General features: G+C 44.9%; 4 protein-coding genes across 11 annotated transcripts; 2 read left to right on the plus strand and 2 right to left on the minus strand.

Moving 5' to 3' along the window:
- Positions 1-22,468: 22,468 nt before the first annotated feature.
- On the plus strand, positions 22,469-90,955 carry MKRN2OS (MKRN2 opposite strand; the record flags this gene model as incomplete). Its single annotated transcript, XM_079317190.1, has 4 exons — positions 22,469-22,532; positions 88,039-88,143; positions 88,741-88,903; positions 90,468-90,955. 4 exons carry the CDS (start codon positions 22,469-22,471, stop codon positions 90,712-90,714), a joined length of 579 nt encoding a protein of 192 aa, XP_079173316.1. The 3' UTR covers positions 90,715-90,955.
- RAF1 (Raf-1 proto-oncogene, serine/threonine kinase) lies at positions 41,388-78,511 on the plus strand. Of its 5 annotated transcripts, none has more exons than XM_079316771.1 (19): positions 41,388-41,453; positions 51,213-51,268; positions 59,227-59,441; positions 60,013-60,125; positions 61,128-61,230; positions 62,762-62,919; positions 63,805-63,903; positions 65,333-65,486; positions 66,879-66,938; positions 68,666-68,693; positions 68,785-68,912; positions 69,844-69,961; positions 71,265-71,349; positions 72,211-72,387; positions 73,114-73,160; positions 74,480-74,598; positions 75,796-75,927; positions 76,466-76,600; positions 77,471-78,511. In XM_079316771.1, the coding sequence occupies exons 3-19, from the start codon at positions 59,235-59,237 to the stop codon at positions 77,609-77,611; spliced, it is 2,004 nt and encodes a 667-aa protein (XP_079172897.1). In that variant the 5' UTR covers positions 41,388-41,453; positions 51,213-51,268; positions 59,227-59,234; the 3' UTR covers positions 77,612-78,511. The 5 variants fall into 5 exon arrangements, with proteins under 5 accessions (XP_079172897.1, XP_079172896.1, XP_079172898.1 ...); XM_079316770.1 differs by lacking the exon at positions 41,388-41,453 and adding an exon at positions 41,823-41,967; XM_079316772.1 differs by lacking the exons at positions 41,388-41,453; positions 66,879-66,938 and adding an exon at positions 41,823-41,967.
- Positions 81,230-87,256, minus strand: MKRN2 (makorin ring finger protein 2). The gene is made up of 8 exons (XM_079316785.1): positions 86,901-87,256; positions 86,331-86,459; positions 85,536-85,684; positions 84,590-84,900; positions 83,635-83,849; positions 82,648-82,758; positions 82,062-82,206; positions 81,230-81,672 (listed from the first exon to the last, which is right to left on the minus strand). The coding sequence occupies exons 1-8, from the start codon at positions 87,227-87,229 to the stop codon at positions 81,529-81,531; spliced, it is 1,533 nt and encodes a 510-aa protein (XP_079172911.1). The 5' UTR covers positions 87,230-87,256; the 3' UTR covers positions 81,230-81,528.
- A 743-nt stretch (positions 90,956-91,698) lies between the features above and the next one.
- Positions 91,699-100,918, minus strand: TSEN2 (tRNA splicing endonuclease subunit 2). 4 transcript variants are annotated; one of them, XM_079316789.1, is made up of 12 exons: positions 100,881-100,918; positions 99,716-99,905; positions 98,885-98,966; positions 98,172-98,208; positions 95,949-96,471; positions 95,781-95,858; positions 95,263-95,313; positions 94,483-94,621; positions 93,448-93,484; positions 92,704-92,815; positions 92,207-92,296; positions 91,699-91,767 (listed from the first exon to the last, which is right to left on the minus strand). In XM_079316789.1, exons 2-12 carry the CDS (start codon positions 99,887-99,889, stop codon positions 91,708-91,710), a joined length of 1,383 nt encoding a protein of 460 aa, XP_079172915.1. In that variant the 5' UTR covers positions 99,890-99,905; positions 100,881-100,918; the 3' UTR covers positions 91,699-91,707. The 4 variants fall into 4 exon arrangements, with proteins under 4 accessions (XP_079172915.1, XP_079172916.1, XP_079172918.1 ...); XM_079316790.1 differs by having other exon boundaries at positions 99,716-100,555; positions 100,760-100,886; XM_079316792.1 differs by lacking the exon at positions 100,881-100,918 and having other exon boundaries at positions 99,671-99,905.
- Positions 100,919-118,232: the final 17,314 nt, after the last annotated feature.

Raw genomic sequence — 118,232 nt, forward strand, 5'->3', positions numbered from 1 at the left:
CCACTTATGCATGATCCAGGTGATCATGCTGCTGCTTTAATTGTTATACAGAAATGTCCCATCACAGACAGTGGCTGTAATTGCACTCATTGAGGAGGATGTCCTCAGAGTTCCAAAAGCAGGTTTGATGGCAAAAGGCTTCACCCAGAGCAGTCTCTGCACCCGCAGTGAGTGCACTCAATGACTCTGCCCACTTCCAGCTTGCTTTTGGGCACCCTGCAGGTGCAGCTGGTCCCAAAGTTGGTGTCCCGAGTCTGGATGCAGTGCTGGCAGCAGAGGTTCTCATAGCCCTGCTTCTTCCACTTGGCAATCAGGTGTCTGTCAGCATAGCCCTCCTTGATGCAGTACTCATAGAGCTCTCTGCACCTGGTTTAGTGCCACAACTCTAGAAATTTATATATCTAAAAGTGTTTGCAGCGAGTAATCTTTAATTTTTCATTATACATGAATCTGCATTAGATAAACTTGCAATGGAATGGTCATACCCTTTTTGATCCCTCCAGAAAAATCATTCTATTCATAGATTGTCTGCAAATTTATTGTTAATAAGATTAAGCAAAATTAAGGACCAATATTGTCAGATTTGAGTAATGCTAAGATATATTCTGTTAATTTGATCAAGGATAAGTTATTTGATTTTGTTGATTTTGTTAAATTAATCTCACTTAAGTTTGAGTGTTACTGAGTATAGACAATGTCCAGTTTAATTGTTCTTCACTTTAAGCTATTTCCTGTTCTATTCCAGTTTTATTGTGATTAATTTTCAGCTGTTGTGTTTTTATTTAGTGCAAATTAAGTGTTGGTAAAATTACATAAAGTTAAGCCCCATTATCTTTAGATTTTGAGTAACGTTAAGTTTCATTATATTAATTTGATATTCTTTTAGGGCTAAGTTCTATAAAGCTCATTTTGTTCTGTCAAAATGAATTTCTACTAAGTTTGAGGGTTGTTTAATCTGAATTATTTTAGATTTTGTTAATGTCTTGGTTCGAAAGACAGGTATCTGCTAAGGAAGGCAGGAGCCTCCCTTGGAATGAAAAATGTCAGTCCCCTCCCTCCAAATTACTATAATTTTGAAATTAAGGGGCTCTCAAGCAAAGATATAGGAATAGAAATAATGGCTCTTTACTAGGAGAATTGAAATAAAAAGCAGTAATAGCAAACAACAAAACACTTGACAGAGTCAGAATCCAAGCTGGTCAGTCAGGGGGTGGCTGCAGTCCTTCTGGAGTGACAGATGTCATTCTGTTGAAGCAGTGATCCTGTAGAAGGGTGCAGTTTTCCTCTGGAATCCAGTGGATAAAGGCTGCCTTGATGTTCCAAATCTCAGTTTTTATCTAGGTAGGAAATTCTTGACTCCTCCCCCTGTCTGGAGCATCTCCCAGTGGAATGATGTAATTTTATCAGTCATACAGTGGGACCCAATGGCCCATTAGCAGAAGATATCTCCCTGGAGGAAGGATGGGTTGTGTAAAAGACAAAGAGCACTGCCCCACCTGGTTTAAGAGTTGGCCCATTAGCAGAGGATATCTCCCCAAGAGTTATGAGGGATGGTCATGGGAGAGATAAAGATCACTGTCCCACCTGGTTTTAACAGCTGGTGAGAGAATACACACTGCTGGTTACATCTTGCTTGCAATCTAAGACAGTTAAATATTACTTTTCTACATTGTAAGATATACAGTTGTTTTCTTTTAACAGATAACTGACCAAAACAGCTGTGATTAAACACTGATAAACACCTGTCTGTAGATAAAGAAGATACAAGGTGTTCACCCTTGATTTTGCTGAAGATTGCTTGTTACAATCTCTGCTGTTTTATCTTCCCTGGATAACAAAGAAGAGTCAGTGATGATTCTACATTATGGCTGTTATTGATTATGAGCTGTTTCAGTGTTTTCCTTTGTTTCATTGTGCTGTCATAGATACATGGCTGTTTAGAAGGGTGTTATCTCAACTACCTACTGCTGATATACTGATTACATTATATGAATTTACTGATTTTATAATAGGGATCATTCATAAGATGTATTACTGTATTTATAGCTGGCTTCTTATATGCTTTAACATCTTTTTGTGTAATTATCTAAAAGTCATTTCAGGATCCTTCTCTTTTGTTCTCTAGCTGCTTATGCATCTCTTAGACCAGGTCAGCTCTCTGGCTAGTCCCTGCACTGGCTCCATGGTTTGACCTAATGTTGTCTCATAATGGTAAGCATTTTTTGGAGTTCCAAGAAAAGATACCTGAGCTTAATTGAAGGCCTCCTCTAAACTGCTAGTCTTGTGGTTTTTCCCAGTTATTATTACAGAAGCACTCCAGCAGTTTGCTGTGTTTGAAGCATCTGTATCCTGAAGGAAACTTTGGGGGGATCCAACTATTAGATGGTTTGATTAGTCTTTAACCCCAAGGCCTTTGCTCATAGCTGTTATTCTTAAGAGCCTTGTTTTAAAATGTGTTTAGGGAATTCCCTCCCAGTTGGAGCTTGGGTGGTGGCCAGGCCTACGCTCTACCTGGATGGAGAATTTGCCAATAAACTCAGATGTTTTCTGCACAAAAACCAGAATCAAGTCACTTTGACTTGGCAATTTGACGCTTTATATGTGACAGATGAATTATGTTTAGAGTGAGCTTGGGAATTATTATCTGGAAATAATTATCCAAGTCCTCACTGAATGGAAGTTTGTCAGCTGTTTGCAGACTCTGGGGCAATGGTACAGTATTTTAGTGATTAATAATAATCCAGTTTCACATGTGTTACTAATTATGCATATTATCTGAAATCTTCCTAATTGTTGTACCTGACTTATTCCTGATTGCTGTCAGTTTCTTGTTTCACTGCATACACTGCTTCGTTTTGGTATTCCATTTGTGTTCTTAGCAAGAGTTATGCATGCTGTTTTCAAAACATAAAGAAAGGGGAATAATGCAATATTTATACAAAAAATATTTGTAAAGGTTTTTAGGTAAGGACCTTCAAATGCATGTGTAATGGCAAGGTCTAATTGTTTTATTAACTTAAGGAGAAGATATGCCTGTGTTTTATCATCAACAGGTTCAAAGCAGTCACCTGTTCATTGCATCAGACACTGATCACCTCTGAAAAAATGAGGCTGAGTGAGAGAGAAATAACCTAATCTCCGTGCAGCCTTCGTGGCCAGAACAGGAACAGAAGTAGGAGTGCCAAGACACAGCCGTGCTGCAAACTACAGAGGCAATTGGCCAACAAAAGCCTTGTGTCATCACCATGGTATAGTGTTCCTACTAACCTTCTGCAGTTATTGCCTGTTCAGGATCCAGGAGCATTCAGTGGTGTCAAAGAGCAACATTTCCAGCTAATGGACTCTCTGGACTTTAAAACAATGGTCATTTATTTTCATTTCCCTGGGGGACATTGGACATTATTCTTTTCTCATGCTGTGAAACCCTGTGTCAGTGACATGATGGAATTTGCTAAGTTTTGTTGCTAAGTTGTTAAGTTTTGTAATCGTCTTTCATTTATCTTATCCCATATCTAACAGATAACCAATGATAACCTTAATGAGATAATACCCTGAAGTGAGCAAGCTGTGTCAACATCAGAACACGTGAGCCTTTTTAAAGTTAACAAAAAGGGGGACATGTCTTAGACAGGTGAAAGAATTAGAAAAGAAAGGCCTGATGAAATCAGGCCTGGCTCTGCTAAGTTGCCAAAGCTGCCCTGTCACCTCTTCCAAGTGCAGTTACAATTCCCATGTGAAGCTATTTTGAGAGTGAGAGCTCATTAACACAATAATCTGTTCTAAGGGTGAAAAACAAATGCACCTGCAACAACAAAGGATTTGTCCCATGAGAACCAGTAGAAAAAATACGTAAACTAACTAAAATGCAGGAGTTTGATAGATATGCAAAACACCGTGCACACACCATTAAACTAGATGTAAATGTGCTGTCAGCCAATCAAATATGGCACAGGCCCTTCTGATAACCCTATAAAATATGACTTACACAATAAAGGTTTGGCTTTCTGCATAAAGAACATTGAGTCTTGGCTGCTGTATTCCAACATTTGATGACTTTTTAATAGAAAATAGTGGTTTTTGGAGATCTTAAGGACTGGTGGAGGAATCAGAGTAAATCCAAGTCCTTTGGCACATGTGGAAGTGCTGTTTGAGTTACCCCACACATGAGCAATGAGACTTCACTTTAAAGGTATTTTTTCCCCAGTGCTTCATGATTGTTTGACCAATTTTATACACTTTGGGTATGGAATCAAGGAATTATAAAATGGTTTAGGTTGGGAGAGACCTTCAGGATCATGAGGTCCAAGCATTAACCCAGCCCTGGCAAGGCCACAACTGCCCCAAGTCCCCAGGTGAAAATAAACAGGGCTTGGTGTATTTGCAGAGTTTATCAAATTGGTGTGTGTGGACTTCAGAGCTGCAGCCACTGAGCTTTCAAAACATCCCTAATTCCCCGTGGATGGCACAACATATATTATATAGGACTGCTTTGGAATTCCTGTAAACACAATAAAAGCAAACAGAGTCATCTAAGAGAAGGATAGCATTTGGTTCCAGCGTTTGTTCTTCAATAAAATGGAGTTTAAAGCCTGTCATTGCTCAGAAGTATGGCTTGTTTTTCCTCACTGCCATCCTATTTTGATAATATAGTAATTAAATATGCAATAACTCATCTGAGACTCGTATTATTAATATTATCACCAGCTTTAACAGGCATGCTTCATATTAAAGTCTTCTTTAAAAAATTCTTCCTTTAAGATTCAGGCAGCTGGAAGTCTAGTCATCATTATATCATAAATATCTGTCTCCAAGGTTAGTCACACTAATGAAAGGAGTCATCTAGAAGGATGTTTTATCCATGGGAGCCTGAAAATGGCACAATGCTAGTATCTAGCAAAAGATAGGGAAAAGGAGGTTGTGTGTGAAATTAGGAGAAAAATCAGCTGTCCCTAAAAACCGATGAATAAATAGAATTATTTGATTTTTTTTCATTACAGAAGGAAGGTGTTGTTTTTCAGAAATGATCACTTATTTTTGCATACCAGGATAAAACACATTATCTGCTCTGGCTGAGGTTATTTTCCTGGGAGCAACTCTCAGCCAGCTTCAAACTGGGAAAAGTGATAGAAGCAGTAACAAATGGAAAGTACCTCCAGAATGTGTTTTCACGCTGGAGTTGGGAATGACCTTGGGTGTTGGCTGCTCCCTCTATTGTTCCCAGGGTTCAGGCAGTGAGTAACGTTGACACTGCAGCATTCAGCAGCAAACACACTCATTAGCCAACCTGATGAGCAGGTTTGTGGGCAGGGAGCTGCACTGAGTAATGAAAGCTCGGGGTGCTGGGCTGGGAACAGACACCTGAGCTGCAGGGAACGTGTTGAGGGGTGCCTGGAACTCCCTGGTGTGGCTCCCAAAAAGTGGGTCTGGGCACCTTTCCAAGCTGAAGGATTAACTAAATCAAACAGCTCGTTGTTCCTCACCTGCTGGCCATGGGGATCTCTTCCCCTGTATTGGTACAAAGGGAATGTCTGATCCCATTCCATTAATTTTTATTTCATGGAATGGAACCTCCTGTTACCAAGGCAGGAAAGGGGCTTTGGGCCAGTCCATTAGTGCTGGTGAATAAATTTATTATTTCTTCCTCATACCTGAGCACTGCTACAACTGCAGAGTGTGGGTCAACCATGTGAATTCCTAGAAAAACTCATCCAGAAAACACAGTTATTAGAATATGTTAGAGAACAGATCAAAACTGGGACATGCTAGGGTTAAATTTGATTTTACAACCTTAATTTATGAACTTTGTAGACAGAATTGCAACAGCCTCCAGTGAAATAGTTCAGTGCTGCTTTTTCCCTGCCTCCTTGGAGTCAATCAGGGTTGCTTGCTAATGGTGCATTTACCTGGTGGGAAGAGCTGGGGGATGCAGGAGACTACAGGGAGGGGAAAGGACAATTCCATGGCTCAGAGAACCAAAGCTTGTCCAGGCTGACTGAATTCCTTGTCTGTGAGACAGATCTCAGGTGTGGAGCCACACAGGTGACAGAACCTTTTCTCAGGTGGTGACAATGTGTGTGTGCCACCTGGCTTTTCATTTCCAGGGGCTCTGTATGTGGCACTCAGGAGTCAGAAATGACCAGAGCTGAAGCACAGGAGCCCTGGAGTTATCAGGAGAAAAAAGTCACAGGAACTTCTTCTGAGCCAAGGGTCATCCTTGCAAATCTCTGAATCAGTTTTATTTGGTTGTCTCAATGTTAACTGAGTGTGTGTCTCACCAGGTGGGGGGACATATTCATCTTAAAAAATGTAAATTATTAAAATTTGGGAGAATCCTGAGCTACCCACCCCAGAGTCTTTCAGAGGAAAACATGGGTAAATGATCCATTGGTAATAAAATAATCCATGGGTAAATAATCCAAATAATCCTGTGTCAGTCTTTGCAGTGCCTCTAGAGACAGGGGAGCCAGCAGGAGAGATGGGACTGAGGAAAACAGGGGAACTTGTGCCTTTCCGGTTTTAAAAAGTGGAACACTGATACAGCACAGACTAAACAACGAGGTTTTAGGGAATGTAACAAACTTCTCACAGCAGTGTCTCTGTGCTTATCATTCCTTTGAAGCAGGGGCTGCTCCAGTGCATTTCTGCCAGCACACTCCTAAAAACCCCTTGGATGTGTGTCCTGCAGCCACAGGCAAGGCTCAGCTTTCTGTCTTCTTGCCCATCCCACCGTTAATCCGAGTGTCCTGATGTTTATTCCATATTCTAGGCAGCCTCTGGCGTTCACTGCAGCCCAGGGGTGGAGGGGAGCTGTGCCAAGCCCTGGATGCTCAGCTGGCAGGGGAGGTGACATCCCTGGGAGTGGCCCAGCCCTGGGGATGTCCCTGCTCCTCCTCCCCATTTGCATCTGGGATCTCACAGCCTGCAACACTCCCACATTTTGCTTCCTTCCCCTTTCCTCTGAAAGAATAACTCCATAGAAAAATTATTCTATCCACAGGTAATTATTGTGGAGCGCTTGGAGACTGATCAGATTAATTGCATGTCAGTGATGCTCTGGCTTGGTATAGCATTAAAATGGGAACACAGACTCCTTGGCAATGCTAAACTGGTCAAAATCAAACCTGAAACTCCTAAATCAAACCTGAAACTCCTGGATTGTTTTTCTATTTGACATCTCTCTGGGTTTTACACAGAAGCTCAGGGAAAAAATACTTGTGGCAAAAGGGTGAGTGCAAACTGATAAAAGGTGTTAAGCAGAGCCAGGGGAATCCCTCTGTACAGATCAGCCTCCTCCTGTTCTTTCTCTGAGAGCAAGACCACTGTCCTTATGTTATGCCCCTATTTTTGTGTCATCTCTGAAAACAAGCCATCTATTTCTAAAACAAATGAGGATACTGAGATAAAGACTTTCTTTAGCCACTCACTGGCTTCCCCATCTCGAATAAATTTAAACAAACTACAATCATATTTATGGAGTTCTTTTAAAATACAATCCAGCTTCTTTTCCTTATCCTAGAAAGCCACTGGCCTAGTTTTGCTCTTGGGAGTGTGACTGGGTCAGGAGAGTGATTCTATATTTGAATAATGACCAGGCAGAGCCCCGTGGTAAGGAGGTGACAGTGGTCCATGCAGGATGAAATTCCAACAGATCCCATTTCAAGTTAACTCCATATTTATACTCCTGGTGCTCATCTGCTCCACCAAGATCATCTGAAAAATGTGATCCCTGTAGAAAGTAGCTAAAAGGCTCATTCAGCTCATTGAGTGAAGCAGCAGAAAGCTCCTGGCAGGAGCAACAGCTGTATTCCTGACCTTTCCCCATTCCCCATTCCCCCTTTCCCTGTCTGCACTCAGGACCAGGCTCAGGCATTCCTGGGAGCTGTGTATTTGGAAAAAGAGAGCTATTTTTATTCACCTTGTGGTTTCTCAGCAGAGAGGTCTTCAGGAATATTTCCTTTCACGTCAAGCCCTCTAAACATTTTACAGAGCAGAGTCTGTTCTGGGAAGTCAGTAAATTTGAATTCATGTTTTGAAGTTCTCTCATGGCTGGGAATATAACATGCAGAAGGCAGCCAGCAGGGCTGATGAATAAAGCAAATGCAGGCTGTGTAGTCCTGCTAAAGCTATTACCAGAGTCTTTTACATTTTCCGTGCACCCAAATTAAACCCTTTACACAAGCAGAGTAATCCAAAACCATCTGGCACCAGAATTTGGGATTTCATAATGCTTTAATGCAAAGCATGTGAGCAGAATGTCTGTGTCAGTGGGTTCAATGAATAGATGTGAAGGAGATGAACTTTGCAATAGTTTTGTCCAGTTCTCATGTGTCTAGTTCTCAGTCAGTGCCTGCCTTGCACCACTGGGGTTGAGCAGGGATAATCTCTGCACTGTCACCTGGCCTGGCCTTACCCTGGGTGCTCCTTTGCTCCTGGACATGGAGGAAAAACCAGGATCAAAGAGGAGGAGCCCAGCTCTGAAGCCAGATGTACAACTCCAGAATAAAGCTAAATAGCCACATGAGTTTTTTCCATCGTGACACTGAAGGACAATTACGATTTGTTATACAACAGGTCATCAAAGACCTATTTGGCTCTCAGGATGGCAGAGATGCTCCATCCTCTGCCAGTGCTGTCCTGAAGTGACAAAGGCAACTTGGGATGACTCAGAATTCAGGGATTCTCTCCTCCTTTCAGGCTCAGGAGTCCCCAGGGGTGATCAGCAGACCCTGGCTCTGTTCTCAGAAACAGGGCAGCTCACAGCCAAACCAGCTGCTGACACATTCAGCAGGCACCAGCTCTGCCTTCCCTGGCTGCTCCTCTCCAAAATGAGCTGCAGGAGGCTTTGCTGTCCCCCCTTGAGGTCCCAGCCTGTGGGTTCTTTATTCTTGCCCAGCCATTCCCCAGTTTAGAGCCCCATGCTCTCCTGGAAGGAGGTGGATCCCAATGAGATGCATCTCTAATGGGAAGGAATTGGGAGATGCCAGATTCCATTTGCACTTGGGAATATGCACAGGATGGAATGGGCCAATCATGGAATCCCAGAATGGTTTGGGCTGGAAGTGACCCCAAAGCCCATCCAGTGCTGTGGGCAGGGAGCCCTTCCACTGTCCCAGGCTGCTCCAAGCCCTGTCCAGGACTCTGCCAGGGATCCAGGGGCAGCCACAGCTGCTCTGGGCACCCTTCCCACCCCCACATGGAGGAATTTCTTCTTAAAATCTGATTTAAACTCTTTGTCAGTGGGAAGCCATTCCCCCTTATCACTCCATCCCTTGTAAACTCTCTCCATCTTTCCTGCAGCTCCCTTCAGGCACTGGAATGCCACAATTTGGTTATCCCAGCTTCTCTTCTGCAGGTGGACAATCCCAATTCTCTCAGCCTTTCCTGACAGGAGAGCTGCTCCAGCCCTCTCGCCATGCTGCTGTCCCTGACTGGAACAGAGCAGAGGGCTCACCTGGCACCAAGCCTCTCTAGACAGCATTTTAAATTAAAAACCCTGGTAACAGTGCCAGTGAAATAATCACAGCAATTACAGCTCTTTGGGATGACTGAAGTCCTTTTGCCAACGTGAAGCCAGGAGAGCTGGAGAGGGACTGGGGCTGAGGGATGGAGGGACAGGACACAGGGAATGGCTTCAGTGCCAGAGGGAGGGAGGGAGGGAGGGATGGATGGATGGATGGATGGATGGATGGATGGATGGATGGATGGATGGATGGATGGATGGATGGATGGATAAGAATTGTTCCCTGGGAGGGTGGGCAGGGCTGTGGCTGTCCCTGGATCCCTGGCAGTGTCCCAGGCTGGACATTGGGGCTTGGAACAATCTGGGACAGTGGGAGGTGTCCCTGTCTGGCACTGGATGGGCTTTGGGGTCCCTCCAACCCAAACCAGTCTGGGATTCTGTGATTCCATACCAGCAGCCAGTACATGATCAATTATATAGTGACTTCCCCAGCAACTTTTACTGGTGATTTAGCAATTACTTTATTCCAAAATGATTATAAATTCCATTTGTCAAATGAGCAGCTTGGAGCATTTTGCAATTCTCTCTTTATAAAGCTGTCCTCCCATATGTTGGAAGAGAGAAATAACAGCCTGTTTGCCTCCCTGCTGCCAGGGACAGACACACTGATCAGTTTTTGGGAGTGCCCAGATCCACCAGGAGAGGGAGGACGAGCCCTGTGTCTGCATTCCCAGCTTGCAGCAAAGCCACCCTCGTTTACATTGAGATCCTATTTTAAACCAGTGCAGCCAAAATCGGTGCAAGATGTTGGCTGACATTTGTAGCTGAGTGTAAGAATAGCTTATTTTGGGTTGCCATAAACACATCCCAAGCTGACATAAACTAAACTAAGAGCCTTTACAAAGTGTTTATACCAGTTTCACTGGGAGATTAACCAGTGGGACCTTTGTGTTTGGATAAACACTGAGCCTGAAATACACTAATTTAGCTCAGAATGGGAATGAAAAACTCTGGTTTATCTTCAGAAATAAACGGTGCACTGTGCTCAGCAGCAGCTTCACAAAAAGTCCTTCTCCAAGAAGAGACTCCTCATCTGTGTTTCATTGTTCCTTTTTGAATATTTTGCATTAATTTTTGTCCTTGGTTCTGTTTCCAGACGATCTCTTACCACTGGGGCATTCTGTGAATGCAGCCACACGTCTGAGGAGAAGGGAGAAAAGATGTCCTGGCACTGGCTGCTCAAGAACCTTGCATTTAAAGCAAAATAAGAATTTACTGAGGATTTGTTTCAAGGGGGTGCTGAGGTTTGTTTGCTCAGATGCAGGGGGAAATCACAGGTTTGAAATGTCTGGATATTTTTCCCATCCCTTGCTTGTCTCAGTTAGGATCACCTCGTTCCTCCCTCTCTCACACTTCCTCTGGGCTTTGTAATCTCCATTGCCCCAAGGAAATGCAGCTGTCACGATGGCTCACAGATCAAAATTCAGCCTTTAATGTAGCTGAGGCTTGATCCATTAACCACTTTGAAGATTATGACCAAAGCCTGTAGCTGGCATCTGAAATATGAGACTGGAGCAGGAGTTAATGAGGCCCAGGGAAGCAGCAGGGAGCTGGGGAGAACAAATCAGAGGGGCCAGGGAGAGCCTCAGACACCCCAAGCAAGGCTAAAAATCAGCTCATTCAGAAGCAAGAAGGGAAATTTTGGCTACAATATTAAACAGACATGGAAAGGAGCAGAGTCTGGACAGGAGGGATGTGGCTGTGCTGGGATTCTCCAGACAGCAGCACAGTGACCAGGAGCCTCTGAGAGCAGAGGGAACACAGGTCCTGCAGCAGAAGGATGCACAGTGACATTCCCAGGATGCACAGGAGGATGGCTCTGGTGGTGTCAGTGGAAATAATCCAGTTTTTTGGTCCTGTCAGCTGAGAGGGGATGCAGGGGAATGACCTACCCTGAGCTGGGATGGAGCACAGCCCTGTGCTCAGCTCTGGGAGTTGCTTTTGAGTGAAGAAACAGCTCCAGCTCTCACAACCCCTGTTAAAAGTGAGCTGTACCTTCTAGCTGGCCAGCCCCAGAGAGCCAAAGGTGAACCTGCTGTTTTCCTGCAGGAGAAAATGGGCAAGGAGGAGCCACCAATTAAACAGGATTCATTTCACATCAGCAAAGATCAAGGTCCCACCAGAAACAGTCCAATAAGTTTTCACTGAATCAACATTTTCTGGAAAACTCAGAATATTCTGTGATTCTGCCCTGTCTGGAAAAGTTGCAGCATCTCAAGTTGTTACATTGAAAGCACCAGTTACCATTTCTCCATTCCATGAATACCAAATGCTCACAATTGCTGCCTTTTGGAGTTTATTATAATTCCAAATATATGATCCTGCTGTGACCTGCTGGAACAGAGCAAATGTCAGAAAATGCAAATTGACAAAACTTGGAGATTTAGGCATTAGAATTATTCCATCCAGTGTATAATTCAGGCTCCCATTACAAAAATAACTTAAAATTTTGTTTTCAAATACTCACCTCTACTTGTGCAAGGCAAAGTCAAGTCTTTACAACTTGCTTGTGATCTTTACCAGCTGAGCAAACACATTTCCATCTGAACAGTAAAGAAAACAGTCTAGAAAGGAAAGTAATTATTCAAAAGTTTTGTATTTTCAGTTGAGCAATATATTCATAAACAACCCAATTTTTACCAGCTGACACAGTGACAATGGAGATGTTCATACAACTGATCCCAAATTATTCTCCCCAGCGAGTCAGGCAAGATTCAAACAAGGACATTTGAGGTGGCACAGCCTCCCCCCACTGATAATGAGCAATTCTTCTGTGGCTGGAGCAGCACTGAGCCTGAGATTCAAGGAATTCCTTTCCAGTTCTGTGCCCTAATCTGGGCAGCCCTGGGGATGAACTCAGCCCTCAGCTGTAGTGAATGAACTGATGAGCACAGCAGGTTGTCAGTGCCACAACAATTACATCACACCCAGGCCCTGCCTGACCTTCTGGGCAGGGGGCAGCTCCCAGATGACTTCCAAGAAATGGAACTCCAGTGTGGAATTGGGTATGAACTGCCTGCTGCTGCTGCTTTTGGTTTGGGCATTAAGGAACCTTTGTGATGCAGGATTTGAATAAAGATCCACTGACAGAGTGACTGCAGATCCTGAGCCCCTCCATCCCTCCTGCACAGCTATTATTGGGTTCACATACAGCCAGCAGAGGAATTTGCTGCTGCTTGTGTGCACTGAACTCCTCAGATGCCCCCATGCTCCTCCACCTCTGCAGGTATTTGTTTCTAGCTGCCTGCAGATATTTTGCAGGAGAATTCCCTGCAGGGCAGCAGAGGAAATTGTTGTTAACTCTTCCCAGGCCAGTCTGTAATCTGGGAGCCAGCCAGAAATCTTGGATTAATAGCAGAATGTCAGTGTTTTGTGCAGGAGCTCTGGCAACCAACCCCTCTGGAGCAGCAAGCAAGGCCCTTGGCATTCTGAATGCTCCCTGTCAGAATTCTTGGGAAGTTGGCACTTGCAGGATTTGCCCTGCTTGGGCTCCAGTCTGAAACTTTGCCATTTCTAATCAGCTTTTTTTTTATTTGCAGGAGTCTGCTTGGGCTGAGGTGACTCTCAGCTCTCCAGGAGTGGCTGAGGTTGCTTTGGGAGTCCTTGTCCCAGCTTTGTTGGGGTCAGTGCTAAGGTCACACACAGCCCAGAGGTGGATGTCACAATTTCCCAGGCTCAGCCCTGCTGCTCTGCTCTGCACAGAGCAGGTCCTGCCCCCAGAACCCAAACATCTCCTTCCTCAAGGTGGTGCAGAAGCTCTCCCCTCTCTGCAGGCAGCTGAGAAGGAGGAGGAGGAATGACCCAAACCCCATGGGCTGAGTGTGCAGAAATCTGTGTCCTTGTGCAGAAATCTGTGACCTTGTGCAGGTCAGGTTGGCTCTGGCTGTGAGCATTTCCCTCTGCAAGGCAAACCTCAGCTGCTGCTGCTGTTTGCTCTTTGCACACACATAAATTGTCCAGGATGTGAAATGGGGAGCAAGAACAGCTCTCACCAAGGGAATTTTCTGATTTAGTTCTGCACAAAGGTGAAAGCCTCACTCTGGTGACCCCAGTAGTTCACCAAGGAGTGACCCTGCTTCTCTTCTGGGCACTGAAGGCACAGAACTGCCCCAGAGCTGAGTCAGCAGCTGCCTGTGTCTGGAGAGCAGGAAAATGTGCAGAGCTCATCAGCACCTTGCCAGATCTGCCAGCTCCCTTTATATAAAAAGCCTTGGGGGTAGGTGTCATGTGGAATTTAGGCCTGGTGTGAAATAGTTTAGGCAATGAATGAGTCAGGGCTGGTGGCTCTGAGTGAGCCCTGTGTCCCCACAGGTGCCTCTAGAGGAGTGAAACACCCTTTGGTATCAGCCAGCAGAGCCCATGGATGCTCAGCATGGGATGCAGAGCAGGAGCTCCCCATTCTGCATTCTCCAGGGATTTTGAACAGCTCTGCCCTGCTCTGAGTGAGGGACAGCCAGCAATAATCCCTGCCCTCAGCCCTGTGCCCAGCACACAGCCCAGGCAGGGCTCTGCAGGGACATTTCCCAGCTGTGACCTGCAGGGACACTGGGGACACTGCTCTGCTCCAGCTGCCTTTTCCTGGGGCTCCAAACTGCCCCAAGCCCAGCAGCTCCCCCTGACTCTGGCTTAGGAGATGTGGAACTGGGACTGGTTTAACCCCTGGTGCAAACTCAGCTCTTTTCTGACCAGAAAGCACCTGGCACAGCTGAGCACACATTTCCTCCTCCTGTCTGAGGAGCCTCAGGAGTGCCTGGAGGTGGCTGAAGTCCTGCACAGAGTCCCAAAGTGTCCCCACCAGACCAGAAACAGCTTTTACAGTGGCTGTCACTGTCAGGAATAACAGGCTGGCACTAGCATGGAGGAATCTAAATGTTTAAAATGACCAGAGGCTTTTTATATCATAAATTGGTTTTCTACTCTGTTCTTCCTGCTTGGGGAAATATCATTTTAATTAGTATTTCTTTAATTTTTTTCCTGAATCTTCTATTTTTTTTGCAAGGAATGAGTGAAAAAAAGTTCAGGCTGTTGCACATTTGAACTCAAAAACTGCAGCCAAAGTTCCTGTTCTCACCTGTGTGCTGCTCTTACAGTGCTGTACAACCTTCCTGACCCACAACTGGCTCCACTTCCCACCTGTCTCTGAGGAAGGTACTGAGCAGGACACATGCAAACCCTAAAATCACACAGAAAATTCTCAAGGTTCTGTGGCTTTGTGTGGAATTCTCTGGCTTTGAATCTGTGCAAGCAGCAAAGTGCTGAGGTGCCAGGGGTGGCTCTGAGGTGATGGCAGGGTTGGAATATCTGACTCCAAAAAATAAAGTTCTTATTCTTAAGTGGCTCAATTCCTAGCTGTGAACCTTAGCAGCTATTTTAACTTTGGTTGGAGTTTCAAAGTGCTGCAGGAAGCAGAGCTGCTGAGCTTGTGGAGCCCTTGCAGAGGTTGGAGCCAGCCCAGGGCAGTGGCAATGGAGCACTGGATTGCTGCCAGCTGATAACAGGAGATGGAGCCTCCCTCCCTGCCACATCAAACCCTCTCCCAGGATCCAGTTTCAGCCACAAAGCACCGGCTCCTTATCAGCCCAGGAGCCTTTGAGCTGCAGCAGGAAGGCAAATGCAGAGTTCCCTTTGTGAGCTGGGTGAGCCTCAATCCCTGTTCCAGCACACAGGTCTGAAAATCCCAGTTAGCTGTGTCTTTACTGGGATGCCCTGTTTGTGCTCAGTGTGACACCCAGCTCTCTGTTATTTGATAAATTTGGGCATGGAGGAGGGACCAAACCCCAGATTTCCTTCCCACAAATCCTCATTTTAATTTAATTATTGCCTGGGAGGACTCTGGGATCCTCTCTTGGTTTGGCCTCTCCTGAGCTGCTGAGTTGCTGTCAGGGTGGTTTATAAATCCTAGAGTTCAACATTTCCTGCTGCACTCCTGAACTCCTGACACCCCAGCTCACCCCAAACCATCAGAATTATTCAGGTCATCAGTTTCATGAGGTCAGGAAAAAAAAAAAAAAGAGAGAGTTCTTTTTTCCTAAAATGATATTCTGCATCCTTTTCAGGCTCAGCCCTGTCCCAGATGTACAAAAAAAATCCAGTTTTCTATTCAGCAATATGGTGTGATTGTTCTCTTCTATAAAAGAGATCAGTGGTGGTTCTCCTCAGTGATGTAATGGTCATAGGGGAGCTCACTCCCTGCTCAGATTTGGCTCCTGCTCTCCAGTGTCTCCTCTATAAAACAATTTATGTTACATGGAGGCTTCAAGGGCGTGGGAGCCTGTGTGAGAAAGGCAAACAAAATATTAACTATTGTACCCTCCTCCAACAGCCAAGTGACCAGGTACAGCAATTGCTGAAAGAAATCCAGGATTTGGCTATTTTACTTTTAAATGTGTTGAGTATTAAGCTACAAGAATGAGGGCATATTTGAATTAATAGGGTTTGCAGTTAAGTTGATCAGAAGGTGAGAGATGTACAAAGGGCATGTTACTAATGAATGTTCAGTTTATATATAAAAAATGAGGGGTACACTTCTTGCCCTGTTTAAGGGAACACTTAGTAAAGTCAATATTTCACATTTTGGCTGATGGCACAAGTGGCAGGCACATTGTCAGCTGAGAGCTGGAACTGCATGTGAAAAATGTGTCCATGAAACCATGGACTGAGCAAAGCAGCTCAGAGAGCTGGAACTGCTCAATGTTTGACAGAGGAGCAATTTTTCTCTCCCAGTGAAAAAAGAGAGAGGAGATCACAGCCTGCCCAGTCTGAAGTCAAATCCTCATATTGAAGGAATTAATGTAAAATGGTTTGGCTCTGCTTATCCTGGCACACTCAACCAAAAAAGAGAAAGATCTTCCATAAAGTAACTGAAATAAAAAATTGAGAGTGCACTTCTTTCCTGAGAGACCCCAAATGCAGACACTGCAAATCACACTGTGTGCATGCTCTCATCCCTGCTGAACAACACAATTAAAATTGCTCTCTCTGAAGTTACAGCACTGAATAAAAACCTTTGGATTTGAACTTGAATTATCCACCCCTTCCACAATTATCTCAGTGTAATTGGAAGCTCTGCCTCCTGCCCAGTACAGATTCTCAGATTAACGGTTCTTACCATGCCCAAAAAACCAAATAATAAATCCACAGAACAAAGAGCAAGGTGCTGCAAGGACATGTCAGGGCAAGTAGGAAACAATCTCTTTGTAGAAGTTGGTTGTAAATAAGCTGTTTTCTGGTGGCAGCTACACAGATTAGGGTTTGAATAAAATTCCCTTGCTTTGGAGAGCAGAGCAGAATTTCTGTTTACCCTGATGCACAGGACTCAGTGTCTGCTGTACAAATATTTACATGGCAGGAGCTTCAGGCTTCTTGTGTGTCCTGCACTCAGGGACTCCCTTGTCCCTATTTCTTGCTGAGGGAATGGGTTATGGCAGGAGTGGTGGCTCTGTGCTCCATCATCAGCACCCCCTCTTCTCTCCACTGCTGCCTCAGGCTGCCCTGTGCACATCTGGAACATCTGCCCAGCACAAACACTTCTGCACCATCCATCCCCCAGAAAGCACTGCCCTGCATGAACACACAGCACACTTCACATCACTTTCAGCAGGGAAATTTGTTAAACAGGTTGTTATCTATCCCCCCCCAGTCACACTTTGGGTCTCAGGAATTGTGCTGTGGCCATCCATGGAATTTCTCAGGGAATATTCTGATGGAATATTCTTCCCAAGAAGGACAGTGTGGTATCCCACATTTCCTATTCTGCTGCTCAGATCTGCTCTGGGGCCAGTCCAGAGGAGCTGTGCTGTGAGGAAAGGCTGAGGGAATTGGGGTGGCTCAGCCTGGAGAAGCTTTTGGGGTGGCCTCAGTGTGGTTCCAGTGCCTGGAGGAAGCATGGGGCAGGATTATTCACCAGGGCCAGGGGGGCAGGACAAAGGGGAATTGGTTTGGGTGGAAAGGGATAGGTTGAGACTGGATATTAAGAACAACTCCTGACTGTGAGGTGGGGATTCAGCTGTGGCTGCCCCTGGATCCCTGGCAGGGCCAAGGCCAGGCTGGACAGGGCTGTGCTCACCTCCCTGGTGCTGGCCAGTCCAGAGCTGCTCCCACTTGCCCAGGGACCAGCCCAGCCTCAGCACCCACTGGATTTTCTCCTTGATGCCCTCCTCCAAGCCCTGTGGACCAAGCTGAGAGATTTCTGAGGCAGCTGTGCTGTTCCAGAGCTCTCTGCCAGCTGCTGTGCCAGCTCACACTCCCTGGCAGAGTCTGTGCATCCAGAAAGCAGAAAAGATAAAAAGCAGATCAGAAATTCTCTTAACAAATCACCATCACTTTTCTACCACTTAAAAAAAGAAGAGCAAGGCAATGGGACATGGGCACATTGCCAATTTTTGACTCATCATTGAGCCTGAATCTGAAGCACTTTCAAGGAGGTGTCTCAGGCTGCCAGCCAGCAGCAGGAAGAGAAAGTGAGGCTTGGGGTCACTTAAGGAAAAATCTGGATGAGAAGAGCAATTCTATGGCAAATTTGCATCAACATGAAAAAACAGCAAGTTTTAGGCTTCAGTTGTGCTTGGTGTGAGGAGACACTGCAGCATCAGGGGCAGCAGCAGCTCCTGAGCACTGAAATGCAGCACTGAGGGTCAATAATGTCACTTGCCTCGTGGGTCCTTTTAGGAGTGTGCTGATTTGGACCAAGAAAATGAAGGGTTCATGGGGAATGAGCAGGATCAAGGAGAACCAGGAGGGAATGTCTGAAAAGTGAGAGGATGAGGACACAGGAGGTGCTTGAGGTGTGTCTTCCCAGTCTGTGCCACAGCAGAACTGCTCCCAGCTAGGTGAGCAAAAGTGGAACAATGCCATCTTTGCCAAGGAAACATGCTCAGGTTATTTAATTTGCCCACACCAGTTTTAAATATGCCAGGACTAAAAGAAAAACCCAAGCCTGTAAACTTTATGCAGTGCAGAAAACTGGCAGGTCACAGCTGCTCTGTTGAGATCTCTGCTTTCCACTTGTTTGCTCTGCATTTGTAACTTATGAAAGGGCAGAGAAGCTGCTGTATAAAAAACTCTGGTTACAGGTCCTACAATAGTCAGGATGAACAATTTCCCAATCAGATAAATTGGCAATCCCTCACTTGGGTTCTCTGCTACAGGGCCAGAACAGAAAACTAAAAAATGAGTTCAGGTGAGGTGATTCAGCCAGATTTGTTCCAGTTGTAGGAATGTGTGGAAAGGAAAGTTAAAAACCTGAGAGCAGGGTATGAGATGTGGCCTTTATTTATCTGGACCAGCCCTGGGGGCTGCAGTTCTATGTGTACAAAATGAAAATGTGCCCTGGGAGGTGGCTGCCAGCAGTGACCTGCTGCCCTATTCTTATTTATCCACCCAAGGCAGCCTTGCTGACAGCAGCCCTTTCTGCAGGCAGCCTGCTCTGTGCATGCCTGGCTGTTTCCAGGTTACTAGAGTGAAATATCTTGGCTTTTTCTGCCAACCCCAGCTTTTGGAAGGTAGCTCACACAGAGCTCTCTGCATCTCTGTTTGCTTACCCTGACCCTTCCCAGCTCCTCTCCCTGTTTTGGTGAATCCCCCTGCCTGCTTTCCCAAGGCAGGGGATAAATTCAGGCCTGAGTCTCCCAGGTTTTGCCCAGTGCCAGGGTTTGTGCTCTGAGCTGCAATTCCTGGCTCGCAGGGACTCGGCATCCAGTTACATTTGCTGGCGTCAAGCAGACCACTGAGAAATGCTGCAGCTAAAAATAAAAGAAACAAAAAGCACAAACCCCGAGGAGAGCAGGATATTAAAATTCCAGGGGAACTGTAGGAAAAGCAGCCCCAGTGGGGGAAGCACCAACATTTTGGGGCTGTTTGGATTCAGCCTCTGGGTTTGCCTTTTTTTATCCCTGTCACTCGTGTGACCCTGCAGGGCTCAGCCTGTGGGTCCAGGGATTTGTGCTGGCACAAAGAATGCTGTGGAGCCTTTAGGGAAGGCAGAACCATCCCCAGCTCTGCCTGGGAACTCCTGACCCCAGGGACACCTGGTCCAGCACTCCCAGCCAGGTATTTTTGGATTTTCCTTGGATGCAGAGCTCTGGGATGGTGGCCCTGGGTGTGGGAACACGGTTCTGGTGAGTCCCAAGGGCTTGGCTGGGTGGGGAATGGGCTTTGCACAGCTTCTGCAGCACTTTTGGCTGTCTGGAAGGTGAATGGTGGATCTGTGAATCCAGGCTAAAGGGGCAGGATCAAACACTCACCTGCTGGCAAAGGGTAAATTAATTAGTCTGCAATCAGATGGAAAAGCCCCAGTGCTGTTTATAAGGGGAGGTCTATGATTATTTTATGAAGGATTTGGTGGAAAATTCCATATTTTCTGAGCAAAAAATCAAAATCTAGTAATCATTGAAATTGTCCTTTTCTATTTAAATGCGAGATAGATACAGGGATTAATGTTTAGCAGTACAAAGTTGTATTTTGAACTGTGGCTGCCCCTTCCTGGAGCAGCACAGCTCCATTTCAGGCTTCCAGACTGCTTGCCTTTGCCTTGTCTGCAAAAAACCCTTTCTAGATTTAATCTTTGCAGGAGCCTTTATTCCTGACTCCTCTTTGGGTGCTTTGAAACAGCAGCTGAAAGTGAGGTTTGAAATAACAAAGTGTGTTTGCATAACAATGAATTATCTCCACACAGTCCTGGGGCTCTCAGAGTCCATCTGCTCAGGAGCTGCTTGCATGTGGGTCAGGAGATCTCAAATGATGGCTGAGATTAATGTGGGTAAAAGCCTGTCTTTTCCAAGTGTGCCACAGTTTAATCCTGGCTCTCACTGGGGTTTTATGAGCGCTGGGAATCACAGGATGAAGTGGGCTGGAAAAGAGCTCCAGGATTATCTGGTTGTCTTGGGCTGCAATACAGGATTTAGCCAGAAATGTGTGTTCTGTCACCAACTGTTGAAACCAGGTAGAGCAATAATACTTATCTCCATAGCACATATTATCTGCTAATGGGCCATATTTAAAACAAGGTAGGGCAATCATCTTTATCTTTTCCATAATCCATCCTCCCTCCAAAAAAAAAAAATCATCTGTTAATGACCATTGAGTCCCACTGTATGACTGATAAAATTACATTAACCCATTAGGAGATGCTCCAGCCAAGAAAAAAAAAAAACAAGCCTTCCCTGCCTGGATAAAAACTGAAATTTTAAACATTCTTTCCACTGAATTCCAAAAAAAGCCAGACCTTTCCACATCATCCCTGGAGCTTCAGAGGAAACTGCACCTTCTCCAGGAGCACTGCTCCAGCTGAACCACATCTGCCCCTGCAGGAGGATGCAGCCACCATTGAATGGGACTGTGCCACCACCCTGACTGACTGACTGTGTCACCTTGGATTCTGACTCTGGCAGGGTTTGGGATTGTTCTTTGTAATGCTGTATTTCTATTTTAATTCTCCCAGTAAAAAACTGTTATTCCTATTCCCATATCTTTGCCTGAGAGCCCCTTAATTTCAAAATTATAATGATTTAAAGGGAAAGAGTTTATATTCTCCATTTCAAAGAGAAGCTTCTGCCTTTATTGGCAAACACCTGTCCTTCAAACCAGGACACCCAGACCTTGCTCTGCTGTGCCATTTGGAGATTTGCTTTGGTTCTTCACCTGGAGAGCAGCAGCTCTTTCTGAGGGAAGCTGGAGGTGATCTCCTGCCCACAGAGGTGGGAGATTCAACCTGCACAGGGTTTTTAATGGACTTACAGAATATCTGAGCCAGGAGGGACCCACAGGATTGCCCAGTGCACCCCTGGCCTTGCACAGACACCCCAAACTCCCCTGTGCATCCCTTGGGCATGCAGGGATGTGCAGGGAATAATTTGTGTCACCTCCTCAGGCAGATTCCACACCTGCTTTGTGCAGCTCCTTTCCTTATTCAGCACCTTCCCCTTGGTCTAAGCTCTGTTTCACAGAAATCAGCTCAGTTTTTGTTAAGAGAGTTGCCTGATCCAGCTCAGGTGTCTCCACATTCATTTTCCAGCAGCAGGGGCTGGGAGCAGCTTCAAGGTGTGCCCAGTCAGAGCTACCAACATCCTCTGGTTATTGGATAGAAACCCCACTATTAACTGAAAATCTGCAATGTTTACTGACCTCCAGATTAGCCCTGCATTGATGCTTTAGGCTCACCTCACCTCTCCAGCAGAATTAGGATCAGCCCTCCTGGGCCAGACTCACTTTTACTGCATCCTGAAGCCATTAATTACCTAATTTTGTATGGGATCCTTCTTTTTTTTTTTTTTTTTTTTTTTTTTCTGTAGTTTATAGAATGATTGCTGGAGCAAGTTAGATGTGTTGCATCTTGAGTATTACTGAGCCTGGAAAGCAGCCAGAACAACCAAGGAGCAAAACTTCCAGGCAGTTTTCCATATCTGCAGTAAAACTCAAGCGTGCAGCAAAGTTATCTGAGGAATTCAGGCTGTGAACAACAAATGGAAAAAGGGAATGACACAGATAGGAGGGAAAAATAAACCAAAAAAAAAAAAAAAACAAACCCCAAAATTTCTCCACAAACAGCAAGATTGAGGCATGGATTTTTGTGATCTCCTCCCTGAAGCCCCTCTGTTGTGATAAATGAGGATATTTTAGCTGTGGTTCTCATTTCAGAGGGCAAACCCCTCACGTGCTGGGGATAATTCAGCCTCAGCTGCACAGCCCTGAGCAGCATAAACAGGAATATTTGGTGCCTGAGCTCTTTCTTTCCTTCAGCAGAGGAATGAGCAGGGTTCCTTTTTTTGTCTTCAGTTGCTGACTTCCAAGAAACTTCAGAAAATTAATTCTTCTTGAGACCTTGACTCATGTGTCAAATATGCATGAAATTTGGAGCAAGAGATAGACTGAACCATTACATAAGCTTCCTCTCCTTAGGAAAGCAACCTAATCAAGCTTGTTCCATAAAAACTCCCCACCCTGTGACTGGAAATGGAGGTTTTGTACAAACACAGACCTGTGCCAAACAATAGCCATCAGACCCCCTTTGCCCGGTGTCCTTTTTCTTGGCAGAGATACTGCTTGTGTTGGACAATGGAGCACAGTTTGTCCTCTGTTTTGAAAGAGGAGTTTGCAAGTTAAAATCTAATGTCAAGTCATATTCCCAATCCAAATCCTTAATAAGCTACCATTAATCAGGCTGGTGGAGGAGGAATGAGTAAATGGAAGTGCATGAAGTTTTTTTCCCCCAAATGTTATATTTGAGAAACTATATATTAACATTTATATTTAATATTTATATATATTATCATAATTATGTTTATAATATATAAAGTATATTTAGCTATATTTATATATATTAGTTATATTATATATATATATGTTGTAGTTACACACTTCTCCCATAAAAGATGTGTTTGGGCTTATTTCATTTTCAATCAGAGTGCCCTGGAAGTTGAATTAAATCCTTGTCCATTTTGGTTCTCAGGATGATGTTAACTTTTGCAGGTTAGTTTGACACTCAGGTTTCAGACTTGCTCATTTTGATCCACAGGAGCCCCAGCCTAAAGATCCTCAAGTCTGAGGGTCCTAAATTGACCCCTCCTCTATTTCCAGCCAGGAATTATCACTCTTTCTCCTTGCCCCAAATATTTTTGTACCCTGGAAGTGTGTCAGGGAGTCAAAAGAGAAAACTTTTTACGCTGGAGGCTGCAGAGAAAGAGTCCAGAATTCTGTCACAAGGTTTTATCCTATCCTATCTCACCCCCTTATCAAGGACAGAGAATAATAGTTCCATAAAGAATGTGGACTTTTGTACAGAACACATCCCTCTGGTGCCCAAACACTCTGGGATGTAAAATGATTGTTTGCTTAATAAAAGGAAAACAAAAAATGCAAAGTTTTGGCAAGCCCTGGCTTCGAGTGTCCCAAACACCAGGTAGGCACCTGCACAAATACTGTTTGCATACAAATAAATCTGTGTACACAGAGGTGGAGAAGAAAAAAAACCAAAACCCTAAAAGCTGAACCACTCTGTAGGAGCCAAGCCCCAGCTCTCCAACTCTTACAGTATGCAATTACTGAAATAATTACTGAAGGAACTGTACTAAGGGAAAAAGAGAATAAACATTTTTAATGAATGCTGGCAGGTCCACACTTCACTGGCATTTTTAACTTGTTGGTGAATTTGAAGCAGAGTATTTTTAGCTGCACCTGTAGGTTGTTTTTGCTTTTGTAAAATGTCTCCACAACCCCTCCAACCTCTCCACCCACTGTGGAAGCACCACACACACACACACTCACCCCACAGACTGGATTATTTTTTTTCACTTTCACTTCTTAGCACATACATGGGAATAATTTCACTGGTTTCACTTGAATTTATAATCTGTTTGTCCCCCAATTCACCAATACCTGAACCAGCTGGCTAAAACTTGGGTATCCTCCATGAATTCCATATTGAAAATTGTTTCCTTATTTTTTGGGGGTTTTTTTGGGGTTTTTTTTGGTTTTTTTTTGTTTTTTTGTTTTTTTGTTTTTTTTTTTTTTTTAGGAATCTGTAGTGAATTTGAAATGAGCTTTGTAGTTTTGAGCACTGAAAGACAAAGAAGAGTTTTGGGTGCAGAAGCTTGACTGTTGAGGCAGGGAAAGCAGTGCTGCTGTCTGCATAAAGGTTATCCCAGGCTTTGGTACAAATTCTGTCCTTCCTGAGCATCCCAAAAGGCAAACTCCAGGTGCTTTGGGTTGATTATTTCCCTGGTGCCACACGTGGAACTAGGCAGAAGCCACAATGAAAGAAGGGGCTGGGTACCAGGATGCCAGCAGGGAGAAGTTTCTCAAAGGGCCAAAAGCAAGAACAGCCCTGATTTTGCGAAAGGGGGAACAAAAAGTGTGTCAGGCTGAAGGTGCTGCATTGCTCAGCAGCACCAAGGGCAGTTGTGCCTTTTAAAATCAATTCAATGATCAGAATCTCTCCCAGTTTCAGTCCTGTGCTGGAGCTCCATGAAGGGTTCACTGTTCTTCCTCCCAGAGCTCACAGACCCTGCAGAGATGGAGAAAGGAACCATCCAGAGCTCACAGACCCTGCAGAGATGGAGGGATCAGAGCTCACAAACCTGCAGAGATGGAGGCAGGAGGGATGCAGAGCTCACAAACCTGCAGAGATGGAGGCAGGAGGGATGCAGAGCTCACAAACCTGCAGAGATGGAGGCAGGAGGGATACAGAGCTCACAAACCTGCAGAGATGAAGGGATCAGAGCTCACAAACCCCTCAGAGATGGAGGCAGGAGGGATGCAGAGCTCACAAACCCCTCAGAGATGGAGGCAGGAGGGATCTCCCTGCCCAGGAGTTTTGTTGAAACCTGGCTGTGTGGAAATCCATCCCTCCTTGGAGATGGCAGCTCCCAGGCTGAGGTCAGCTGCAGCAGGTGAGGGATTCCTTGGCTGTACCAGACACTTCATTCACCTCTGGGCAGATAGCAGGAGAAATTACAGGTTAAGTGAGGCAGTTCAAAAGGGAGAAATCCCAGGGCAATTAGAGATCCCTTCATAAGCAAGAGGTGAATTCCTGCCAGGCAGCATTCTGGGATGCTAGCACCAGCTCCAGGGCCAGCAGATCACATCCAGAAGAAGTGCAAGGCTTTGATTTTGAAATTATACACATAAATACACACACACACACATATAAATGTTTTATCTGAGGGAAGATTGTAATAGCTGTTTAATCAAAGGTAAGATTTTCAAGGTGCAGAAGGAATTCTGCTCTTCAGATTATATATTAAAATTAGATATCCATTTCTAAATCTTGTTTTGTTGTCTAAAAACATGGATATGTTTTTACTTTTACTTACAGTATATAACATATTGGTGATTATGAAAATATATGGTTGCTGTCCTGAGAAAGCCATTTACTGTGTGATAAATTTGGGCTGTGTTAGTTGTGAAAAGCATTTAAATACCACAGTTCATTTTGCACATGGGCTGGAGGCAGCTCTAGTCCTTTGTGTGGAAACACAAGATAGACCTTTGGGACAGTTTTCTGTCCCTTTTGAAGGCATTCAGCTCACAGAATAAATAAATAAATAGTGCTCAGAGCTGAGCAGATACTGGATCCTATGTTGAGCAGCCAGAACTGGGGGATTTACCCAGCCCTGCATTTAATTCACACACCAGGGGATGTGCAGCCTCACTGGATGCTTCAGCTCTTCCCCTGCCCAAATTAACTCCATCCATCAAAGTTTCCACCCTGCACTGAGGGGTGCCTGATGCTATGGGAGTGTGTGGGCACCTGGAAGAGGGGATTCTTGCAGCAAGTTTGTTCCTGAGAAAATACTACCAGATTACATTACAGGAGTCAATGTTCCTATGTACTGAGATTTAAAAAAAAACAACAATAGATTTGATAATCATTCCTTTCTCCTAATTCAACTGAAGGAACCAGTGTCTGAAAGGCTACTAAAATGATCAAGTTCATTATCTGCTACTTTATTAACAATTTATTATTAGGTTTTCACAGGATTGAGTTCTCTCAGAAGAGTTGAAATCAGTCTAGAACCAGACCAGTGCAGTTTTTTGTAGGTGAGTGAATGAGGAAAATCCTTTATCCTATCCCCACAAACCTCTCTGTGAGGCCACTCTAATCCCCAGGGCTCTGGGATCCCACTGGGGCAGTCACAGTGTCCTGATCCTGTGTTATTCCCACAAGGCTGCTCCTTTCTCCTGCACATCAGCAGCTGCAGCCAAGGGATGCAGCACTGACTTGAGCATCTGCTGGGGGAAGTGGCTGCAGTCTGAAGGAAATGCTCCCCTGCTACAAAAGCCAGGCTGGAATAGCTGCCTCGAATAGAATAGAATAGAATAGAATAGAATAGAATAGAATAGAATAGAATAGATAGAATAGAATAGAATAGAATAGAATAGAATAGAATAGAATAGAATAGAATAGAATAGAATAGAATAGAATAGAATAGAATAGAATAGAATAGAATAGAATAGAATATCTGCCTCTGCAGACAGGCATCCCTCAATTTCAGAGTTGAGTTTAGAGTATCCTGCATTAACCTGCTGGTTAATGCCATGCCCACTTGCCAGGACAAAGCTGTAAGGACCAGCTGGGTGTGGAGCTGTGAAAAACACCCCAAACCTGACTGAATTTCCCCCAGCCTCCCACCTTAGCCTCCTTTCCAGCTCCCTGGCATTAATCACTCTCCCACCTTGCCTCCCACTGTTTTCCAGCACCTCTGTGAATCTGGTTTCTCCCACTGGCTTTGCATTTGGATTCCTTCACCCACTGCCAAAAATCCAACAGTCCTTTCCTCAAATCCTCAAAATGCTTTGCTTACATTTTCCTGGTTCCGTCTTTGACCCAATTCCACAAACACAGAGCTGAAGGAATGCAGTGACAGCCTCAGCTCTGCCAGGAGAATTCCACCAATTAATATTGGTTCTGGAGCTGATGGAACTGTGGATGAGCAGGTGCCACTCCAATTCCAAAGTGATGTGCTAACAAGGGCTTGTGGGAAAATTATTATTTCACCGAAGAATTACTTGAATTCTTGAGTGCAGGCTAATGAAGAACTACTGGTACACAAAGTTTTACACAGTTAGGTCTTAATCAGAAACTTGTGCAATGCTCTTTAGAGAATTGCCCAGATTCAGATGTGGCTGCTCTGCCACTTTTGTTAAGACTAGATAGATGCCATGGCACAGAACAAACACTGATATCTGCTCAGGATCACTGGAAATGAAGTGGTTACTGATTAAAGTCTTTATTTGTGGATGAAGGTACCAGAGATGAACCATGGAGTCAGCAGGACCATCATTCTTTGATACAGCTGAAAATGAATCCTTTGTGTGAAATGAATCCTTCACACTAATACTTCTTATCAGTGCTTGCCTCTCTTCCTATTTTCCACAGCTTTATATTACCAGCTATCAATTTATATGAAAAATGTCCCTTAATGTATTGCTCTGTGCCCTTTTGATTGTGGTAAACTGCTCCAAATCCCACTTTCTGCATCCTGCACCTCCAAATGTGAGTGGATGCACACTCAGCAGAGACAAAAGGCAGTTTTTTGTTCTCCTGGTTTCAATTACACACTAAATACTGAGATTATAAAAAGATATGATCTCATTGCTGAAGTGTCTCCAACCACCAGTGGACTGAAATTTGTTTTTCTTATTCAACAAGCAAAATGCAGCATTTCACAGCTCTTCTGAACATGGTTGTGGAACCCTTAATTCAATATTAGCAGTTTGTACACCTCTATTGTGCTGGATTTTAAAAAAGCCAGAGTGGAAATGAAAATATATTGGCCATGTTAGTAGAGGTGTGGTGGTGCCTCTTCTCTGCTCTAGGAATAAGACACAGGATGTTCAAGTCAGGAGGGAAAATTATTGAAAAACTGGGAATTTGTGCAAAAGGTGACCAGGGGTAATAACATGTATTATTGACATATTAATATTACATATAAATTATATTGACATATTAATGTTGACATATTAATATTATGTACATTAAAGCTGCTTTCCAGGTTGCCATTCATGGTAAATGTTGCTTTAACTTCATCTCCCTGTACCAAACCTGGCAGGGCCATTTTGTGATCACACCTCCTGTACTGGAGCAGAAATTGTGAGCATTCAACTGCAAAAAGCCTCTTCATGTATCTGGTTTGAAGTGAGCACAAAGATAATACAAAACATTCAGATTCCTCTAATTTCAGTGCTCAGAGTCCCATAAATTATCACTAAGATTCAGCTTCAGTGGAATTTATTGGGCAATATCAAAAGCAAGCAAACAAGTTGAGAATGAAACCCAGCTTCCAATCTAAGGGTGGATTGTCCAACAGAAATTGTAATTGCTTTCTAGCAGGAAGCAGAAGATGTTAAATCTCTTTCAGAAGTAGAAATTAATCATGCACAGATCAAAATCTATTCATATGCAAAGACCACTCATCAATAAGTTGCAGCTGCCTGAAAATAACTGCAAGCCAGTGGAGAATGCTTCTGTGGATTTGTCAAGTTAATTACTTACATAAAATTGCATCTGTTGGATGACACTGATGGAGCTCATGATTTTCAAATATTTCCTTGGCCTGCAGAGTAACTACTCCAAAAGTATTTCTTCAGAACAAGAACTCATCAAGGATCTTTTTGACAGAATGCTTTTTCATTGGAAAATGAGATTCACACCCAGTTTTGCATGGAAGGCTCAAAGTTCTGCATGGAAACCAATTTATTTTGGTGAAGCTTTTGTCAGGGGAAGTCTCAGAGTTCCAATGCAAAGTTCCTGGTTTGGGTGAGGGGTGCCTTCATTCCAAATGATCCCATAGTCCAGGCCAGTTGCTCAGAACAAAGTTGTTCCAGGATTTTGCTCCTATTTTTGTGCATTTATACTAAGTAAACCAGTTTCATCAGGAGAGATTAAAAAAAAAAAAAAAAAAAAAAAAAAAAAAAAAAAAAAAAAAAAAGAGAGAGAAAAACCAGCAAGCAGAGGGTGGAAAACTCTCAGCAGAGCTGGAGGTTCCACCTCAGCCTCTCAGCCCAGTGCCACCAAACCCTGTGACCTCCTTGGGCCATGTGAGGATGGGCTCTGGTCTTGTGAGGATTTGAGAAGTTCCAGCTCCTCTGGGGATTTCAGCTGGCTCAGGACAGGACAGGACCCCTGTGAAATGCTGATTTCCCCCTGGCTGCACACTGCAATTAGCAGCAAGGCTGGCACAGAGCAGAATAACCCAGAGTGAATTGTGGGGTGCTGAGAGAGCTCTTGAATTTGGGATGAGAGTGGTGGGCATTACCTGGGATATCCCCTTATCTTCACAAACAGGACTCAACATCTGTTTTTGTTTTCTCACAGCTCTGATTTGATGCTTTGGAAGCTCCAGGTGTACAGTACAATAGATAATCCCTGGTTTTATCCCTTGCTACTTCACACTTTTCCCCAACCAATTCCCACTATCACTAACAAAGTCATTTTGCCATTCTTGGAAATCTCTTTATTGCTTTTAACTTAATCTCAGAGCCAGTAAAACATTAAAGATCTGCTAATTTCAATTACAATTGAGTGACTTGGCTAAGTAGTTTCTGGTAGAGGCACAATTTGAGCCCTTCACTGCTTTAAATCCAAAGCCTTTGTACTTGTTGCTCATTATCATCTAAAATTTGCCATGATATTGTTGTGTGTATTTTTATTGTGCATTCTATCTTAAAACCACATTATTTCCTTATTAACACATAGCTCTCTGAAGAGAATTAAGTGGCATAAAGCATCACACTTGAATATTCAGGTAGTCTAGGAAAGAAATCTGGCATGGATGAGGCTGGAAAATGGGAGTAACTTCAGCAAGCAGGAGCTGTGGCAGTTTCACAGCCAAACGAGGCTGTTGTACACTCCTCACTGGTGCAATGATGTGGGACAAATGCAGAATCAATTTATGGGCTGGTTGAAATTCAAGACCAGTTCTAAAAGATGGAGCTGGCAAGTCATGTTCAGCTCAGAGCAGAGACTTTTATTTTCTTAATTTTTAAAAATTTTGTTCTATAAAGCACATTCTAAAACTTTTTTTTTTTTTTTTTTTTTTTTTCCCTGCTGGCCATACTCCATGCTGGAAGGAGCAGTGCTTCTCTCGTGTGGTTAGAAATACCCACTTGACCAATGATCTCATGCAGCAGGGCTGTGGAATGATGCTCTTTGCTGCCATCAGTGATTAACACACTGCATCCAGCTATTAATTATCTTTAACCACCTCAGCACTCTGGTCTTTTCCACTGTATTCTAATGGAAATCTCAAAAGTTGTTGTATTTTTTTATTATCTTTAACCATTCACAGCTCAGCACTCTGGTTTTTTCCAGCATGTCTTAATGGAAGCCTCAAAAGTTGTATTTTCTTCCTGGCTGACTTAAGAATGGTTTGGGATTATATTTTTAATAGAGGCTCTTTGAAATCCTTCACATTTTGGGAAACCTTGTCCTGGACATGTTACTGTGTGAGCAGGCTGGCCAGACTGAAATGCCATCACTGCTCTGTGCTGCATCCTGATTGCCTGGGCACCTTTATTTCCAGGGACATATGGGAGGAAATAAAAACTCTTTGTATTAGAGAGCCCATGAAGAGTCTTTCTGAGGGCAGAACCTCAGAGTGGGGTTTCTGGACATCCACATCCATTCCCTCCAGGAATTGAAGGAATTGAGAAGCTTTGATGCATTTAATCAGAAATAAAGGTGTTAGCATCACTTTCATGCAGTGATTTCTCTGTTCTGCCACAGGACACTGGAGGAGCATCAAGGGGGCACAGCTGAACTCCCCTGACCTGGACCATTCCCCTTTTTGTGCTTTTTCCTAGAGCTTTGGCTGAATATAAATTTTTCAGTTTTAAAAAAAGCAAGGATTTATCCCACGTTCACATGACATCACTCCATGTGACTCCTTGGGGGGTTATTTTTGTAGCCTGTGGTGATATCACTGAGTTCCTAGAATCAGGCTGATAAATTTTAGCACTGCACATTTATTTAGTTGGGGAACTTCTGTATTTTTTTTTTATTTTTATTGCAGAGTTCCTTATTTTACTTCTCTTTTAATCTGGCTTTCTGCAAACTGGGTGGGGTTGAGTCTGCTGTTCTGTCCAGAACACCTGCATGGGAAAATGTCATTTCTCTTTCCTCTCCCATCCTCTCTTTTTTTTGTCTTAATTTTATTTATTTGTGAGTTTTAAACTTGCTTTTTAAAAACATGTTGCACACTTTGTGGGGCTTTGTGTTGCCAAGCTCTATGTAAACAAAAACTCTTGAGTTCAACATCTTTTTATATACTCTATGCACCTTTATTCCAGAATTAGCACCCCAAATGTTTCTTTAGGATTTACCTGTCAAGGATTTTCAAGTTGTTTGTAGAATTTTTGTGAACACAGCACAGCTTTTTAACCTTTCAAATTAAACCATGTGGGTTTTCTGCTGTTCTAGGTGTTGTTCTGTTATATTGGTATTTTTTTTTCTGTGTTGGAGAAACAACTCTCTGTTTATCCTACTTAATTAAACAAAAGTCAGGCATGGCAAAATGTGCTCTCCAGGATCTTGTGAGGGAACAAGAGCATCACTAAAGCTATTTCCATAATTATTTTGGAAATCCTAGGCTGTCCTGGCTTAGCAGATCCAGATTCCAGCAGCTATGGAACATTTGGAGAACAGATCTGCCTCTAAATCTTGTGTCCTAAATACTTCTCATATTAGGAGATGCACAAGTAATGTATATTAACTATACATAATTTATTTTTCAATAATAGATTATTGATTTTATCAATTTCTGTCTGCATTTTGAAGTAACAGCTAAATGGATAAAATGCTCGCAGGTTGTTCAGAGACTCAACATAATCTAGAGATTTTTATTTTTAAAAAAATAACTAAAAGGATCTTTCCCTTCAAATCTAAACAGGATAAACAAAAAGCAATATTAGCTGCCAAGAAGTCATTTGTCACAGTGTAAGTTGTTTCTAAATGTCAATTTAAAAGCTCTTGGCTCTGGTATTTCAAATATAAAATCATAGTAAGCTGCATAAAAATCCCAAATGGAAATTTAGAGAAATCATAAAAGAATTCAAGTGCCCAGAAACAGAAAATCAGCCTCCAGTTCAGGAAAACCTTTCATCCATTGTGACAACACTGGAGGTCATGGTGGGAGAAAATACACAAAATTTGTGTATCAGCAAATTTTCTTGCCTTCCAACTTACCCCTGTTATTTTTTATAACATTTTAAAGAAGTCACACGGGCTTTCTTCAAACCAGCTAATACCCGTGGCAGGTAAATTAATTATAATGTATATGGAATTTTGAACAATAGATTAAAAAATAATTGAGGTCTGCAGCTCTGACTGCATGTAATGATAGTGCAGCCCATGTGAGTGTGTTAAACAGCTGAGTAAGCAGGGCTGGCCTTTGAGATGGACTTTGCATATGCAAAAGCTGCTCTTTGTGGGATCAGTTTCCAGCTACTCAGGCTGCAGGTTCCCAGCCAAGACCTTGGCTCATGGGCTGCTGCCAAATGGGGAGATTCCAGTCCCTGCACACCTCAGCCTTGCTCAGGGAGATGCTGCTAGTCAGGAAAAATAAATGGAAAATAAACCCTGACTCAGGGCTGTGAGTGCTGCTGCAGGGTGAGAGGGGCTGCAAGGTGTCCCTCTGGCACCCGTTGGATTTTAAATCCTTAGCAAGTCTTTTTTACAAAATACTATCTTTGCTAGGTTCTTTTTTTTTTTTTTTTTTTTTTTGAAAGCCTGCCCAGGTTTCTGCTGCAGCAGAACAATCCCATTTACTCAGGAAATTATTGCAGTTCCACGTTCTGTTAAACTGCACCTCAGCCCTAAAGCACTGCTCCTACTTTTATTCACCGAGGAAAAGATGAGGTTCAGAGAATTTAACCAAACCCTGCTTTTCTCCGTGTTGTCTTGGCCAAATCTTGGTTTTCACCCTGCAGAGTGCACCTGGAGCCTTTGACAAAGCCACGAGTGCTTGTCACACCTGGGACTGGCTGAGAGCACATCACCTGTCAGGAGGCTCCACTCACACTGCCCGTGCTTGTGCTGGAAATTAAACCAAAAAATCAAAAGTTCTTTAAGGAAACGTGAAGCCTGTCTCAGTTAATCTGTGTGAGTCCAGCAAGAATTACTCACCAAGGTTTTTTAGCTCAATGCTGTGACTCTCCTGGCAGAGCAGGGGCTGGGGCAGACACTGATAACAGTGGGATGTTTGTTTACACTGCCAATTATCAACGGGGAAATCTGAATAACAACTTCAGGGGAAGCTTGAAAATCCAGCAGTTGGGGCTGTGAGGAGGCAGATGGTGGGACTGAAATAACTGTATGGCACAGCTGCCTCCTGTGAAGGGAGTGATGCTTCACCCTGCCTTTCCTAATGACAGCCATTAATTTGGGAATGCTAATGAGGAGCAGGGCTGTTATGCCTGGTAGTGAATAGTTGTGGTAAGAATGGTATTTATAGGGCTTACTGCTTTGAAAGTTTTTTTCTGCTGCATGAAGTTACTGTGAAAGGATAATTCTGTATTCTTGCTCTCTGTGATAGAAGTTTTCTTGGAATTGTTCTTCCTTCAGTGGGGAGCACAGTATTGAATGGAAAACAACTCACTTTCATAAGAAAATAATTGTTAATTTCAATAGTCTGCATAAAGAATTATTTACAACGCTGTTCAGCTTTGGCTACCTAGGATTTATATCCTTGTAATATTTTCAATAATTCTTATTTTTTTGAAAGCCTGTCCAGGTTTCTGCTGCAGGAGAACAATCCCATTTACTCTGGATTAGTGAATTCTACAATGCCAGCTACTTCCAGCCCAAAAACTGCAAAGTAAAGGTAATTAGGACATGGTGGCTCCTTGCCAAATTCCAAAGCAGCCTTCCTTGGCAATTATCATCCCTGCTGGTTCATGTGAGTCGTTCCACAGTAGTTCCACTTTCCTCTAGGAAAAGCAATTTTATAGAAAGGGAGTCTGAGCAATTCCTACCTCTTGCCTATTTTATTATTTATTGTTCCATATCACTGCACAGCAGTGGCATATTTTGTGTGAATTCTTTCCATTACTCACAAAGCCACACAAACAGCTCCGAGCTTTCCTCAGAGAATTCTTCACTTCCTGCAAAAACAAGCAACAAAAAGCTACCAGGAAAAGTAACCAGAGACTTTTAATCACTTGAGTCTATTTCCTATCCCAAAGAGAAACTAGGATTTTCCACCTGCTTAAGTTAAACACTCAAGTGAATTACATTATATTAAACTAAATAAATCCATGGTATTTTATTGTGTCAAATATGGGAATGGATCCTATTTCTTATCCCTACTCAAAGACTTCCAAGGATTGCTCCACAAATGCCAATTCCTTTTGAGTAGCTCTGTTTAATACAATCTCAATAATATACTTTACTCTGACAGCACAAAAAATATGAATTTAGGCATTTGGTTGTAATGGAAATATCCTGAGCTCTCCTGGTATAAACAAAGCAGAGGTGAAAAAAATGTTATAATATATTTAATACATAAAAATACATATACTATATATGAAATTTGAAATGCTATTAAATTTGCATATAAATGATGTCATTTTTATTTTGAATAAAACTATGTCTATAACCATCAATACTAATTTAAGAATAAGTGCAGTTGACTGGTATCAAAAGATAAATGAAGAGGGAGAGGGGGAAAAAAGACGGCAAATAATTTTGCTTGCATTCTTGTCAGCCAAGAGCGTGATCCTACTTGAAAACTTGACACATCAAAATCCATTTCTTGAGGAAATAAATCATTGCTTTGAACTGAATGTTTCACCCAAAAATTCAGTTAAAATAAGTAATTTTGAAGTCTGAAAGCTACAAGAAATTAGAAAATTTACCCAGAGGGTGCTGGGGGTAAAGCATCTGAAGACTGCCTGCACTAATGTAAGATATTTCTGGTCATGCTGTTCCTTATTTACTAGGATAAGGTTTTCACAAGAGGAGGAGAAAACCCACCTTGGTTTATTTTCAAAAGAGAGGTGAATCTGTCAGGTGTGTCCTGGGGAGATGTCTCAGCCCTGAACCTCCCCAGATAGCAATAATGCCCTGGAGTTCCACCTCCCTGCCTCAGCAGGGCTTTGGCTTTCCTGCAGCTCCAGAGGCAGAGAGAGCCCCAGTGCCTGTGACCTGCAGCTCTGCTCTGCATCCAGGGGGTAGCACAGAATCCATGGAAGGATGGAAATGGAGACATGCTCAAGTCACCAAACCCCAAGCTGGAATGATAAGTAAATATATTATTACATACTAACAACAATACATTGCTATTCCTTTCCATCCATTCCACTTTGCTGTGAAAAAAAAAAAAAAAAATCACCTTTTCATTTCCTGTCTAGAATTTGTGTGTGAACATGGAATCAATTTTTCCAATCTACAAACACTTGCTGTATGAAAAGCAAAGGCTTTAGCTTGCTTTAGATTTTGCTTTTTTGGTTATTTCTTTGGCCTCACTATCAAATCAAATGGAGGTCTCAGCAATGATGTTCCAGCAGTTACTCAAGCCCCTGTGGCACTGTTCCTTTTCTGTGGAGGGCAGAAGAAAGCCTTGCATGATTTGTTGTAATGCAAAGCTTCTGTCTCCACCAGAAATAGGTTTGAAGGTGAGGAATGTCTGAATAAATGAATGTGAATACCTGTGAGTATTAGATGTGTATCTCCAAAGTATTAGAAATACTCAGGTACAAGCAGACATGTCCACACTCATTTCTGAGCAGTTGCTGAGGGATGGAACAAATCTCCTAACACAGCACACTGGGCTCCTGCTCTCCAGCAGGAGACTTGTATGTTTGCATTCCTTTGGCCTGATGTCTTTGCTAATTACTGCTCAAGTAATTTACTTGTTTTGCTCATAGCATTGTTTTGGGTTTTTTATTATCTTGCAAAAAGAAATTACAAAAGAAGTTTGTTCAAAAATAAGACCAAAGTGAACATCATAGTTCATTTAGAGTTGACTTTTCTGTTGAAGCAGAAGTATATCCTGATATGTATAATCAGCCTGGTTACCACTGGCCAGTCTGAGAAATGAATATGCAACAGCAAAAAAGTCCTTAAGAAATGAAACATCTGACAAAAACATCCCCCACCTTTATAATCAGACACCAAAAGAGCCACATACATATGCAAGTGTTTAAAAAATAGCATGGTGCATCGTGTTGGAGCTTCCCAGGGGAATCTCCTGATGTGACAGAGCAGTGCTGATCCCGGAGAAGGACCAGCATCAGCCCAGGGTGGGATTCCCCCTGTGCAGCTCTGGAATGCTCCGTGCCTTGGACAGGCCTGGGAAGAGCTTCCTGCCCTTGTGCAGCCCTCAGGAGCAAACCCTGCCCTGCTGGCACATTCTCATGGGGCATTGCTGCTGAAGGCAGGTGCTTGCAATGTGATTTTTAATTGTGCTGGCCCTCAGAGCACAAATTGCTCTGTAGGACACGGAGCACAAGAATCAAAGGCTGGCTGCAGCAGGGGTGTATCACCAAAAGCAATGCAGCCTTTGATCACCTATCTTTGTTTATCCAAATGTTTGAGATGAACTTGAAAGACAATGGATAAATAGGCTGGAGTTGAAAGCCAGACAGCTTTTTTTTTTTTATTTTGCATTGCTTTCTGTACCAGAGTCCAGTCAGTGAGAGTTGCATTGCTCTTAGTGCAGGAATGCAGGCACATGGCTAAAATGGACTTTTGTCTTTGGGCTGCCTGCATGAACCTTTGAGTGATGCAGGTATTTATGACTTTATACCCATATGTTAATTAGCATGTGTTATCTGGGAATAGCAGAGCTGCAGAGCAGTGGGATGGATTCACTGACTGCTCTGGGTTTCCTTGTCTCTGGAATCTGCCTTTGATAAAGCTGAGAGTGACGTGAGCAGGGCAGGAGTGAGGCTTTCTGTGCAAACACATCACAGCGAGAGCAGGGTTCTCATCAGAACTATAAAAAAACCACTTGGGCTTTTTGATGAAGAAACAGAACAAAAAATGATTGTGAAGAGATAAAGGAAAGTTTGTGTATTTTTCAGCTACAGGCTCCTATCTTACCCAGTCACTACTCATTTGATGCTCACAGAAAAATGAAATTTTGCTGCTATCCTCTATGTTATTACATTGAACAGCTGTAATTCTTCTGCTTGGAGAGAAACTAAGTATTGAGTGGGGATCAGTGACCACGAGAAATTGTCAATGTACAGCTAAATGTCACACTAAATCAGGTGACAAATCCTTTCTGTAGCTCTCTATCAGGTGTAATTGCTCTGCTGCAGAAGATGTTTTTATGATATGTTCAGGCTGGGTTCTAAAAATGTTTGTTTAGGAAAGAGCTATTTATGCTTTGTTATTTTTAAACTGTAGTACCTAGCTCTGAAGAGATTTTGTTGTGGTTAGACTTTTTCAGAAAGTCAAAATAAACCAAATAAACCAGTTTGGTTAGGTTTCAAAAATAGAATACACGTGTAAATCAAAGTGCTGTATTTATTGTCTCTGCAGTAGAAATGACTGTACAAATAGACACAAATTATAGCCTAGATTTTTAATTTTTGAAAAATGGTCCCCTTTTTGGAGCTCATATAATGCTTATTCAGTTGGAGTTTTTATTCCCTGTGGAGGTGGCACTCATCAGTTCAGCATCTCCACGTTAAATTTATAAAACATTATTCTGGAATTATTTTCATGCTTTGATATTATCAGTATCCAGTGCTACCCCAACTCACCTGGGGCATTTGTCTTGTGCTCTTTGAAACTTCCTGTGTTCTGAAAGGAGATTTACCCAGATCCTCAATCCTTGCAAAATTACTTGGAATTTGACTGCTATTCCTCCAATACATTTCCAGCTGAGTGGAAAAACCAGTTGCAGTCACCTGATAAAATACACCAGACACAACAGAGAGCACTGTGAAGCCACATGGCTTTAGGGATATTTTCTATTTTTTGTTTGCTTGGGTTTTTTTTTTTTTTTTTTTTTTTTTTTTTTGATCTGTACAAATGGGCACCGAGGTGTGGAAGAGCAAAGGGCTCAGAGGATTGTCTGGCTCAGGGGAGGATTGTCTGTGAGCAGCACCTGCACTCAGCAGCTCAGCTCTCACAGCCCTGAGCAGCATTCTTGCACACCACAGCTTCTTGCCACTCCAGGAGAAAGCTCAGTCTTGGCCATAAGCACTGCAAATGGGAATCTGAGATCCAGGGAAGCCACAGAGCTCAGCCTGGCCAGAAGAGAGTCTGAGAGAACTGCCTGGGGCAGTGCAGTGCCTTGAATTTTCCTAGAAGCAAATTGCACGGCACTGAAATTGGAGAGGTAGCAATGCTCTGCTGCACTGCCCACCCCCCAGCCAGGGACACTGGAAACTGCTGCACAGCTCCTGGAAAATTCTGAGAATCTTGCATGTAAGGTAATCAGTGAGGAAGGGCCAATATGACTTGATTTTTTTCAGTAGGAGATTGTTGTTTACTGTTTGCAGAGCTGCAGTCTCAGAATAATTACTTCAAGGCTTAGTGAAAAGCTGTTTCAATTTACACTCCGAAGTGTTCTCACACAAACTACATCATTGATATTTTCATCCAACATATTTATTGTTAAGTTTATAGAAAGACACCCAAGAACCATATAAGCATGAGCACCTAACAGATTACAGTAAAGAGATTTTCATATGGAAGAAAGAGATTTGGCTCCCAAGGTTTGACTGAAAAGCTGCTGGACAGTGTGAGAAAGGCATTCACTGTAACCAGCCCAACAGCAACCACCTTTGGCTGGATATAGATAAAGTAAAAAAATGGACAATTTGTTCAGGACAAAGCAACAAAAATAATGTTTTTCATTCCAGCAAAACAAATTTACTGCACTGTTAATAGCTTCATATATAAGGTGTCCTGCTGTTGTAAAGTAATTTATGCAATTTAAATTCTCAATGCATAAAAACCCCAAACTAAAAATTGTATTTCCAAGCCTTTGAACACTTTAGTGACACAGAGAAATAATAAAGCCTTTCAGCTGGATGATAAAATATAAATAGTTTATGTATCATCATACAAATAAGAGATGCCTTATTTGGCTTCTCTTTTAGGTTGATTTTTCCAAGGCCACTTTCTTCATGGTCTCTGTATGCTGGACTACTTTTGTATCTAACTTGACTTAAATTTTTTTCTAAGCAATGTTCTCTTAGTCAAAAACAAACAAACAAACAAAACTTATGCAGGAGTAAGAGGATAATTTGTAGCATAATCAAACCTTGCAGAAGGACAATGCTTTGACTGTGGCTGCATAAAATGGCAAAGTTTGTCTACAGCCATCCTTGGCTTCAGGAGGAAGGGAGGAAGATTTAATCCCCAAAATTCCATAGTAAAGTGTGTATATGCATTTCTTCTTTTTCCCAGCCAACATTCCACTCCTAATTCTTGCTGCTCATTCTTCTGAGGCTTAGAGGTGTTAAGGATACAATTAAGGTTACGTGGTGCCACTTCAAACATATTGATATTTCTGGAGAATCCCCAAGTGAGACTGGGAACACAGCAACACTGCACACAGCAAATGGAATCACCACAAATAAGGAAAAGGTCTCACTTTTCCATACTGGAAACTCTTCTCAAAGATGGGGATCATGGACTGTGAGGAAGTTGAGATGGCTTTGCCTGTGTGACAAACCCACTACAGAAAAGGGAATTAATCACTCCCCAGGCTGTCACAAAGCCCAGGGGTTTTCATTCTCCTGATCACTCCCCAGGCTGCTTTTTGTACAGGTAGGAAACCCTCCAGATGTGAAAATGTAAGATCTGGTTACATGCCTGGACAAATGAAAGGCTAATACCTGGACATTCACACTTTAAACATCTCCCCACAAACACAAACCAGATCAGCCTGGGGAAGAATGCTGATAATTTTCAGTATATTTTGGAAAGTCTGCTCAGGTTTTGTTTCCCTTCTACCTCAGTGCTGTAATGTTTCAGTTTCCCTGTTTGCTTTTCTGTTTCTTTCTTGCAATTATTGTCTTTCTTTCCGTGTGCTGCATTATTTAACTCTGAAATCTGGCTTGCTTTCCTCCAGATCTGTGTTTATTTGCTCCATGACTACACTCCTTCACTGTCCTAGTCTTCTCTTAAAAGAACTTTAAAACTGATGAAAAGTCTTTGTCAAAACCTCCTCTTCCTGAGCTGGTTTTCCCTCTTTCTTTTCATTGTGTTTATATTTTATATTACAGTATTTTAAGAGCCTTTTCCATATTTTGCTAAAATCTGTACTACTCTACCATATTACTTAGTCTAAAGCCATGTGAATATTTATTGCACACACTGCTTTGAGTGTATTTTTGTATTTTATTTTTTCCTGGGACAAGTTTTCAGTCAGATACTTGCATATGACTCCAGTTCAAGTGGATCTGTGCATCATGGGACTCCTTCAGTTGAAATGTGGCATTGAGAAATACTCTGTAAGAACTGGAAAAGAATTATTTGGATTTTAAATTTTGCCCTCAGTGGATACCACCTGTGTCTGGATTTGGTTTTTTGGTAGGTCTGAGCCCATGGCAGTGGGGAAGAGGAAAATTAGAGAGTAAGGTGTTTTTTCAACAGCTGGAATCTGTGTGGTTTGTCTTGCAAAAGGATGCTATACAAGCTTAAATATTTCTTTTTGCAATATCCTCTGAATTTAATACATTATTACACTGGAATCAGTGATAACTTTCAGGATAGATGGGAATCACAGTATTTTAGAGACATGGAAATTTCATTTTCAGCTTTCCAGACCCCCTGGTTGCCACCCCCCTTTCAATCCCCTATTACCTGGCAACCTCAGCTCTTCCTAGAGGACACCAGCACCTAAGGGATCTCTTGGTTTTTTGTTTATTTTTTTTCTTATTTGGTGCTTAGGAGAGGCAAACCCATTGGTTCTGCTTTTTCCTTGTCCTTGCTATGCCTCTCTGAGGTTAATGTAACTTTAGCTGAACTCGGGTTTTGGTTTCTATCAGAACTTTCTTCCGTAGAGAAATCCAAAATAAGGCTGAGAATTTTGCTGGAGGCTCTTTTTTCAGAGTAACGCTTATTTACTTAACAATTAATGTAACTTACACGACCGTGAATGCAAACGTGTAACGCTCTTTAAAAACAGTTCGAGGAGAATTGTTTTCCTTTGCAGTGGCCACACGAGAAGCTGTATTTCGGGCTGATAATGTGTTTATTACTTTGAAGTGCCGTTCTGTACGTTTTCTAAGCTAAAAAAAAAATGGAGGAGAGCCCTTTGGTATCCCGCTGTCCCATGTGAGTTCCTCAGGGATGGCCGCCTGACAGCTGCTCGCCGTCTCCTCCAGGAAAAGAGCTCGCACGCTACTTTTTCTTATTTATTTTTTTATTTCTCCCCAGATACCTTTCCCAGCAGCTCACACCCCACCCCTGAGCACGTACCGCCCCTTGGGAATCGCTGCCCGCTGCCTCAGAAGCGGCCGTGGCTCCGCACAGGTAGGAAGCGCTGCCCGCGCCCACGGAAGGCGCTGGGCTGCTACAGCCGGGGCTCTGCGGCCGGACCCAGCGCTGCCCACACATCGGCATCATTAATTAACGCGTTAATTGTCACACTGCCGAGGGGCTCAGCCGCGGCACGGCTGTGCGGGGCGGAGGAGCGGCCGGGGGTGCTGTGAGGCGGCAGCGCGGCGGTTCGCTGAGGGCAGCGGCTGTGCCGCCCGCCCGGCCCCGGGCAGCACTGGGCAGGATCCCCTCGGGATCCCCTCGGGATCCTCTCCCTCCTCCCTCAGCCGCTCCCAAATGGCGGTGGGGCCGATCCGTAGCTCGGCGCTCGGCGGGGAGGCGGGCGCGGCCGGGCCGGCGGGCGCAGGGCCGGCGCCGAGCGCCGAGCGGGCGATGGGCGGGGATAAATGTCTGCCTGGGCGCGGGGCCGCCATTTTCTCTGAGCGCGGAACGAGCGGCGCCGGGCGGGACCGGGGCGCGGGGGAGCCGCCGGGGGCCCGGGACACAGGTACGGGTGGCCGGGGCCGAGCGGGACAGACGTTCCCTGTATTTCCCTTCTTTGCGGCGCTCCGTTCCGCGCTGGCGCCGCTCCGGGCGCGCTGACCCGGCCGCCGCCTCGGCCGCTCGGCCCCGGCGGACGCTGGAGAAGGAGGAGGAGAACCGGGCGGCTTCGGGCCCGCGGAGCTTCGCGGCCGGATTGCCCGGTATGGGCCGGGGAGATCGGTGCCGAGACAGCCGGGGCGGGGGAAGGTGCTCAGGGGTCGCGGGGAGCGGGGCTGGGTCGCGGCCGCCGCCTGTCAGCGCCAGCGCGGAGCCGAGCGGGAGGGCCCGCAGCGCCCGCGGGAGCGGCCCGCGGCCCTGGAGCCGTGCCTGGGCAGGGAGAGTGTGTGCGGGCATCCCGCACAGCTGGAGCCGTGCCCTGGGCAGGGAGAGTGAGCAGCGGGTATCCCGCAGCCCTGGAGCCGTGCCCTGGGTAGGGAGAGCGAGCAGCGGGTATACCGCACAGCTGGAGCCGTGCCCTGGGCAGGGAGAGTGAGCAGCGGGCATCCCGCACAGCTGGAGCCGTGCCCTGGGCAGGGAGAGCGAGCAGCGGGCATCCCGCAGCCCTGGAGCCGTGCCCTGTGCGGAGAGAGAGAGCAGCGGGCATCCCGCAGCCCTGGAGCCGTGCCCTGTGCGGAGAGAGAGAGCAGCGGGCATCCCGCACAGCTGGAGCCGTGCCCTGGGCAGGAGGATGAGCAGTGGGCATACTGGAGCCGTGCCCTGTGCGGGGAGAGCGAGCAGCGGGTATCCCGCACAGCTGGAGCCGTGCCCTGTGCGGGGAGAGTGGGCAGCGAGCATCCCGCGGCCCTGGAGATGTGCTAGGAGCAGTGGGATGAGCATCCCACAGCCCTGAAACCGTGCAGTGAGCAGTGGGGTGAGCACCCCCATAGCTGGAGCTGTGTCCTGCCCACAGCCGGGGCTGTGCTGGCTTTGCGGGTCCCCGCTGTGATGCTGTGGCTTTGTCCCTCCTGTTACTGTGATCCGTAGTCTCCTGAACTGGGAGTAGAAAACGCCTTTAGGTGTATCAGCACAACTGAGTTCTTTCTGCTGGAGCATTCTTCAGTTTGAATGATTTGCTTATTTTTTGCAACTTAAAATCCACTGGACGTTTGCAAGCAGGAGTAAGATTGTTGGGTGTCCTGGTTCCCTGTCAGCTGCTCAGCCTTGCCGTGTAGCAGTGGTGCTCCTGCAGAGCCCAGGCTCCAGCCCTGTCCCGTTTCCTGCCTCTCTTTATCTCCAGCCTGACTGCACACACCAATAACCTGCCTGCCCCACTGCTGTCTGTTGTTCATCTCACCTGTGACAGGACAAATGACTTGTGCAGAATTGTTTTCCTTCTTAGCCTTGAAGTGACGTCCATAAATGCAGGGATTTCATGTGAGACTGCAGAGCCAGTTGCAGTGGGATTGCTGCAGCACAGTTTGTGTTCCAGCTGCAGGTTGTGGGTGTGCTGAACCACAAGGATGGTGTAAAACTCAGAATCTTTGCAAAACTGAAGCCAGCTTAAAATACCTGAAGATTTTTTTTATTTCAATGCCTCTGAAAACCTCAGCTCCAGCTATTGCCTGAAGGATCACTGCAGTGTGCCAAATGGAATATTGTTGGAATGGGTATGCTTATTCTTCAGAGGACGTGTGTGCAGTGTTGGTGCACAAGGAGAGATTGAGTTGATGAATGTGAGAGTTAATTCCAGGCAATTCACTTAAATCTCTTCTGGGGACACCCACTCAGAATGGTAGTGGCTTTAGTTTGGTTTGTCTTAATGAGAATTTTCTGCAGGCAAACCCTAAGGCTGCAATTAATCATGAAAGACTTAGGGATTTCTGTGTGTGCTCATGAAATGAATATGGTGACTGATTAATGTAGTAAGCAATTTAATCTTAGATTATTAAATCAGAAGTGAAGTAGCATTGTTGGGTTGGGGCAGTGATGATTTCAGAGACCTAGAATATATTTTTTCATATGGTTTGTTGCTCCTCTTAATGTCTTCAGGACTGGACAACTCATTGTGCAATGCTACTGATTAACCTGCTTTGAAAGAAAAGCTGGAAGTGGCAGAAAAAAAGGCCCATTTTTTTTCCAAGGAAGATCTTAACCTTATTTTTTTCAGTTTAATTCCTTTTCCATTTTTTATTCTTAACCAACCATGCATTCTGTTCAAATTACGTATGAAGTCACTGCTGTCTCAGGGCCTGAACTTACTACATCTTATTAAAATAACTCATTTTCTAAACCACAAACATGACCCACGGAAATCATTGGTCAGCACTTCTTGGTACGCTACATCAGCAGTAATTTCTTCTGGGACATCTACTCCCCTCCTCCCCCCAGATTATTTATGTGGCTCTTTGCGCTGTTGGAAAACCAGGAGTTGAGAAGAAAACCAAGTTTTCCTTGTTGGAAAACGTGAAATTCAGAGCTGTTGGTTTCCAGGCTCCTGTAGGAGAGGGGAACCAAAAGCTGCTAGGTTGGATTGTTTCATATAAAGGAGCCTTCAGTCAAGATTCAGTGCAGGAGTTGATGCTCTGGATAGAGGATGTTTAAATGGTTTTTATATTGCTGATTAAGTTCGTAAGAGCAGGTTGGTATTTGGATGTCTGCACCCAATCTGTCCTTTCCTGTGCTCCAGAATCCTTCACTTTGCCACACCTCCAGCACCCCCTGCTCTCCTTCAACACCCCCAGATGTTTTCCTCCTCCCCTTCCCCTGTTGGCAGGGTTCCTGTCCTGCCTCCCTGGGCTGCCAGCTGGGCAGCAGGGAGGGATTTCCCTGGATTTGGCTCCTCACTGGGATGTGCTCCTGCTGTGATGCCCTGGCTGATGGCTTTTCCTATTTCTATATCCTGTGGGAATGTCCTGTTCTTCGTGCCTCTGCCTAACTTTAAAGATGAGAAATACCCAAGAACTGCTGGAGGAGGGGCAAGACAGTTGGGTGCCACAGTCACCTACCACCAATTGCCCAGGGAATGAGGATAACGGGATTTGTGCAGCTGCATTTCCAAAACTTTCATGGCAGTCCAGGAAAAAAATGAATGTTTGGCCACTCTGTGCAAATGGATGATTGTGTTGTATGAAATAAGTTCCTGGGCCGTCTTCTAAATTAGAAGCACAGAAATTGAAAGACTGTGTAATGAAAAATAGTATTTAGTGTTCTATTTATGATAAAACCATCAAATTGCATAAGTTAAAGTGATCTTTATTTGGGGAAGCAATGAAAGTCATCAAAACAAGGTGAAAAGTTGTGATTTGCCAAATTTCAAACACTGATTGAAGCATGATTTCAGTAAGTTTCACTTAAGTATAATTTGCAAACAGACACGTTTACATCTACTTTGTACCGATTTTGATTGATTTTGTGTAATTGCTTATGCAAAACCATTTGGCATTTTCTGGTGGGCAATATAGCCATTGTGTATTGAATAAGGTTCTGGAAACATTGGGTCAGCTCTACAAATTAACTGAAAGAGGAGTTGATGTAACAGTAGAGACTTGGCTAAAAATCCTAACTTTATGACAAATTAACGAGGTATTTTAGCAATGAGCATGAACCATGCTCATGGCTTTTGAGACAGCATGAAGAAGATACAATTTATTCTGTATGGGTAACCCATGTTTTGGGATGTTCTTAGTTTTTCTGAAAAGAAAGTCTCTTTTGGCCCAAGTTCTGTGAATAATTCTCCGAGCTCTGCTGGCGCTCGCTGCGTGCGCTGTTTTTTTGTAAACAACGCTTTTGCTTTGAAAAGCAGCTGGCACACGTTTATTCCTTTAGTGACTTGAATTTGTGTTTGTACTATAAATGTCATCTGTTTTACACAAAGTTGGTTTTATTGCAGCAGTGTGTACTGACCTTTTACAGTTTAATAGAATATGGTCATCTTGTGTACTGAAATGCACAGCAGATGAGGATAAACAAAGCGCTGGTCGGGAGTCATTTGTAAATGAGAAGCATTTTCAGAGCTAGGAATTAGAACTGATAATTAATAAATAGCATGTTTACATAAGTATCCTTATATGTAGTCCATGTGACTGAATTGTGTGTTTTGCTTCTGGAGGGTGGGAGACTTTTAACAGCAGATCTGTGGAATTGCGTGGCACAGCAGGGTGGCCAGCGCAGGGTTTGTTTGCAGGTGCAGGTGTGGCAGCTCTGTGCTGCTCCAAACTCATCCTGGATGCAGCAGCGACAGAGCAACAGCACAATTCAATCCGAGCTGTTCCACTTCAGCCTAAAGAGCTGGAGAATCGCCTTGCAAATCATCTGTGCCTGTGCTGTGTGTGCTGGGCTCTGCCGGTGGGACCCCGGGCTCTGCAGGGCTCCATGGCTGGGTGCTGCAGTTTCCCTGCTGCTCCCTCTCAGGCTGCCCCGCTGTGTGCTTTGCCCCCGGGAGCAGCTGACAAAGGGCGTTCGTGCTGGGGCATTCCGATGCGCACACGTAGGGTCCCGCAGCCCTTGAGCCACTGGTGTATTTTTAGTTCACAGGCACAGGGAGGTTGCTTCCCTGACTCGCAGCTGGGTGTGGCGTGGGGTTAACCAGATTAATTAAAGCTGGCTCAGAGGTTCAGCCTTTCAGAAATGGCTTGCAGCCCCCATTGTAGTCTTCTGTTACATAAATTTTTTTCGCCGTAGAACAAGCTGGAGTTCTGAAAGGGGGGATTTCTGGAACACTGAGCTGGGAGATTACCAGGAGGGAGATGCAGGATAGTGCAGAACTAGAAGAAAGATGTCCATAATGCTTTTGTAGGGGAAAACATTTAAGGTATAAATTGAAATATTTTAACAAACGACCAATTTCCCTTTTTCTTCATCTGTAATGTCTTTTAGTTTGCCTCCAGTGTATGTCCCTGTCAGCTCTACCAGTAATTTGTGCTGGCTTTTGCATATTCCTCTTTCTTGTTCTCAGCCAATTAAGAGTGTTTGCTCAAAGTCTGGTCATACTTTCAGTATTTTATAGTGTTTTTTCAGTCTGTTGGCACACCACAAAAGGCACCACTCTTTCACTCACTTGCTACCTGTGGCAGAGATAACTAAATTATCATTATTTTTTTTTTTTTATTCAGATTTATCAAGATTTTCTTAGTGTATAAGAAATGTTTTTTGTGTGTAAGAATTTTGTGTAGAATGTGTATAAGAACGTTTTTTGGTGAAACTGAAGGATGGTGGTGAGGCAGGTGAAGATGTGTGTGCTCCCTTTTGTTTGCATGGAATTGTTGCAGAAATGTAAGAACACTGAGAAAATCCTTCAGAGCAGTTGCAGAGGGGACCATTGGACTGGAAGTGTTACTGAGAAGAAAAAATACTGGTTAATCACACTTCAATTTTTTTTAAATTCCTAATTTATTGCTACCCAAAAAATGCTATTTATATTGTTTCCAAATCATTACCATAGAAAGTACACTATTAAAAGTCTCTTGTAAAAGAGAAAGTAAAGTGGATTTTAATTCCACTTAATGTGGAGGTAAGAGTGCCTGTAATTACCACTGCAGCTTTCACTTGGAAAAGTGTATTTTGATACATGGGAACTTGAGGTTGTTTAAACTTTACTTTAGAAACTTTGTTCTAAAGTTTCTTTGAAAGTTGCCCATATTTATGGCACAGGATGTATCTCCACCTTCACAGTCAAGATCTTTTTTTTTCAATTCCTGAAGTTCAGAATTTATCTAGTAATTGTTAATTCCAAAACTGTTGTTGAGTTAGTATTTTCCTTATTTTGATGATTTCTGATAGAGTTTGATTACTTCAGATTAATGTATTGCATACCCCCATTAAAATATTTTTTCAGTTCTTATGTATTTCTGTTGTAATTTGATGTGTTAGGGGTTTTTTGGTGAAACTTGAATTATAAAATTCATGCATTAAAAGTGTGTCTGGACTCTCTTTACTCTTGAACTTGCATGAATCTGATGCTTAATTTTTAATATAAACACACAGTACTGGGGCCACTGTGTGCAAATAATGAACACCTCTGATTATTCCATGACTTGCAGATTTAAGGAGAGGCAAATATGTTGATGATCAGTCAGTTTTTCTTAGATGGAGGCAGAAAAGAGTGAGAGCACCTGTGCCAGCTCAGTGAGTGCCTGCTTTTCCCAAGCTTTCATTCCCTCCAATAGCTTTGGGAAGCTGTATCCAATCAATCCCCATCTGGAGGGTGAGCAGGCAGGAACCTGTTTGTGGTGTTGAGATGGGAGGGTGCAGCTTTCCTTGGTGCCTAATTAGAAAGCTAAGCACTTTTGGTCACCTGCAAGCCAAGCTGCTGGCTATGGAGCAGAGTCTCTTCTGGTAAAACAACATTTCTGCCTTTGTTTGATCACTTTGAATGCTCAGGTTGGGATGGTTGTTATCTTTGTGTGGAAACATGGAAAAACTCTTTTTGAGTTCAGTGCTTAGTAGTGGGGAGGGGTTATTCCAGACCGGTTGGCCTGCAGAAATGGGATAAAAGGAATTCTTTAGAGGATGGGTTGCGTGGTTGGCAGAGAATGGAGTAAATGGAGGAGCTTCCAGTGTGCTGCAGCCAAAAGGAGCAACAGGGTGTGCAAGCCTCTAATTTCATGCTGACATTTGACAAGAAACACGCTGAATTCTGAGTGACATCATCCCTCTGTGCTGTGCACTTTGGGGCAGGTAGAAAGCTTACCCAGGCACTAACAGTGCTGCAGCAGAGGCTTGGGGGTCACAGTGATGCAGGGCATTGATTTCAGCTCAGAAATCTGCAGAGCTTACTCTTGAGTTTCTGCAGCCTTTTCAGCTGCCTGTGTACTGGCTGGCAGGGCTGAGGTTATAAAAGGAGAGCCAGCTGATGTTGCAATGTAAGCACTGCCCCTGCAGTGGAAAGACTGTCCTTTGGCATGTTCCCTGCTGCTATTTTTACCTATTCCAGTAAGATCCGCCCTTGTGATGTTGAATTACAGGACAGTACCTGGAATGATTTTCTGTCACAAAGTGCTGTATGCACTGGAGAAAACTTGCAGTAAAATTGGGTAGATTGACACTAAAACTGTCTTACACTGAAAAAGATTTTTTTTTTTCTTTTGTCAGCATAAATAATACTGTAGTTGTGACTACAAGAGATTCTTTCACTTGCGTTTGCATATTTTATGTCTGGCAGAGTTTTTATTTTTTAAAATTTTGGGTAGATTCGTGTGTTGATTATTTTGTCTTTTTCAGTTTCTCATGTGAAGACTTTAAATAGACAATGTGAATTTTAAAGATGATTAACAGTGTGCTCCAGGAATAAGTGGAATATGAAGTTTTGTCCTAATTTCTGAAAGGCCAGGCTGATGTTGAATAAATTTTACTTTGTGTTCCTACACACTATAGGAATTTTTTTCTGGGAGTGAATTATCTGCCAAAGCACTGCCAAAATGCTGTATCTACCCAAGTATTTGTAGTGGAAACTGGAGCAAACAGCAGGAATGCCCTGACAGTGAGACAGAGGGGTTCAGTGGCACAGGTACCACAGAGATGTGTGGCTGCTGAAATGTGTGACATTTGTGATTGCTTATCTCAAATACAAGGTGTATTTTCTAAAACCATCAGCATCTATAGTTCAGAAGTGATTGACAGCACTGAAACCCAAACCTCAAGCTGTTGTCCTGGATTTTTCTATGTTTAGGAGTAGATTTGGAGCAGAAGCTTTCCAGAGCAATGGTTTGACAGTGGAGTGTGATGAGTGATGAACTTGTGTGGATTCAGCATTCCCTTCCCAGGCCCCTGCTGGCCTTGCTCCTTCTCCTACTCCTCAGAGCATCTCAGCTGGAAATCCTGCAAGCAGGAGACTTCTCCAGGACACAGGGATTTTCTTCTGACTTGCCTCTGCCATTGTCCTAGGTGAACAGTTCTAGTCAGGTTTAATTGAATCTCACATCTGCAGTAACAGCTGGGCTTTTTGGCAACTCTTTTATTTTTTAAACCTTCATTGTTGCCAGTTCTGTTAGCAGATGTTCTTACTTATTTTTTTTTTTGTCTTTTATCTCTAGCTGTCAAGCAAAATAAGACATCTTCCCTGCCTTACAGCTATTGCTTTGGTGGCAGATAGAAATACTGCACCTGCTGCTTCAGCCCATCACACTTGTTTTATGCTGTGCTATCTCTTTTTGGTTTATGCATGAGATTTTTTTTTCTACTTGCTGATTTTACTGCAAAAATGCTTTGGGTTTTCATTCTGTAAATGAAATTTCTGCATCAGTTTTCTCTCGTCTTTTTCATGTAACATTATCCATCTCAGTGACTCACTGTCTCTTGTATTTGCTTGTAACTAAAGATCTCACCTTTTCTTCTGGTGTGAGAAACCAGAATTCCTTCCTTCTCCCCAGTCTCCCTGCATATCTTTTTCCATGATGGAAGGTATATTTACAGTATTTTATATGCCACATTCCTTTGTGTTTGTTGGAGACAGGTGTGCTAGGTCTATGCAGGTAAAGTCACAGTTCAGACTGTCAGTAGATTTTACTTTTAAAATGATTGAAAATGGCTCAAGGTGAAGGTCCTAAGGCATTCATCTGGTTTCCTGTTGTTCTTTGAGAGTTTGCTGTCTTGGTAAAATCATTGCAGCTTCTTTTTGTTTATTAATTTTAATTTTCCCCCTATCTCTTCTGTTCAGGAGAGAGGATACTCCTAACCAAAAGTGAGCTGGCAGTATAAGATCTCTTCTTAATTTTATCCTTGCATTTCTTATAAAGACATGAGAAAGCTGAGACTTCTTGGTCTGGAGGAGAGAAAGCTTTGTGTGGGGGATGATCCCATCAAGATTTCTTCAGCTTCCCTATGAATTCTTTTACAGTTGGTGCTTTTATGCAAGATACAGAGAGCCTTGGGAGGCTTGGCTGCTTGTTACTGTTTGTTTGTTTTGTCTCCAAGATTTGTCAACATTTGTGAGTCAGCAAGGTGCTTGTCTGAGTGAGCAACTGACGTGTGATGAAAGAATGAACTCCTATTTCATTTTTACTTCAGTGGGTTTTTAGCTCAAAGATTTTTCTGTTGTTGTGGAATAAGAATGAGATAGTGTTGAGCTGGGTCACATTTGGGTGTTCTGCACTCAGTGTCTCCTTACACTGAAATGCTGCATGAAGTAATGAAAGGCTGGAAACTGAAAACTCTGGATGTAGAAGGATGATAAGTTTATCATTAATGTAATTTTAAAATTTATTTGCTGTGTAGTGCATGTATATGTTTGTCTATTAAAATGTAAATATCTTCTGCTTTTTTTGTCTTCCACAGATGATGTGTTTCATCCTTTTGTCATAGGACTTCATTTGCTGAAAGGAAAACGAAAGGTATAATAGTTTTTCTCTTGTTATCTTTCCTGTCCTCCTTCTCCTGCCCCATTCTTTCTTTGGAGATGCCTGGACCTTTCCTTCAGAAAGGGAAACACAGCTCAGGCCAGCTCTGTGCTTATATTCTTGTACTGCTCTAAAATTCACTTTCTGTTTTTTGAAAAATGCCCCAAAATCCATATGGAACTACAGTTGTTACAGGATTTGCTTTATCAGAAGTGTGTATTTAACTTAAGCTCTTACTTGAGTCAGTCTCCTTGGGTATTTACTTTGCAGGGGAAAAGCCCTTCCTCAGTTTAGAACTTCAGCTCTTGGTATTTGCCTGTCTTCTCCAAACAGCATTTGCCTTTCCACACAACTACAGGTCTGTTGGGAATAACCCAGACCTAATGTAAATTGTGTCTGTGACATTATCTTCAGACTCTATCTCTGGTACAAAAAGGCTGGTAGGGCACTTTGTTAAATAAATAAAAACCCACCCAAACCAGAACTGTAATTTAATGGGTGTATTTAATAAGATAATATTAAAATGAAATATAACTTCTTTTGTAAGCTCTTGGGACAGTAAATGTTTGACATAATCTTGAGTATTTTTTGTTGTATACAGTCTTAAATTTTTAAGCACATTGCGTTTTTATTTGCAGCTTTATTCAGGTTTCTTGGTGAATACAGGTGCATACAAACCAAGAAAATAAAGCAGTTACAGCAGTCCAGGCATTATATTGTGGAAGGATATTTCAGCTATTCCAGGTGCATTTTGTTGTAAAACAGGAGGAGAATCCTTGGTGTTATCTACTCCAGAGGATCTCTGGAGGCCATTTGGAGCGAGGGCCTGCCCTCTGCCCGTCTGGACCATGTTTCCAAGCTCTTGGGATGACATTATTGATGTCCACGTGGCACTGCAGGCTGGCTCAGAGCCCACGTTTCATGGCAGCAGTTTATTGGCTGCAGGCTGCCCTGGCTGAAGGCAGGGAGCAGCTGGCCCTGGGCCAGGCTGGGGCAGTGCATCCCTAGGGATGTACAGATAGTCCAGCATTGCCTGGTGCTTTGCAGTGCTGCTGAACAGCACCATGCAGGCTCTCTGAGCACTATCCCAGCAGCTTCTTTCATAATCCTCTCATCCTGTTCCCTCTCAAAGCTCTAAATCTGGGGTGCCCAGTGCTGCTCTCCCCAGTGTTGCTGCATTTCCTACACGCTGCCGAGGGAGGACAGAGCCAGGCATTCTTTGTGCTGAGGTTCTCAGTCACTTTTTTGTTTATTCCTTGAGAACTCGTGTGGGAAGGGCATTTGGTGGATTGCTGACATTTGAGTAACTTTTTTTCATCCTTGCTGTAAAGTGGATGAGTTCCAGGCAACTGCAAACACAGTTTGGGGCTTTCAGATTGGGAACAATTGGGGCATGAGCCAGTGCAGAATGCAAATAAGCACATGGCTGGGAAGGTATGTGCATTTGGTTGAGAGATTTGGGGCAAAAAAGGCTTGTCCAGAGTGTTCTGACCATATCAAGAAAAACAAAACACTTGTGGTCCCACTTCTGTCTGCAGTGCAAGGTCCACATTAGGGAGATCTCCCTGTAAATCTCTCTTTGGAGGATTCTCCTGAGAAGAATTTAACATTGTGGCACAGAAACAAGAAGTCTGAGTGACAGGAGTGCCATATAATGTGATTCTGATATAATCAGCTATAAAAATCAGTGTTGAGTGCTTTTTGTTTCCAGAAATGAGTTTGAGTTTCCCGAATTAAAAAAGGAGCATGTCTTTAACATAGCTTCAGCTTTAATAGTCTTTATAATGTTAAAAGCACATTAGATAAAAAAAATATGAAATACTATGCTAAAGAAAAGTGGAAGTTCTATTCCATGGCAGAGTTTTGATGCTTTGTAAGCAAAACAGAATGTATGAGCACTTTCCTTGCTTGCTTTTCCCTTTCCTACTATTTCAATATCAATTCCATAAACTTGTTTGTGAATCCATATAAACTCTGCAGCTGTATGTAAATCCAGTTTAAAAGCACTCTGACTGATTAGAAGCACCTGCTGTGTTTTTCTTTTTACCTGGGATTGGTCTTTTTTGCTTTGGGAAAGGCAAAGCTTTGGATTCTGTGCCCCTCTTTTAGATTCAGTGCTCCTGTTTCTCTAATGTAGGAATTGTGGTTTTGTAGGGAAACTCAGAGATCCACCTTTGAATTTCATGGAAATACCATGTGGAAATGGGTGTCTGACATGGGAATGATCTGTGTGGAAAGGACAAACCAAACAGATCTTCCTGGGAATTGGCTGGGAAAAGTAGCCTGGAGCTGCTACAACCAACAGAGAGCAGGCTCAGGGTGGCCAAAGGTGCAGATTGTTTTGGTGACAAACTCCTGCTCAGCAGAGCCCAAAGTACAGCCTGCTGCAGCCAGGGAGTCTGACTTGGTTTGTGCTTACTAGCCAGAGTTTTAATCTGACAGCTGCTTTTAAGTATAAAAGGATACTAATCTTGCAAATGAGTAAGTCTGCAAGCAGGTTGAGAGTTGTATTGCTTATGTCCTTAATGTAGGGCACACTTGTTGGAAAACCAATGTTGTTTTTTTCCTGAAGGGTGAAGTAGTGACTAAAAGCAGAACATTTCTGATAAATAAAGAAAAAGAGCAGAAAAGATTCTTCCAAGATCAGAACAACAGAGGCAGAAATTGTATGCGCTTCAGTTGTTTTTTGTTCTGTTTGTTTTTTTTTCCTGACCACTGACATTTCCTTCTGTTAATTTTTAATTTTTGTCAGTTGTCTTAGGGAGGAGTTTGTGTTTTGACATTGATCTCTTAAAATGAAGGACACATGAAGGAACAGAACCAACCTTGTGGATGTAAGAGGGATCTGCCTGGGCTGATATCAGCTGATGCCCTGCATTCATATTTCCATAGATCATGGCTTTATTTATTAGTGGAGGAATGAGTCCATATTTATCCTCTACTGCTCTGAAAAGCTACTTTTAAAAAATACTGCTATAGATCACAAAAGAGATTGGTCTGGTTAGAATTTTTTGTTTTCTCCCAGGTAGTTGGTCACCCAAACGATATTAGATGAATTAATTACTATATGGGAGAACAAAAGGCCACAGTTAAATGGATGATTGGGTTTTTTTGTGTCAGAGATGAAAACTTAATTTCTAAGCAGCTTTTCAAGCTTATATTTAGTGACAGAAGTGTTCAGTTTGAAATGGGTTCTGGAGTTTGTTCTGTGCTCTTCTTTGTAGGTGTATTCCATGAATTTGTGTGGATAAAAATGGCAGCATGTGTGTGTGTTGGCAGGGGGAACTGCTTTGAGGTGTTTTTAAAAGCTTTGGGTGTTTGTTCCAGAAAAAAAGAAAGGACAAAGTACCTGAACTCTGGAGTGAGAGTTCAGCTTTGTAACATGTGAGCTTCCAGCCTGATACAGTACCAGTTTTGGCATTTCTTAGGGAGGGAGACTGAAATTTTGAACAGTTCAGACCAGCAGTTTGTCCTGCTCATGGAAGAATTCAGAGTAACTTCCAATACTTTTTGAACTGGAATGAATGACATGAATGTATTGATTGTATATGAGTGACTGATCTCCAGGAATTTGTTCCTGTCAGATGTGCACATTCCAGAGCTGTTCCATGCTTTGGTTTAATACTTGATTCAGTGATTCATTACAGAATCTGTAATGTGTGCAAAAAGCACTAATGAAAAGTGCAGTCTTGGTCACAGGGGGGGACTTGCAGCAGTAAATGACATTATTTTTCTGGTTAGGCTGAACATTTGGTATGAAACCAATCAGTATCAGTTTCCCAGCAGTCCTGGATGTGCAAGGGGACTCATGTACTTTAATATCTTAAATTATTCTTTGAATGCAGCTGTTGCAGTTTGTCGTTTGGAGAAAGGCTGTTTGAAGTAATTTTCATGAAAGTGATGAGCAGCAGGAAGAAAAGATTTAAAGAAAATTTTCAGAAATATACATGAAAACATCCAGCTGGCAGTGGATTATTTGAGCATGGCATAAACATAAATCCAGTATCTGGTAATGATTATGTTTCAGAAATATGCTTGTAATTAATTTAAAGAGAGAAAAGCTAGTTTTTCTGGAAGATACAAACCTAAGAAGAATATAGTTATGAAGGCATTATTGTAAAATCTTTCCTCTTTTATTTTAATTATATTTCTCTGTAGAACAGAGTTTCAGACATCTTTTCACTGGAGTGAATTGGATGTTGGGGGAGCTGGAGGAAATAAGTGTAGTGAGTAAAAATGCCTTTAATCGGTTACTGCTTGGAGCAAGATAGCCACAGGGAATAAAATCTCTGCCAGGGCCCAGGTTAAGGGCTTTGCAGGGCGGGTGTGAGTGACCTGTTCAGGTGCACTCAGACCTGTGTGCAGGGATGTTTCCCTGCTCCGTGTGCTGCCGAGCCGATCCGGGGCTCTGGATGGGCCAGGGGTGCTGTGTGCATGGGCAGTGCCAGCTGGTGCCATTCACGGTGCTTATGCCAGCTCTGAGCTGCTCTGTGCCACTTCATTCTCTTCTCTCACACCTCTGCATGCAGTGAGCTGCTGGAGTTCTCTATTTGATGGGTTTGTGTTTGATGTAATTATATCAATTTGAAGCCAGCTATCCTTGCACTGGAGGGCAGGAGAAAGGTGCAAGTCATTCAGAAATCACCTCCTAAGCAGCAGCTTTTCTGTCTGTTCTTCCATGATAATAATCTGGAATGAGGCTTGAGAAGTGAACCTGGCTGCCCATGCTCTGCCAGAATTTGAGTGTTCTCAGGCAGAAGAGGTGTTTGGAACCTCTGGCAGCCTCAGAGGGTGTGTGTGAATGGCTGCAGGAGTCAGCAGCAGGGCAGTTTGGGTTCCTTCAGCAAGCTCCACCTTTCCAGCTGCAAGCCCTGGTACAGTGGATGCCAGAGCAGGTTTAGCAACTTTCCAGCAGGGATTCCCTGTCTCTCCCCAGGAGACTGAAGATCTGTTAAACTTCCCTTTCTTCTCCCCTGCCCCTCCACCCTCGGGCCACTTGGCAGGTTTTTGTCAGCTCCGGGCCAGGTCTGACCTCTGCTCTCCTCTTTTCCCTTCAGTGCTGGCTCCTCCTTGCGTGCCCTCAGGTTAGGGGGGAGGGAGAGCTGAGGATGGTGTGTGTGTGATCCATTCTCTAGAAAAGAACTCTCAACATCTGTGGGCAAACCCGGACTGCCTGGGACTCAGTCCTCAGCCAAGAGATGGCAGAACCCCACTGATGGCAAGAGAGAGCAGGGCCTTGCTGGAGGGGAGAGCTGGGCCACACATGCCAGTTTCTGAGACTGTCCAGCACTTACTGAGGCAAAGATCCTGGGAGAGAAGGATGCAAATGCCTAATTCAAGCTAGAACTGGCATTTGGATCTACAGAAGGCTGATAAGTTGCTGTCTGTGTTTTTCTGTGTGTGCAACAACCTTAGCATACAATGCTGTGATCTTCCCTGGTGGGCTGTGCTTCAGTGTGCAGTGTTGGGGAGAGAGCATGCCCTGAGAGCAGGGAAGTCACTTTCTGGGTATGAAGCTTATCTTTGTCAAAATGCAAGTTTGAATTCTTTGTCATTTCCTGCTTTCTCTGGATTTTTTCAGGAAATGTTGGCAGCATATAAAAATATGAAATACAAATACTGTAATGTTGATATAAGTTGTCAGCTTATATCAGTAGGAACAAGGAGGTTTTTGATGGCTGTCCTGCTATTCCTTAGCTCAGCAGAAAAATCAAGTTGAGCCTCCTTTTTTTGTTTAGTCTCATCTGTTACCTGGAAGGGTTGAGACAAAGGAGTTTCCCATAGGGGATAAGTTAAGAGAAGCTCTCTGGGTTTCATCTTTCCCCTCCTATCTAACAGTTTATCTCAGTTTTTATTGCTGCCATCTCAGTGGTTACTCTTTTAGCTGCCATGTACATTATATGGGTGTTGTAAATGAACATGTTTTTCACCTTTCTGGTGCCTAGGAATTGTGAGATGTTGCAGGTGCTTATGTGTGGTGAACTTGGTTGTATTCCTCAATTTTATCTCTCATTTGTCAAAATGTCTCAGTGTCTTCCTTATTCCCTTTTTACATCAAATATAAAACTCTTGTCATTTAGGTGCCATAGATATAAAAATTTAAAAAATCAAGTATCTCAATCCTGTTAGATGATTAAATTACTCCATTTAAATATTTTGAACCTTTGGACAGTTTTACCTGCAGAGCTAATTGGTTAAGGAAGGACAGGGATTGGCAGGAGGGAAGGTGAGGATCTGTTGTGACTGTACCTTGTCAGTGAAGGAGATATTCAGGAACTGGCTGAAGTTCCCTTTGAGGCTGAGGGTTGAGCTGCTCTGGGCTTTGCACATGGTGGTAATGACTTCACCTAAACCAAACCTTTCTCTGGAACTTTCTTGTTAATATTTTCTTTCTGGCTGCTGGTCAGACCTGGGTTTAGGTCTGGACCAAAGTTACTTTCAGAGCTGTGCTTTGAAGGAAAACACTCTGAAATTCAGCTTATCCTTCTGGGCACCCCAGAATGGACACAACATTAGTGGAGATCTTTTTTTTTATCCAAGAATTCCATTGTTTTAACTTTCCAAGTGAAACAAACACTGTTGGCTTTTCTCTGATATAAACATGAGGAAATGTATTGGAGGGTTCAAATAATTTGCAACACTGGGGGTGCAGGACCACACATGAAATGAGACTTGAACAGCTGCTGACAGGTGTTCAGTCATGGAGTGTTGGGTGTTCTGAATAAGTTATTTGATTTCAGTACAGACTTTGGTTTTGCCTAATTTTGAAGAAGATGTTTGAGTATAATTTAGAGTTCAAGCTGCATTATAGTTTGGCTAGCTAGGGAAAAATCCAGTGATACCTTTGTTTGTCCCTGCACATGCAGACACCTGTGCTGGTTTGTAAGTGTGCAGGACAGGGGGTTGTTGGTGTCTTGTGCTGGAAGTTGTCTGTAAAATCATAAAATGATTTGTGTTGAAAGGACCTCAGAGCCCACCCAGTGCCACCCCTGCCATGGCAGGGACACCTCCCACTGTCCCAGGCTGCTCCAGCCCCAGTGTCCACCCCGGCCTGGGGCACTGCCCAGGGAACAATTCCATCCCAGTATCTCATCTAAACTTACTCTGTCAGTTTGAAGCCATTCCTTGTGTCCTGTTAATTGTAAATAATCCCTCTCCATCTTTCTTGTTGGCCCCCTTCAGGTACTGGAGGGTTTCAGTTGGGTCACCCTGGACCCTTTTCTTTCCCAGATTGAACAATCCCAATTCTCCCAGGCTTTATTTATGCTGAAATATGACTGAGCATAGCAGGTGTGAGGGTTGAGAATTTTTTTTGTTGTTTCACACTACTTAAACGAAACCCAAAAAATCAAAACCTCAAAATCAGTTATCAAAATAGATTCCTTAATTCTTTTTATTGTAATTCCTGTTGAGTCTCTTTTCTTAGCAGTCTGGGCTAATGCTTGTATGGCATATCTGTTTTTCAGGACTGTTGTGCTGGCCTCCTGCAGAACTCTTTTACCCTTGTGACCTGGGGAGGGTCAGGTTGGGGATCAGGGAAAGGTTCTACCCCAGAGGGTGCTGGCACTGCCCAGGCTCCCCAGGGAATGGGCACAGCCCTGAGGCTGCAGAGCTGCAGGAACAGCCCTCCAGGGGTGCTCAGGGTGGGATTGCTGGGGTGTCTGGCAGGGCCAGGGGCTGCAGTGATGATCCAGTCCAGGCTGTTCTCTGATTCTGCAATCTGACCACCTTTCTGGAAGGCCTCAGACACTACTGATGTGGATTGAGCTGATGGTGGAGTGCTTCTGTGAGCCTGAGGTGCAGTGGGAGGAGTTTCACATCTGTCACATCTGTTCCTCATGCCCTGTGGGTGAGCTGTAACCCTGCATGTGTAGGTCGGTCACATCACAAGGCAGTGCAAAAGAGGCTGAGGTCAGGAGAGCGAAGGAACTGACCCTGCCAGTCTCCCCCAGGCTGCACAATGGAGCACATCCAGGGAGCCTGGAAGACCATCAGCAACGGGTTTGGACTGAAGGACTCGGTGTTTGACGGCCCCAACTGCATCTCCCCCACCATCGTGCAGCAGTTCGGGTACCAGCGCCGCGCCTCCGACGACGGCAAGATCTCGGACACGTCCAAAACCAGCAACACCATCCGCGTGTTCCTGCCCAACAAGCAGCGCACCGTGGTGAGTGCAGCCAGCTCTGCTGCCCCCTGGCATCTGCACAGGCCGTGCTGTGGTTAAGTGATGCTCAGCACTGGGCTTTAGAGGATGTCTTGACTTGTACATGTCTGCTCTAGCTGTGTTTTCAGCTGCACGTTGAAAGTCATTGTTGGGGTGGCTGTGTGACACTGCTGTCATTTTCCTCCCTTGGATGCCCACAGTGAAGTGTAGGGGTTAAAGCTGAAGTGAAACTTTTTGAGGGAACGTTTCTGTTCAGTTTCTTGGAGCTGAGGGCAACTAATAATAGTCTTACACCGAGTTCCCTAAAATCTAAATTAAGCCCTTTTTCTCTACTTGAGGTAACTCCATTTGCCTGCATTTCTATTCCTTCTGTAGGCTGCCTACTTGTGTAAAATCCTGTTTCATAGAAACTCAGTCAGTGTGAGAAACTGAAAAGTTATAAAACAGATTCACAATATCCTTTGCACAACAATTGCAGTTTTCTTGGAACTTGTAAAGAAAATGAGAAAATGATCTTCCACTCTTGGAAGAGATAAAGAAACTGTGCCTGTTTTGTTTTTCCCTTTGGTCCCAGGTGAATGTGCGGAATGGGATGACCCTGCACGACTGTCTGATGAAGGCACTGAAGGTCAGAGGTCTGCAGCCAGAATGCTGTGCAGTTTTCCGACTTCTTGCTGAACCAAAAGGGTGAGAGTGAAACTTCCTCCCACAGAATGTGAAAATTTGGGTTTGGAATAGCAGCAGGAAGGTTTTCTTCTCCTCTGGATAATTTCTTTTAGAGCAGTTTGGTTGTGAGCACTCTGTTGCTTTCTTTGCCCTCTTACAGGGTGACTCTGTCAGCTTCCCGAGTATTGGCAATTTCATTTTTGTTTGAAGCAAAATTTTGAAAATATTTAAAATAAAGGGATTCCAGTGCTTGCAGCCCCTCAGTGGGTGTGTTACCATAGTCTAGATGAAGTGATGCCTTCCTTCATATTTGAGGTGCATTTCTGTGCTGCCTTTGCAGTTGGTAAATTCAGTGTCAGTGATTCTTAGCCCACTTCCCTGAACGGTTCTGTGTGCTCAGTGTCAGGGCCTGCATCCCTCTGCAACTTCCCAATGTTTTGATTTCAATCCCACTTCAGATAGTTCATCTTTTTCTGTAGGTTGCTGCTATTAAACACCAAATGATTATTTTACAAGCTGAGGGAGTGAAGGTATCTCATGGATAATGTATCTCATGCTAATGCACTAAACTTCACACCTCCTAAGGCTTGGGCTTAAATGCCTGAGGCTGCAGGGAGCTTTGTGGCGTTACATCTCTGAGCAGCTGAGGCCATTCTGGGGTCACCAGCCAGTGCCCAAGCACCTGATAATGGCTTTTGTGTCACTGAGTCTGGCACTCGTGATCTCTGTTATATTTATAAGGGTATGTCTGTGACTCCATTGAAGGTTCCAGGTGCTTTCTGTCAAATATTTTATTTATAAATGACATGTTAAAAAATGAGCAGAAAGAGATGTGACTTGCAGTGTGTTCCAAATTGCTTCTAATTTTTTTGAGGGAGATCTATCTAGCTCACTGTAAGAGGTTAGCCATGCTTTTTTTCGGTATTTGTTTTCATTTTACTCAGTAGAACTCACAAAGCATGCCTGTTGATGAGGCCAGACTTATCTCCAGAGTGATTTTGTTGTCCCCGTTTTGTCCTTCAGAAAGAAAGTGCGTTTGGATTGGAACACAGATGCTGCCTCCCTGATTGGGGAGGAGCTGCGAGTGGATTTCCTTGACCACGTCCCTCTCACCACACACAACTTTGTAAGCTTTTCCTGCTCTGCATTCTCCTGTCAATTGCATCAGTTGAACCACAGATTTGGCCAAAGAATGTTTTGGCTATTTTGGGTTTCTGGGCACAGGGATTTTCAAAAGTCATGGTTGATTTCTTCACCCCTGCTCCCCACAAATTACATTCCCTAAGCACCAGTTTGCAGTGAAATGCAAGAATTGTATGCCCAGGTGTCAAAGCTCACATTCTTCACAGGTCTGATGATTTTATTTTATGTCAATACCTGTGTCTGGAACTGTTGTGGTAAGATACCTATGTCTTTAAAGTCCAGAAAAGGGAGAAAATTTGCATTTTCTGTCTCTGCCTCATCACTTACAAAAGGCTGGATAAGTTCAGCAGCTTTATTGGACTGATGGTCCAATATTTATTATTTGTCCTGGATATTCAGAGCTGCTGTTAATTCTGCAGGTCATGATATTTTGTGAACTGATGCTGCCTTGTAATTTGACAGTGTTCTGTGGGGGAATGAAAGGCTTTACTTTGTAATTCCTTCTCAAAAAGGGATTATTTATTCCATGCAAAACAAATAAGTAGAGGGTGGTTTTGTACTTTGTGGGTTTTTTAATTTTTAAAAATTGTTTTAAATGCTTTTTTTTTTTTTTTTTTTTTTTTTCCAAATTGATTAATGCCCAGCTCTAACAGTTTTACCTTGCATTGCTGTTTTCTCCCTGGGAAGAAACTCTGTTCCCATATTTTAGCTTTTTTTTTGTTTTGTTCTAGAAATACATTGTGGCAATCCTAAATCCTAAAGGATTGTCATTTACATCCATTAGAAAGGTTAGGATTGATTTACAAAACCTGAAAGTTGCTTTACTTGTACATTGCATTTTAAAAAACTACAGAAAATATCATCTGCAGTTGGTCAGCAGAAAATGAATATTTTTCTCCAGATCTGGAAGAAGCTGAAGTTTGGAGCTTTCCTCTGCAGTAGGTTCTGGAGGAAGAAACCCTTTGGTTCATTTTAATACTTTTTCATACTTCAGAAGCTTTTAAAAAGCCAAAGTAGGCTGCCATTAAAAAAAGTAGAAATTCCTTAGATTATTTTGATTACTAAGGAATTTATTTCTCATGCAAGGGATATTACTGGTTCGTCATAAACACTGAGAGTTTTGCCAAATAAAAAAAAAAGACGTGAGCCTTCCAGTCTGATCCTTTCACGTCTTTGGTTCTACTGAAAACAAACAAAAGCCCCAATTCTTGGTTCTCACAGCTCTATCACCTTGCTGAGCATAAAGACTGCTTTTGCACTTGACAGAAAACATATATTGTCTTTTTTTCCCCCCTTGTTTGGTTCTTTTTTTTGTAAATAAAACCTTCAGTGTTTCTAAACTGAAACTGGAAATCCATGCTAGAGTATTTGAGTGTGGTTTTAAGCTCAGTAGCTACCTGAGGGCTCTGGTAGCATTTTAGCATGGTTGTTTATTTCTGTCGGGCTCTGAAGATGCAAATGTCAGTTAATGAAGAGCTAATTAGCTGGGATGAATCACTTGCTGTGTTTTCCAGGCTCGGAAGACGTTTCTGAAGCTTGCCTTCTGTGACATCTGCCAGAAGTTCCTGCTCAATGGCTTCCGCTGCCAGACATGTGGCTACAAATTCCACGAGCACTGCAGCACCAAGGTGCCAACCATGTGTGTTGACTGGAGCAACATCAGGCAGCTCTTGTAAGGACTGCTCCTTTTTATGGCAGCTGCAGTTCTGCTTTTGTGTCTCTGATCACAGAGATGCTTTTTGGGCTTGTTGGGAAGGCAAATTGATCAGTGTGCAGAATTGTGAGCTCAGGAACAGCCAGCAATGAGTGTCTGTTCCCAGGGGAAAGGCCATGCACATCAACTGCATTTTGATCTTGCTCTGGATTTTAATATTCTGGGACAAGCAAGCAAACACCTTGAATGACCAGGCAGTTGCTCCAATGCTCTCTTTTGAACAGGGGGACAGCAATTCCTCTCACACAACACAGGTTAGGAATAAACCAGGCCATGATTCAGTTCAATTTTAGCTGTTGGAAACATTAGTGTTCTATCACTTCAGCTTCTGACAGTGGTGAAAATGGTGAATGGTGAGAAAACAGATGGAGGATAGTACTTTCCTAATACCAATTACAAAAAGTTGAAAATTACTATGTTAGAAGTCCTTTCATGCAAAAGTAAAGCCTATGATTGTTTTTGTGTGTCTTAGTGGTTGTATTTTTTTATAGCTTGGTCATGTAGTTCTGCATTTTCTCATGGTGCAGGATGACTTGTGCCACTTGGTGCTACCTGACTTTAGTAGAACTTAACTGTGTCAAGGACCCTTTCAGGAAAATCTGAAGTCTGATATAAAATGATTTTGGCTGTCAAGTTTTGAAAAAACTCGTGGAACTTTTCTTTGGGACTCTGAAGGCAGAAGTTTCAGTTGTACACAGGAAAAACATGATGTCAAGATAGGAATGTGTTCATGAAGTTAATCATGCTGCAAAGAGACAACCCGTTAAAATTTCAGCTTTCAAGAGCATTGTACAGGAGGTAGTGTAGCAGTTGAAGTTGTAATTGTTTGTGTTGATATTTCAGATTGTTCCCAAATTCAAATATCAGTGACAGTGGTGTCCCTGCACTACCTCCCTTGACAATGAGGCGGATGCGGGAGTCTGTCTCCCGGATACCTGTTAGGTAAGCTTGTATTTCCTGTCACCTCTCCTCTGGGAAATACACTTCTTTCAAAACAATCAATCCAGAGCAGCTAAAGACCCCCAGCTCCTCCAAAGCAGAGCAATCTGATGGAAGGTTGGGATGAATGTGCAAGGCAGCAACACCACTTCATCACAGATGATTCTTTCTTGTTCTTAGAATCACTAAGGCATTGATTTGAGATTTTATATTTTCAATTTTTAGCCTTCAAATTTTAAGGTAGAGTATTAAAAGGCTTTTTGGAGACTTTTGTTTTCCTGCCTGAGAAAATCCAAGGCTCCCTTTTGTTATTTTTGTGAGTTAATTTTATTTTATCTGATCAGGTAGTGTGCATCGAGTCTCATGATGGATGATTCACATCCATAACTAAAATAATGCTCTGATATTATGATGACAGATAGGAGTTTAAAGAGACAAGAGTGGGAACTGAAAATGTGCTCCTCTTAAAACAAATTCTGATACCTAAAGGGAACATTCCTGTAGTTTTAAGTGCTGCAATGAATCCTGTGTCCCTTTCCAAGGGGCCTGGCCCCTGACCCTAACATATGCCTGTATTCTTTCCCTTGAAATTCTAGAGGCTGAAGAGAGCAGGCCAGCTTTTGTTTTTTCTGCACCCATTTGAAAAATCTGGTCAGGAATGAGGCACAGAGCACGTAGCTGACTTGTAAATGGTTCTATGTATTTATTTCTTTATTTTAATGGGAACTGCATCAGGAATTGATCTTTGCCATCTTACTCTTATTTCCAGTGTTGTTGAACATTGACTTACTAACTTTTTAGATGTTCTGAAGGGTTTTGTGAAGGCTGGCCCATTTCAGTTAAGATACATTTGTGTTTTGGGATCCTTATGGCCTGAGTGTCCTTAGCTGTGATTTATCACTCTTTGTTAAGCTGGATTTTAGTCTTGGCCTCCTTTTAACTGGTGTTGGGTTTCATGACTTCCTTGCTGGCTGTTCTGTGCAAACCATTGAACAGTCTTGCAAAGCTTTACAAATTCAGGGCTTAGCTCTTAAACTGTGCATTTAACAGGCTTGAAATGAGCAGTTTGTTTAATTTCACAGTCTGAATTAATCTCTCAGAGCCAGTGTTTTGTCAGTGTATTAAATGTGGTTTGATGGGGATTGAGGTGAACTGTGGCAAAATTTGTAACAGCAAAAACAGACCTCAGCTAAACACTAATTAAATATGTCAGCTGACAAGATCTTCAAGTTTTTCAAATTTATTTATTGAATTAAACTGGGAATGATTCAGCTGACCAAATAGTTTAACTGATGTGTAAATCTCAGCTTTTTCTCTGCTTGGAATTGTGTGTATATTGCTTTTGAACAGGTTATATTGAACAGTATTTTTCCCTTGCCAGAGGGGAAAAAAATAACCACAACTCTTCCCTTTGTCTCTCTTTCCTTCTCAGCTCCCAGCACAGGTATTCTACACCTCATGCCTTCACTTTCAACCCATCCAACCCTTCCTCTGAGGGCTCTCTGTCCCAGAGACAGCGCTCCACCTCCACCCCCAACGTGCACATGGTCAGCACCACGCTGCCTGTGGACAGCAGGATCATCGAGGTAAGGCTGGGGCAGAGCAGAGCTCAGCCCAAACTGCCCATCCCAGCCCCTGGGGGGTTCTCCTTCCTGCCTCTGTCATTTCCACACTGTTTGCCTCAGCTGGCTGAGTGCTGAACACTTCAGGAGACACATTTGCATTAGAGGTTAATAATTAATTTTTGCAGTCTATCAACTTTGCTGGAGTAGTTGGTAAATTTTAGGGGTGTGTAAAGATGGGGTGGAGCTGAACAATTGAGCTCAGTTTTGTGAAGAAATTCTTTTTAGGCATGTCTAAAAATGTTCCAAATTTCAAAGTCTGGATTGGTGGGGGGGCTGGTGTTAATTTTAAATCAGACTGAAGGTGCCCTAAGTCTGGGTGTAGTTCTTGGGCTTGCAATGCTCAGGTCAAAGCTTCCTGATGATCTGTGTTATACATGTATGGAATTAGTGACAATTCTGGGCCTGTGGGCTGAAGCCGGCTCTGTTTGAGACTTTCTGCTCTTCTTGCCTTCAGGCACCTTTTTCTTGTATTTTTCTACTTTAGACACAGAGGGGCAACTCTTGGAAATCAGGCCTAAAGTGGTTGGATTTCTTTAATTTTGTTTGATAGCCTTAACACGCTGGTGTGCAGGAAAGGCTGGCAGAAGAAAGTGCTGAGCTGCAGGACTTGGGAGAGAGAGAGAGCAAGCACTGCTTGTTGCTTTTGCCTCTGGAATAGTTTAAAAACTCTGGAGGCCAAGCAAAAGCCTTTGGCTGCTGAGTTCACCTGCATCTTCAGCTGGTGATTCATGGTCTTGTGTGAAGATGCTCTGAAGTGAGTTAGGGAATTCCTCTGGGCCATGGCAGCAGCACAAAAGTGCCCTGCAGCCCCAGGAAGCATTTGGGGTCAGAGGCTTTGTCAGCTGGGTTTATGGGGAAAGCTGCCCTCCCTTTCTCTTTGGATTTCCTTGGCTCCCAGCCTTTCTGCTGCTTCAGAGGCCTGGCTGGCCAACTCTGATGGCACAAACCACAGTGGAGCACTCAAGAAAATCTCAGTTACTGACCTTGGTAGAGTGACATTGCTTTCTTTATGCAGAGCAGTAAAGACAGATATATTTTCTATTCTGGCTCTTTGCATTTTCCTAAAAATAGTTCTTATGTCCTAAAGGCTTTTAAAAGGCCCCAAAGCAATGCAGAAAGAAAGTAGCAGAGACTTTCTAGTACACCAGGAGAAAAAACCTTCATAAAAAAAATGGTTTTAGATCCTAGTGAACGTCTGAGTTTGAGCAAGACTTAAAAAAATTACTGCTCTTAATTATCATTTATCAAGCAAATTAGGTTACTTTTCCTTTCGTTTAGCCTAACATTGAATTTTTAATTTTTTTTTTTTATACTTCCTGTGTTCTTTTCTTTTATCTCACTGTGCTGGCCTAGAATAACAGCCTGAATGCCTCTCCCAGCTCCTGGTGCAGACGCTTTTGTTTGAGGGGAAGAGTAGGTATTTCCTTGGTGCCTTCTGTTTTCTTGTGATTAACAGGATTGCTGTAACTCAAAGCCATGGCAGTGTCCACGTGAAGTGTTTAATCTGGAGCTGATTTTCCAGCATGTTTCTGCTCAAATATGGAGGCTGTGAATTGGAAGAGGCAAATTGATAAAGAGCTTCATGTTGAATTCATCCTCCTCTGAGTGTCAATAGGCTTGGATTAGAATGCATTGGGTCACACAGCCTTTAAAGCAAAACCTTCTCAAAACACATTCATTGTGTGGCTTTTTCCCTCTGGAAATGATTTTTATTGACTGTACCCATCCAAAGCCCTGAGATTAAGAACATGTTGTACTGCTTTTATTCCCATCAAAGTAAAGTTGACAGACTACAGCACTGGGGATGGGGTTATTTGTGTTGTAAGAACAGCTCTAAAGAACAGGGGTTTGGTTTGTTTGCTGTTGAATTCAGAAGCAAATAAGCAAATATTCACATCAGGATTGAAGCTCAAAAATGCATTTTCAAAGTAAGAGCTCCTTATAGATAAGTGTGAGAAACATTTTAAATTCTTTAGTTACCTTTTGCCAGCTTCCTTGAAAGCAGTTACATTCTCAGGCTGGTGTACAAAACCAATCACTTGTTACTCTGGTTCTGAAAGGTTTTTATTATCCTTAAATTGAACAAAATGAGTTAAATTGAAGAGTTCTTCATTGGTTGTTCATGCAGATTTTAATCCACTCAGGTGTGCAGCAGTGGCAATCTGCAGGAATGCTGTACTTAGTCCAGCCTGGGTGAATGCAACTAATGAGCTAAAACAATGCATTTCATAACTGAATCTTTGCTAAGGATAATCTTAATTGAAACTGTGGAGTGGAATGTAGGCTTGTTCTGTCCTCCTGTGAAATCTTATATTTATTATTCTACTAACTAGAGAGTTTGAATTGACTTTTGTTAACTCTGACAGTGTTTAACCTCTCTGTAGTGCATGTTCTTGCTTTGTACTTACACAGTCCCTGGATATTTTCCCTTTCCTGTTTGTACTTTGGGATAATACAAATGGCAGGTGAGAAAAGCTGTGCAGTGCTGTTTGTCAGAGCTTAGTTCTCTTTTGTGCATGGCTGTAGAGTTGTGTTGTGCCCGTGGCATGAGGTGACACTTGTGGCACTGTCCTGGTGACCTGTGGGAGAACACTGCTCAAATGCCAAATTCCCCGTGGGAATGTGCTTGGGAGAGGAGAGGGGTTTGTGTAGGGGCACTTGATGGAGCCTTTTTGGGGGTTGAAGTAGGATGTGGAGTTATTTCACAATGGATGTTGAGCTGGAATATTGTGGGGGGTTTCAAAGTCCTACTTGAAGCCAAGAGCTGTTTGGGAGTTGTCCCCTGGGGTCAGAGGCCATCCCAGGAGCTCTGTCCACACCTGGAACACGAGCATGAAGTGCAGGGGGGATGCAGACAGTATTGCTGCTGGTTCTTGTTTTGTGTCCTTTTTTTTCTCTTTCATTTTTGGTAGCAGTCCTTTCAATATGCTGTGAATCTTCTCTGTTTTGTAAGAACTCACAGATTGCATGGGTGTCCTGCAGGATTGGTGTGATGAGCAAATCCCCAATCCTGGAGCTGTTGGCCAGTACTGTATTGCACTTGACCAAAACTGGCCCAGCAATTTCCACACCAGCCCTGCTTGTTCCTTCCTGTGCTCTCTTACATTTATTAACTTTATTCTCCATCTTCTCTGTTGCAGGATGCAATTCGAAGCCATAGTGAATCAGGTATGGTTTCAAAAATTAAACATTTCCTAGTAGGATTTGATATGGTTGTTTTCTTGTTCATAACTTGTTTTCTTGTATTTCTATCTTAAAGCCTCACCCTCTGCTCTGTCTGGAAGTCCTAACAATATGAGCCCAACTGGCTGGTCTCAGCCTAAAACCCCAGTCCCAGCCCAAAGAGAGAGAGCCCCTGGATCTAACACACAAGAAAAAAACAAAATTGTAAGTGTGGTGATATTGTTTTAAATGAAAAATTAGTTAAACTGTGCTGGGAGGAGTGGTGTGGTGGGGTAAATTTCTGCACTAGGAGGTGCAGGTAATCTTGGATTGCTCTGCACTGGAGCAGGAGCAATTTAATTGTAATTAATTTGGGGATGATGGCACTATGGCCTTGGGTTATAAATATTCAGAACAGCTGTTCTGGGTTGCAAATGAATTTCAGGCAGTGGTGTGACATTATCAGTGCAGGTCCAAGGATTACCTTTTAAATCTTCAGAGGTTGCATCTTTTGGGTTCAGGTTTAATTTATTTAAAATTGGCTTTATTAGCACTATTTGAACTGTGTTGTTCCCATAGAAGGCGAAAATTACAAAACAGATTTTACAAAATGAAACTTCTTGCTCAAAGGTTTGATTTAAACTTAGGGGTGGGGGAGAGATAAAGAAGAGTTAGAATAATAATGGATAGTATCTTGAAATTTTTGAAGGCTACTTAGTGGGATTCACAGTTTTTGCTCACTTAAACATTTGAGAATTTTGCACTCACCTGTTTGGCTTATTCTATTTAAATATGTAAGAGTTTCAGAATTTTAGCATTGTGTTTTTGAAGCAACCACTTTTTTGAATACTTTAGATGTTTTTCAATAATTGATCATAAAAGTTTAGGATCTCAGATTAGAGTTTAATTGTTTAGTGCAGACCTTCATGATAAACAGTTTAAGACATCCAAGAAAATGTGATAGTTTGTTGTTGGGGTTTTTTTAAAAAACCCACCACCCTTCCCAACTGAGGAGAAAAACAAAAATCCAAACTGCAAGGCAAACCCCTCCAGGTTTTCAGGTCATCTTGAACTTGTGTGAAGGAAACTATTAAAATTTTTTGGTGTGAATAATACAAGTGATTGAAAATTAAATCCCTGTGAATTGTTGTTACAGAGGCCTCGTGGACAGAGAGACTCCAGTTATTACTGGGAAATAGAAGCCAGTGAAGTGATGCTCTCCACCAGGATAGGCTCAGGCTCTTTTGGGACAGTTTACAAGGGCAAGTGGCATGGTGAGTCCTCACCTGGGGGGACAGCAGCCCAGGGAAGGTGGATTTGGGGGTGCTGGGTGCTCATCTGCCTGCAAAAGGAAAGGGAAGATGGATTTTGTGGTGCTGGGTGTGCTCATCCTCCTTTTTCCAAATGGAAAATGGATTTAGGGTGCTGGGTGCTCATCCTCCTCCAAAGGCATCAGGCAGAAACAGGAACTGCTTTGTAAGAGCAGCACTGGAATTAAAGCAAAGCACAGACACCAAAATCTGTCTCACAGCTGCATCATTTTCACTCCACTGATCTCTCCATTCCCATGTTCCACACCAGCTTGCTTTCTGAAAAGGGTTTATTTTCTATTAGCTGGGGAATTCCACAGCCTACTGTTAAATTATATTTACCTTCTACTTCTGTACATTATATTTACTATTTCATTTCAGGGTGGGGTGGAGAGGAAATCAGCATAAATTGTGGAGTTTTTTCAATGAAAAACTGCTTAATGTTGTGAGAGTTTGATCTGTAGGTAGTGGGAATATTTTGAAAACAGGCACCTGTAGAGCTGCAGAATTGGTTTCCAAATTCATGGCTTGTGATTTTGAAAAGAAACACAGAAACTCCTCCAGCCCCTAACTTAAATAGCAGTATTGTCAGGAGAAAATAGCTGACAAAACAAATCTGGAAACTTACCTGCTGCTCTCTATTTTTAATGAGTAAATATTTGCCTGTCTCAAAGTACAAATACTGTCAGCAGCGAGGGAAGCACTATTGTTACACTAAAAGTAAGTGAAAATCTGATTTTCAGTATGGAACTGAAATGGGACACAGAAGTCAAGAGGTAAAATATAGTTCAGTAAGATTTTGTAATAAAAAATATCATAGTAATATTTAATAGAACATTAACACCTCTTCAAGTATCAAAATTAAATAATTAAAGAAATTCTGCACGAAGGAGAGAATGTTGAGTTTTCTTATGTGTTCAAATGAAGTTTATACATATAAACACTTCAATATTTAAATTTGGTAATGAAACCACAAAGGTATGTGTGTCCATATGTCCTGCAAAAAGCATTCCAGCCAAACATAACCCTTAAAAATAGAAGGGAAGTGTGTGAATAATTAATTAATGACTTTTTCCATTAGATTGGAAATCAGCTAAAGTAATTCCTTGATACCACAGAAATTTGTCTGCAGGGCAGTCTTGACCTTTGTACAAATTAGTAGAGGTGTTCTATGCACAAATGAGGAATTTTAATTACATATTAGTGTTACTTTGAAGAGGAAGGGGAAGCTGCATTTTCAATAACCTCTGTGGTAATTTATTTCCAGGGGATGTAGCAGTGAAGATCCTAAAGGTTGTAGACCCAACCCCAGAACAGTTTCAGGCTTTCAGGAATGAAGTGGCTGTCCTGAGGTGAGTTGGTGTTTCACTGCTGAATTCTGATATTCCAGGTGCTGCATTTGACTCCCAGCCCTCCTTGGAGCCTTCTGGCCCAGGATTCTGTGTGTGATAGGCACAAAAAGCACATTTCCAGAGAAGAATAAAAAAGACAGCCATAGTTCAGAGTATTTTTGTGGTCTCTTAACACCCACCTTGTTCAGGCCACACTGGGCAGTAAAGGTGAGGATTAATAAATCCTGCCCTCATTCTCACACCAGACAGCACTTGAACTATTCCTCTCCAAATTGCAGCAGAATAACTTTTTCTTCCCTTAAGCATAACACTGATCAGTGTAACTGTTTTCTGCTTTCAAATCTTGAGACTTTTTAGTGTCTAAGGAAGTGTCTGTGAAAAAGAACTCAAGAGTTCTTGAAAGAACTCTTGAAAAAGAATGACGTACTTAGAGAAAAACCATCTCCTCATCTGATAGTTCCTTTAGGGTTTATAGTTATCCTTTGGTTTCCTCTTGGGATTCAGTATCCTACCTAAAGCTGGCACTTTTTTCCCAGCTTTCAGGGTGATTTCTGTAGTCCAATATCTCCTAATACCACTTTCAAGTGTGACTTTTGCTTACTGATGTCAAACCATTTGAATTTGCAGACATCCTTCTCTTAAATGTCGATTTTTAAATAACTAAAAGGAAATCTTGTAACTAAAAAGTAAAAAAATCAGCTAAAAAAAGAAAAACGGCAACTGTGGTATATTGTAATATTTGCAAGGCCAGTTTTCACTGCCACATGGATCAGGATTGCAGGGATGAAATCATTCAGCCAGGGAGCGTTGGGAGAAGCGTTTCTGCTGCAGCTGCTGATTTCTCTTGGTGCTCCTCTTTAGGAAGACCCGGCACGTGAACATCCTGCTCTTCATGGGCTACATGACCAAGGACAACCTGGCCATTGTCACACAGTGGTGTGAGGGCAGCAGCCTCTACAAACATCTGCACGTGCAGGAGACCAAGTTCCAGATGTTCCAGCTGATCGACATCGCCCGGCAGACGGCGCAGGGCATGGAGTGAGTGGGGCTCCCTCCTGCCAGCCAGCCCAGAAATGGGCACCCAGGGGAGATTCCCTCTGCACTGCAGGCTGCAGCTCTGCCTCAGCTCGTGCCTTTTATCACTTACATTCTGTTTTTGTCTGCTCTCACAGCTGGAGGTGTTGCTGTAGTGCAGCAGGTGAAATCTTGCCCTGAATCAGTGAAGGGGCTTTGTCCCCCGGGTTTCTGTGACACTGCAGTGTATGGCACACACTGTGAGATGAGGGGTGGCTGCTCTGTTCCACACATGGATTTGGAAGCATTTCCAGCTGGCTGAGCTGCTCCAGGCCCCACCTCTCTGCTTCCAGCCCTTGTTCTGATGTTGGGAGCACTGCAGTAGTTGCTGCTGCCAGAGCTCATTCATTTTGTAGATCAGGGCCCAGGTTTCCAGTCAGACAGCAGAAAAGAGGGCACATTTAAATGAAAGGAGTTTGGAACAGTCAGCTTCAGCACAGGATACAGATTGCATGGACAGGAGGACAGCCCCAGTTCTCCAGGGTTAATGGAACTTGTGCCACTCCTCCCTGACATTTCTTTACTGCACTGAGCACAGCTCCATGTCTTTGTTCCCAAAGAAGACTCATGGAAAGCCAGAGGTGTGTCAAGGGGTGGGGTGTGTAATAAACTGAATAAACTGTCTGTGGGGAATGAAAATGCTCTTTGTGAGCAGCCCTGCTAATGGCTCTTCTGCTTTTCCCTTCACAGCTATTTACATGCAAAGAACATCATCCACAGAGACATGAAATCCAATAGTATCCTTCCTGAGCCCTCCTCTGCAGGGAGGGAGTGATTTATTGCCAGTGTGGGAGTTGCAATAGCTATTTTAAATAGATTTATATTTATAAATGCCAGTGGACAATCCCCGTTGATGTTGATGTCGCAGCACATCTGTGCTTGTTTTCCACACTTGGGATAAAGATGTGCAGCACTTGTGCTCCAGAAGTCCCTTATTTTACTTAAATGGGGTTTGTTCCATCCTCTGGTACCCAAATGCTGCTCTGCTCCTTGATGGGGAGTTGTGTGTGCCTGTGTTCATCTGTGTGCACACGTGGATTTGTTTCTGTTTCTTGTGTATTGCTAATGTGTTTAGAACTCCTCAAATGACTGGCAGAAATGAAGCCAAAAATCTTACTTTAAACTCAAGAAAAAACAGCTTTTTACCATTATATTTTGTGCAAAATTATCTATTTAATAACACATGTGGAGTGGAAATGTTGTGAGCTGATGTCTTCCACCTTTGAAATGCCTGCTTTGGAATTACCAGAATATCCATGGAAGGAATTGGGGCTTCCTTCCACCCAATGGGAGCAGGATGTTTTGGCACATGTCATCATAAAAAAAATCTGCCAAGTTCAGTAGTTCCAGAATGTCAGTGGATTCCATTTTCAGTTAAAACCTCCAATTATTTTAGTGTATAGGAGGCCTGAAATTTGTGATTGATGGTAATGATGATCATTTTTGTGAAATAAATTAGCTCTGCTCCTGACATGGAAATGTCAGTCATGTTTATATTTCTGAATTATCTTTCTGAAGTTAAAACATTCCCAAGTGAAATCATTGAATGGTATCTTCTTAAAATAGCCCCAGCAGTGAAAATGTTGTCAATAACAGACCCATGAAGGACATAATTGTAAATAGTGTGGATACATTGCCAGTTAAAATTATAGTTCCAACTCAGGAGATCTGCCAGAGAACTTTGTGGAAATAGATTTTATTTTGATACTTACTTTTCCTTGTAATTGTTTTTTTCTTATTTTTCTGAGTTGTGAGATCTCTTTGCTGTTTCCCTTTCTCAGCTCTGGTTGTTTAAGGAGCTGCAGCCATGGATGGTAATGAACTGTTGATTTCTGTCCTAGTTCACCATAAAGATAAATCTACAAATAATGCTGGAACATCTGTTCTGGTTTAGTGTTAAATGTTAATTTAGGCATGGCTGCCATAAAATCCCTTTTCCTTTGTTTCACATTGAGCTCTCAGCAGGGTTAAATAAAACAAGCAGCACTTGCTAGTCACGTCAGAAAATCCAGAACTGTTGACTCAATCTTTTGCAGTTTCTTTAACAAAAATGCAGATATATTTCTTCATGAAGGCCTCACAGTGAAAATAGGAGACTTTGGTCTGGCAACTGTAAAATCCAGGTGGAGTGGATCCCAGCAGGTGGAGCAGCCCACAGGCTCAATCCTGTGGATGGTGAGCAAAACATTCCTTGCTCTGAAATCTCCTCCAGCATCTGTCCCTTGCACATTCAGGGCTGCAAGTCCTGTGTGGGTTTTATTCCAGCTGTAGGACAAGTCAGAATGGAAGTGCTGGAGGGATTGATTGTGCAAAATAGGCACCAGACATGCTCCAGTGGGGTTTGTGAGTTATTTGAAATATTCAGGGCTGCCAGGCTATCTGGAAATGTGTATTAAAAATAGCAGGATGCTTGGCTAAGACTTATTTGTGCTCTGTAAAATACTCACAACACCTGAAACAAAGTTCCAGAAGCAGGAATGTTCTTTTCTTTAAAAAAATGGTACAAAAAGACAAATTTTTCATAAAAGGATTTAAAACTAATTTACCCAATGGTATGCAGTGTATTTGTGTACATGAAACAGACTTTGGGAAAAAAACCAAAACATTGCATATTTGCTCATTGCAGGCTTTTTAAAAAATGTATTTATTTTAGACACTTATAACCCATCTTTGCTGAGCTGTCACAGAGGGGAGATTGTTTCTGTTTCCTTGGAAGTTCCTGTGATCCCTTATTTATGTTTTTATGCTGTTGTACTTCAGTGCTTTGCTCAGTAATTCTGAGAGAATTCTTTAGGAGGGAAAAAAAATCTTAGCCAATGAGAAGTTCTTTTGCTAGTTCACACCTTGTTTCGTTCAGTCATCTGACATTATTTATTTTAAGAGGCTTCATAATTTTGCAGATATGTTAAAATATTCCTGCATTTCTTCCGTGATCTTCAATATGTGTTGTTTGGCTTTCCCATTTCCTGACCATGGTTTGGTACCAGTTTACATGAGATTAGAATTTTGTATTTTACCCTCTAACCTTGATACCAGTTCAGGAACTGATGGTGAAACTCAGGCTCAGTCCTGTGTAAGATGTAACAGGAGTCAATAAACATTGCAAATCTAAATAATATATTTTTCTAATGGCAAGATGCTTGTTCAGTTAAAGCATTAATGTTTTTTTGTATGCTGTGAACTGTACTGATATTTTAATGAGATGTGGAATAGCCCTGCCTGACCTTCTCCAGGACTTTCCCTAAACTCATCAAAGGTTTGGGGGTACCCTTTGCTCACTCATTTCTAGCTGAGCTCACTGGCTCCGCTTCCCAGATACTTTCCCTCCTGTTGTGCTTTCTGGTTTTGTTATAATTTGTTTTTCCCTGCCAGGCCCCTGAGGTGATCCGGATGCAGGACAGCAACCCCTTCAGCTTCCAGTCAGATGTCTACTCCTATGGAATAGTGTTATATGAGCTGATGACAGGAGAGCTGCCCTATTCCCACATCAACAACAGAGATCAGGTGAGGAGCCCTCTGGGAACACTTCTCTTTATTTCTGGCCTTGCCACTTGCCCTTGGTCTCCATAAATACAGGATAAATACAAATGCAAACCTACTGGGGTGGTGGTGACTACCTGCTTTGTTTCAGCAGTAAATGGGTAACTGGATGTTCACCTTGGTATTGATAGTACAGGTACTTAAAAGGTACTTGTTTATAAACATTTGAAGTGCCCTGTTAATTTATTCCCAGCTTACAGCTTTTGCTGTGCAGTAAAATACTGGTTTATACATTTGCAGTTATGGGAAATTCCCATTTTGGTGTAAATATGCTGCTGCTGCATCAGGAAGATTGGATTTGGTGCTTTTTACTAAGGGGAAAAAAATCCAGTAACTGTCCAGGCTTTGAATATTGATTTATTCTTTACCAGGCTGTGGTGTCACTGTTAGCCAGCCAAACCTGCAGGGCTGTGCTGGTGCCCTTTGGGACTGGGTCCCATCCCCTCAGGGTAAAGCTGCCACAGTGAGCCCTGTGTGAGCTGTTTTGTGCTTTGTTCTGCAGATCATTTTCATGGTTGGCAGGGGCTATGCTTCCCCAGACCTCAGCAAGCTGTACAAGAACTGCCCCAAAGCCATGAAGAGGCTGGTAGCAGATTGCTTGAAGAAAGTGAGGGAAGAACGACCTCTGTTCCCACAGGTGAGTGGGGTGTCCTGCACAGGTTTCAGAGAGCCATTAGCACAAACAGGATTGCAGATAGAAACTGTGCTTGATGGAAGTGCAGCCTGTGTCCTGTTTCTGTCTTTGTCCATCATGCAGCTCTTTGGGCAGTCTGTGTTTTGGTGGGACTCAGTTTCTGTAAGTCCATGAAACACAACCTGCAGCATGTGCAGGCTGCTGTGTGCTGGGCTAACACAGAGCAGGCTTTCCACACCTGACCTGTCTAGAGAGGAGCCAAACCCCACCCTCAGTAGCAATGAAATCTATCTGGATATCCATTGTGTTTTAGAGTAGGGTTGAGGGAATGAGAGGCCACTCCTCCTTCCCCACAGCTCTGAACAAGCACACAAAATCCACCGGGGGATGTAAATTCATGTGGTAATTCTTGGTACCTTTACAAAGGATGCTCTACCTTTTCCTGTCACTGTGAGGATGGGGAAGGTACTTCCTTATACTCATTAATAATGAGTAATTCATTAATTAAACATCAGCAATTCTGGAAAAATAACTTCTTGTTGTTGGAATCAAGCATTGTTTAGAAAGTTTTTTCAAAGTGCCAGGCACCAGATGCAGTTCCTTCCCTGTTACTCTACTGGGGGATGGTTTAGATGTCTGTGAACTGATGAAAAACACCCTCCCAGCCTCTGAAACTCCCCGAGGCCTCACAGCACTGACAGTGGTGGGTGGAGTTGGATGTTAATGCTCCGTGGGGCACTGAGAACACAGAGTTGGAGGAATCCAACTTAGAGCCGTGATTGAATTGGGTAGGGATGAACAAAGGAGTGCATGTTTGAGTGGAAGCAGAGGCAGCTGCTGGTGCCAACAGGCTCTGAGCTGCTCTCCCCACAGATCCTGTCGTCCATCGAGCTGCTGCAGCACTCTCTGCCCAAGATCAACCGCAGCGCCTCGGAGCCGTCCCTGCACCGCGCCGCCCACACCGAGGACATCAACTCGTGCACGCTGACCTCCACCAGGCTGCCCGTGTTCTGACTGCTCCCCTGCTCCTGGGCCCTGCTCTGGCTGCAGCACAGCACAGCAGCTGTGCCTCCCACAGGAGCCTCCTGCAGGCTCCCCCAGCAGCCCCCTGTGCCCCCGCGCAGAGCGGCTGCTCCGGATCCGTGCGCGCCTCGGCCCGCGGGCTCCTCACGCCTTTGCTACCATCTCTTCTTCTGGGAGAGGTAACAGACTACAAATCAAGAGATCTATTACTATTTTTCTAATAGATGCACTTGAGCCTTATTTTCCCCTTCCCAGAAGCGATGACTGTTCTTTGGCAGGGGCTCTGGCTGGGTTTGCTCTGTGCTCAGTGAGGTGGCTCTGAGGACAGTGATGTTCTGGTGCTCTGACTGCCCCATGCCAAGTGCCACCTCACCCTGGGGAGTTGTGCCTGGAGTGGGAAGAGGAAATAACTCTGGAAATCAGCTCCTGCCTAAGAGCTTCACCAAGCCAATGAAATAAGTTCAAATGCTAATTCAACACAAAATAGTTTTGCAATAGTTTTGCACATAGAAGAAAAACTCTTGCAAAAAGGATGGAATCTGTTGTGAATTGTCCTGCTCAGAGAAGGAGGAGAGCCAGTCCTGCTTTGGTCATCTTGAGAATCCTCCCAGCTGCTTTTGGTACTATGGACCTGTTCCTGCAGCCCAGGCAGGGTGAGTGAGGAGTGCTGGGGGCTGGAAAAGGCTGAGGGATGCTCCCACCTCCTGCAGAGGCTGCATCCCAGCGGAAGCTGTCGTCCAAGAGATGCACTAGCAAGAGGAAACTGAGCATATACAGTTTTTCTTGTTGATTTGGGTTTTAATTTTGTTTTTATTGCTCCTGAGAAAATGCATTTATTGTAAGCCAAGGTTCCTCTGATTATCTTATTTTAATAAAATAAATTAAATTTTAGGTTGAAGATTCAATGTCATCATTTTAATGTAGTCATCCACAGTTCTGAGTGGGACATCTGCATTTGGAATACTCAAGGAATGACATTCTGAACCATTTTTTAAAAGTAACTGATAAATAATAGCAGTGCAAGTAAAAACACACTTGATAAAACAACCTCTACATTTCCATTCACGTGACAAGACAGTTTTTGTGTACTGAAATGATCTTTCAGCAGCAGCTGCTTTGGACACAACCCTGATGTGCTTTCAGGCTCTCTCCTGCTCATTGAGGTGCAGGTGAGTTTTTTCTGTTGGCTGAACTCCATGGAGAACAGGAATAGATGCCTGAATCTAAAAATGGATTATTTCAAATAGCAAGTGGTGAAATGTGGTTTTTAGGGCACGACTGGAAGCCCAGGTTGGGATTTTGCCTTTGTGGGTGCACAGGGAGTGGGGACAGGGACTGGCTGTGCCCTCTGCACCTCCACCCAAAGCTGCTGGGCACAGCTGCTGCCCTGGCTGGCAATTGTGGCAGTCCCTGTGTCCAGCTCTCCCTGGAATGCCCAAACAGCCACTGCAGCTTCTTCTCTGCAGCAGCAAAACCCCACAAAGCTCCTGTGGAAGGGAGGAGAGCCAGACACAGAAATCACCTCCAGCTTGTCCTCAGAATATTCTATAACACATCAAGGGTAGAATATTAATTCCTGGGTGGTAACTGAGAATGCCCATAAGCTTTGTTTCCTAAATAGTGAACTGAGACTTGAAGGAGACTGCTCCATATAGTTCTGCATGGTTTTTAATAATAATACTGGTATTTGGACTGCAGTTCTCTCTAAATATTATTTATCTCTAATTTTCTTTTCATTATAGTAAGCTTGAAACATGAAGGAAATAAACCCCAGAAGAGGTAAGCTGTTTTTGCTTTAACTCTGATTTCCCAAAGGAAACCATTAATTTTTAATTGACATCTAAACTGGATCATGTGTCTCTTGAAAAAATGAAGTATTTTTGATAAGTAGGTTTAATTTAACCAGCACTTGATGTCCAGTTAAATGAAAGGTGCTGAGTGAAGAACTTATAAACTCAAGACATTTTAAGTCCCTGGTAGCTTTGAAAAACAAATTATCTTTTTAATTTCTACTACTCAGACTACTCCCCATGGCTTCTTGGGGCAAAGAACATCAGGAATGTCTTGTCCAAAGTAAAGAACATCCTCTCCACTGATTTATTTTTTTTTTTTGGGTGTGTGTGTGTGTATTGCTGACACTATTATTTTCTGGAAAGAAAAAAAATGAAAAATGTATGTGCAGGAGCAGATGGGAATGAGCTTCAGTGGGAGGCTGAGGGCTGGGGAAGTATTCTGGGGTATTTTTGGGTGCCCCTGAAACATTCATCTTAAAGTGTCACATCCCTTACAGGGATAATTTACCTTCTTTGTAATTGCACTGATTGGACTTAAGACTGACTGCAGTGAGCACTGCTAAAAATCAGCTTTAGGGGGGAGTAATGATGGGAAAGTTGAATTTCCAGGTGGGAACAGAGGGCACAGCTGGCAAGGGCAGAGGGGAGGAGCTCCTGACCCAGAAATGCAACAGCAGCTGCATGGATAATCCTGGAGTCACTGCTCTGGTGCCAGGTGAAGATGTTCGAATCCCAGATTTGAATCCCAGTGAAGGCTCCTGCTGTTCCCTCCCAGCAGGGACCCAATCCTGGTGTCACCACCCAGGGCTGGCCCTGTTTGCCCAGCTGGCAGCAGCTGCCTGCTCAGCTCTCTCTGAACACATTCTCCTTCATAATTTTCTACCTGGTGGATCAGGACTGTGACCATCATTGATCCATGGGTGGTGATTACAAACCTTTCCGCTCTTGGCCTTGGTTTCTTTCTGACAATTTTAAAGTATTACTTTTATGCTTTTATACTGTTATAGATAATAACCAAACCAGTTCCACACCTGCCTTCCATTGCAACCAGACTGTTGTAAAATAAACCCCAGGTCTTGATTTGTATTTGCAAACACTGATCAGTGTCACTCCAAGCCCAAGTGCTTTACAGGGACCTGAGTCAGGGACAGCTCATGCTCAGGTGTGTCCATGCTGTTACTCAGCAGCCACTGGAGTGCACACTCAGTTCTTGGTGTAACTGCAAAGTTAATAAAATGACTTGGCAGAATTAACTTCTGCTACCAGATTTCACAATCAAACTGCCTTTGCCACCCCAACAGAAATCAAATTTTTAACAAAGCCAGAATTCAGTAACTATTCTGTTAACTCAGCAGAGATGTGCAGTAATCCCTCAGCCTCCCCGAGCCATCAGCATTGCTGGGGAAAAGGGGAAGGGAGGCACTGGGCTGCTGCAGAGCTGCTGCTGGGTGGGTGAGAACAGCTCCCTCCCTGCTGCAGCTCCCCAGCTCCAGTGTGTGCAGTGAGTTCAGCACTCAGTGCAGCTGCATTTGCTTTCCAGCAGGAGCCCTGCTGACTGAGCACTTGAATTAGTGTCAAACAGGGCTGGGAACTGGCCTGGCAGCACCTGCAGAGCCAGGCCCTGTCCCCACACACCCAGAGAGGCCACCAGACTCTCCTCTCAACTTCAGGTACTATTTGAGGTATAATGTACCAGCTCCTTTTTAAGGAGAAAACCCTACACTGACCGTTATTCCCAGTGGGTTTTGTAGTTTTACATTTAAGATGATTTAGTGGAGAGAAAAACCCAAAAGCACCCAAACTCTATTTAGCAACAGTTTTTACCAGCTTAAGCTTTCACTAGACCTGTATTTACACTACCACTCAGCTCACAAGACAGCATGTGTTAGGCCAGAAAGGGAGAAAACCCTCCTGGGATTAAGGGATTTTTTTCCATGCAGCCAACTTACTTTTTTTTAAAATATATTTTAGTCTTTTGTTGTTGTTGTTGTTTTTGCTGTTGTTGCCATATAAAAACTATCTGAAAACTTTACCAGGACTGCACAAGTAACCACCAGGGCACGTTTTGTTCTACCTGTGCTGAGTGAGAGCAGGGCTGCTCAGCAGCTGCCGGCCTCAGGGGGCAGCCGCGGGCTCCTCCTCGGCCCCGGAGAGGTGCATGAACAGCTCCCCCAGCTCGGCCACCTCGCCGTCGGCGCCGGGCGTGCTCCTGCTCTCCCTGTCCTCGATAAAGTCCCACAGGCGCACGGAATTGAAGAACTGCAACAGAGGAAAAGCTGCCTCAGCACACAGCCTGCCTGGCCAGGCATCTCCTGTAAAAACCAGGCACAAGCTGACATCTCAAAGCTGGCTTGGAGCCCAGGGTGACAGCCAGGCTCTGCTGTCCCAGAGGTTTTACCCCATCCCTGCACAGGAGAGCAGCTTTGAGTTGTGTGGGTGAAAGCTTTAAGGGCAGAATTCCTGGGAGGAAAGGTCTGAACTGGCTAAAAACACAAAGCAATGATCATTTGCAGTGAAAGGAGAGGTGCCTTCTGTCTGCAAGAACAACCTTTGCCCAAGGAGCAGAGAGGTGTTTCATTTTTCGTGCACCAGGAGCCCCTCCCAGCAGCAGGGACGTGGCACAGCTGGGGGCAGCAGCCCCTCCTTACCCGCACAGTGCCCTCGGAGCTCAGCTGCTTCCGGGGCTTCTCGGGCTCGGCGCGGCTCCCGTCGGGATAAGCGTGCAGGTACAGACACTTCCCTCCAAAGGGACACGTTCCTTTCCCCTGCTCAAAGTACTTGCAGGGCTTTTTCCTGAGGCAATTAGAAGAGAGGGGGTTATAGCCTTCAAGCTGGAAGGGAAGGAGATGCAGTCCAGTCCCCACAGCCTCAGTGACGCTCTGGTAACACGGCCATGCCCGAGCTGAGAGCAGTGGAACTCTTCCATTTTCCTCCCCTGTTCTCCTCAGTCACCAACAACCTTCCAGGCAATTATGGCTCAGGGATCCACAGAAGCCACACAAAACCAGTTTTGGCAAGTGGGCTGGAACACATTCAACATTTCTGAGCACAGGGAGGCTGAATTTCTGAACAATTACCCAGCCACAGAGTGAAGCAGAAGTGTGACCAAAGAGGAGGAGCTCTCTGCAGAGTGGTCTGTAATTACATTAAAGTTTAAAAATAAAGGCTCAGCAATTGACTGAGTCTTAGAGCAGCTAAAGAACAACGTGAGGTGTGGGTGATTGCTGAACTTACCCCACTCCCTGCTTAAATGCTTCAATCAGCTCATTTTTCTTCTCCTGCTCTTCCACCCAGTACACACTGGGGATGACAAACTCGGAGATCACCCGGCACTCGGGGCAGGACCTGCAGGAACAAGGCAAAACAGATCTGGTACTCTGGTACCTCCCACACTGAAACCCTCCACAGATCTGCCACAGCACTGAGGATCCTCCTGAGGGAAAGGATCCTGCCCACCTCAGGCAGCAGACACCTCCTCCCACGTTAGCACAGCACTTTGTGTGCATTTGTTGGGAGTTCCAGCTGGAATAACCCAATTCAGGGCACCCATGGCTTGTGTTTGTTTCTGGACTACAGCAAAAGCAGCAGGGATTTCCTGAAAGTACAGAAACAAACTGTGTTCTGTGAGTGCAGGAAGCCAAAAACACAAGGTGTCTGAGCCTTCTGAAATGCAAGCAGCTGATGGTCACTACAATGAAAGCTGGAGTAAAAGTTATTTCCCACCTTCAGCATGTTTGTAACTTGAGAGATGTTCAAAGAAGGAAACTTCCCTAATTGGATGTTTTAAATTCTCTCACCTGAGGGGGAACATGTTTGGGACACATTTTTTTGCAGAGCTAGAAGATAAAGGCATTTACTGAGAGAGATAAAAGTGTGGTTAGTGTGACATTTACGTGAAGCAAGCTGTAATTTAGAGAAAAATTCCCTAATTAAGTACATACATAGGAAAAACTGGAGTTCTTGGTTTTGCACACAGGTCAATGCAAGACCTGTGCAAGGTTCTAGCTGTTCCAGAGTCTGCTTAGAGAGGGCTGAGCTGCCACTGGCCCAACTTCCCACACAGGGCCATGGCATTAGGGGAACCAAAGGACACATCCTGCTGTTTGTGCAGGCAGCTCTCAGCCAAGGCCTGGGCCTGGGCAGCACCTGGAGCTCTGCTGAGCTCTGTCCCAGCTGCAGGCTCCCCTGAGCAGCCCCAGCACCCTGAGGTGCAGCACTCACTTGATGATGGGGTTCTCAAACTGCTTGGCACACCTCCACTGGCGGATGCAGGACAGGCAGTACGTGTGGGTGCAGTTGGACAGGATCCCAAACCTCCTCTCTGAGGCTGAGGGCTTCTCATACACCACCTCCATGCAGATGCTGCACACCTTGTCCTGGCTGGCCTGGATGGCAAAGGCCCTCTCCATGTCGTGCTCAAATGTTGCCATGCACATCTGTCAGGGGAGAGAGTTTCTGTGGGTGCCAGCCTGGGAAAACAAAGTCCCTCTGGGATCTACTGCAGGGAAAATGTGGAACATTCACTGAGGGCATCATTCCTCCCTGTCACTGTCAGAGTTTAATTTCAAGAATGTTAAATTCAGTCATCTATGTCAGCCTTCAGTGTTCTCTCAGCTGTCAGAAATAAAGATGCCAGGGTGCTTCATTCACCCCTTTCTGCATCTGTCAGACAACAGGGATTGAATTATTTGATGCTTCAAACATCCCAAAAAACACCTCACTGAACAGGTGCCACACTCAAGGTGTTCCTCCGATTATAATTAAGGCCATGTTCATCCACCAGATGCTAGTTTTTACCCAGTCAAGGAATTAGTGTCTTATTTCTTTCCTCCAGCACTTTTCATCCCAGCAGTGACAATCCACAACCATTCCTGCTCCCATAGCACTGCAAGGTGAGCTGGTGACTCAGCCAGAGACCACCCAAAGACAATCTCCTGGAATGTCTCCAGGGTGCTGTGGGAGAAGGCAGCAGGCCAGTCTCTGATGAGGATGAAATGGGAAAAACCACAAGCTGCTACCTGCAGCATCACTGCCAGTTCAGCTCAGAGCTGCCCATTAGCAGCATTCTCTAGACAAGCAGCAGCTCTTTTCAAGCAGCTCTTTCTACCCAGCCCATTTTCAGAGCAGGCAGCCCCACCCAGAGCCCGGGCAGAGCAGCTCTCCCAGCCCCCTTTACCATCTCGTGTGCCTTCCTCTGCTCCTGGTCGAAGGGGTGCAGCACCTGGAGGCCGCAGATCTCGCAGAGCTGCCCGTGCAGGTAGAGGCAGCGCTCCCCGAAGTGGCAGGCGCCGGCAGCGGCGTAGGGACACAGCTGCTCTGCGGGCGCGGGCGGGGGGCAGCCCCCGGCGCCGGGCTCCTCCAGCCCGCTGCAGATGGCCTCCAGGTACGAGTGGGGCTTGGCCTCCTCGCTGTCGCCGGGCTCGCTGCAGCACACTGCAGCCCCGGGGCCGCCGGGCCGCTGCTGCTCCTCGCTGGGGCCGCACAGATCTGCGGGACAGGCACAGGCGCTGCGCTCAGCCCCACCGCTCCCTGCTCCCCAAATCCCAACCATTCTTCCCACCGGGGCCTCAGCTCTGAGCCCTTTCTCATCAACAACCACAGGGCTCTTCCCAGGCTGCCTACTGAAGAGTTGAACTGCTCACAAACGGACTAAAAAAACAGACCTCCAGGATCATCGAGTTTGACCAATCCCCACCTTGTCACCCCGCCCAGAGCACTGAGTGCTACATCCAGCTGTCCTTTGGACACCTCCAGGGATGAGGACTCCCACTGCCTGACCATCCTTTCCATGAAAAAATCCTTCCTGATGTGCAGCCCGAAGCTCCCCAGGCTTGAGGGTTCAAACAGTTACTGACTGTCGGGGAGCAGAGCCTGAGGTTCCCCCACTCCATCCTGCTGTCAGGGTGGACAAAACACTTCCCTCTCATCCCTCAGGGAGCAGGATAGAAGCAGACACTTCACAGAGTCAGGGAAAAGGATGACAGGCAGAGTGTCTGCACGGAGGAGGCTCCAGAAGGGAGTTCTGGGTGGCCTTGGAACTCTGACAATCACAGGAGACACCACCTCCCTTCTCTGCCTCCCTCCCCAGAGCCCCGGGGAGAGCAGAGCCGCCTCCCACTCACTCCTGTCCCGCAGCACCAGCGTCCTCTTCTCCCTCCGGCTGCGCGGGGCGGCGGGGCCGTGCTCGGGAGGCGCCCGGGGGCTGCCCGGGGCCGCGGGGGGCGGCGGGGCCGCGGCTCCGCCCGCCGCCGGGAGCCTCACGTGGTCATACCTGCGGCAGAAAACCGGGATGGGGGCCCGAGACACCCACCCGACACTGCTCCGGGCAGGGAGAGATCCCAAGCATCCCGCGGAACCGGGGAGACACCCAGCAAAACCGGGGGACTCCGAGGGGAGCTCCAGGCTCCTCATGCAGCAGGGAATTCCTCCAGGAAGGATCCGGGGCTGCCCCGTGGCACATCCCTGATGGATCCATGCCCAGCATTCCCTAGAGTATTCCTCTGGGAGTTTTACCCCGCAGACTCCAGGGAAAGCTGTGGAAGTGCTCAGCCTCCCCACCACCCCGGGAGGAGGGTGCTTTGCTCCGAGGCAGAGCTGAAAGTCCCCAAAATCGTGCCCTGGGATGAGCAGGAGGGCGGCTGGGAGCTGCACCAGGAGCTTCCAGCCTCCCCACGGCCTCTCCACGAGCACCTGCAGCTCTGACTGCAAGAACTGCACGGAAAATACACATGAAACCCAAAGCTCAATTTCTACAGAGCAAACCAACCCCAGAAACTGAGCCAGAGCAAAACTCCACTGCTGGGGGTGAAAGCTGCTTTTGGCTCAGGCAAAGCTCGCATTTAATGAGTGGTTTCATTGCCGGGGTGCTCTCTGCTCGCTCTGACAGGATAGGAGCCCTCCCGGTGCCCGGGGGTTACCTGCAGCGGGAGCCGTAGGCACACTGCCCCTTCTGGTAGTACTTGCAGATGGTGGAGGATTTGCTGGTGGCCAAATCATGGGAGAACTGACACTTGCTTCCCTCCCGACACACGCCCTGCAAGTAGTACCTGTGGAGAGGCGCGGGTCAGAGCAGTGCGGGCAGTGGGGGCGGCGCGGTTCGGTTCCGTTCGGTTGGGTTTGCTGGCACAGAACCCCCGAGGCTGGCTAAGCCCTCCCGCCCACCGCCAAGAGCTCGGAGCAGAGCACCCCACGGCCACTGCAGGGATGGGGACCCGAACCAACCTCCCCGGGCCGCCCCTGCCATTACCCGAGCGCCCTTTGGGTGAGCAGAACTTCCCCGAGGAGCCCTGCAGGAGCCTTTCCACGCTGACCCGCTTGTTCCCCGGGCGGGCCGCGTTGGATGGCGCAGGGGGCAAGGGTGGCTCGGGGGGGCACGCAGGCGGCGCGGGGCGGAGTGCGGGGCCGTGACGGCGCGGGGCAGGGCTGTGCGAGGGCACTGAGGGCTGTGGGGGCGCCGAGGGCTCCGGGCCCGGCCGGGCCGCGCTCACCTGCACGTCACCTGCTTCGTGCTCATCGTGCCGCCGCACTGCCCGCCCGCCCGGCTTCTCACGCCGCGCACGGAGGTTCCGCGGCGCGGGGGGCGTGGCTGCGGCCCCGCCCCGAGGGCGCGTTTCCGGCCGGCCGGTTTTTTGCCGGCGCGCCGGGCCATGGCGCTGCTGCGCGTGCGCCACTGCCGCGTTGTGCTGTACTGCCGGCGCGCGCCGCCGCGCTGCCCCGCGTGCGGCGGGGACCTGCGCCGCGCCGGGCTGGCCGCCGCGCCTGTCCGCCTGCGCTGCCCCTTCCGGCACGGCCACGGGCAGCCCCGCGCCTTCCTCATCAGGCCCAGCCGCGGCACCTTCCTAGAGTAACCGCCAGGGGGCGCTGCGGGAGCGGGGACGGGCGGGAGGGGAAACGGCGGGAACGGGAATGGGAGGGGAAAGGGGAGGGAAATGGGCAATGGGAGGGGAAAGGGGAGAGAAACAGGGAATGGCAATGGGAGGGGAATAGGGAAAGGAGAAGGAGATAGGGAATGGCAATGGGAGGGGAAAGGGGAGGGGAATGGCAATGGGAAGGGAATAGGGAAAGGAGAAGGAGATAGGGAATGGCAATGGGAGGGGAAAGGGGAGGGGAATGGGGAATGGCAATGGGAGGGGAATAGGGAAAGGAGAAGGAGATAGGGAATGGCAATGGGAGGGGAAAGGGGAGGGGAAAGGGGAGGGAAATGGCAATGGGAGGGGAATAGGGAAAGGAGAAGGAGATAGGGAATGGCAATGGGAGGGGAAGGGAGGGAAATGGAGTATGGGGAATGGGGAAATGGGAGGGGGAAAGGAGGAGAAAGGGGAGGGAAATGGGGAGCAGGAGGGGAAAGGGAAAAGAATGGGGAATGAGAATGGGAGGGGAAGAGGGCGGGCACTGAGAGGAAATGGGGCGGGAAAAGGGCAGGAGAAGGGAATGAATGGGAAGAAGGGGAGGTAATGCGGAAGGGGAGAGCAGGAAAAGGGAAGGGAAAAGAGAAAGGGGAAGAAAGTGAAATGGGAAGACAAGAGAGGAGAAGAGGAAGAGGGAAGGGGATGAAATGGGAAGGACAGGGAATGGAAGGGGCGGGACAGGGCTGACCGCTCCGGGTCCCCTTTGCGGGGCCCGCAGCCCGGCCGGACAGGGCCGCTCCTGCCCCTCAGCGCCCCCTCTGCTCCTCCTGCAGCGGCTACGACGGGCACAGCGACCTCCACGTGGGAATCGCCAATTCCCAGGGTAACCGGCACCCCGCGGGTCCCTGCCGAGCCCCCCACACCCCGCAGGAGCCACCCCCGCTGCCCTGGGAATTCCAGCAAGGAATATCCCGGGATGGGCTCATTGGGAATGGCCTCACCTTGCAGCAGAGCTCCAGAGCAAATCTAGTCCCCTGAATGGGTTAAACAGGCACTCAGTGGAATAAACAGGTGCCTTCCACCCCTGGAATAAAGACCTAGGCTTGCTTTAAATGAATTATCATTTAATTTAGTTTAATATGGTTTTTGCTATTTCTAAAAACACTCCTAATTAAGTAACATTTTTAAAAGCCACATTAAAAATCCTGTTGGGTTCTAACTAGAGTAGGCCCACCCTGCAAAACGTGATTTTAGATGTGTACTTAATACAAAACGTGGTTAAAAATGAAGCCTGATTGTCCTTAAGTTGCTCTGATTATTAGAAGAGACAAACTTTTTTTCAAAGCGTGCTGTGAAAATGATTGCAGGTTTTTGCTGGAAGCTAGACCCCCATTTCCTGCTGGGCTGATGGGAAGCTGAGTCAGAAGAAACCCCAGCAAGGGCTGTGTGTGTCCCCTGCAGCCCATTGCTGTGTTTGCAGGTGTGGTGTACAACTTTGACCAGGAGGGTGTGCACAGGGCTGGCAGTGGCTGGGAGCAGTGCATCTGCATCCCCCTGGTGCAGCCAGACATGTGGGAGCTCCTGCAGCACTGGGACAACCTCCTGGAGGAATTCTCCTGGGAAGAGGCCTGGCTCCCTCACAGGTGTGTAGGGAACAGCTGGGGGGTGTTTGGGATGTTTGGGGCTCATTCAGAGCCTGGTGTCCTTTGGGACACACATTCCTGGCAGCCCAGCTTGGATCACCCTCAGCCTGGCCTGGCTGGACAGAATGTTCTCAATTTTAAGTAAAACTCTGCTGGAATGTAAAAGCTCTAAAGCAAGAGGTGACTTTGGAGAATTTTGCATTAAAGCCCCAGTTCAATGAAACATTACCTGCAGGCTGCTGAGTATGAAAGTCCAGGCACAATTCCATAACTATTTTTCTAGGTTTCAGCAGTTTGAGGTGTATTTGCATTTAAAGGCTGGGCACAGTGATGGGATTCTTGCCCAGCTGTTGTTTTTGATGTCAGTGGCTGATTTCCAGCTCTTGTGGTGACAGAGCAGCTCTCCAGGAAAACACCAATCCTGGGATTGTCCCTCAGTGAGAGCAGTAACACAGGGCCTGCCTGGGTGTCACTGAATGAGTGTAACCATAAGATAAAAGAAAAAACCCCCATGAAATCAAAAGCACATTTTAGCAATTGTCCATGTGCTGACTATAAAATTTTCAGGGATCAAACATTATCCCCCTAAAGGAGATGGAAAATTTTATTTAGAACAGATTTTTAAAATGTTTACAGAGCTGGTAAAGCCAAGATAATTCATGTCACTTTTACAGTTCCATGTAATATTAAAACTGTCTTGATGAAAAAAAAAAATCACTGGCAGAAGGTCAGAGATGTGTGCATCCCTTCTCCAGGCTTTTCCCTGGTTTGCATCTGCCATCTCCTGACACAGTGACCTTTTTCCACAACCACACCAGAGACCACTGAACTGAAAACAACTCTTAATTAAATCCTCTGCTTATTTTTGCAGTGGACAGGAACTGCACCAAACTAATCCTGTAACTCCTTTGGGCTCAGGCCAAGCCTAGTTCTGGTTTTCTTGCTAGCTTTTCACTTACTGTAGTGTAGTAGAGAACATGACTGATAGAAGGATTTTAAATGAGCTCCCACACACCCGTGGTAGCACACAATTAACTCTGGGGCTGCAGGAAAGAGCTGGTAACAATAGCTGGAAGAGCAGAGGTTAACAAGGTAAAAGCCAAGTGTAAGAAAGTAAGAACTACTCATTTTTGTCAAGTCTTACAGCCCTCTCATAGAGTTCAGGCTGGGAAGTACCACTTGTGATGAATATACTGAACCACAGGGATCCAGGGGAAGTTCCTGGAGAGTGTTCCTCGAGTAAACACTCCCCAGGAGTGGAGCTGAGTGGGAGTGCCCTGCTGAGGAGGGGTTTGGGGCAGTGGGTTTGGATCGGTGGGAATGTCTCTGCTGAGGAGGGGTTTGGGGCAGTGGGAATGTCCCTGCTGAGGAGGGGTTTGGGGCAGTGGGAATGTCCCTGCTGAGGAGGGGTTTGGGGCAGTGGGAATGTCCCTGCTGAGGAGGGGTTTGGGGCAGTGGGAGTGCCCTGCTGAGGAGGGGTTTGGATCGGTGGGAATGTCTCTGCTGAGGAGGGGTTTGGGGCAGTGGGAATGTCCCTGCTGAGGAGGGTTTGTTTGTTTCCCAGGTACGATGAGCAGCAGCACAACTGTTTCACCTTCGCCCTGACCTTTGTGAACCGCCTGCGGCAGGGCCGGGGCCGGGAGCCCCTGAGCAAAGCCCAGTTCACAGAGAGCTTCCTGCTCCCCCACACCAGGGAGGCCTCCAGGTACCTCACCCTGCACCAGCAGCTGGCTCACACAGATATCTACATCGTGCCCCTGGCAGAGCAGGAGCAGGACAGCGAGGCTGCAAACCACAGCTTGCTGGAGTAGCAGCGACAAAGGAAGGGCTGAGGCTCCACAGCTCAGGGTTTAGGGTTTCATGTAGGTACAAACACTGTAACTTCAGCCTGCACCTCGGGGAGGGATCAGGATACTGAGCTCGTGCATTCCAGTGAAGTAACACACAGTGGACAAACGGCACAGAATTTCCATGGGATCTATGCAAAAATGTTTTCTGATTTAGCATTCCCTGTGTGCTCTGTTCTGCAAAGACACTTCACCCCAGAAATCAGAACTGGGCTCTACAAATGGCTGTGGGAACTTCAGCTGTAGCAAACCAAAATGGCCTTTTCCTGTCACCTTTGTTTACTGAGTGAAGAAAAGGGAACGTGCCCCAAATCCCTGTCTGTTCATTCCCTTTCCTTTAATTACTAATAAATATATCAACAGATACATCCAGCCTCTTTGCCCGTCAAGGTTGCTCATTCCATTCTGGACTGCATGGTAAAGGAAAGAAGCCAAAGTGGAATTCAGGCACCTGAATGTGAAGCTGCAAATCCCAAGGGAAGAAACAAGTCTCACCCAGATGGGGGGAAAGGTGCCCAGGCCCCAGAATAAATTTCAATTCTAGGACGAGTTCCTCAATTCTGAGCTGTAATTGTAAAAATAAGTTCCAGGATCTCAACTGCAACAACCCAACCTCTCCCCAAATCCAAATCTCAATTTGCCAAGACTGTGAAGTCAGGTTTGAGCTGCCACAGTATCAGAAACACCATTCCTACTGACTGCAGTGTAGCCACAACTCAAACATGCACCTTTTTATCTTGTATTTTGATCTGGGACACAGCTTTAATTTTTTCCCTTTCATCTGTTACATTTTACAGTAAAGTATGATACAGTAAAGATGATACACCTCATTTTAAACAGCATTTATACACATCAAGAAAGTATATTGGTAGAAAATGTTCTGAGGCAACAGTTATCACAGGATCAGGTAAAAACAAGAAGTGGTTTTTAAGAAGTGGAGTTTTCTTGTGCAGTCAGTTAAAATTCATCCTGCTCACTGCGCTCACGGGAGGAAACCCAACGAGTCACGATCAGCTCCTGAAATAAAACCCAGCAACTCTTAAGGAAAAAAACCCCAAAGCTACAGAAAATCAGAGAGCAATGGGGACTTGGTCTGTAAAATGGATGTGTATTATGTGATCACTGAGATATTTTAGTAGATTACTGTGTTTGTTCCTGAAGTGAGCTCAGTTCTCACACTTTGCCCCTTTTATTTCTGAACTTATCTTAGCCCTGCCATCTCCAAGTTTTTTAGAAATCCCTATCTGCCCATGAAAATGCTTACATGCACAGTATCAGCAACATTCACATTCAGATTTGCAGATTTTAAGTCTATAGAGATCCTGCAATGCACTTTTCATGATTAGAGGCATGAAGAAATTTAATTTGATTGCAGGCACATGTGCAAAACCCCAATCAAGCCAAAGAACGAGGCACAGCTCTCCCAAGGAGCTGCAGAAAAGCAGGAAGCACTCACCTGAACCTTGATTCTCTTCATGCACTCTGGGGTTGACATCTCCTCTGCAGTCATGTCAGAGGGTCTGATCAAATAGCACAGCATGAGCTCCTGGGGGCAGCCAGCAAACAGGAATTTCAGTGGATTGTGGAAGCACTGTGAAGCTTACACAGAAAACCTCAGGGAAATGTTAGGCCCACTGCTCAAAACAAAATCCTGGGAGATGGAAAGGGCTTTAAAAACAGAAGTGGCAAACAGGAAACAAGTGTCCCTTGGGTCTTCTTACTGTTCCTCATACAACTTTTAACATTCCTACAGGTGGCAGAACTTTAATAATTATTATTTAATAATAATTCTTCCAGGATTCACCTGGATATTGACAAAGGAAACTTCTCTCCCTACTGATAGCTCAACATATTGTTTCAGCAGGAAGATTCTCTTTCCAGCCTCACTCCAAGTCCTGCCCTTTGGAGTCAAACTTTACCATCCCAAAGCTGTTTTTACCCCAGAACTTGTACCTTGGAAGCATTTGCAGTTGTTCTGTTCAGCCCAGACAGGGACATCCAGCTGAGGGGTCTGCGAAGGGAACCTTCAAAATTATCATCCACCAACTCAGCAATGACAGAGTAACTGGAAAACACAGCAGGCAGGACAAGTCACAGAAAGGGAATTGCCATTTTCTGAGGACAACTCAAGAACTAGAGGCTAAAAACTGGCATTAAACAATCTGCCAGCTTGCAATCTGTGAAATTGAGTCTTTTCTCTGTAAGGAAAAGAGGAGAAATACGGAAGTTGTGGATGTGCCCAATGGTGCCTTCCCTTCCCACCCTTCTGATGTTTGTAGCATTCTCTTTGTTAATGCCAAGCTGACATTTATAACCAATTTATTACCTAGGAGTTCAACCTGACTAGACAACAAATAAAGAGAATTATTATCCCTTAAAAATTCTCCCAAATTACATAAATTACCCAGACCACATATTTTTCTAAGTCACTATTAAAAAATCCAATTATTTTCCTGAGTGCACCATCATGAGTACTAAATCCACCTCAACTTGTAATTTTTAATGCCTGTTATTTAAAATCAAAGAAATGGTGTCATTTAGCTCCTCTGCTAAAAGGATTTTCACATTGCCAGTGTGAACACAGCTGGCAGTGTATTTTGAGTGATGAATATGTGCTGAACCAGTGAAGATGCTAAACTGGTGTGAGGGAAATTCAACTGGAGGCAAAGGAATGAGCCAGAAACACGAGTGTCAAACCTGGCATGGTAGAAGGGGGGCCCTTTTCGATACAGCACTGCAATGAAAGAGAAACACCTCAGTTAGATCACAGTTTCAATGAGTTTCATACCAGGGCCCAGCAATACTGTCCAGTGTTTGGTAAATTTTAATTACACAAGACAAAACTTCAATTCTCCTGAATTCTGCTCAGAAGGAGGTTGTCCCAGCAAGTGGAGAGAGGCAAGAGCAGCAGTGTGGCTCAGGGCAGGTCAAAGGTAAGGCAGAAGGAGCAGAGCAATTAGCAATTGTCATAGGAAAGAGGTGAGGATGGAATGAGCAGGGATGATGAATTCATGAGAGCTACACAATGACCTAAAGGACTTGCTCAGCACAACCCCCAGACTGTGCCACCACTTCAGCAGCATTAAACACCTGCTGGGCTGCACACATCCAAAAATACCTCACTTAATGCACATTCCCCTGTAATAACAGGCATTACTGCACTGCTTATGTTGACATGAGCTAAATGGAGCTCTTGAATTCCTTAGCAAGGACACCACTAATTACTTCTGTAATATTAAACCCCCAACCAATAATAAAAAAAAAAGCCAAGTCCATTCTCTATCTCCCCCCAAAACCCACCCACAAAGAACCAGTCTTAGCAGTAAGTTCAGCAGAAGTCCAGCTTCTCTTAGATGGGATGGATGAGGTGCATGAACTTGAATGTGAATTGGGATCTGGATTCAAACCTAGACTGTCACAGTAACAGCAGCAGATGTGTTTAGAAGGGGACAAAGTTGGGAAGCGAATTTCAGTGTTATCCTGTAGGAATTATGAACCTCATGAAGCACACCAGACCTTCCAAGCTGTCTCTTCACCTACTGGATATGGGATGTTCCTTTCCACTCACATCCCAGCTTCACTGCTAACCCCCAAAGTCCTTTGCCAACTGCAAGCAGCAAAGGCTGCTCCAGTCCTGCAGCTCCTCACTGCATTCCTCTCTGGGCCTGGAGCTCTGCCTTGCCAGGAGGAGGGCTGTGCAGGAAATGATCCCATTTTTGGGGAGGTACTCACAGAGATCTGTGCCATACTTCAGCCCCACCTTGGGCACCCAGCCCTTGCCTCTGAAGTAGTGGTAGGCCATGTAGGTGGTTTTGAAATCAGGCTTCACCTCACTGAACACTTCCCACAGCTTCACAATGCTCAGGGGCTCCTGCAACCCACACAGCAAGGTCAGTGCACTGACAGAAACCAGCCATGCTCTGCTAACAGCCACACATCAAATGTCACACCAGCCAAATAAATACCACAGGCTGCTGCACAGAGCACCAGCTGCAGACACTAAAACACAGAACCCCTAAATTCAAGACAGGAACCTGGTACTCTTAAAGAGTGGGTGTTTTAGGCAGTTCTCAATCAGTCCCAATACACCCCTGCTAAAGGAAAGGCTGACAAATCTTAAACTAAAAGCACAGCTTTGAATTATTATGGCATTGTATGAATAACAGCTTATTAGAATTAGTGTTTAAAACTCCAATGAATTTTGCCATCTCAGGTGTGATTATTCACCATATTATTTCTACTATATTTCCTGCCTAAGTTACAACAAAAATCCTTTCTCTGCAGACAGACAGTGCTTAATTTTATTTGTCTTGGTAAACTTAAAGCTTTCAGGCCTGTATTTCCTAAACAGAAATACCATTACTTGTAAGAAAATCTTCCCAGTTCCTCTGTTTGGTATTTCCTCCAACAGAATTAATAGCACAAATCACTGCCATACAGGTAAAGACTCACACCAAACCACATCCAGAGAAAAAGCATCCCCAGTAATCCAAAATTAATCCAATCTCTTACCTCACCATAATAAATACTTAAACATCCCAGAGCATACACCAAGAAAAAAGCCTGAAAAAACAAACAGAGTCAGTTTAACTGATAGCTACATTCCTCCTGCAGTTTATACACAAAGCCTTGCAAGAACAAAGGCTTCATTAATTTTCTACAATGTCACCCCTGCTGAATGCATGGTGTTAAAACTAACACAGAAGTATATTTAGAAACAGCAGAATTGAAACAGGATTCATACAGATGTTGTGCTCCTGGTATTTCTATATTTAAGTCCTGCAATTGGTCTCTGTGTCAGTAGAATTACTCACCTAAAGCAAGTAGGATTGAACCTTACTTTTTAACCATCTAATGTAATTATCACAGCTTATTAAAGCTAAGTTTAATGACTAAGGCAATCCAGGTACTTGGGAGACACAGGAGGACCCTGTATTTTAGAAACATGTTTTAAATGACACTGTAACACAGATTAAGACTTACTTTTTCAGATGAAAAGCAAATTAACTTGCACTGTGCTTGACACATACCTCTTCTAAGCTGAGTTGTAAATACTCAAAAATCCTAAATGGGTTTTTTCTGCATACTAATACTTCCTTCTTGACAAGCTACAAGAAAAAATTACTATTATTAAAATGTTGAAGTGGAAAAAATACCGAATTCTGAAAGTAGCTTTCCCTAAAAGATACTTTTCTTACATTCTCTTGTGCATGAGTGGAATCATCTTCAGGAGAGGAGCTTCCTTCTTCCTCCTCTTGCACCAGCACATATTCTGGAGCACATTCCCTTGAGTCCATCCCCTCCCAAGAGCTCTGCTCAGGGCTCTGCTTCACCTGGCAGCCACGGAGCACAGGAGGATCCCTGTGGCAGGAGCCTTCAGCCATTTCCCTGGAGTGCCCCTGTTCCTGCTCCCCAGAATCCCCCTGTTCCTGCTCCCTGCTCCTGCCAGGACCCACGGCCGCATGTCCCTCCTCGGAGCCCCCGTTCTGACTCTCAGGGCTCTGGGCTCCTTCAGTGCCAGCAGAATTCTGGCTGAGCTGTGCATGTCCTGGCCTTGGGCCCCCTCTGGTGCAGCTGTCCCCAGTTGGTTCAGCCCCATCCCCTGTGGAGAGGGGCAGCCCCAAGGGTTTGGTGTAGTTCTCCAGGATTCTGGTGATGGAGCAGTTGTCGAGGCCCTGCTCCTGCAGGACACTTTTAGCCCACTGCACACGGCGCTGGTACCTGGGAACAGAACCAATGAGGGACTCTGGGGATTCCATCCTTTAATTAACACTTTGAAACCCCAGAAGCTTTGGCACAGTTCACAAACACCCCCCAACAGCTGCTGGCCACAAATGTGATCGATGCAATGGGGCTCCAGTTCTCTAGGGAGCTTCATGAACATGAGGATTCTGCTGCCTCCTCTGCCTTTGTCTGGCCTTCCCAATTTCTCAGGCAGCAAACACCATTGCTGAGCCCTGCCCAAGCTGCTGTGCAGGTACAAGGAGCAGGAACCTCAGCAGGCAGAAAGTCCCTTCTCCCATGAAAGCCTTAAGCCTGAATTCCCCACAAAACCACGCTGGAATTGCAGGATTAAAACATGGAACAAGAGCCCTCTCTCTCTTGAGCTTTCACACAGCCAAGGACTGAGAGCAGGAGCTGCAAAACTCTGCTTTAACTGTCTTGGAAACAGCAATGGCACAGCAGAAACACCAGTGGAAAAATCTCCAGCATAAACCACCTAAGCCCCCAGTTATATCCCTGAGGAACAATAATCCCATCACTGAGATACTGACAACTTTCAGCTACTATTTCTAATATTTTTCAATTATGACAGAGTTTTTCGTGCCTTTCCAGTTCCTTCTCTTGGAAAATAACATCAATATCCAGCTGAAACATGACTTCACTCTGTGAAAGTGCAAACCTTCTACAGCATTTTTTATTTCCCTGAACAAAATCCTCAGGCAGCAATTTCAGCCCAGGTAACAAAGACAATTAAATGCAAATTCCTTGTGTCAACACAAATACAAGTGCCCCTGCAGGCTCCTGATAAAGCTGGATAATTCAGTGCTGTGTTCTTTGTTATATAAAAGACACTCCTCTTTGTCCTATTATTTAATTACCATTTAATTTGCACTTCCAGGTCTCTACTGAGGCAGAGCATTTTGTGCACCAATAAAATCACTTTTATTGATGCTCAGCATCTACAAGCAGCAGTAACTGCAGTAACATCAGTAATAATATGGTTGCTGTTTTTCTTACTAAAATCTAGGGCTGCAGGAACACAATTTTCAAATTTAAGTGCATTTTTTTTAGTTATCATAAGATTAAAACCAACTGAGTAACTCACCTGCACATGTTTAATAGTTTATACACTGTTTAAGCAGAAAAAGATAAATATGTGGTCCAGCACTCTGTTTTGCTAAGTGCACAAACTACCAGTGTTAACTTTAAAAATGTAATTATACTTACCAATGATACTTAAAAAAAGGAAGATATCAATATATTGTAAAAGTTCAAGAGCTGCTTCAGCTACACCATAAAAATCCCATATGGAAATGGAAGAGATATTTTACAAAGCCTGCCCCAGAAACTTCTTTTCTTGCTCCTCACCTGAAGAATGTTTATTATGCTTGTAATTGTGATTAATTAATCAGCCTTGGCTTCTATTCAGCAATCAACACCTACAAGCTGACATGAAAAACCACCCTGAGTATCATCCCCTACCCTATTTCTACTTCATCTAAAGTGATTTATAAATGAAATATGTATAATATTTTATATATAATATATATGATATATATATTATATAAATGAGAGAACAAGTAGAAGCAAGTCACCCTCATTATTTATACAGCCAACAACCTGAAACCCAGTATGAGAAAAAGAAACCAGAATAATCTGTTTCCTAAAAACACCAAGAAAAAGGCAAATTAACTTACTTTTGAGATGTAATTATGGGCATGTTTGTGTTAACACCTGTGTAGAGAAAAAACCAGACATTGTTTTATCAGTATAAAGATGGTTTTGTGTGATTTTGATCACTAGGGTGATCTGCAGCCTAGGCATTGTCTCCATTTTCAGTCCTCAAAACCATTTTGGTTCCACTTTTCAAGCAGGGACACAGCAGAACCAAGAAAGGTACAAATGTAGCAGCCTGCACATTTGAAGAATTGAGAAGAATTTGAACAATCAGAGAAGAACTAAATACACTTTTTTCTCCAGACAATTATGGAGGAACAGGATAAAATCCAGTGAAGGCCAATGAGACTTCAATGTCATGGGAGAGGTGAGTAAAAAAAAGAGATTTTATATAAACAGCCAAGAGCAGACTGAAAACATCACCAATTCTTCCCTCATCATTTCAGGGACACCAAAACCTGCAGATTAAACCCCAGGAAAATAAGGATGATCCCTTTACTTCAATCTTCCCAAGCAAGGTTGGGGAGAATGCACTAAGGAATTATCCACATGGATTTCATATTGTTGGATTTTTCCTAGGCATGAGAGATGGGGAGAGCAAGATAACCTTCACTTGATCCAATCCAGCAGATTATCCTTCTGCATGTAATTTATAAAAATACACCTAGAATGAGTGAGGAAAGGTGAGAGGAGCTACCAGAGCAGTGCTGAGGCACAAACAGCCCCCATTTACCTCTCCACTTGGCCACCAGCTGAGGATCTGAAATGCTGAACACTGGCCTGCTCCTGGACAGGATCCCTTTTCCAAAATAGCCCTGCAAAGGACAGGAAAAACCCCACATTATCTCATGGCACAAAACCTGACTTATTTCCCAGCTGTAAAATGTGGAATGGTGAGATCAGCTGGAACAAACAGCTGAACTCCTGCAGCATTTCAGCTCTGCCTAAGCTTGTTTAGCTGCTGGTGACTGGTTCAGAATCAAACACCTGATTTAACCAAGTGTTTAAATCCCATTTAGCCTGGAGAGTGTTGGGTCTTTTTCCTGAATTCTAAATATTTGTCAGCCAACATCTCCCAGCCAATGTTTGAAGACAACACCTGAAATCAAAGAGATACCACTGTATTAGAATGCTGCTGAAATATTATTCAGACACAAAAAACTTCACACAGCTCGTTTTACACAGGAATAAATCACTTTGAAGTGAAAAGAATTATATAAGCATTTATAAAACATTAATATTTCAACCCCCTGAGCTCTAAAAACAAGAAAATGCTTTGAAAAGTTGCATGAAATGTTGAAAGGAGACATGAACATGAAGGCTTTCCAGCTGTTTCTCAGTTCACTACGTCACTTCATTCCAAAACTTATTTGCTTGGATAAGAAAGACTTTTTGCATTTGATACAAAATACACTTTTTGTACTGATTTCAGGAGAGAAGGGAAATATGGAGAATCACAGGAGGCTGAAGGGCCAGGAAAGCACAAAGGCAGCAGATTTGAACCAGCATTATGTTTTACCTGCATTTAAAACACAACAAACATTGTGCAAACAGGGTGCAGCACCTTGTTGTAGAGCTGTTCAATGTCCTCGGGGTTCCTCACAATCACATTGTTGTTAATGATCTCAGCCTGGCACAGCCTGAAATCCTTCCCCCCCACATCCACAGGAAAGGGAGCCTCGTACGACTCGAAAACTCTTCTTTTCCTTCTTGGGGGGTGAAAAACTGCTTCTGCCATTTCTTAATTTATCCTCCTAAAAAGTGGAAAGAAAAGATTTAACACTCTGGAATTAAGGTTCACCCATTTTTCTGTGTTTCAGCAAGACCCTTTCTAAATTGCAAATTCTCTGTGGATCCTGCAGGGTAACACAAGTTTAATTCTGTAATTCTTACACCAAACAAACAAATAAACACAAGCAGACATGTGCTGAGATCTCTGATCTGACTCTGGGGCATCCAGGGATGCTCCACAGCCTGGAGTTTATAAAGGAAACTCCAGTAATAAAGGAGTAGAACACACTCAGGAATAAAGCAGAGGAATGAGCACAAGAGCAGAAACCACCCAAATAAATAAATAAGAAGCGTTCTGAGCAGTGTGAGCTCCAGGAGCGCTCAGACAGAGCTCTCAGAGCAGGGTGGGGTTGCTGGGCTGTGTGTGAGCCCGGGGCTGGCTGGGGGCTCCTGTGGGTCCAGCCCAGCTCGCATATCCCGAGATAGTCACAGATTGCTGTGCCCAGCACTCGGGAACACATCCTGGGAACAGCCGTGCCGGGCGGCATTCCCTGCCTTACACCGGGATCCGCCCGCCACGGACGGCGGGGTCCCCTCAGGGCTGGCCGGGATCCCTCAGGGATGGGGAATCCCCTCAGGGCTGGCCGGGATCCCTCAGGAATGGCCGGGATCCCTTTAGGGATGGCGGGGATCCCTCAGGGATGGGGAATCCCCTCAGGGCTGCACCGGGAGTCCCTCAGGGATGGCCGGGTCCTGCTGCAGGACCCGCATCGGTCCCGGGGTGTCCCGGTGGGTTTGGGGGCGGTGCCCGTCCCGGGGTGTCCCGGTGGGTTTGGGGGCGGTGCCCGTCCCGGGGTGTCCCGGTGGGTCTGGGGGCGGTGCCCGGTCCCCGGGGTGTCCCGGTGGGTTTGGGGGCGGTGCCCGTCCCGGGGTGTCCCGGTGGGTCGGGCAGACCGAGCCGAGCCGGGCCGTTCCGGCCGCCCGCGCGCGCCACGCACCGTCACTGTCACCGTCACGTCACCGTCACCGCCGCGCCGCCACCGCGCCTGCGCACTGAGCCCGCGCGGGAACGGCCCCGCCCCGAGCCCCGCCCCGCCCTCTCCGTCCCCGCCCCGCTCCGTCCCCGCTTCATCCCCGGTCCCGCCCCATCCCCGCTCCATCCCGCCCGTTCCATCCCCGGTCCCCCTCTATTCCCGTCCCATCCCCGCCCCGCACTATCCCCACCCCGCTCCGTCCCCGCCTCCGCTCCATTGCCGCTACGTTCCCGATCCCACTCCATCCCCGCCCCGCTCCATCCCCGTCCCGCTCCATCCCCGGTCCTGCTCCATCCCCACCCATCGGCCCCGCTCCATCCCTGCTCCGCTCTGTCCCCGCCGTGTGGCTCCGGTCCCACCCTGGCAGAGGTGGGGACGCGGTGTCCCGGCCCGCGCTGCCGGCCCCTAGCAGGGGATGCTCCCGGCAGGGAAGGAAGGAATGTGCTCTCGGGTCCGTTGCGGGGCTGTCCCCGCCGGGATGGGTGATGTCCCTTCCCGGGATGCGGTGATGTCCATTCCCGGGATGGGTGATGTCCCCGCCGGGATGCGGTGATGTCCCTTCCCGGGATGCGGTGATGTCCATTCCCGGGATGCGGTGATGTCCATTCCCGGGATATGGGTGATGTCCCCACCGGGATGCAGTGATGTCCCTCCCGAGTCACAGTGATGTTCCCACCCCACGTTCAGGGGCAGGAGATGATTTTTTAGCGGTGTGGGGACTCAAGGACAATGTTCCACTCATTTGGCTCTGGAACAAAGCCCGTGGCTCAGTGGCCACCCTGACAAGGCACCGCTGTCCCACAGGTGAGGCTGATCCTGCAGCTCAGAGCCGGCTCGGCAGGGCGTGCTTGTATCACAATTAAATAAAATACAAAGCATTTTCACAAATCTTCACCATTTAGGACCAGGCATCCCTTTTTCTACAGTTTGAACCTTGCTCATCAAACCCAGTCTCACCTCCACCCACCACACTCCTGCTCCTGGTTTGAGGTTACCCTGGGAGGTGCCACTGTCACACAAAGAGGATCAAGACAATTTGGCTCCAGGGACAGAGTCTCAGCACAGAATTCTGATTCCCAGCAGAGATCAGTGAATTCTCTGATGAAAAGTTGTAATAATACGTCCCTCTTAGGAGGTATTTTATCTCTCATTCCTCTTTTTATGGTGAGCCAAAGGGCAGGCAATAATGGTTACAAGGCCAGACAGGAATTATTGCACAAAACATGAGAACACTCAGCCTGTGTTCTTATAGTTATTGCCTGCAGAGGTTCACTTGATACACCAGCTCAGGGCTTTTAATTTGTTTCGATGTTGATTCACATAAGTGTTGAAGCCAAACCTCAGAGGGGCCTGATGTATTCCTGTCACCAAATACAGAGCTGCTCTGGTAACTTCATTCTCAGAGCTCTGCCATTAAAACACCCAAATTAAAATATTCCAGGCAACAAAATGAAAGTGACACAGCATCAGAGATGTCACTCTGATTCAAAATTCCTTCTAAATTGGTCAAATGAAGTTTCACTTGAATGAAAGCAGGGCTTATCTCTGCTAGCTGTGTCTGTATTTTCCCTTTGTGCAGACACATTTACTATGAGATGTTCACTGCAGGGAGAAGCAGACAAAACACGAGGAGCTACAGGCCACTCACACTCCATTATCAGTGTGCAGCCTTGGAGGGAACCCACAGCCAGACCCTCAATTAGCTCAGTCACACTCCTATTTCTTTAGCCAAGTATCTGCTCCCGTTCCTGATAAGCCCAAATGCTGCTGCAGACAGAACCTGCTGTCTGAAGGACAAGCTCTGGGTGAGTCACTCCACGTTTCTTGTATCTCCCAATTTCTTCTATCAATAATTGTACAGACACTCTCACAAATGTCTGCAGGCTCCCTTTTCTGATGAGCAGGCAGCAGCCCAATGCCAGGCTCTGAGCTGCAGCCCTCGAGGTCACGGTGGAGCCCAGGGGGGCAGGAATGTCACACTGCTCTCAGGAGCCACGGGGAGAGGGACAAGGCTGAAATAACCCAGCCTAGAAATGGGAAAATGCACAACACAGACCTGCATTGTCCTGCAGGACCACTGGGATACAGGAGGAACAAAATATATTGCAAAATAATATAAAAATGCCAAAAAGACCCCCAACTCACAGTGTACCTGTGAGTGAGGACAACTCTGAGGGTTGTACTGAGGATGGGATTGTCACTGGGACTTTTCAGAGCAGGTTAAACAAACATCTTTGAGGAACAGCACAAATAAAGCTAATCCTGCCTCCAGACTCAGGGCTGCACTAAAGCACTGGAGACCCTTTCCCAGGAGTTTTGGGGATTTATTTTCCTTTCCTGGAGCATTCCTGCTGAACTGATGCTGAGCCATCCCTCCTTCTCCCCTCTGGACTGGGGAATGGCAGGGTGGGAACAGAGAATTCCATGTTGGCTCTGGCTGATTCACTGCTCTAACACAGAATACTCAATTGCTTGGTATTTCTTGATGCTCAGTGATTTATTGCACTGTTAAATTAAGGTCCAAGCCAGTGTCAGCTTTCCAACAAGGCTGATAGGGCTCTTCCCTAAAATCCCCGTGGCTGTAACCCTTCAACCCTGGCACAGTTGCCTCTGCTGCCTGACTCTCACTGTCCCTCTGTGTGCACTGCCAGCCCCAGAAATTCCAAGCTGTGTGGATATAAACATGGATATGTTATGGCATCCATGTCAGACCCAGTGCATTCACAGGAACCCCTCTGAACTCCCAACATCTTCCCAGGGGGAAGATGCTCCTGCTCTGTGCTGTCACAGGATTTCTCAGTCCCTGGTGGAGGAATAGAGCTGAAAACCAGTTCCAGTGGCAAGACATGATCTCCCTGCCAGGCTCATTGAACTCCTCCTGTGACCACACACGTGGTGCTTTCCTTTAAAATCTGCACATTTGCAGTGCTGTGCTCTCAGCCTGCCTGTGGTTTGTGTCCTTCCACGGGCACTGCTCCATTGCAAAGCCCATCTGGAATCATTTGGAAGAAATATTCAATCTCTAAAACAGGAGATCATTTTATATTATAGGAACTAATATTTAACAGCTAATATTAACTAGTGACTGTGCTCTGAAGCTGCTACCCCAGTAAAATGGAGTTGCAGGAAGGTACAGGGGAGTTTTGTTATCTAAGGTGGTTTTTTGAGTGTTTGGGAATTTTAGAGGCAGTTGGGAGTTAATTCTCAGTCCTACCTCAGCCAAAACATACAGGCCAGGTACTCCTTAAATACATATTTTACATGCTTAGGCTTATTAAAAGAAACAGAAATGTCAGCCTGTAAAACTATTTGCCCATGTAGAAAGCTACTCATAAAATCATAGAAGAATGATCTGTTCTTACAGTGTCTTTAGGTAATTTTGGAATTCGTGCCAAAAATGAAAAGGGTTTTGCATGGAATCCCATGAAATTCAAGTCATGATTTGTCATTTTAATAATTTCTGTCTGGCTTTGACAGAAAGTTCCTGTAAAATTTTGTTATCCCATCTGAGTTGTAATCCACAAAACCCCAGGATGACACTCTCCTTTCTGAATAAAGCCCTTTTCTTTCTCACAAGGTGATGTGAGCAGCAGTGGGAGGATGGGCTGTAGTTATTTACATTAGCCAGTTCCAGTTTCCCCAGACTGACAGAAATTCCCATGGAAATTCTGGTTACATTAACTTTGACAGAGATATGGGACTGTTTTTGGAAACTTTAAAAAAACCCCAAAAAACAACTAGGGAATACTTTTCATTTTTATTAACATGCAGCATCTTAATTTTGTTTATTAAAGAAATAAATCAAGGTTAGTTTCTGCTTAGTTTCAGATGGTTTTCACAGGAGACAAAAAAAGAGAAGTCAAATATTGGCCAAGCATCAGCCCAGTGAGGAATCCCATAATAGCAGCAATCCCGAGGTGGATGGCAGTGAAGGGAACAGCATGAGAAAACAGGATTTTAGAGATGAGTATGTCCTGAGTACTTTTATTTCAGACATGGACAGTGATTGGTGTGTTCTTGGAGATCAAGCACACTTGGATGTGGAGTTCTTGTGGGACCCATCCCATCCCATCCCATCCCAGGGCATCACAGCCACTCCCTGCCCTCAATTTGTGTTTGAAAATGATGTGAACTTTAATTTTCTCTGCATCCAGTCTCCCCAAAGCCACTGCTTTCCTTCTCTCCCTGGAAACAAGGCAGAAGCTCTGAGCTGGCCATTCCAGGGGGAATAGGGGCACTTAAACCCCTGATTTCCACCCACTCCTAGATTTATTTACCTTGTGCTGAAGAACCATTTGTTTCTGCCTGGGTCATTAGTTTTTCTGCTCCATCAGTGCCCTGGGTGAGTGCTCAATGAGGCAAAGCTTCTGTTTGGCCAAATCCTGGCTCCAGCACTTTCACCTTGTGTGGCTCAGAGCTGGGCTGGGCACAGAACTCCAGGTTCCAGCAGGATGATCTGTGGAAGCCCATGGTTTTTGTTCATTTTTTGGGGAGTGTTTCAGCAGCAAAGAGCACAGTGAGGGCTGGGTGTCTCCACTAGGTGTCCATGTTTCAGCAATTTTTGTTCAGGGCTCTGCTCAGCCCCCTGCAAAATGCAGAGCAATTGTTCTGCTCCACTGCAGGATGTAAATGGAGATAGATTTTCATATCAGTCAAGTGTGCACCTGGGCCTGCATCTAAAAAGGCACAAAACACTCAAAAACCAACTTTGATTTGCACATCTTAGACACTCAAACAGTCCTATAAGGGCTGACAGACTTTTCACATTCTTGCCTCTCTTGCTTTTTCTGATGTTTTTCAAATTATTACTACGTGCCTTGTATTAACTTGTAGGAACAAATAGAAATATATTTTAATTTTTAAGAAATATTTTCTTGTTTGACTCCCACTTTTTCTCTCCACTTTTTTACATTCAGGTGAGCACAGAGCCCTAAAGCAGTGGCTCAGGTTTGTGGAAACACCTGCCTAATTGTTAAATAACTGCTTTGCTCATTACATTTCTCTTCAAATATTGATGCCTAATATTTACCTACTTTTCCTGGGTATCTAATGGATGCTGGAAGGCAGTTTCGTGCACTAAGTGAGCACATGGACTTTTTCATGCTCCCAATTCTAAACAAACTGTAGGCAGCAGCCTTTGGGCCTCAGGGCTCATTTACTGAAGATGTTTTTCACTGCTTGTTTTTGTGATTTGCAGCCCAGTTGATTAATAAGAGGTCAGAGAGCAGTGATTTCATTCAGATATGAGGGATTTCCAAGGAGCTGAAAAGAAGGCCCTATTTAAGATTACTAAATTCCATTCTAGGAATAACCCAGAAGATTTTTTTTTTCTGGTTTCCCAGGCATTTTCAGTTTGTTAAATGTAAGGGATAGAATATTTTAGAATTTTAGGGAATGCTATGTGCCAGACCATTTTAAGGCAGCTTCCAGGACCACATGCAAACGAGGCTCTAGTGATTTATAATTCCCATAGCTGTGAGTGTAACATCTAAAACTGAGTCTGACTCCAAAACTTTTACCTCATTTACAATGCTAAGGAAGCAGAATAGGTTATTTTATTATATAACAAAATGAAAATCTGGTGTCACTCCATCCAGTCAGGACTGAGCCTGATCCAAGAATGTGCTTGAATATTTCTGCAGAGGAACAATCCTAAGGAGCTCAGATTTTACCTGAAACGTGTCTCAGAGCTCATCCCAAATGCCCTCGAGGTTCATGTGTCACAGCTGACAGGAGGACAAAATAACAAACAAACCAAGAAAAACCCCTAAATCATCACATTTCTAAGAACTGAAATAAATAAACCAACTTGTTGCCAAAGGTATAGATGTTTTTAAATACAAAAACCACCCCAAAACAACCAGACCCAGAACATCCTCTTATGGAATATATCCCAATCTGGAATATTTACTTTCCGTTGGTCTAATAACAGGAAAAGGCTTGTTGCTCTTTTGTTGAGTTTCACGTGTCAGCATCTTAATATTCCTCTGGTATTCTTGAAATTTTACCAGGAAGAAAACAGTGCCATGGCCTATACTAGGAAATGTTCTGTTTATTTGAAATGCCTTTATGAGCACACCAAGGCAAACAATTACTGTTATAAACCGAGGCAGCAACTCCTGATGGCTCTTGGTCTCATTTGCAATTTTTTGTGCAGATCCTTAGCTCATTTGTCCCTGCCCTTCCTGTGCTCTGCTCCTCACCTCTCTCTGCACCTTCTGAATTCCAGTGCAGGTTAAATCCCTTTTTCCATTTCCCATTACCTGCTTTTGCTTTTCCTTTCACAGGAATTTTGGATTGAAGGTTTGTCACCCATCTGCTGCTGGAGCCACATCTGATGATCCCTGTGGGCCTTTCCCAGCTCAGAATATTCTGACAACATTCTGAACATTGTCACAAAACTGGAACTGAAGGGCTGATCTTTAATTACATGATCTTGTCATTATTAATTTTAATTACATTCTTTGTCATTATTTCTTTCACAGTCCAGTCCCAGGATTGGACTCTGGAATAAATAATGACAGAGAGCTTTAAAAGCTCTTTAAAGCTTCTTACAGAAGTGTTTGAATTTATTTTGGCCTTGACTGTTTTATTGTGGCAAATGCACCAACTCTGGCAAATTTTGGGCCTAATCATGTAAAAAAAAGACAGTTTTATTTCTGTAGGGCAGACTTATAAACTGTGTAAGCCAGGCCAGCTCTCTCCACACAGCTCTGCTGTGCTCTGGGTTTGTTTAAACAATGACTAAGCCACAAACAGCCACTGACTGGATTCCCCAGGAGCAGAACAGTGGGCACAGGAGTGTCTCCAACCCAGGCTCCAGATAAAAATAAAAAGAAGAAAAAGTAAATAACTCATAAAAGGAAGTGCAAACAGCAGGGAAATCTTGTTTCCATCTGTCAAGCTGTGTAAAGGACAGGCAGGCTGGAAGGAGTGGGCAGTGGTGTGGGGCTGGTTGTGGGTTTGGGGAGCATCCCTCATCCCTGGATGTGAGCTGGGGAGGGTGTGTGGTCTCCACCTGGTGCTGCTGCATCTCCCCTGAGCCACACAGCAAATCCCTGGCACACACACCAACATTTCAGAGGTGAGCATGAGGCTCAGAGAGAGCCAGGGCTTTGTTCTTGCCTCCCCCTTTTGTGGGGCAGGGGCTGTTTTCAAACACAGCACAGCCAAACCTTGCTCCTGGCCATCCCCAGCTCTGCTGCAATGCAAATACTGTGTGAAATTCAGTGAAGTTACCCAGTGGAAAGTCTCACAGGGCCCGAATCAGCAGGAGTTTTGTAAAGTTCCTATTACCAATCTATGGAATTTATACCAAAGGTGTTGAAATCCCTTACGCTGCTGCTGACTCACTTCCCCCAGGGAGGGCTGCTGACCTCAGAAATGCCCTCACACCAGCCCAGGGCACAGAGCTGCCATCTGTGCCAGCCAGAACATCCTGAACTCTCAACTCTGCTTCATCCTGAAATTCTTTCTTAATGTGTCCTGCTGCCCTGCAAGCCCCAGTCTGTTGGAAATGCCACTTTCCTTTACAATCTGCTCTGACTCAGATGCTGAGTTGGAGTGGTATTTACAAAATATCTGTATCGCCCTGGATTTATCTTGCCAAGAAAAGTTAAATGGTTACAGATTAAAAAGATTTTATAAGCACGATATGCCACAGTAAACATTAGTAAAAGTTGTTCTAAAACCATTTCTGTCTTTTGTTGGGAAAAGAAATAATTATTGAAGCTTGAAGGGGAAGGCTGCTTAGTAAAAGGAAGGAGCTTAGTGAGGTTTTGAAGGAACTCTGATTTGCTGATTAAGTGCTTTTTCCAGAAATGCAACTAATGTTTCCTTCTTTTCTAATTCTTAAATCAGGCCCAAGTGCCAGCAAATGGCTTTCTTTACTGTGTCTGGAGGTTTATTTTTAGTCCCAAGGAGGGTATAGACAGTAGGCTGGAAACCAAGACATGTGCAGGGCAAATAAACTTCCCCACACTTGAACTCTGGGTGTCAGCTCATCCATCTCCCTGTGGCTCAGCTCATTTCTGTCAGAAAAGCCTCTGCAGCCCCATCTGCAGCTCCTCACATCCTTCTGAGAGCATCTCCCAGCTCTGCAGCCTCAGGGTTTTACCAGGGCTGAATTTCAGGGTGTGAGACTCAGGGTGAGCAGGAATTTAATTTTCTTGCCTGTAAGCACCTGACAGCAGAACTGCCTGGCTCGGGGTGTTATTTATTCTCTGTGCAAGTTGGGGGGTGCTGGGCATAGCCCCCACTCTGCCCTTTCAGAACTGAAATATCAGTGGGTGTGTGACACAGGAAATAGCTCACAGCTCTGTCACCAAAAGTTTTCCACCAGCAGATGACAACCTGGGAACCGGGTGGAAAATACAGATTTTTTTTTAAGGTGCCTGCTGGGCTATTGCTGCAGTTCTTCTGAGCAGGCTGTTGCCTTATTTTAAATGCAGAGATCCAAGAGATCCAGGTTTTAAATGAGTGGTTTTCCTCTCCTGGGAGGGTATTTGTGCCCCCCAGTGCTGTTTGCCAAACTCCAGCTGGTGCTGAGCCACTGCTTTTCCCTCCTGTTGAATCAACACTCTGATGGTGCAGGCAGGGCAAGAAGTTCTAGAAGTTGAATTTTTCTTTATGGCAAGGAGCTCTTCTAGGATTTATCATTCTATTTCTTCTCAGCAATTCAGAAGAAATCCACAGTGGCAGATTTTTGAGTCTTGCTGAGTTTCAACCACACCTGCACAAAGTCATGGTGGCAGGTGGCCACTGAGGGTTTGCTGACATGGGGCACAGCACAGAGCAGTTTGAGGGCCTGATCTGACCTCTGGAACCTTTTAATTTTGGGTACATGCATGGAAAACTCTGATCCTGTGCTCCAGAGCCCAAGCTAACCCTACCAGCCCTTGGCAACCAAAAAAGTTTCTGCAATGTCTGTAGGCAGTGTAATTTTTATACACATAAATATGTGATTATTGTCCTCCAGCACCCATCAGAGTGATGTGTCCAGCACTACAGGAACCACACAAGGTAAATATCCTTGGATTCAGGCAAAAATCTTGGGATGTGTGAGTGCTGTACCCCATCTCCATCACCACCCAGTGACAGCCTGGTGGCAGAAATGGGAATTTAGGGAAACTCTTGCACACTCTGACCACAGCTCATTGCAAGACTGGAGCAGGATTGCATCAATTCCTGCAATGGGTGTCCGAGCCCCCTGAGAGAGCAGGGGCTGATTAAAAAATGACTCGTGGTTGCATTCCAACACTTGGAATAAATAAACGAGCAACTGGCTCTTGTGCAAGGTCTGTACACTTTCCTCACAGACTTTCACAAAAATGCCACATTTCTGACACCTTTCCAGCAGCCTTTTAGAGGCACCAGGCTCCAGGCAGATTAAAAATCTGAATTCTGGATCATGTTGCCTATTCTGTGAGGAACACCTCAGTCACTCGCCCCTCTGTTTGCAAAAAGGAATTAAATCACTCCCATTCCACTAACTTTGATATTAACAGAGAATAATAGTCTCATTTAAGACCTATTATTTCTTATAATTCCTTTCAAGAATCCTTTAAAAGCAACTGGCTAACAAAAATTCGTTTCAAAGTGATTGTGTATTCACAGCAGTAGTAGCATCCATCTAGATGCAAATTTACTCCTTCATCCTATTAAGTATTTATAATGCACACTTAAAATCCCCATAAACCCCCCTGCTCCATAAGGAATATTCTGCTCTCACAGGCAAGCAGCAGGAATTAGAAAAGCCTCTCTAATGCACTCCTAATCAAACCCTTCTCAGGTTTTTATGGATGGCAAACTGAAGTATCCAAATGTGCTAAAAGTCAGGAATTGCTAAACTGTACCAGACCCCAGGTAGGTCTAACCTGCAGTGTGAGCTTTCCTCCTGCTTCAAAGGAGGATGTGAAAATGAATGTCAGAAGTTGTATTGGTGCAGAATCTTCTGTCTGCTGGAATGGGAACCAAGGCTGCAGGAGAAATGAGAGAAATTTGACAAACAGACATGGACTGCTGGGTTTATAACCAAGCATCAGCCAGGTTACACTAAATTTCAGGGGGAAGAATCCCTACCCTTGATGCCAGCTCTGAAGCTGTGGATGCAGCAGGAGAAGTTCTCCCCTTCCAGCTGTGCTCCACGAACCAAATTTTGGAATTGTGCACTGACCTCCCTCCAGTGCCAGCCCTGCTGCTCCTTCCCAGGTGCAGAACAACCACACTCAGCCCTGAAAGGCTGCCTGGCACTCAGTTAGCTCTGCCTCTCATTTTCTAGTTCAGGAATTCAGAATTTGGGAAGATCTGGAATTTAGACTGCTACAGCTTAATCTCACCACTGGTTCTTCCACATATCACAAACTCAAGGCAAACTCCTCTGTTTAGTCTCTGTCACATTGCTGTAATGTTAAATCACACCAATGCACAGAAATAACTTAAATAAATGGAATTTACTACTGAAGATATAACAACAACCTCTACTTGCACCACAGGATGTCCAAACCCAGGCTGCTGAATTAGAGTCCAGCCTGTGCATGACGTTCCATCAGCCAAAGTTTTTCACAGTTAGATTGTAATTATCAGTGGAGAAAGCAGGCAGTGGATAACACAAGAAAAGCAGGAGTCTGGGCCCTAAATAAGGTCCAGATAAGCTGGACCTTATCCTTGCACAGCCAAAACAAAAAGTACCCAGTGCTGACCTGTGCAGTGCCATGGGACACACAGGGACACTAAAATGTCCTGGTGGCATTATCAGGCCCTGGAGCTCTGTGTGCTGGTGATTTCCCACTTGCTTGCAGAATTCCCACCAGCAGCCAGCTCACACTGGGGTAAATCCAGTCTCAGGGAAGGAGGGGAGTGTCGCTGCATCAGCTGCTCTGAAAAATCAAAGCAGGTACAGAAAATGAGTGATTTAAAACACAGGAGCAATGTTAACAGCATGAATTCTAGGAGAAAGGGTCCAGAATATGCATTTTATGGAACCAGTGCTGCAATGTTTACAAGCATAAAAGAGGTGAAAAGGAGAAAAAGGATTATCATTATCATTATATCATTAATATCAACATGTCCTCAAAATAAATTTTCTGATGGTGCTGAAGTGAATTCCTCATTTCTGCTAAAATTGGGAAAACCACAGAGGACTTTGAAAGCATTCCTGATCTGAATCATCTCCTGCTCTGCCTGCATGAAATGTTTTTAAGCTTCTTTCAAGACTCAGAAATCTGCCACTGTGTATTTCTTCGATCTGAATTGCTGAGCATAAATAGAATGATAAATTCTAGGAGAGCTCCTTGCCTTGAAGAAAAAATTCAGTGTTCCTGAAGCTTCTAGAACTCCCCTGCATGTGTGACACAGGCAGTGCCAGCCCTTGGTCCCTTTACCCTTCCTGGCTCAGAGACTTTGATTTGCTCTTCACTTGGCTGCCAGGAAGGAGGGAATTTTCTGAGAGGAGAGAAATGACTGGAGGAAAAAAGAGGGAGAGAAATGGCAGGAATTTCATGCAGTTCACTGCAGGAGTGCAGGACAAACCCCTCACCCCTCTTTAGGGTCTTTAGTTATGAGAAACTCTTGCAATAAGGGACAAAGAGGCACCTCAGGGAGATTAAGGGACTTTAAAGTTTACCCTAAAAGCCAAGGGTACATTTGCTTTTAAGATCCCAAGAAACAGAACTTCATGGAAAAAAAAAAAAACAAACCCACTCTGATTTATGGTCTTTCAGTCTTCCTTGATTTTTTAACCCAAGTTTTTTGTCTTAATTGTGTTCCATTATTTCCAGTTGCATTTGGAAACCCAGTCCCTCGTGTCCTTCCCCATGGGAATGTTCTCTGACCTCTCAGCATGGAAAATGTGGTCACTGAGCTTCATTCACAGGCTGGGAGAGCTGGGAATGTTCACCTGGAGAGGAGAAGCTCCAGGGAGAGCTCAGAGCCCTTTCCAGCCCTAAATAGGGTCCAGAAGAGCTGGAGAGGTATGGGGACAAGGGATGGAGGGACAGGACAGAGGGAATGGCTTCAGTGCCAGAGGGAGGGATGGGATATTGGAAATTCCTGGCTGGGAGGGTGGGCTGGGCTGGGATGGAATTCCCAGAGCAGCTGTGGCTGCCCCTGATCCCTGGCAGTGCCCAAGGCCAGGCTGGACACTGGGACCCCTGGGGCAGTGGAAGTGTCCCTGCCATGGCTCTGGATGGCCTTTGAGGTCACTGCAACCCAAACCATTATGGGATTTCTGTGATTTCCATCACTCTGAAGACCTGGCAAGGCCACCAAGGGCCAGTGTACCACAGGCAGGTCCTCCCAGCTTGGAGCAGCACCAAACCCCTGCTGTTAACAATATTAATGAGGTTTTGTCTGGCCCTGAGGTGAAACTTTCACTGCCCTTTTCAAACAGCCCTATTGCACCAATGTGAGGTTTCAAAATAGAGTAAAAACCAGCTTGGCTCTAGATTATTTATTTATTTATTTGGGACTAATGTCTAAAAGAGCAGCAGCATTCCTGACAGCCAGAGGATTCCAAGCATCTGTCCTTATCTTTCCAGTGACCCTGGGGAAGCAACCCATAATCCACATATTTTAATTGCCACAGGGCTTTGTGGGCTGTGCAGGGGTGGGAATGTGGGCAAGAATAGTTCTGGGTCTGCAATTAATCCTATTTGTTGTACAAGTATGATTTATGGGGCAGCCTGGGTGCTGTGGGAGTAAAGGAGCTGCTCCACAGAGGTGTGGAGGGCTGGGATTTGAGGGAAGGAGAACCCAGAGCCATTTCTCTGTTTAGTAAAGCAGGAGTACTGGAAAGGCTCTCATAAAGCACAGTAGCATCCTGCCAAGAATCATCCTTCGGTTTTCTGCAGCCTGAGGATTATTCCAAGAGTATCCCCAGAGTTTTTATTTTGGCCACAGAGTTCAGGATTCACCAAGAATTTCGATTCAGGGCTGAAGCAGAAGTCTAAGATTGCTAAATTGCTAAACTCCCATGGCTGGAGCAGAGGCAGGTGATGCCCTGCTCCCCTCTGCTCCTTCCTACAAGGAACTCTTTGCCCCCTTTATCCCAAAAAGCAGGGAACAAACCACTCTGCCACAAGTTATTTTCCCCTTTGGCATAAGCAGATAAAGCATCACCTGGATTATTTCATGCACAGCCTCTTTTGGAACTTAACCACCTTTTAAACCAGGCTCGGACAATTTAACATTTTTCCCATGTGAACCCTTCTGCTTCTTCCACGATGATTCTTCCTTAGCAGCCATTTCCAGAATCAGCCAGGCCACCCCAAGCAGCACCCCAGGAGCTCCTTTTGTCATGAATGTCGTGTGACCAGCACCAGTGGTGACCAGCAGCCCTGTCACTGCTGCTCCCTGCCCTCCCTGGCCACCCTGCCCCTGTGCTGAGTCAGCCAGTGCTGACAGACCCTGCCTGCTCTTGGCCAGCAGCTTTCACTTCCACAAGTGCCTGTGAAAGATTAATTTGGCTGCCCAGGCTCGGTGCTTGGCATGGGGCAGTGGCAAAAGGCAATTCCTCTCCTCTGCTGAGTCAGGGAACAGCAATTTCTGTGCCTGTGCTGGTTAGGAGAGCAGGGAAACTTGAATTCTCTGGTTTTGAACTGCTGGGGGAAATGGAAAGAGGAGAGATTTGTCACTTGTCCCCTCAGCCAGCACCCTGCCATGCCCACTAATTGCCTCAGAGCTCTGGCTCTATTCCACTCATTAATTTGGATGCAAAGCTGCCCTTAACACAGTTGCATACAAATATCTGTCATTTGCTAAGACAAGAAATTATTCCATTCCTTCTCCTGTGAAAGCTTAACAATTGCTCTAGAAATTAGCGGGCCAATCTATAATTACCTCTAATCAGCAGCAGCTCAGCTCTGCTGTTATCTGCAGCTTCTGGTACGCAAAACTTCAGGGTCCAAATTCAATTCCAGTGTCTGTGGCTGCCACGGGAGCCTGAGCTGGGAAATGCAACAGGGGCTGTGCTCATTGCAAAAAGATTTCAGAAATGGTACTGGGTTAAACTATAATAATTTCAGAACTTGGGAAATAGGCTGAGGCTGGCCTTGCTTCAGGAGACAGCTGTTATTTCTGCTTCATGCAAATGTACCACAAAAAAAAAAAAAAAAAAAAAAAAAGGAAAAATTGCATGAAAAAAATTCATACAAATGTTTCTTGAAAAAAAAAAAAAACCAAACCCATTGTATTGGACAAGAACCAAGAGATGTTCCTCAGCAGCAAAACTATTGATTATTGCCCAGGAGATGAAATATAGGCTATATGCATGGTACAGCCAAATTTACATGAAGCAGCCTGGCTGCAGCCCTGTCCTTACAGCAAAGGACCAGAAATTCAGTGAGCACTGTTGTCAGTAGGCTCAGCAGGACCAGGAGGGAATGGTCACAAATTCTGGATTAACCTGGCCCTAACAGTGGCTTTCCAGGCTGGTGCCTGCAGAGAGGGACTCCTCAGCCAGCCTTGCTGCTGAATCCCACTGCTCTGCAGGGAACAGACTTCATTCTCTACAGCTCTGACCCATCTCACCTGTATGAAAAGAGGAGGAAGCAAATGGGTTAGAAACAACCTGAGTAGAACTCCTCAAATCCAGCCATTCTTCCCAAATCCTTGGAGGAATGTGGCAGAATCAGTTGAAACACTGCTGACCCCACTGATTGAATTTCTTAGAGCTGTTTCTTGGGGAAAAAACAATAAAAATTCTTCCTCTCAAGTCCCCCCAGCTCCTGGGTGGTTGTGAGGTAGAGGCAGGGTATTAAATCTGGAGGATTGGGTATCTGAAATGCCTCTGTCAAAGATGTCACAAAAAGCCCCCAGGAGAGCTCTGGGTGGCACATGTGGAAGCACATCCAGGACCAGGCTGAAAACACTCCTCTGCCACTTTGGGAAACCTGCTGGTCCCAGGGACAAACCCTTTATTATCAGGGACCCTGTGCTCTCCTACAGCAGAGCTCTGACTGCAGGAAAATACCTCAGGGGCCACAAGAAGTTTAAAATGAGCTGTCATTTTGCTGAATTAGGAAAAATAGCAAATATTTCATGGAGTAAATGCTCCTGTTGTCATCTTCACAGGCAGAGCAGTGGCACCCAGCCATAAATTTGGTGGTGCTCACTTTCCAGTGCCTGGAAAGGCTTTTCCTGTCCAGAGGCAGCTATAAAACAAAGTGACAGCCACCCAAAGTTCACAGGCTTCCCTCAAGATGAGGAAGCAGCAGGAGAAGCCCAGGGATCAGAGCAGCTTAGCCCACTTGAGATGTTCAGGTGTCACCCAGCTGGAGCAGCCAAGGGAAAATAAGTGAAGAGTCAGAAGTCAGGAGAGGGAGCTGCAGAGAGCTGCTGGAAACAAAGCCCAGCTCTCCCAGCTGTTTATCCAAACATGCTGAGATTTCAGCAGGATGGCAGTAATTCTTCCCAGGGTGACTCTGTTCACAGAGCAGCACCACTGGAACTGGTTTCCCTCTCCCTGTACCCTCCTGCTGTCCCCTCCTCTGCTGCCAGGCTTTTCCCTGCTGTGAGCAGCCAGGCATGATGCCCTGATGATGTGGGGGGCAGGATGTGCAGAATCCCCCTCTGCACACCGAGGGAATTCTCTGGAGCTGCTGCCCTGCAAGGAGTTTGTCCCACCCTGACTCTGTGCAGAACATGACTCACAACCCACTCCTGCCATCATCTGAGGATGTTCAGGCAGAACAAATAGCATGTGACCCCAGGCCAATCACAGCTGGGAATTTGGATTAAAAATAAAAGAGGAATGAGAACATTTGTCACAGAATACTCTGTCCTTCAAGGAGGAGGAAATTTTCTAGCGGGGAATAAAAACAGCATTTATTTTTATTAAAAGTGCTTCTGTTTCACTCAATTTCTCCTGACCCTCAGAGCAGCTCTCCCTAGTGGGTTTGGCTTGGTGAAACAACACAATGTATGTTCTTTCTCAGACTGGGAAGAGGGAGTGTTGTGCCTGTGAGGAGCTGCCTGCACCTTGCACCTCTGAGCAGAGTGAAAAAAGAATGGGATTGAGATTCCTTAGGACAGAGATCCTGCTGCCAGCCAGGGCCAGAACCAGGAGGAAAGCTGACACATCTCTTGTCTGGAGTTGAAGTCTGGGGAGTGTCCAAGCTGGGTTTGGTGGAGGGGATTATCTCCTCGGGGTTAATTGCCAGGCAGGGATGGAGCTCCCCTGGATACAAGGTCCAGGCAGGGCTCTGCTCTGAGTCTCACCTTGTTTAACACAAACACTGACCAGTCAGGGGTGTGCCATGCACACTCAGCAATGTGACAACAACCACCACACTGAGGGGTTTTTGGGATTTATTTTGAATTTTAGATTTTCTTTGAGTTTTCTGTTGATTTGCTTCTGTTTTTTGCTAGCGCTCATTGTCTGTACCCTCCTCTCAGAGCAGGAGCAGGAGCTGAGCAGACCCAGTTCCACTGCTCTGCTCCCAGTTAATCAGTCACCCTGGCAGGGCTGGGCTCTGTGCTGCTCTGCTTACACATCCACCACCCCGGGCTCCCCAGGCACAGCTCCACAGGTCCCTGGCTAGGATTTCCTCACCCTTTATCAGCTGGCAGTGACATTGCTCACACACGGGCACTCCACTGCTTTGTCTGTGCCTGATCCTACACGGCCCAGCCAAGGAATTCTGCTCACTCAGCTCCTGCCCTTCAGAGCTCTGTAAACACCAGCTCCCAGAGAAGAAATCCAAGGGAAAAAATATGCTTTAAATACATCCAAGATGTATTTATGAATGACTTAAACACTTCATCAATCAAGTGACAAACAAAAAGCAAGCTCTTATTTATAATCCCTCTTTGCTTTGGGTGTAGTAAGAGGTAAGTGATGGCAGGAAACTAAAGTAATATTTTATTTTTCCACCTGCTCGCCTCTATTACACCGTGGCCAGCGTTGTGTTGGGCTCAGTGCATTCCAGAACAGAGCCCAGGCAGTGTGGGAGCAATAATGAAACATCATCATGTTTTCTGGGAGCAACTGCAAAAACCTGAGGGGGAGGCTTGGAGGCTCCCTTCAGCTATAGGTTATTGCACACATTTTTCAGGCAGCTGATAACAGGGAAAAGAGCTGTGCTGAAAAACAGATAAACATTGATTTCCTTGGTTTACTTCAGGAGCAGATCTCCAGGAGCACTAGTCAGAAGAACCATTTCTTTCTTATAGTTCTGTTTTCCTTCTGTTGAAATCAGTTATTGAATCAAAGGGAATCTGTGGTGATTATTGGGCTGAAATCCTCAGCCTCTGCTGAACTAGTCCACTGTGCATTTCTATTTTCTGTTACTTTTTTATTTTTCTGTTTATTTTTATTTC

The sequence above is a fragment of the Erithacus rubecula genome (genome assembly GCF_903797595.1).
Source record: "Erithacus rubecula genome assembly, chromosome: 13".
NCBI classification, from domain to species: domain Eukaryota; kingdom Metazoa; phylum Chordata; class Aves; order Passeriformes; family Muscicapidae; genus Erithacus; species Erithacus rubecula.

Bases quoted from the DNA above. Each gene is read 5' to 3' on its own strand.
- RAF1 (XM_079316771.1), top strand. From the start codon at position 59,235: ATGGAGCACATCCAGGGAGCCTGGAAGACCATCAGCAACGGGTTTGGA. The intron at 60,126-61,127 runs GTGAGAGTGAAA...TTTGTCCTTCAG, and splicing joins CTTCTTGCTGAACCAAAAGG to AAAGAAAGTGCGTTTGGATT. The intron at 76,601-77,470 runs GTGAGTGGGGTG...CTCTCCCCACAG, and splicing joins AACGACCTCTGTTCCCACAG to ATCCTGTCGTCCATCGAGCT.
- MKRN2 (XM_079316785.1), bottom strand. From the start codon at position 87,229: ATGAGGAAGGCGCGGGGCTGCCCGTGGCCGTGCCGGAAGGGGCAGCGC. The intron at 86,460-86,900 runs GTGAGCGCGGCC...GCCTCTCCACAG, and splicing joins ACGAAGCAGGTGACGTGCAG to GTACTACTTGCAGGGCGTGT. The intron at 84,901-85,535 runs GTGAGTGGGAGG...CCTGTCCCGCAG, and splicing joins GCTGGTGCTGCGGGACAGGA to ATCTGTGCGGCCCCAGCGAG.
- TSEN2 (XM_079316789.1), bottom strand. From the start codon at position 99,889: ATGGCAGAAGCAGTTTTTCACCCCCCAAGAAGGAAAAGAAGAGTTTTC. The intron at 98,209-98,884 runs GTAAATGGGGGC...TTCTCTACACAG, and splicing joins GCTGGTGGCCAAGTGGAGAG to GTGTTAACACAAACATGCCC. The intron at 95,859-95,948 runs GTAAGAAAAGTA...TTTTTCTTGTAG, and splicing joins CCACTCATGCACAAGAGAAT to CTTGTCAAGAAGGAAGTATT.